Source organism: Lonchura striata, chromosome 1, assembly GCF_050655825.1.
Source record: "Lonchura striata isolate lonStrDom1 chromosome 1, ASM5065582v1, whole genome shotgun sequence".
Classification (NCBI taxonomy): domain Eukaryota; kingdom Metazoa; phylum Chordata; class Aves; order Passeriformes; family Estrildidae; genus Lonchura; species Lonchura striata.
Genome location: NC_140703.1, coordinates 82444907 through 82589085, shown reverse-complemented (window position 1 = coordinate 82589085; position 144179 = coordinate 82444907). Strand labels below are relative to the sequence as shown.

Here is a 144179-nt window from a genome sequence, read left to right as displayed (position 1 = left end):
AGGCTGGACATAAAAGAGGCCATGAGTGCACTTTAGAGAGAGGTCAGCCTCTCAAAGAGAGGTCACCATAACAGCCTTAAATACATATAAATAATCTATTCAAATACATGTTTTATCTAAAACTCTGTTCACCTATAGTAGGGTAATAGGAGAGGACATTTTTCTTCTCTCTATTAACTATCTAATGAAGATGAAGCCAGGCTCTGTTGAAGGTACATTCTGCTTGGAGGAAAGGCAATAGGCACAAAGAAACTTTAATCAGACACCATAAAAGCATTCACTCTGAATAATATCAAACATTCCACACTTGACTGGATGCAGAATTTGACTTAACAAGATCCTCATCTGAGCTGGAGCATCTCTGAGCAGAAGTTGACTAATTCAGTCCATCAGATACAGCTCTTTTAAGAACTAGAGGATGGTTTAATCTCTGGAGGTGAATCATTTGGTATAGAAAGTGTCTAGGCTTAGAGGCCTTCTAAAGCTCTGAAGTGAAAAGAATCACATCCTTGTAGTCTCATTATGTTTTTCAGAGTTGTATTATTCTCACAGGATTTGTTCTGGGGGATAAAAAATTCCTATACACACGAAGTACTCTCCATTCCAACCAAGTACTTAAGCATGGAGATAGCACAATCACATTACTGAATTTTCTTTAAAGGAGCATTTGCCTGAAGATAAATTGGATTTAACTACCTAATTCCAAAGAGAGCTTGAGTTCCAGAGCTGTTTAAGAATAATATGCTTTCAGTAGTGTAAAATACTGGCCCAATTCACAGAATACAAACATAGTTTTTGGTATAAAAACTATCCCAAAACTATAGTTTCTGGGATATATGCTTATCATTAATCTGTAAAAGTCAACATTCAGTTTATGAGTTTAATGTTTTTAAGGTTCCTTCAGGAAAACTGGACTCAACAATGTCAGGTAGAGAGGAAGAAAGAAGAATGAGTGTGATATCTAAGGAGAGAGGGTTAAGTTAATTTGGGATTCTTAACTGTATATTTTCTTGCTTTGAAATGTTAATTTTGTCTGCAATTCTGAAGATTTACCCTATATTTTTTACTATTTTTGATGGTTTTGCAAAGAACTTTGCTTGCAAGCTTCTGATACTACCCTTAATTTTATGTTAACAGATTCTATTATCTAAAATATGCCCAGCCCCAATAGGAGATGGACAGAAATTTTCCAAGAAATTATAGCAATTACACCAAAAGAACAAAGATATTACAGTGTATTTTAGTGGTTACATTTAAGATGTGAATCATCTTTAAAAAAATTCCTTTTCTTATATTCTGTTTTATTTGCATATAAACAGACATATTCACACTGAATTTGCATAGAAATAGATGCATTCAAAACATCTTTACAGCAATCATGGAATCACAGAAGTTACAGATGTAACAGTGTTATTAGTTCTGATTATTTAAACTGGGCATCTATTTTTCTGAGTGATTTTTGGGACAGTTACTGATTTTACACACCATTTTGCACCTGCAGATTCAGACAATGGATTTAAATATTTAATTTAGATTCTGCATGCACAGCAGGCAGTAATGCCCAAGTTTTCCAGACTACACTCAGGTTAGGAGAGAATTTCTAGAGCATTCAACATAAATGATCTATGTATTTAATTTTAGAGTCTCTGAATATTTGGAACAATTGGCAATCAACACTGATGAACAGTATCCCTTAAAGTTTAAAATCTTGCCTTGTGCTCAAGAAGACACATTCCATATCATGAGCTTAAAGCTTTTGCTTTAAATATTCCAGCAGTAATATCAGAAACACCACACTACAGTTTGTTAAAAAGTTGCCCAGGCTGAAAGCTAAGACAATTGTGCCTTGCATACCATATAACTATTTTCTAAATTTTTTCTAAATTGTTTATGTTTAGAGGTTTTAATAATGTAATTATTTAAAAATTATCACACTGGTTGTTATTTGCTTTAAATAAGATCTCTGTAGAGAAATGAGTAACATGAGGGTGATCTTCAGATAAAAGAGTTATACCTATTGAATCACCAGGTCTATAACATTAAAACTTGCCCTTTTCATGGGAGAATAGCAGATAGATTTATTATTTTTTGTCATACCTGGATTGAAAACAGCATGCCTGTTACTAGCTACCTGAACATTTTACTCAGCGCTCTTTTCAACTAAAATTGCCATAAATTCTAGGAGGAGCAAAGACAATATGAAGGAAAATATATTTTTATTCCCTAAGTTCTTAGTAACATCTTTGCCAGTTAACAAGTTTTATAAAGTGATGGAGAAATTTCTCTCTAAACAAAGTAATGATTTTGCTCAAGGTCAAGGAAGAGCAATCTTTCCAATTTTTCCTTTACATTTACTATAAATTCTCACTTTTCTGAAGGGACAGTGCTCTCCTACAGAAATTATGAACTGTAAAGTGTTTTATTTGTGCTCCAAAGAAACAGATTTCTCTCAAATTATTTGACCTAACAACTAAGCTTTCTTTAATCAGTGAGACCTAACCAGATACTTCTATTGACTGGTGCTAAAGAATCTTCTAAAAATATAATGTTTATTGACTGTATCTGGGAACTTCCTAACAAATGCCTAAAACACTTTAATGTTATATTTTAAGATTGTGGTTTTAAGGTTCTGATATTTTATTCATGCTGTTAATGCTAAGTTGATTAGCTGTCACTATAATCTCTTTTTGGAACATATTTCTTTAATTACCATTTCATCTTTCTGCAGTTTTTATCAGTCTGAAGCCATAAACCTGTCATTGTTTTTACTACACTGGTGTCATAGTGGAAATCAGATAAATTGTCTGCAAAAGTACATATTTAGTGGAAAATTAGAGCAGGTGGACTTTCAATCATACATTTCAGAAATTAATGTAAGACTTAGGAAAATGGGCTCTTGAAACTGATTGAAGTACATATAAATAAGAATGTAAGAAATGTTCCTGATGTGAGACCATATATTTAGTCCTTCTTTTAGAAGTGTTAGTAGGATATGTCATTTAAAACTAGAATACTAACCTGGCTACAGCAGTCTATTTCCCTTGTAAATTCTATTATCTACAATCATTAAATTAAGGATGTTATAAGGTACATTCCTATGCATTTGCTTTAGTATCTGTCTCAGGACTTGTTATCTGTGAATTTGTCTAAACCACTTTAAAACCTGATATAATTTTCACCCACAAATTACTGTAGCAAGAATTTCCAGAATTGTATTCCCTCATGTTTTAAGTACTTTTAAAATGTTTATCTTGTACTAGCTTCAGTGACATCCCCCAGTGCTTATTAGCATGGGATTTGGAAAAGAAATGTTCTGTATCAGTTTATCCACTAATTTCCTGGTCTTTGAAATCTTACTAATTAGCCTTCTCTTTCTCAAATTAGTGTACTAGCCTTTTCAAATTCTCCTTAAAATGTAGGTGTTCTGTTCCTTTATAAGTTTGTTGCCTTCTCTGTAACTTCTCTAACTCCGTTGAGTATTTCTTGATGGATAAAAACAGCTCTTTGTAAATGATGATATTAACATCTTTTATAAAAATATTAACATTTCCAAATAACATAAAATTAATTCCTCAGGATTCATAGTTTGTTCAAGCAAACAATTAAATATCAATTTATTGGGATGAGCAGCTGATGACCACCTGCAAGCTGAATGGAGCTAGTCCTTCCCATAAATTACATACCCTTCCAAGAAAACTAAACTTAGTCTGCAGGCTCAGATCTAGAAGTGACTTGCTGAATTCAATAGCCAGAGAGGCACAGCTGTAACAGTTCCATGCCCCTGGGCTGAAACAGGAGTGAGGCTGAGAAGGTGTTCCTGATAGGCACAGCACAAATGTTTGGACATGGCCAGACAATGCCCTTAGCTGCCACCTCTCTTCATGCACTTCACTCTCCTAGCTCCTCATCTCTCCATTTGACCACACCTGCCCTCCTAACCCACCTTGATACTGTTATTATACCATGTTTCTTTCATCTGTTAAACATTCCCAAATAAGCATTATCACTCCAAAATATTCTTTACTGTACATCCAGTAATGTGTCTCATCCCTATGTAGGCAGTAACATCCCTCCATCCAGAAAGCTGATGCAGATGATGGTGGTTCAGCCCATGGGCTTGGAGGGACCCCAGAGACAGCTCCAGGAGGGAAGGTGTTCTGTCTCTGGTTGGATTACTGCATTGCCTCCGTCTGCTCTGATATCTCTCTACTCCTTTATGTGTCTGGAGAAGACATTGATAAGCTGATGGCTCTCCTGTGTGAATGGGGAAGTCTTTAATGGCTCCCCTGTGGTGGGCATGGAACAGTAGTCAAAATGTAGTCAGGGAAGGTTACTAGCTTGATCCCTACCTGCCTTTTTTCCTCTGCACTCCTTTATGTGTTGAGGCCAGCTTTTTATCAAAACAGCCTAGCAAGAACCTTTAAGATTTTCTTATACCACAAAAATGTAAGATATTAGATGCCAAAATATCTTTAGGAATCTCAGAGCCACTCACCACTTGTAATGACTTGTAAATTCTGGAGACAGCACACCTCAAATTTCATGAACCTTGCTCTAAGCCAGTGATATTTCTGAATGTTATTGAAAAACATTTGTAACTGAAAAAAAGAGTTCTCTTATAATCCTATTTGTTCATAAATATTTTTTCAATTAGGTTATAATCAGAGCCAAAGTTTCTTATGCACCTGTACAGCACAACTTGCTATTCCTAGCTACAATACAGATAAAATTTCTAAATCGGATCTAAAGCATGTCAAATATTTGCTGACAGTTCATCATATCCTATGCAAGTTCATTCAAACACAGAGGGAAAAATGCCATAAATACAGGAATATAGTTGGTTTTAATTTTATATTCTTTAGTTAGTAATATAATATTGTCCTTATTTTTGCAGGGTTACTGGCATAAGACAAATATATTAAAGACACCTGAGATGTCAGTTTTCCTATTATTCAAATTTTTTGTGCAAATATTTATGGTGTATTTTATTTGTAGAATGTGGAAAATCTGTTGCAATCTCCACCAAGAAGATACTGCTAACATATCTCAAAAGGATGGGGGAAAATATAATCAAACTAAATAACCAACCAAACCTCAAACAAACAAACAAAAAAACTTATAAATTTTGAAATAGTCTTGGTTTTGAGCAATGAGGACATAAGAACTGAACAATGACATAGTACCCTGATATTTTACAGTATATCTGATTTGCTTTTCCTGTCCTCATCACTTTGTTCTTCATCAGATTGAAATGAAAATGAATCTTAATAATTCAGTTCCTTAAACAGTTTATCCTATATTTTTTTTTTTTAAATTTGTCCCTGTGTTTATTACTGAGCTATCATTTAGCAGAATCTGTTTTACTGACACTTTTAGAATTTCAGACTTCACAGGCTTCTCCAACATGGTACTACAATTACAAAACCCATTAGAGAGGATATAATTGCTGTTAGTGCACAATGTTTGTAATATATATTAGGCATCAGATTACCAAAAGGCATACATATTTAATGAACTAACTCTGAATACAAGGTTACTAATGATTAATAGCCTGAAAGGACACAAAAAGCAACATGCATTTTCCTCAAGCCATTATATGCTGCTAAACACATCTCAGCAATTATGGGTGAGGAAGTAATCTGATGGGGCAGTGAAAGTCAAAGGAGAGAAACAAAGTGTTCCATGAAATTATATCTCAACAAAGACATTCTGTGCAGTATAATTTCAACACTAGATTACCATGAAACTTTACGAATCACAATGTAATGCTTTTAGCTAAACTAAAGATAATTACATGATCTTAAAGACAATTTTTTCACAGGCTTCCTGCAGAGTTTTAAGTGCAGAGCAGAAAAAACAGTTTGGGTACTCAGTGTGGAATACCCAAATGTCATAGGGTCTGACTGCAATCTGCTTGTATTTTGAATGTGGAGAGTAGAAATCCGGATTTGTATTCCTTCTAAAAGCCATGCATTAGAAAATGATTAAACTTGATGACCACTGTGGATAGTGTGATAACTGTGGATAGTTAAATCATGTATGGTCTGTTACTTTCCTTACCGAAACCTGACCATACTTAAATAAGCCTGGGCAGTTGGTACCCAGTGCTAGTCCCACATCTGAATTCCTTGGATGCCAGTACCTTTTAATCTTTTCTTTTCTTTACTGCCATGATTGCAGGAGGTAGAGGGTGAAGTAAAATTGAAAAATAGCAGTGAGAATGAAATAGTTTGTTAAGTTTCCTAGAAACTTTTATTGAAAGTGAGGACTATGTTGAACTAAACTAAATATCAGGATGGATAGAATATTCAGTGGTGTGTAACAGCAGGATAGGAAAACTCACTTGAACTGTGTTTCATTTAAGTCCCTGTGACACTGGATGAGACTACAAGTTTCTGATGGTGCTATTGTATTATTACTTACCCATTTGTGGTGTTATTGAGCTACATTCAGAATGAAATAGCTGGGAAAGTGTACTAAATATGAATTACTAGAATAACCTCTCAAATATAGGGATATTTCTTGGATTTTTTAGGTACATGTACAGTTCGTGACTTGCAGTCACCCTGACAAGAGAAATCTATCATTTGCATACACCAGGTTATTTTACAAAACAAGAAGACAGATGTAAAAAATGACCTTGATAGTTCTGGAAAATCTATTATGTGAAACCACTCATGGAATATGCTAGCAAAAAGGGTCATTAAAGGAGTGGTATAAACAGTTTTGGAAAGCTAATCTCTCATCTAAGAAGAAACAGGTCTAATATACTTGATATAGAGAAAATATAAACAAAGAAGTCTGGCCTTCAGTCTTATGTGCTATAGGATAACCAAACTGAGGTGCAACAAAGATTACAATGTAATTAATAACTGTGACTTGAGAAAACAGCAACTCTGACTGGTTGCCAGAGTTATATATTTGTTCTCCATGCACAGGAAGGAGTTCTGTCAGGTGATCTGTTAATCAAAATGACAGGTCCTGCTTCCTTTCTCACTGACATTGCTGTTGATGCATTTCTTTTCTGATATTTCATGTGTTTCTGCATGCCACAGATAAGAGTTTGCCCACAAATTCAGAGCTTTTCCTTGCATATCATGTGGGTGATAAGCATTTAGGCTTTCTTTGCAGAGAGAAAGCTGATTCTTGTTGATAGTATGTAAGATAAATGAGGCAAAAAAGTAAGCATTAGTGAAAGGTTCTTTGTTTTTAAGCAGACATTCCATCGACCATTTAGCCAAATATAAATAAATAGCAAGAAAGAAAATTCTTCCATTTACCACCATGTCAATTTTATTGACAAAAAGATATTTAACATTTGCCTTTATATGCTATGGCCAGCAGTGGATGTATCATTGCCTTTCCAAGGCTTCTGTATCACTGTAAAATACAGCAATTACTAACTTTTGAGGTTTTTTGAATTTTATCTTTCCTTACTTGTAAGGACACGTGTATAACATATATAAAGAAGTAGAATTTAAAGATAAGGTGCAATGTTAAAAATTGAGCTGTTAAGTTTATACTGAATTTATGGGAGAACAGAATAACAGAATATTAAGCAATATAGAGTTTCAGATAAAACCTTTAAAATAGTGGATGATTTACTTTTTGTATAAATCAGCACATTGTCCAACCAGCAACCAAGCCCCACTAAGCTGTTTGCTCATTCTTCCACCAGCAGGGTGGGGAAGAGAACTGGAAGAGTAATTCTAGAAAACTCAGGTTGAGATAAAAATAGTTTAATAGGAAGAGCAAAATCTGTGCACAAATGCAAGGAAAACAAGGATTTAATTCACTGCTTTCCACGTCCAGGAAGACCTTCAGCTATCTCCAGGAGGGCAGGGCCTCATCACACATAATAGTTACTTGGGAAGATTCATCACTCTAAACATCCCCTACTCCTTCTTCCCTCCCCCAGTCTACATATTGAGTATGAGGTCATATGGTCTGGGATATCTCTTTGGTCAGATGGGGTCACCTTTCTGGGCTGTGTTTCCTCCCAGCCTCCAATGCTCCTTCAGCCTTCTTGCTTGCGTGGCAGTATAAAAAGCATAAAAGGCCTTGGCTCTGTGTAAACCCTGCTCAAAAATCACAGAAATATCTCTATATTATCAACACTGTGTTCAGCACAAATCTAAAACACAACCCCATACTAAAAATTATAAAGAAAATTAAAAGGTAGAAATCAGTTTTGACATTTCAATTTGTTGCACATGCATGTGCTAATGCTATCAAAATAAGTAAATAATTTTAAAAAATATATCATTAGAGTGCAGGTTATGGACTTGAAAACTAATCAAACTCTCTATCATATGAGTTTTTTCGACCTGCAATCTACCAGCTAAATTATTTAGACACTTAAATAAGAGCTAGAGCAAAAGGGCTTTTTTTTTCCTATGGCTTGATTTTCCTGTGTTTTCTATTCTAAAGATTATATTGACTGATTTTTTATCCATCTTATTTGACATACAGTCAGCATTAGGTAATTTCTAACCTATACAAGCTATCTTAGCTATCTTCTTCATGAAATCTACTCTTGCATGTATAAAACATTTCTGCTTTTGCAATGGTCATGTATGGATGATGAAATTTGGTGCTTCAATATCACATGTTGACTGGGAAGTTTCTATTGCCAGGTAATTTTCAGTATAATACTGAATGGCAAGTGATGCGTGTAAGTTGATGCCTGCCTCAGAAGGCACCTACAGGCATTTAGGATTAAGAACATTTCCTTTGAGGATAGCCCCTGCAGGCAGAAATAGTGAGGAGACTTCTTCCTTAGTCATAGCTGAATCTGTCATTACAGACCAGGAAGTGTGGCATGAAGTCTGGAGGAATGACAAGTGAAGTGACCACCTTACTTTTTAGGCAGAATTCTTATATCTGAATATAAGATATTCAGATCTCTTCAGAATAGTCTGACAAAGCTGTGCAGACAGAATCTTAAGCTGAACTGGTGGGTGAGTAATTAAAGAAACAAAAAAGCAAGTATGGAGTACCCAGTGTAGTCATATAAGGCATTAGACTTTAGGCAAAACATGTTCTCAGCATTAGTTTGTGTTTTCTTAATTTCTTGTTTGCATATAGTGCTTGCTCTGAGCTGTTCAAATACCTGTACAGGTAGAGCAAAGGTACAACTGCTAGAAGTGTCTCCCAGCATGTATCAGTCCTGACCTAGAAAGATGACCTCCTCCTCAGTGCAGAGGGCCATGCAGCTTGCACACCCATGCAGCCCCTTCATCGCTGTTAAGGCTGACAACAGCTGCATCAGTTGCAAGGGTGCCTTTTTGATGTGGGTTAGTGTCCAATAAGAACACAAAGGAGATCCTCAGCTTATTTCACACAGGTCACTAAGCCATAAGGTAATGACAAGGTTTGGTTGCTGTTGACCTTGGCTAAATTTGAAATAATGACCCAGAGGTGAACAGGCCTGTATCCCATTACCACCACTTGAAGTCACTCAGAATTTCATGACAATAACATCTTTGAAGACCTTTTAATTTGCTTGAGCATGAGTTTCCCCTCTTAAACCTGTGGTGAATTGCTCTAATCAAATTATGTTTGCTCAGGCTATTACTTCAATAATATCTTAAAATCCTCTGGAATTTTTCCCAATGTTTTCTATTGCTCTCTTCCTCACCCAGCAGCCAATGTGAAAGTGAGTTATATTTGATAGCTATTTTTGTGACCCCTTCAGTATTTGATTTCCTGTTACTGGCTTGTGAAAATCAACCGTGCAGTCAGAGAATATACTAAAATACCAATCAATTACTAGCTTCTATTAAATTGCAATATTTCTACTGTTTAAAACTTTGTTAAGGACCCAAAATTAGACATCAAAAGAAAGGAAATGCAGAACAAAACACTTTTCAGAGGCTCAACTGAATAAGTAACAACTGATTTATATATACTTAGTCAACTATTTTTTAGCTGAACCATAATTTCATTATATTGCTTATTTCTTATCCATGGTAACTTAGAAAAGCTCTTTCTGTTGCTGTTATGATATAGGAAAGCTTTTGATTCCTGCCACTTCCAGTTGCTCTTATTCTCTACACAGCTTATAAAGTGTCCATGAAATAATATTTAACATTAAAAAATATACCTACTTCCAACAAAGAAATTCCTAGGATTTCACAGAAACCCTGAAAAATTTCTTAGTACACAAGAGAGCACAACTGGTAAAAAGAATAATTTGCCATTACAGAGTATACCACAGGGTGTAGTTGTATGTACCAAACTTACTCAATGGATTTGTAATGACAAAGTCCCCATGAAAGCCTGAGGTAGTTTCATGGTTCACACAATGCTGGCTGTTGGCTGATTGGAGCATTAAAGAACACTTCAACATGGACTGATCCTCTGATTTGCCACGGCATTATTTGCAGTTTAGGTATGCTTCAACTGTACCCTCCTATGCAGAAATTCTAGGTTGAGCAGAAGAAAACTTATTTTCAGAAGCTTTCATAAATGCTAGATATTCTGTGTCTCTAGGCCCCTGTATGTCTCTGTGTTAAAAATACTATGTTAAACATTAATTCAGTGAGGTTTTCTCTAGAAAATATAATTTCAATCCCCAGCAGAAATAAGGCTCATTTCAGAAAAGTATTGGTAGTGGTCTTCAAACAAAGCTGTCTTCAATAAAGAAATAGGCCTCACCATTTTTGTGTCAATCAACTTGGCTTGTGTGGGGGACTGGAAAAAGTTGAAAGATCTTTACATAAAGTTCTCTGCCAATTCTCTCAGCACTTTTATTAATACTGAAATTGAAGTATTACCAGTTTAGGAGTATAGGATGACTAAATTACACAGGAATAAATTGTTAATTCCAGTGGGTTTCATTTGCTTTTTTTTAAAGCTGTATGCCAATATTTTCATTCATTGTTATTTTTGAATGGCTAGGCAGAAAAGACAAACTGTTTTGAGGATGACAGTATTGGCCAGTCTGGATTTGCTGAAAAGTCCTTCGAAATTTTTAGAAGGTTCAAGGAAGGAACCTCATGAAGTTCAAATCATACATCCAGATTTTTTTTTATCTTGATTCTGAAAAGGCAAGTAAAGTCATAAAAACTATCTTTTCCAACCTTTATAAGGATTCTATTGCATTTAAAAGCTTCTGTCTTTGGCAGTGAGCCTGACTGAACTTTTCTTATCAATTTATTTTTAACTTAAACTTGACACAAACATAAAATGAATTTGGCATACCAACTCATCGATCTTCATGTAGCAATACACTGCAGGTGCACATCATTAGGAAAAAAACACTGCCACTGAAACAACCAGAGTTTATGTAACTCAAAGAACAGTAAAACATTTTTTTTTATTTTTGTTCCCATAATTTATGCTCCTCTTTTCACTACCATATTTATGTCAATTATTTTCAAATTTTTTTCTGGTGTTTCAGTTCCTGTGTAGTTTGATTCTTGGGTTGAAATTTGACTTTAAGTCTTCTGTTATAAATTAATTGCTAATATATAGCATTAATTTCAGAACAAATCCAGCACTTCATCTATGTAATTTTATTAACAAGTTCCAGGAAGCTGTAATAAACTGATTGACTGTATTTACTCTTTTCTTTCTAGCAGTGACAAATCTAGTTTTCTAACTGTTTAACTATAAGCTACATTTTCTTAAAAGTAATAATATCTTCTGACTGAATAAGGAAAGATTTTGAATTGTACAAGTTTTTCTTAAGAAGGAGCTCTATTTCCTGTTGTTTTTGTTTTTGTTATTTGTTTCTTTTTTTCAATGAGACAGTGTTTATAAAAGTCTACATTCCTGGTAGCAACAACATAGAAGGCACCTGCAGTATTGGCTGCTTGCAGCTGTGGAAAAATTTCAAGACAACACAAACAGCAAATACACAATATAGCCTATGGAAACAGTGTGAGGTGGGATTGTCCGTTAGTTTGGGCTGTTTCTTCAATACATGGATGGGTTTCTGCAGGGCCAAAAAACTACTGATTTCTCAGTCCTTTGCCTAACAGGTTTCTTTTATGCTGAGCACATTCTTTAACATCATCAGGTAAAACTCAAAAGAGTGAAGGGAAAGTCTTCATAACTGTCATACAAATGTCAGGACACTCTCAGAAGTCTGAGTGTTTAAAATCTGACAAGTAAAATAAAAGCATACAATCAATATAATTTTTTGGTGTTCTGTACATTCTATAATACTGTTCAAAAATACGTACCCCATGTTCTGAAACTGGTGCTCTCCAAAGGTGCAGCTCAATCAGATAAATCATCTTCTTAACCTTTGACAGGTAAGAAAAAAGTAAGGTATTCTCTGACCATGGTAAATATGCATCAATATCAATGTTATTTTAGGTATGCAAAAATCTTTGGATAAAAATATAATTTAGTGCATGTTTATTTGATTTCCTTACAAAATCAGTATCCTCAGTGGTGATACTGATCTATCCAATCAAGTTTTCCTTGAACATTTGCATATTTTTTCTACTATAAATAGTTTGAACATCTGCAGCAGTAATTTATAAGCCTCATTTGTATTATTTATAGTAATTTTTTATTAGTTTAACACCAGTTATTTAAAAAAAGAATTCACTGAGATGCACTGGAGAACTTTGAAATGAATCAAGTGATACCAAAAGTATTTGCTTGACCAAACAGAGAAACCACAAAGTAATAAGGAAAGCATGAAAAAATAATGGACTATAGCTCAACAGACAAAATGGAGATAAGCACTAAACATATTTTTTAAAGCATGAAGAAGCATTTGTGTTTCTTTATACTATTGAAATCAGGACTTTATATTTTCCCTGTATTTTTCCTTTTTTTTTTTTTTAATTTTGATACAATAAGAAGCAATCTGTTTTTTGCCAGTGGCTCTCTGTAAAACACTATATGTGAATGTCTGTTTCCTTAAGGAGTTGTTTATTAAGTCAAAAGGACAGTATAAGTATCTCAATGTAATTTAAAAACTTTTAAAGTAAAAGAAAATGACAATTAAAAAGCCTGGACTTTTTTCCCCTCACACTGTGAGTTAAAGTTAAATATGACTAGATGTGACGTTAACAAAATCACTGTGATCACTTCTATATTTAAAAAAAAAAAGACATGAGAATTAAGTCAGAGTTTTTATATCTTCCTAGCAATTCATCACACATTGCAGGATAAAATATGGTAGTCCATTCCTACCAGTCTAAATTAAGGAAATTTATTCCACTCATATGATTTGAAAGTACATGCTTCTGTACTATTTTAAATATTAAAAAGTTTTCAATTTACTTATTAAGATTGAATAAACCAAGAGATTTCTGAAAATAGTTCAATAAGAATATACAGAATAAATCATAAGGTAATGTACTGTTCTCATATTGAGGATAAAATTAAATAAAATTAAAGCATGTTATATTCTCCAAATTGGTGCCTGCAGAGTGTTTTAACATTTTTATGTGTTTCATAATGAGTGAGTAGGTAAGTTAGTATATGTTAGTATAAACTAGTAGAACAAGCTCCGCACTGTGGGGTGCCAAGCTTTTCAGGAGTCAAATTTAGTAGTTCTTGATAGGCTGCTTCTCCCATTCATATTCAAGTATTAATATTGCTGGTTCATTTCTCAGACCACCTTTTTTCTAAACTCACAGGAGAAAAGACAGATTCTAGTGATGTCTAAAAATTAACAGTAGTCATCTTTTAAAGACAATGGGTTTTTTTCCCTGTATTGTAACCTATGATAAGACAGGTAAAGACAGTCTACACAGAAAAGAAAAATAATTTCCTTTTATAATCAGAGTAGAATTTAACATTCCATAGAGATGTTTGTTTAAGTTTGATTTTAAAAAATAAATTTAAAAAATCAGAGAATACTACTAACTGTACTGTGGAAAATGTAAAGGATTATTGGGAAAAAAACATGGCTTTTCAGGAAAGAAAATAAATAAAAACAACAACAACAACAACAACAAAAATCCCAGGATCTCTGTAATATACTAGATGCATTGTCTGGGAGAAAAAATTCCACTTTACAAAAAAAAAAATCCATGTTTATAAATATATTTTGGAAGGGTCTGTTTTGAAAAAGAAATATTTTGCAAGGCAATAGGAGTAGGAAAAGATGGGAAAAGGTTTGGGGAAAAAAAAAAGCCATGTGTTTTTGAAGTGTTTTGGCTCCCAAATAGCATATTCAATCAAAAGCATCTGACAACCTCCCTACTGGAATCTTCTGCTTGTCAGTGAAAATACTATGAAAAAGAGAAAAGTTAATATAATCAATTCAGTCTTACAGAAAGTCCCTCCTGCCATTCAGTTAAGGAAGCCTGGTGCTATCATTTTGTTCCAGGAGCAAAGCCTATCAAAGATCACAAACTGTCTAAATAAAACTTAGAAATTGAAGACATGGAGATTTGGAATCCATAAATATATTTCTTTGGTTGGTTGTTTTTTGGGGTTTTTTTTGTTTTGTTTTGGTTTTTTTTTTTTTCTTTTTCTGAATAAGGAAAGCAATAAATTTCATAGAATTTATTGCTTGGATTAGAAGGGACCATAAAGATCATCTAGTTCCAAGCCCAGTGAGCAAGGGCAGGGACACTTTTCACTAGACCAGGTTGCTCAGAACCCCATCCCACCTTGCTCTGAACACTTCCAGGCATGAGTCATTCACAAACTACTTTAGGCAACATGTTTCAGTACCTCACCACCCTCACAGCAAAGAATTTTCCTAGTATCTAATCTAAACCTAGCCTCTTTCAGTTTGAAACAATTTCCCCTTGTCCTGTCACTATATGTCTCGTAAATAGTCTCTCTCCATCCTTCTTGCAGGTTCCCTGAAGGTTCTGGAAGACTTGCAATTAGGTCACATCGAAGCCTTCTCTTTTCCAGTTTGCACAAACACAATTCTCTCAGCCTTTCCTCATAGGAGCAATGTTCCATTTTTTAATCATCTTGGTAAGCCTCCTCTGTGCTCACAGCAACTGGTCAGTGCCCTTCTCGTGCTGGGGTCTGCAGAACCGTACACGGTACCCAAGGTGGGATCTCACAAGAACAGAACACAAGCAAAATCCCCTCCCTCGACCTGCTGGTCAAGCCTTGTTTGATGCTGCTCAGGAAACAATTGTCTTTCTGGGCTTCCAGCACATATTGTGAGGTCATGTTCAGCCTCTCAGCCACCAGTCCATCTCGGAAGGGCTGCTCTCAATATATTTATATCCCAGCCTATACTGATACGGAGGATTGCCTCAAGCCAGGTGTGGCACGTTGCTTTTGGTCTTGTTAAGTTTCATGAGATTCCCATGGGCCCACTTCTTGAGCTTGTCCAGGTCCTCTGGATGGCATCCTGTCCTTCAGGTGTGTCCACTGCACCACTCTGCTTGGTGACATCTGCAAATTTGCTGAGGGTGCACTAAAACCTTTCTTCTGTGTCATTAGTGAAGACATTAAATAACATTAGTCCCAATACAGAACTATGAGTGACACCACTTTTCATTGATGGGCATCAGGATTCTGAGCTGCTGACTACTACCCTCTGGATATCAGCTTCCAACCACTTTCTAATCCATTTTACAGTCAGCCCATCAAATCTGTCTCTTGCCAATTTATGGAGAGGGATATTGTGACAGAAAGTGTCAAGAACTTCTGGACTGTAACTTCAGTCCAGATAAATGACATCTGTAGCTCTTCTCTTGTCCACTGATGTAATCGCTTCATTGTAGAATGCTTTTCCATAGGAAATAAAGGTGGAATTTCAAATGAAAGAAGTAACGTAATGATTAATATTACATATTCAGTTGAGAATTTCCTTGTTTTGTACTTGTGTCTATAGTTGTCCATTACTAGCTTATAATTTAATGTACAAAATAAGTATTACAATATTCGGAGAAGTTAACATGTGGGGGAACAAATAGTTTACAAATAACGTGATTTTTTATTTACACCAGTCAAAATCAGACAAGAGTTAGAAAGACATTGAAAGGATGTAGACAAATTAAGAGAATAATATAACAGAAGATGTTTAATACTGACAGTGTGAGTCAAGTACGTGCACTTTGTCCTACACTTTGGCCTATTTGAGAGCTAAAACTGATAGAATGAGTATTTTGTCAAAATGCATTAGCACAAATGAAGATTAATATAGGAAGTAAAAGGGAAGGAATCAGTATGATTAATTTCTATACAGTTGTACTGATTCCTCAGTTGAAATACTAGATTTCATGTAAGTTAGCCAGTTCAAACATATTAGAATTTTGATTTTATCTGCATATCTCTTTTTAAGAAAACTTGTACGGCAAGAGAAAAATTATTGTGAAAATAATGGTCTTATTTATGCAAGAATGTACAACATTAAGGAGTACTTTAAGGAGGCATATTGAATAATGGATAGCATAAGTTACTGTATGGCAATCCAAAACTTCTCTCTCCCTATCAAAGTATAATGTAAATTATAGAGAAATAAATTGAACTGTGAAGTAAAAAAATTAAATATTCTGCCAAATATTATATCCTTTTAATTAACTTGTGTTAATTTTTATTACAAGTTACTAGAGGCTATAAAACTAAAAAATAAGTAAAATTAATATTCATATGATTAATAAAAACAGGCTTACATATTCATACATGTACATCTTCATGCTCTAGGGAACTAATGAATGCAAAGTATATGGAGCAGAAGAATTTTTCTATGCGGTGATTATATTCACACCATTCTAACCAAAATATGGTCATTGTTCTAGTCACAGTAAAGGCAGTAAATATAAACATGGACCAATTAAATATTTAGTTTCATAGAAGTTTTGCAAAACTTTGGATGCCCAGAGCAGACCTATTAAGGCCTTTGAAAAAAAAAAAAAATAGATGTGTGTGTGTGTATGTGTGTCAGTCAGGGGTGAAGGGTAATGGATTGATTGACTTTACTAACTGAACAGAAATACATCTACTTCCATGTCTACAGCATAGACAACCTGAGCTGGTCACATAAAGCTCCTTTAACAAGTGCTCTAGTGGCATTGTACATACTTTCCTCAGACATTTCAAACAGGCTCAATGAACCTATTGAGATCCTCATGTCCAGGTCTTGAGGAGATTGTCAGGTGCAGTTGCTAAGCTTCTCTCCATCATGTTTGAAGTCATGGTAGTCAAGTGAAATCCCCAATTCCCAACAAGGAAACAGCACACTCTTTTTTAAAAAGAGTAAAAAGGGAGACCCCAGAAACTACTAAGTAGTCAGTCTCACATTAGTGCTCAGTTAGATTACAGGACATTCCACGTATCCCTGGAAGATATGCCCAGGCATATGCTGTGGATGACATGCATGTGATTTGAGACAGCCATCACATCTTTACCAAAGACAAAGTGTTCCTGACTGCTTGGGTAGCCCTCTATGATGGACTGACTGTGTTGGTGGATAAGGAAGGAACAACTGGTGCCATGTATCTCAAATTCTGCAAGGCTTTTGACATAATATCCTGTTTTCTAATTTTAAAAGATACATATGGAATATTTGATGTGTAAGAAGTTGGTTGGATGGGTGTGTCCAAAGAATGGCAGCCCACAGCTCAATGTCCAAATGGAATCACTAAAATCTGCTGTCCTTCAGCAGTCCCTGTTGGGGCTGATATTGTTCAATACCCTTCTTGTGACACTGTGTCAGCATCCTCAGCAAGTTCACAGATGCCACCCTACTGAGTGGTGCAGCAGGAAGGCATGCCATCCAGAGGGATCCTAACAGGTTGAAGGAGATGATTCTCCCCTTCTACTTCACTCTTTTAAGTTGTCACCTGGAATACAGAATCCAGCTCTGGGATCCCCAGCACATGAAAAACATGGATCTGTTGAATGGGTCCAAAGGACAACACAAAAATTATCAGAGGACTGGAACACTTTTACTATGAAATAATGTTAAGACAGTTGGGGTTGTCCGTCTTGTAGAAGAATGTGCTCTGGGGAGGCCTTATTGTGGCCTTTCAATGCTTAAAGGGGGCTTATGAGGAGAGATGTGTTCCTCCAGTGACTGTATTATAAACCAGAGTAGTGGTTTTAAAAAGAAAACTACAGATTTAGATTAGATCTAGTGAGGCACTAGAACAGGTTACTCAGAAGATGGATACCTCTTCACAAGAAATCTTCAAGGCCAGGCTGGATGGGGCTTTGGGCAACGTGGTCTTGTGAAAATTTCTCTGCCCATGGTATGGAGGTTGGATTTGGTAAGATTTAAATACTCTTTCTAAAACATTGTATGATTCTATGTGATCAATCAAATTAAAAAAAAAAATCCTAGTAGAATAGCATAGTACTTGTGATAATGATACAAGAAATACTTAAGTAGCCAAAGACCTACATATTACAATTGCAAAAAAAGAGAGCTCTGTTAAAATTTTCTTTTTATTACCTGTGTTCATTTTTCTAATATAAGATTTTAAGGAATTTTGAATAAACAAAATGAGCTATTTGAGTTTTTAGTCTTCCCAGTACTTTAGTGATCCGATTCTAGGTTTCTTTTTTTCTTTTAGGATAAAATAATTTCCATATCTGTATTTGTATAATGCATAAACTGTCATTTCCTTGTGTTACCACATAGAATAGATTTGACCATTTTCAGACTAGGAACAAGTTTTCAGAAAGATTTGTTGTGTGAATTTTTATTTTGCTGTTTCAGAAATCTACTTTTTGTCATTTTCTTGGCAAGTTAATTGAAAGCTGGTAACATGTCAAGTACTAAAAACATCTTTTTGTTCTACCATAGAAGGATAGACTATATTTTGTATCTGATTATTTTAAATTATATTTTTCTTATATTTTTATTATGGTTATTTATTGAAATTCAGGTAATATTTTAAGACAAAATGCATAATTCAGTAAATTTTTTTTACATTTGCTTTAATCACCATATGTCAACTCAAGTTTGAGAGCAAAAATAATCACTGTGCATGAATTCAGCTGTGAAGAGTAATATTTTTTTACCTAAGCTGCTGTTTATATGTTTTGGTATATATTTGCCTCGGTATTCAACAGTACATTGAATAGGTTCCATATATTTAATTATTAGAAAATTTTGCAAAAAAATTAAAGAAATTAGACAACTTTTGCCATAAACAGTCCACACAATTCCAATCTTTTCACTTGAATTTTATAGTGGTTTCTACTTTAGGGTTTAAGTTCATCAGATGTAATTGGACCAGAGCTCAACAAAGGAACATATTCAATATAATGTCAAAGTATTTAATTTCTATGACTCGTAACATTATTCTTTTCTATCATTAACAGATTTTTAGTTTAAAAATAGCTTTTTACAAATCAAGCCTTACTGAATAACAAAGTAGGAGGAACAAGGAAAGAAGGAAGACTGAGGAAGGAAGACTTGCAGAAACAGCTCTTTTTGAATAAAAATTATCCTTTAATAAATACTCATAAAAAACCTCTCTTTTCAATGCAGTCATGTAATTCTGATTGCTCTTTATTTTCTTTTCCCAGGCATTTCTTTAACAGGCAGTTATCACAGAAGCATACACATGCCTTTATCCAGGAACTCCTCTCTTGAGCAGTATGTGTTTATGAGTGAAAAGCAGGTGCTCTCCTTTTTGCTCATCACCATTTGGACTGCTTTCAACTGATAATGCCTTTAAAAAAATGTGAAGAGCACCTGCCATCTTTATATCAGAACTGGTATAACTAGTCATATTTTTAGTTTTATCGCCAAGAATATCTTGTTTCTTGAAAGCTCCTATTGGACTCTCCTACCGCTGATGTCAATCTGGATCAGTCCAGCTGTACAGTCAGCATTTCTTGGCAGTACATTGTAAGAAGCTGGCTATACATGTTCTTTGTCTTTGAAACATTTAAACTACAACTTAGGAAATAAATAATTTTGCTTTTCTTTCCTTTACCAGCATTTTAATCTATTTTATTACATTCTTACAAGTGGGGTCTTATGTGATTTTTACTTTTTACCTACAATGCAAAGAACAGTTCTAGGAATAAAGTATAATATGTGTTTGTGTTGATGAAGGGTTTATCTTGAGATATGGATTGAATTCCTGATTATGGTATTTTTAGATGATGTTCAGCTATGTGCTGTAAACGCCTAAATGTTGACTTCTGTGTGTAAGTGGAGTCCCTGTGTTCTTGTTATGGTTCATGTAGACTGCAGCTAAATTTGGTGGCATATATTTCTATGTACATCTGCATTCACCTGAGGAGTCTCAGAATACACAAGTTCATGGTTCTCAGAGATATAACTTTGCACCATAGTGAGATCTGTCCCGCAGTGGAATTTGGGAATGGTGAGGAGACCACACTCTGAATTAAATGTCTGTGTGTCTACTGCTAGAAGTTTAAGCTTCCATTATGATCTGGTGAAGTATAAAGTTTGATTGAGATGTTTCACAGTAGTGTCTATTGCTGTCTGAGGGGCTCTAGAATATCTTCTCTCACATCCTAATACCAGTATAAATCTGCTCTTCTGGAATATCTACTATCCCACATGGATATCTCTGATAAAGTCAAGTACCTTAAACAGCATGAGGAGTGCTGGTGTGATCAACTCAGTGGGATCTTTATGACTTACAAATGAATTATTTATTTGTAGAATAATATATGTAATTAAATATTTTACTTTTATTTTGAAGTATATCAGTAATCCTTTGATTACTCACTGGAATGTTAGAATGAAATTGAAGATAGACTAACTAATAAAAAATCACACTGCCTTGCAAAATTAAGTATTTCTATTCTGAATCATATTTTATAAAATTATAGAATGATTTTTCCCAAGTAAATTATGTAATGTGACTTAGATATTATGGTAACTATAATTAAGAAGTAGATGCAAATATTACAAAAGTTTATTAAATACTTGAAAAAGCAAAATCAACTCTCTTTTTCTTCATCAGTATCATTGATTGTAACATGGAACTGCCATCCACATGAGGAATGCACATGGCATAGCATGATCAATAAAGTATGTTTTCTCAGATTAGCAGACATGTTCTAGAGAAGATCATACTGTTGGCTTACTAGCACAGAGCAAACGTCTGGCGCCTGAAACAGAGAGAATGTATCTGCATGTGAATACCAATGTTACTACGAACCACTGCATCTCTTCTTTTTTTTTTTTGGCATGTATCAGGTTTAATATATGTCATAGGAACTCTTACCGGTTTTACATCAATACACACAATTAAAAAAAAAATACAGATAACTGCCTTTTTCGGGTCAACTAGGTATTTAAAGTAATGGTATTGAAAGTTGAAAATGTCCCCGTTAATGCATTTTATAGCCCCTTGCAAGGATTATATAGTCAATGCTTAAACCACGAGATTCTTGAATAAACCTTATGTGGCTAGACTCAGTTTAACACCTGGAAAGCTTCTGAGTCATGCTGTGTGATCTGAAGCATCCCACTCACAGTTTCACATATCAACTGTACCATTGGCCATCAGAAATTTTGCTCAAAGCAGCAGTGAAGGCTATGGGGACTAAAAACGCTAAGAGCTACCAAGGAAAAGGGGCTTTTTCAAGCAAGAATTGTACATTAGACATTTGAAACAAGTTATTCATATACACTTTTGTTATGTTTTAAAGAATATAAATAATGTAATAAATATGAAATATATGCATGCCATTTTAAAATGGTGATTAAACTTTGGAGAAATACAGAATTCTATTTATTTTAAGAAATTACTTTTTGTACAAGTTACCCAAAAATTTGAAGTTTTGTGATTATTCAACTTTTTAATGCATAATTAGTAACCTGATGTGACAGGTGCTGATATTTTTAGCATTAAAAAAATAAGTATAGGTTTTAAAAGTTCAGGTGAAGAGAAAGATTTAAAAAATTCCACAAGAGGACTACCCTAGGATGAAACTAGGTACTTACTAAAGTCCCCAAACTGACAAAGAAATGAACCTACAGACACAGATAAAAAAATCCCCCCAAAACAACAAAATCCAAATCAAACAAAAAAAACCAAACCCAAACAAACAAATGAAAAAAAAAAAAAACACCAGAAACAAATCGAACAACAACAAACCAAAAGAAAAAAACAAAAAAAAAAAATCAAGCACAAACAAGATATTACTCAAACATAGAAAACCAGCTGAGGTAATTTAAGAAATTACTAAAGAGTTTTAAAATTACTAATTATTTTGTAAGACTAATCATGTATTTTTGCCTTTGCTTTTCCTTTGAGATGGTTTCACTCAATAGAGAGAAATAGAGAGGTAAATGGAGAAGAGAAAATATTGCAGAAGTATTTTTTGGCTCACCAAAGCAAGGGAATAATAAAAATTTAAAAAATATTTTACCTTTATGTAAAATATCCATTTTGTTCAGTTGAATTTCATAGATCGAAACTACTTGTCCTTCTGAACAATTTGCTAGGAATTTCATTTAATATAAGTCATCATTCAGTTTTCAAGTGACAGGTAAATTAGGAAGCATATATATTTACAGGATGCACTTTGGGAAATAATTTGATAAAATTCTTATCTCTAGGTATTGAGAGATAAATTTACATCTAAGTTTTTAAGAATCTAACCAGGAATTTTTTTCAGATTCTAACCAGGATTTCTTTTTAAGAATCTAACCAGGATTTTTTAAAATAATCTAACCAGGATATAATCCCACTTTACACCAATGCCATTAAGAACATCATTCAACTTACTGTTTTTCTGAAAAATGTCTCCCTTGGGGTAGCTTCTCCACTCCTAATATTGAAACAACTCAAATCCAGGAAAGCTGTAAGTATGTACTTGCCTGAAAGGAAAATGCTTAGCTAATGCTATCAGCACTCAGCTTGAAGCTACTTCCAGAATCTGAGATAAATGTAATGCATTGCCAGAGGATAAAAACTTCCAGCTACAAGAGCAGATAATGCCATAAGGACCTATCTTTCCTTTTCTTCCAGCAGCATAATATCCCACCTCAAGGACTGAAGGCTAAATGATGACAGGGACTGAGTTTCCTCATATTACACAGATATTCCAAATTTCATATTAGTCTGTATGAGCTGTAGTTTCACACATTTTCATTGGAACCTATTACAGCTACTGCATTAGTTTCTGAGAAATGGGTAATTTCAGTGATACAAGACACTATAAGTCACTACCTGTAAGTGAATTATATACTTCTAGTCAAAGGATATACGCTTATACATACTCATGTACCCTATTGACAATCAAGACAAATACAGAGCAACATCATGAATATGCAACAATTTTAGCTTCTTTGATGCCAAGTGAATCAGTACAAGCATCTACACAACTACATCTTTAAAACAATTTGTCATAATTAGCATTATCTGACTTAAAAAAATTAAATCCTGAATCTGACACAGGAGACATTTTTGCAAGGGAGATGCAAGACAGATTTGGCATGAGGGAGATGTAGGTGTATAATCATAAGCAGAATCTAACAGCTGGACATAGAGCAATAAAGAGACCAGTTAGACAAAAAAGATCTTTCTAAGATAGAAAATAATTACAGACAACAGATTGAATATGCAAAAGTTGCTCCACCTTTATTTCCACGAAACATTCAAAATGTAAAAGTTTTCTCTGGGAAACAAAAAAATTTAATTGTCAAAGTAGAATCTGCACTGTGGAAAAAATTAGTTTTGAATTGATGGGAATGTATTGTCTTCATTGCTTGTGATTGCCCATTTTCTTTTACTTTAATTGATGTGTGTATTATTATTCTATTTAACATAATCAGATAATTGTTTTGTAAATTCAGCATTTTTTTCATCATTGCTTATTGGTATTGATTTTTAATGTCAGCACTAAATAACTTAATATTTATTTTAATTGGAATGATCAGAATTGCCAAGTTCTCTAGTTAATTTAGAATCTGAAAATAATTGCTTCAGGTTTTGAAGTCCTGAGACTACACAATCATCCCATATACTGAAATACATATAATCATAGAGAAAAAAATTAAAAGAGATTAACAGACAAAGTTTCCTAAATATAAGTTAAATACTATTTTTAATGCCTTTTTTTTTTTGTTCTGGGAATATTGGACTGCTTGGCTACTTCCCAGATTCACTGTTAAAATAGCAGTAGTGTTAATTATTTTGGTAAGTTACATAAGAGTACATAGATTAAAATCATTATTAAATAATAAATTATTAAATAATAAAATAAAATAATTAAAAATGGGTGTCTAAATAATTTGGTGTGCTTTTATCTAGCTTTCTGAATTAATCTAATAAATTTAGACTTGTAACACTCTACAAAGCTTTTCATGTTATGATAGTCTATCTTCCAGCTAAGGCTATTTATTATAGAGATTATTGTACATGCAGCCAGGGGCATGCAATACACCACTTTCGTATTGAAATCTGCTTCACACTGAGAGGTTAGAAAACCTTTGAAGATATGGATAACTCAAAGGAAATTAAAAAGACAACACAAATAATACCTTTACAATCATCTTGTCTCAAAAATCAAGTTATAACTTTAATACTACAGATGAAAGCACCATTTGCAATTTTAAATTCTGTGGATGATAACATCATGAGAACAGTGGTTTAATGCCTCTGATATTAGAAATCTGGAAGCTTTTACTCCCTGAACCTTCAGTCAAATTTGGATGAACTCACAAACCAAGATATAAATATTAAACTGAAGTAACAAAAGCAATTGAGGGCAGGAAGTATAGGCGTAAAACTTCTATGAGGCAGAACTGATGATGCATTTGTATTGAATTTCCAGCTACGACCCAATTTATCGTAACTGTTGCCTGTGGTTTAAATAGGTTATAGTTATTGGCATAAAAGTCTGCTTAGTTCAATTCCACTTCTGCTGTATTTCTGTGCATTCATTTTATTCATCTGCCACATATACAATATGATTTTAATGGTAAAAAAAGATTTTTTAAACCAGTATTTCCTAATGTAGAACTCTAAATATGAAAAAGAACTAATAAGTATTTTATCTCTCTTTAGTAATTTCAATATTCTTATATGAATTTAGAAAGCAAAATGTTACATAAATATTCATAGGCCATACTTAAACTGGAAATATGTAGGAGGAGGGCATACCTTATTTCAGTAATGACAACCTGCCCTATATTTGCAAATTGCACTTGAAAGAGCTCTAAATGGACATACAAAACCTCAACTCTTCCCCTAGCTCAAACATCTATGGTACAGACTTCACATCAGCATGTAAAGAAACCTGTAGAACCTATAACAGAAGATTTTATTAAATTTCAAACTCTCAATTCCTCTTTCCCAAAACACCCTTCCTTTTTGAATGTCACTTTATATTTAGGTAACACAAAACAAATCTCAATGTTTTTATTTTAAGACTTTTTCTTAATACATTGCCTGTGGCAAGTGCAGCAGCCTCACCTACTACATATTAGAAGAGTTTCTCTAGGATCAACAGAGTAAATATACAAACATTTGTACTTGGGCAGGCAATTCTCAAAACCACTGAAGTAGGCAGATAACCACGATGTAGAGGTCATTTTTTAGAAAGGGTTTTAGGACCATGTTTTAAAATTTAGCATAGCTGACATAACACATAGAGAGCTTTGCATTGCTATGAAAAAAGAAAAAAAAGTCCAGTATTGCTTAATCAAACTTCAGCTGATAGAGATAAGAATTGAAAAGTCACAGCTATTTACTTCAAATCATTTAGCTATACTTGGAATTTCTATAAAAATTTTATGCTGAATTATACTGAAAACTGCCACCAAATAAAAATCGTAGGGATAAGTCTCTATGTCAATTTATTTCAGTTTAAGGCTTCTATTATTCTTTATTGCCTGTGCTGATTATAACTCAGTGATAAATCAGCATTTGTCCACTAGGGAGTCAGTAAGACTAACACATTTCTTTCAGAAATACTGGAGCGTTAAATAAATGTATTTCCCTGATTCCATTTGTGTATTTTGTGCCTAACATGAAACGGAACAGTAAGTTAGAAGTTAAAGAGAAAAAAGATGCTATGATAGAAGAATGAAATATAGCGTATTAATATAGCTGTGTTTAGTTTCTACGCAAACTGGGCAGGATAAAATGGCTAGAAATGGCTAAAAAGCTGTCTTTGGGGACAGAAATTTCTTGTATTAATTCTCCATTTACTTCTATTTTAAAACTTCATCTGCAATATTTCAACAGTCCATGACTTATTCTGAAAGTAGATTTATTCACTAACAACTCAACACATACATGTTATAACAAAAAAGAATTAACATAATAAATAGAATTTTAATAATGGAAGTATCTACAGAAGTATTCTGTATGATGTTTGAAAAAACACTTTGCTAACCTGCTATGTCTTAGGAATCTCTCTGCATATATCTAATTACGCATTTAAGCTTCATGTGAAGTATTCAAAAGACTGGAAATTCTAAAATTAAATTATATTGTTGTACAGTCATTTTTCATTTCATGCTGGATTATGAGGTACTTTACATATATATATGTTCATCTACTCATCCTCCATTCATATTCTTGATAGAATTTAGAGTACTTTTTTAATTGTTTAATGAATATGTCTTCAAATTCAAAATACTTAAGATGTGAGCCTGATTATCATTTCTACTCTCCTAATTGTCCCCTGAAAATCTCGAGATGTATATTTATCTTATATAGAAGATATATATTTCAAGGAAAGTATAATACATATTGTTGTGGTTTCACTCCAGCTAGCAACCCACAAATCCACTTGCTTACTTCCCCATCACTAGGTCAATAATTAAGAGGGTAAAAGCTAGAAAATTTGTGGGTTGAGATAAAGACAGTTGAATAGGGAAAAAAAAAGGCTATAAACACATGTAAAGCAGAACAAGGAATTAATTCACTGCTTGCCATAGGCAGGCAAGTGTTCAGCCATCCCCAGCAGAGCTGGGCCCCATCGCATGTAGCAGTGACTTGGGGAGACAAACACCATCACACCAAAAGAGCCCTCTTTCCTCCTTCTTCCCCCCACTTCATATATTGGCCATGATGTCTCATGGTCTGGAATATCCTTTTGGTCTGTTGAGGTCACCTGTCCTGCCTGTGTCTCCTTCCAGCCTCCCATGTTCCTTCAGCCTCCTCACCAGCACGGCAGCAGGAGAAGCAGCAATGGCCTTGGTTCTGTGTAAGCCCTGCGCAGCAGTAACAAAAATATTTCTATATTATCAACCCTTTGTTCAGCACAAATCCAAAACACAGCCCCATACCAGCTACTGTGAAGAAAATTAATTCTACCCCACATCAGTACCAGCATACCAACATATGTGTGTGTGTATATATATATGTATATATATATAATTCAAGGCCAGAGTGGATGGAGATCTGAGTAACCTGATATAGAGGAAGGTGTTCCTGTCCACGGCAGATAATCTTTAAGGTCCCTGCAAATCTAGGCCATTCTATGCTACAAAGCTATACATTTCAAATTTAGAATTTAACATATTTTTAATTTAGGATTTTCTGTGGGATTGTTTTTTGTTGGACGGTTTTGTCCTCTCCTAAAGCCAAAATACACAACAGTTTCATGTTTGATTGTGTGGAATGTTGCATTAGGAGTCTTTCTGGAAAAATTGAAATACAAAATACATGAATTATGAACCTGAATTCCTTGGGCAATGAAGACAGCATTCATTGTGGTTCACCTGTGTGACCTTATCTAAGCATTAACAATCGTGGCTTTCTTTGGTAAGTGTACTATCAAGAATTTATTTCCTCTGCCTTGTACAGCTATTAGAAGCTGGGTTCTGTACACATGTGTAGGTGTTTATCTCACTTTCATCTATAGGAACACCTCCATATTTGATCCATAAAAGAGACCACCCATAGCATGAAAGACATATGTCACAGATGACACAATAAGTCCAAAATAATAGTATTTTTAAAATTCTATCTCTCCCTTGAATTTAGTTGTCTAAGGAGGTATGGTATCCTTTTTAATATATATAAGTAGTTTTTTTTTTTTTTTTTTTTATGAGCAGTCAGAAATACTTGTGTTATTACTCCTAACTACATTTTGTAATGCAGCAAGTCACAGTACTTGTTCACATAATTAGATTTTGCTCAGTGCCATCTTCTGCCTGAACAAATTCAAACCCATCTGCTGAGATATAACTTCAGCTTGTAGCCACCACTTCTGCAAAATCTAGCCCATGGTACAGTTAAGGATAAAAAACCCAGGAAGATTTGGAAAAGCAACAACAAGGAGCATGACTCTTGCATGCTGATGAGGCTATTCTGCTGTCATCATTGGTGTTTGGCACCAGTCAACAGTGGCTGGGAACTGACTGTCACCATCAGTTTATCATCTTACTGTAAAACTTTCATACCTTCTCTCTGTGAGTTCACATGGGCAGCTCCTCACAACACTGATTCCTTTTCCTTCCACACATCCAGCTGGCTCCTTACATGACCCCCTGGCCCTTACTCCTCATAGCAGCACAGCCAACTGACTCGAACTCTTCTCTCAACCAGCTAATCCACTCTTTTATAACACCCATCCTTACTGGACACTGCTGTGACCTGTTAAGGGCAAGGCTGTTCCTACTCTTTGGTAATTAGCTCAGCTGCAACTCCTCAGGGGCAAGATTGCCTTCAGCACTATCTATTCTCCATCCTTCCACATTCTCCTCAGCTTTGTCCCATCAGTCTTGCATATAAAGTTAGTCTTGAATAAAAAATGTTTAAGTACTCTAGAGCAAGGACACAAATTGGACTTGCTTTCCCCAAAGAACCTTCCATAAAGAGTACAATTTTTTAATACTACATGATACTATTTATGTACATTCCTGTAAAACAAACACCTATTTTCAAGATAGAGAGAATTTGGGTGATTGAGCTCTCACTGGGCAGCACAAGGGTACTTTACAATGCCATAGAAGGTGCTTAGTTCAAATGCGTGCTCTTAGTGTGTACAACAGATCTCAGTGTCAAAATGAACCTTGGTGATTAAGAAAATCAGAATTACTAATAGTGAGTAACTAGGATGCATGTATGCATTTTATGATTTTATTGGTTTCTTACTTCTAGAGGAAACAGGGCAGAAATAGATGCATTTTTCCCTTTATGTCTTTGTAGACTGTGTCAAAGAAAAGTCAAAGATCTAATGCTGTTATGAAAGTTTAGTCTTTCTGTTTCCTCTTTCATCTAAAAAAAATAATTGCAAACAGGTATGTTAAAAAAAAGATAAGTCATATACAGTCAAATGAAATGTATTTATGGCAATTTGAACTTTTTGTTATCATTGTATGTTATTTTTCATACAACAAAGTTCAACACTGTTCACACAGCAGTTTCATTAGAAACAATTTTACAGGAGCAGGGAATTTTTTTACTAAAGCATGTTTAAATACCCTTAAAACAGAAGTAAAATAATGTGGGGGTTTTAGTACAGCATTTCCTCTGGTTCTCTCTCTGACCCAGAGATGTGTCAAGCACTCTGAGAGACCAGTTACAGGGTAATGGTACATAGTTACCATGTCTACACGTGTAATGGAAAAGTCTTTTGCAATGGTGTGTTTGTAATTTATGACTAAGACAATAGTACGAAAGAAAATATTGAAGATCAGAAGATCATTCAGAAATCCTTATGTCAGTCCAAGATATGTGTTTCCAAGTCTAAAAAAAAGTCCACAAGATCATACCATCCTCCATCTTTTGGCTAGATACTTAAAGTAGAAAAACATTCAGGTGAGATTTCAGAACCACCAGGAATTGTGTTTGTGTGACAATCATTCCACATGAGGAAATATTTTGTCTATTTTTTTCTGCTGAATGTTAGCTAAACTGGTTGAAGTATCTTTAAAAAATTACTTATATCTATATTAATACTATGAAAACAATCAGAATAGAACTGGATATGATTCAGAGATTTGTTTTCCTCTTTAAACCAGTTAGTCTGTATGGTTTTGTAGATTAAAGAAAATAATATTACTTAGCATGACAGTTGGACAAAAAAAAGTCAATAAATAAAGGCTTGCATGTAAAAGTTACAGTTAAAGAAAAAAAATAAGGGCATATTAATAAGGATATAAAGCTTTTAAAGCTTTCAACCATTTTTACTACTAGAAATTTTACATGTACAAACTAGGTGAATCAAGTCAAGATGCTCAGATGCAACAATTTTTAATGCTTTCACTAAGGAGCTGATAGATTGGTATTGTTAAATTATGTTAATGCTTTAATGCTATGCTGTATTATGCATAATTTGTAACTCTAGTGCCAAAATGCATGAGTGCAGTTCTCCTGATTAGATATTTTAAGAGCTGAGAAATCTGCAAACTCTCTGGCTGACTTTATTTTATTTAGCAAATCTGCTAATGGAATGTTGTTTTAACATATTCACAATGAGTAGATTTTGGAAGAATGATGGATGTATCAGTAAGTTTTGTCATGAGGAGTGTACGTGGATAATCCATGACAGTGTTAATTACAGCAATGTATGATGTTAACAAAAATAAATTAAGAATAGATTATCACAGACTACTACACCTGATTAAGATGTCTCATACTTATTTCTGTAGAATATGTAAAATTCTCTGTTCTATGTATTTAAAGATAACAGCATAACTGTTAAAATTAACAGAATAAGGTGTGAAGTGTCACTTGATTCTGAATTTTAATGCTGAAACCATGCTATTTTTTATGCGGTGAAGTCCTTCATAAGCATTTCAAGTAGTGACAATTTTTTAGGAATTCTGAATCTAATTTGCAGGTGAAATAACCTACTTTAATGCTACAGAAGCAATTGAAGAGGTTTGGCTGTAAAGATGAGATCAGAAGACAGTTTCAAGAATCTAGGCTTCTCTAAATTTAGGTCATATGTCAGGCTAGGTAGCTATGGTTTGAAGAAATTAAATCCAAATGCTCCCATCAATTATTGTACTATTTATTCCTTTAGATGTAACAATCACAATCCATTTTATATCAATACAGGGGAACTGAGTCCTCTGTTACCACTGAAAATCCATGTTAGAGAATCATGATTCCAACAACTGGAAATTTCTAGCCTAAATTTATTCACAATTAGTCCATTCCTATACGTTCCAAACTATCATTTTTCTTTATTAGAAGATCTGTTCTCAATTGCATACTACTCTGTTTATTCTTCTACTTATGATTATCAAACTATGCTTTTTTTCAGTGTCTTTATGCAGCAATACTCAGCTTTTGCTTTCTGAATATGTGACTCAAAACCATGTAAAATTACAGAAGAAACATTTTATTAACCAAAAGTAATATTTCCTCTCTTTCCTGAGATAACTTTCTCTGAAATACCAAATCTGCCTTTTCATTACCTTGTGATAAATATTAATCATCCTGCCATGACTCTTCTGATACCATTACTTTATGACACTATACAACACTACAGTTTGTCAGTTGTTTGTCAGTCCATTAATTTCTACACATGGCATGTTGTGTCTTGAACTATCAGGTTATATTCAGTTCTTATTAATCCAGGCTGATGTTCTCCCTGCTCTCCTTATTTTATATAATCTGAAATCTATTTTCTCCCCAAGAAACAGATAGGAAAGAAAAGCCACAGAGCTGCAACTAGTGGAAAGCTGTAGGAGAACAATGTTCATTGTAGTTGGACTAAAACATGCAGTCTGAATTACACTTGAAAATTTTGCTTTAAATGGTGTATATAACTAAATTGGACCAAATCCTGAATCTAACAATTAATGGTTACAAAACAGAGCATTATTTTTTTTTCCGTGTTAATAGCAGTTTAAGGTTCTTATTGTTTGCACCTGTATTCTTTTTTTTTTTGGTGGCACTCGTCTTGTAGAAATAATTAATTTTCTAATTATAAAGATTTATTAAATTAATAATATTTTCAGCAGTTTTGATATTGAAATATCAGGTAGCACTCTTTATCCAGGTATACAAAACTATTTAAGGACTAGAAAATAAAATATTGCTTTAATACATTTTTCATTGACTTGGGATATGACATCTGCCAGAACATATAAAGGAATATAGCTTGAAAAGGCAAGGGAGATGTGATCTGCTATTTGGTGAGATTTTGGTTGTGAAAAATTTATATCTAAAGAGAACCTATATTATTCATATGAACATAAAATGTTTTAAGAAACATAAGTATATGACTATCTCAAACACATGTTCTTCTATGAGCTGCAACATACCTGATAGTTTCAGCTCTAAAAAACTTAGAGGTTTTTACATCCTTCTTAGGTTTTAACTTTACTGAGAAAGTCACATTGGATTCATTTTCACAAGAGCATTCACCATTATGATTTTCTGACTTCTAATCCCTCTAAGGAGAAGTTATCTACAAGTACAGTTGTGGAGCCACAGCCAGGCAAGTATTTTTTTAACTGACTTGTTCTTCACTCAGATTTCTATATAGCTAACATACATGCATGAGTCCACTAATCTCAGTAAAATTATATTCCTAAATAAATTCAAGAATCAAAATAAATTTGTATTTAGTTTGTTCAGTTTGTTTGGAAGGCCACTCATAAATGGAAAAATGATAGTCTCTCTCCCCTCCTCTTCAGGAATGAGTCTTTTATCTTAAATTTCAGCAAAAACATATGAGTAATCTGAAAGATTTCTCATAAAATCTTTCAAAGCATATGAGTAATCTGAAATAATCAAATTTAGAGGACCAAAACAGTGTTCTAATTCTGGTTTTGTGTTCTAGTTTGTGTATGTCCATGACAGGAAAGACATGCTAGAGTATAATCTTTTCCAATCTCATTTTGGAATGAAGCATCACACAGAAGAAATACGAATACCCAAATTCTACAAATTTCCTATTGAACCATTTGCTTTTTCTATTACTTCTTGTAAGTTGATTTGCAAAATAGGCTACATTATTTCTGACTGTAATAGATATAGTTGATTTCCTACCAGGAGGTTCAACTGAGAAGTAACAGTATTCTGAATTTGCAAAGTACTTCAAATAATGGTGTAAATCTCATTAAAAATAATGCATGCTTTTAGAGATAATCCTAATCTTTTCTCCATTCAATTGTTTTCTCTATTTAACTAAACTGATTTGGAATATTTTTTATACAAAAATAAACATTTGAGACCAAAAAACCAATGAGTGACCAGAAGTATTAATTTCAACAATGTTTGGAATAAGTGAATAAATATAATATGACATTGCATTGTCCAAAATACTAATTAATTTAATTTAGTGTTCTAGTCAAACCAGTTTGTTGTTTAGATGCATACAATGCTTTTATATGTGGTTAATGAAGAATACTCTCTCTGTATAGTCATCATGTCGAGTAAAAAGCATGCTTGTAAATATACTAGTATTAGCTGTCTAAAGAAATACTGAAGTGAATCTACTCAGAAAAAGCATAAACTGCTCCTCTATTTAATTGAATAACAAATTGTTTTCTTTTTTTTTTTGACAGATTATTTTTATCATTAAAAATAATCATTCTGCCTCCAACACTTCGAGATTTGTTGGAGAATGTGTAAACTATATAAGAAAGTGTAAATTATATGTTGGAGAATGTGTTATACTATATAAACTCATGTATAGAGTAAACTATACATACTGGACAAATTTATAATAATAAAAATATGCAAAGTTGCAGCAGAGAGCAAGATACAAGAAATCAATCTGGTCTCAAGTTTCAGCTCACTCAGGATAGTTGATTTTATATGCTAACCTTTGTTCATCTCCCTCTTTCACCAGTGGCATCAACTCCATGCTTTTGCAGGCATGAACTTAGGTTTGTAAACTAACACTACTTTTGAACTTAGTTGTGATTATTTCTTCTACTATAATAAATGCATTTGTCTTTTCTTGTCAGTGGTCATTAACAAACAGCCCTCTAGTACCAGCCTGTCCCAGTCTTCAGCTTCCTCATGGAACTTAGCACGGGCTCCTTGTGGCTACTGCTATAGCTGCTCTCATTCAGCCAGACCAAATTTTAGCCAGGCTCAGAGGACTTTCTCCAGACCAACTCTTTAAAGGTCTTAAATTATTTCAAGATTTCAAGTATGAACTGAACCTTTCGTAAGTCTCTGTCTATCTTTGCTTTAGGAGACGTCTGATTTTCAAAATACACATTGACTATGAACACATGAGAAGTAATTTGGAAGGCAGAAGGCACCTCACAAGGAAGGAATCACTACTGGAAATATTTTAATTTACAGGCAGAAAATCACTAGACACTGAAAGGTATTGGCATGGCCCAAGGGTTTCAGCAGATCTTGTTTTTTGCCTGCCATTCTTGTTTTTCATACAGTTATCATCACCAACTGGCATCTGTCTATCCTTTTAGAGTGACCAGTGAATTCATATGACAAAGATTTTTCTTAGGGTAATTATAACACAGTTGGGCACCAGAGAATTGCCAAAGACATCCATGACTTTCCTTGACACATTTTCCCCAGCAGGGCTTTGAGGACATCTGTATACTGTTCAGCAGATATACAGTAGAGTCTGTTTCTATGTAAAGATGAACTACCTTTCTTTCCAGTGCAAAGCCAGGTTAATTTATTGGACAATACATAAGGCCAGGTTGGATGGGGCTTTCAGCATCCTGGTCTTGTGGAATGTGTCACTGTCCATGGCAGAGGGTTTAGAACCAGATAATTTTTAAAGCCTTTTCAGCACAAGGAATTGTATGATCAGGATAGTCTAATATATCTTGTCAATGATGTTTAAAAATTCAGAACCCTTCAGCCAGGACCAGAACACAGTCTTTTACTTGATTTAGAGAGGAGATTTAGTGACTTTTCCCCCTCAGTTGCTTTTTCTAATGTTTTCACTCAAAAAATACCAGCTGTAATGTCAGTTCCTCCAGAACTGAGTAAGAAATGCAATCAGATTACAGATTAAATTTTATTTTATTAATTATCAGCTCCTAAATCCAGGTAGTTATCTCTGTGCGGGTGGCAGGGATGCTCTTCATCAAATGAGGGAGGAGCAGAGTAAAACTTAGCATGTGAAATCACATGGTTTTAAAATAAAGGAGCAATTTGCAAGATGACACATTCCACCTCCATTTTAAAGCATATGAATATTTCTGTTTTCGTGTTTTCTGAAATATTTTTTCTCTGTCCCCAGATGTCAGCATTCCTCTTCTACAGTCATTATCCTCAGCTTTCTTATTTTTACTGTTTTTTCAATTGTTGAAAACTCCCTTGACTTCCTTCTCATCTTTTGCATTCAGTCAGGCTGAGCTGTCTCATAAATCATCCCCCCAATAGTGTATTATCTGGTTTTATGGCTTTCAGAGCTAAAAACTTGCTAATGTGACATTAGTGATTAAAAAGCATATCACTTACTTTAAAAAAACAAGACATTAATGAAGCTAGGGCAGATGGTTCTTCCTTTGAAGCATGCAAAAAGTTTCAGCAATAGACACCATAATTCCATGAACTTCAAGACTCTTTACTAAACGCACTGGAGTTATAGTGTTTAACTCACTTCATATGCCCTGCTTATCCCAGACTGAATATAGGTTACTTAAGAGAAAAATTGGGCTAAACAATCTTCAAAGAGGAACTTTAATAAAGTACGTCATTAAAAACTCCCTTCAAGCTATGGCAAATTCTTTCACAATATTAAGCATCATCACCATGTATACAAAGGTGCTCATGTTTAACAGTCATATTCCAGATTACTTTTGAGTATGCAATACCACAGAGCTAATATTTAGCACTGATGTAGAAGAATCTTAGTTGTCCTGAGGTACCAAGGCTGAGGTGATAAAGAGCTTATTGGCAAGAGAAATTGGAACAGGAGTGGTCTTGCCTTTCTTCCTTGCCCTTTCTTTAGAAACAGATGTGGAGTTGGAGTGTCTCCTCTGCTCCTCCTTCTACTTATTTGTCTTGTGCATTTGAATGTCCTGCCTACTTACAGTCTGTTGTGCTTATCTAGGCCTTGTTCTGGAATTTTTTGTTGCTTGGATGCCCCTTTTATCCAGCTTGTTTGGTTTTCATCTGGGATAGAGTTAATTTTCTTCTATAAGAACTTCTATAATTTAATTTTCTTCTTTACAACTGCTATAGTTGTGTGTTTTGTATTTCAGATGTAATTCTGATAAAACTGGGATATTTTCATTATTGATGAACAGCTCTTGCAGGGTCAAGCCCTTTTCTGCCTCTCACCCCACGTCACCACAGGACAGCTGACTTGAAAGGACCAAAAGGATATTCAATACCATGTGGCATCAAGCTTAGAAGAGAAAGCTGAAGGAACCTGGACAAGGAGCTGCAATTCAGGAGCAGGTTGGGCATCAATTGGTTGGTGGTGAGCAATTGTTTTTTATTTTCATCTGTCATTTTTCTTCTGCTTTCTCTTTCTGTTTTTGGTTGCCCCTATTACTATTATTATTATTAATTATTTTATTTACATTATTAAGGTTTTTTTACCTCAACCCATGAGTTCGCTTCTCTTTACTCTTCCAGTTTTTTTCCCAGTCCCACCAGGGGTGAGGTTGTAAGCAACTGTATGGGTCTTAGTTGTAAACTGAGGACAAACAACATCCTTCTTTCTTTGCTCCTGTGAGGATTATATTGTTCACATGCACGTGTAATATTCTATCTGACTATGCTCTCAGAATGTTACAAAGTACTGCACAAGTACAGTATGCTTCCAGCTGAGTTCAAGGTAAGCTCATTTTAGTTATATTTTCATTAGTACATTTAAATTTTTTCCCATGTTACAGGACTCTGATTTGGCTACAAGTAACTGGAAATATAGTGTCCTCCTGATCAGAGAATAAACACAGCTAGAAAGGGTACTTGAAAAGATAAAAAGCAAGAATGTTATAACACAGCTTCTCTTCTTCTTAATGTTTGAAGCAGACAGGGAGATATTATAAATAACTTGGAAGTTAAGTTCTCAATAAGAAAGGCCAGACTTAAAAACGTCTTCAGTCTGCAACAGATTTTTTTTTTTTTTCATTTGCTACAGGAGGAAAATAAAATGTAGCTTATAAATAAAAGCACTTTAAAGTGATTGATTAAAGTTGCCAGAGAAAATTTTATTTTAAAAGCACTATTCCCACTTTAACTCTCAGGATCAAAAGAGTGACCTATGCCTTGTTACATACTTCAAGCTACACTCTCTTGCTGGTTTAAATCAGCTGAAAGAAATTGGTAACTACATTTTCACAATAAAATGTCCAAAACATTTCCAAAACAAACAGCAAATCCTGTCAACCCAGGAAGGAACCATGCTTTGGATCTGTTTTCTTAATAGTAAGTTTGTTTGCAGAGGGTTTACACTATACAGTTCAGGACCAGGCAAGGGTCTATGAATGATATCTGGCACAGAGTCCTCCACTTGCAGAAAGCACCAGTGCAAGTGCTGTCACTGCTGTATTTTGAGCTTGACAAAGATGCCAAGGCTTCACCACTAATTTCCCTTTATTTTCTTCCTTCAAAAGCTCAGTTAGCCAAAACCAGACACATTAAAAGCAACTATTAAGCAAGAAATGGGACTAGAAAATCCTTCGTCTATATTCAGTCACCTAAATAAACAAATATTTCAGTCTTGGATCAAAGACAAATATTCAGTAATATGTGAAAGAATGGAAAAAATTTCTGCTTTCTAATTTTGTTATATTGGGGTTTATATCTCTTTTTAAATACTAAACATTAAAATTTTGAATGCCAATTGTGCCAATACATTTTTTGCAGAAACTCTTGCATGATTGTGGTGGTTTATCTTCATAAGAAGTAACTCACTGCTCTTTTTTATGACAGATGAAAAAAGCAAAAAGCAAAACAAAACTAAAAGAAAAATCACCCAAATCTGAAAAACAAAACGAAACAAAAAACTGATATGATTTGAATTAATTGATTTGATCTTGATTCAAATCAGCTAAACCATGAACTAGGACCAATAACTCTCTAGGGAAATGCAATGTTTTTATTTAAATAGTCAGCTGTGCTTGTGTGTTAGACAGTTAGTTATGCTATGAAATATGTGTAAATTTGTACCTGATATGGATATTCATTTACTTTCTCCTTTCAGAAAATGAACATATTAGTTATGAATATCCAAAATTTACAAAAGTCTAGATGCTAGTAAAGTATGTAAACTTAAAATAACACCAGCAAATCAATCACTTTCAGATGAACAAAAGAATCTTGATTTCTCCCTTCATGCCAGGGGAAAAAAAAAAAGCACAAAGGAAAAAAAACAACTACATATAAAATGCTTCCCACTTCTAACACCTAACCCTGCACAAAAAAAAAAAAAAATCAAAAACCACCAAAACACACACACACAAAAAAATATTATTAAGATCTATAGCTAACAGTAATTTCCTGCTGATGCCATATAGACTTCTGATTAGTGCACTGATCTGAAAGTGAGAACAAAGGAGTAACAGGACTGATGTTGGACAGCACGTATGTAGATAAATATTTTAGTTACAGAATTCTTATACAAGTAGTGGCAAACAACACTGCCTTACTTAAACTAAATGAAAATACGTAAAGAATGATTGTCCTCAAGACAGAAATCCACTCTGAATAACAAAGAAAAGGAAAAATGTCAGTTCCCCAAGTATCACTGCCCTGAATTATGGAGTGTATTTAATGCTTTTGTATCAGTTAGTTTGAGGAAGTTCCCTAATCACTGTTAGGATTGACTAAACTTCCCTATGAGGTTTTCATGGACTGTAGAGGCTGCCAAGCAGCAATTAAATTTCAAAAAAATGTAAAACAGAAGTGTAAAATTATCCCAGTTCTCCATCACTAGATGTACTATATATGTGATTAATACTGTTGGAGCCATCATTGTTGGCAAAACAACTTTCTTACCTGAATTATCACCAATTTTGCATGACTGGCATATATCAGCTGAAAAAAACCTCTAAAAGCAAACAACCTCCCAAACTCTTCCTTGAGGATGTTTTAATCAATAAGCTAAGTGAAAAAGAAAAATAATGCTGAGGGATTTTTTTTTTTGTCACCCAGATAATGTAATACATGGTGGTTTTCATTTTTTTAAACATAGCTGTAGGTATGATTCTATTAACTTTGTGAGACAAATGTTGAATTTATTGAAAAATGTCACTTTTTAATTAACTTCTAATATTGTAAAAACATTATTTCTTATTAGCTTTGCTAATTTAGTGCACACAAGACTGAAGTAATCAGTTTTGCAATTATTTGTTTTATAATTTTTATTAGCTCATGAATCTCAGTTATCTTATTCTTGGCGTATTGGTTATTTTAGCAATACCATAAACCTCTTTTTTGCTGGCTATGCTGTGGTTGGAAGAAAGTCTTAATCAACTTTAGAATACTTTCTTATGGTAAAAAGTGAAAAACTGCAATTCACTAAAACTGTGTATGTGAGTTCTGAAACCAATTTTATACCCCAAAGAAGATGCTTCACCAGATCAATGTTTTTTTCCTGTAGCATGCTGCTTCTTTTTGATTTGCAAGGGCACTCTTTCACTTTCCAGAAATGCAAAAACAAGTTAATATTCAAGGTAGAACTGAAATTATCAAAAGTATTGAAGTGTAAAACCAGCTTGCTAAACTACCCAGAAAATGCATAGAAATGTTTCTACCATGGAAATTAAGTATTCTGCACATACAAAATTCTTTTTAGGGAGTCTGTAATTTCAGCCATGTATGGAACACCAGTAATTGCAAATAAAGGACATCAGAAAATAATGGAATCATAGAGTGATTTGGGTTGAAAGGGACCTTATACATTAAGCCCCCATCTGTGTTCAGGGACGCCCTTCACTAAACCAGGGGCTTCAGAACCCATCCATTCTGGTCTGGAAGACTGCAGGAATGGGGCATTCAAGAACTGCTCTGTACAACTTTTTTCAGTGCACCACCTTCAAAGAAGTAAAAAAAAAGAAAAAACAAAAACAAAAAACCCAAATTTTTCTAATATCTCATCTAAACCTACTCTACCTTGTTGTATCACCTTGCTTCAAGTCATTCCATCTCATTTTATCACTACATGTTCTTGTAAATACTATCTCTCCATCTTTCTTGTAAACTACCTCCAGGAACTGTAAAGATTCAATTAGATCAACACAAAGATTTCTCATTTCCAGACTGAACAAATCCTCAGCCTTTCCCTATAGGAGAAGTAACCTATTCCTCTGATCAACTTGGTATCCCTTCTCTAAACTTGCTGCAATAGGCTGATGTCCTTCCTGCGTTGGAGACTCCAGAGCTGGCTGCAATACTCCAGGTGGAGTCTGCAGACTGGAGTAGAGGAACAGAACCACCTGGATACTATTGGCTTTCTAGGCTACAAGAGTGTATTTTCCAGACTCTCAACCTAGCATCCTCAAGTCATTCTTGGCAGGGTTGCTGTCAATCCATCCATCCATCCATCCATCCATCCCCCAGCCGGTATTAATACAGGGAGATGTCCTGGCCCAGATCAAACACCTTGTATTTCATCTTTAATCTAATAAAATTAATGTGGGCCTATTTCTTGAGCTTTTCCAGGTCTCTCTGGATGACATTCCACACTTTGGGTGTGGCAACAGCACTACTCAGCTTGATGTAACTTGCAAATTTGTTAAGGGTGCTCTCCTTCCTTTTGTCTGTGTATTTAATGAAAATATTAAATAACATGGGTCCCAGCATAGACCCTTGAATGTCACCACTTTTCACCACTGAGACTCTGAGACATTGACCACTACCCTCTGGATACAACCATCCAACCAATTCCTTATTTATCTAACAGTCCACCCATGGAATCCATCTCTCTTCTCTTTAGAGAGAAGAGTGTTGTGGGGAACCTTATCAAAGGCTTTACAAAAGTTCAGATAAATGACATCTTAATACTTCCCTTATCCACTAATATAGTCACTCCATTATAAGAAGGTCACTAGGTTGGTCAGGTAGAACTTGCCATTCCCTTGCCATTACTTCAAGTGGATAGCACTCAGGTAAATAGACAAAATTGTTAGTGCTATTCTGTGTGCTCTGAAAACAATGTATCAAAGCACTTAAAAACAATTTAATTTATTTTAAGATTATTTTGAACTCCTTAGGAAGAATTAAAATATCAAGATGAACATGCAAAATAAATACTGAATCTTTTAGATGCTAGGAACATCTCACAGCTTATTTGCCTTCATCTCTACCTATTGGAAGCATACACATAAATCAATAGATACAAAACCAGGAAATGAGTTTTTTCTTTACCTTCTGAAATATTTTTCTCCACTCACAACAACATAATCTGTCACTAAACAGAGTTACATTGTGCTTAAAAATCTGTCAATTAAAATATGACTTCATATGTTTCTCTTCCCCATAATACAATCGATTATCATTTATTTTAATCCATGAGAAAGTCACTCAGGAATTAACTTAAATGTTAAATATGACTAGGATCATAAACTGCTGGTATCACTGTTGTAAGTCCTGGTATGTAAGGGGAATATATAATCCATAATATTCCATTACAATTTCTGGAAGAACATCTCAGTTTCCATTTCCACTGAGCTGGACTTAAAATCAGCTAACCCAGAAAACATCTCTATTCTTTCCTTAAAGTTAATACATTATTGGAAGATATGAAGATATTTAAGATGGTATATCAAGTGGAAAACCTGGAAGAACTATGAGAAGCTTACAAGAAGATTTAAAACTTTTTCAGTTTTTGGCAATAACTTGTTTTATCTGCTCCAGGAATACTGCTGATTTTCAAGTGGCTGGACAAATTCAAAGCATAGTTAAAAATGCAATAGAATGAAAGTCCTTTATCTAGCTAAGAACTTAAAAAAAAACCAGTTTCATAGTTCATTTGTTCAGAGCATGGAAAGGCTCACTCAAACATTTGAAATGCATGTGTGTAAACACCTTCTTGCTAGTCCCCAGTTTTCTTATTGCACATGAATAAAAATTCAATATTTACTTCTTTTCAGCGTAATTTTTTTCTTGGGGATATGCACAAGTTATTGTGAAGCAATTTTTTGTCCTTGTATGTACCAATGAATCAATTTGTTAATTAATCTTGAAAAACGAGAGACACTTTTCACCCTATTGTTTACTAGTTTATATCTCTAAACCTGTTTTCCAAAAAAATTTGTAAATTCAAGAAATGTACCATGTAATAAACTAGTACCAAGGTGGTTCATATTCTGTGTATTTTACTGAAAATACTTATTTACAGATATATTTTAAGAATTTTTTAAAATTTTGCATGCTTTGAAAAAGATAAAAAAATGAAATCAAGAATTTATATCAATTCTACATTAAAAGGTACTTATGTTAAATAACTTGCACAGTATTTCATATTTACAGAGTTGTGAAATCAAGTCAGTAACTAAACCTCCTTGTGTTCTCATTTTCATATTTTCAGTTGCATACCAAAGCCTAAGACTTAGAAGAGCTCCTTCTATAAATCCTTACTGTAATTCCAGTGGTTTAGCAGGGGTGCTGAAGATATAATTGTCTCTGCTCTCAAGGTTGGTGATAATCTGGGGAATTAAAAAAGGAGTATTTTGCATCTGTTTCAAGAAGTTTTAATGATTTGGAAAGCATCATTCATAAGATTATTGTAGTTTCCTATTGGTTTTTATTAGATTTAAATTTCTACTAGCTTTATCTGGATATCAGAATAAGTCACTTAAAAATAACAAAATTATAGAAACAACTTTTTGAAAGCTACAGTCTTCCAAAGCTGGCATATGTGTTAACAATACCAACTCACCATACATACACAGAAAATTAAAAATTAATCTTTTTACCTCTGGCAACATTACTTCCTTCTAACTTTTAAATGTTTTTAAAAGCATGTTAGAATCCATTTGCAACTGGAAGGAAAACAAGATACACTAACGTACCTAAAAAGGTATCAGGCAATCAAGTTTAAGAAATTAATACCTACTCTTTTAATCCAAAATTGTCTATTTATTTATGTACTGGAAAAAAACAAAACAAACAACAACAATTACTACTACTAAGAAGAGACATTAAATGTAAGATTTGCCTTAGCTTAGCTGAGGAAAAGTTAAAAAGCATTTTTCACCTATTTATATTGAAATTGCTACTTCATTGTCTTCCTCGGCCATCAAAAATACAAACATATAAATAAACAAATGCACATGTGAACTCCCTCTATAAAATCCATCCTGGTGAAAAAAGACTTTGATTACAAATTATTCTTCCACTTTTCAAAATAAGTCTTAAATATCTAGTTTAAACAAAAATAACTTGTATATTTCAGACTAGGAGGAAGTGCACGTACTGCTGATTAATCTATTACACTTACAGTCCTGGATGAAGAATTCTTGTGTACTTCTTTTCTCAAACTCGCTTGCATACTCATGCTTCCATATTTAAATACAAATTCAGCTTTGCCATTAATCAATGAGAAAAAGTAAAATAAAATGATAAATAGAACAGGATTATCTCCTCTTATAAATGAAGAGTGCATCTGTGGGATTTGGTGCTGCACACTGAGTCATAACACAGCTCATTACTGAAATAGAGAGCGTGACACTGGGAAAAAACTATTTGGCATTATGTCTTTCAGAGTAGCTTTCATAGAAATTTTCAGAAAAATGGCTAATGAGGGTGTTGGACCAGCACTTAAGACTCCTAAAAAAGAAATCAAGAGGTTTATTTTCCTCTGAGATCTCAAGTGAGTGTCTTTGAAGGGAAGCAGGTCAAATAGTGCTTAATGTGTAAGTACCCCACAGGATTCCATGAAAAAATGGGGCACCATGTTGAAAGAAAAAGTAAAGCCTAATAGAGAAACCTTCTGAAACATCAAATGGCAGGTGGTGAATCTCTAGCCTGGACCAATAATGGATGAAGAGCTGAAAAGTGGTATGAGAGACAAGAAGCTTCTAATTATTTTGTGATTTGCTTTAATTTAAATCAGACTTTAATTTGTTGTCACAACAGATTAACAGTGGCTGCACAAACAAATGTAATGAATTCAGGGTGCTTCAGAGCCAAAGGCTAAACCTGGATTTATTGTTGGCATGTGCTTTCTTCATCTCTCTGGCCTGGGTAGGACTTGTTTCTTTTTTTTTTTTTTTCCCTTTTTTCATTCTCAGAGAAGTCAGTGATTTAGAGCAAACTAATGAGAAATAAATAAAATGAAGCAAGCTTAAACTTAACTTGGGGATTTGTGTTTGTGTGGGTATTTCAAAGTAATGCAATAAGCAGCTGTGACTTATTCAATTTATTTATTTATTTCTGATTGAGCAAAGAGAAAAACTGTTCTCCACCATAGCACTGATTTGGACCTAATCTGGAATAGCCTTTTTTATTAATATTGTACTAAACCTCAGGAAATGATGCCATAGGCCACATATTAGTGCCAAAATACATATGAAGTCAGTTGATTCTATTTATTAAGACCATACAAGGCCTTTGACCTCCTTACAGTGCACAAACATTAGGCCAGCTGGCTTACAGACATTCTTTTATACTAAATCTGCACACTCATATCTGTTAGTGACTTTTCATTTCAACACGTCACAAGGAGTACCAGAACTGCAGCAGTGGTTTATATGGTTATATTTAGACTGCATGACTGGCCAGCAGAAGTACATACTGTGTCATTTTCATGCGTTCATTAGTGGTGGCTGATAACAGCCATAACGCTTCCTTCAGGCAGATAAATCATATTGAACGGAGAACCTGGAAATGATCAGATTGACTCTGAACACCCATCTCACTATAAAGCACAGAAATATTTAATTTGGCAGGACTTTGTCACTAAAAGAAAGTGTCATCTGAGTGCAAAAGCTTTTATGACTGTAGTTTCAAAAGCTTGAATAGGCAGAAATCCCTTTCTGAGGTGCAAGTATAGGCTAGAGGTGTTACTGATTTTCAAAGAGATTACTTGAATCAGTAATGAAAGGTGCAAAATGACTTTGTTTAGTAGACATAACCCACATTTTCTAAGCCCATCAGGTTCTGCAAATTGCAAACAAATGCAATCTGTTTATTTCATGAATGGCCTGTCTGTTCACAACCTCAAGGTCTCAACAGAGACCAAATTCAAAACATTTTGTCACCATTCATATTCCTTCACTAATTCTCCAAGCCTATGTGGGAAGGTATCATATTCCATTCCAGAGCTGAGTGTGTTGCACATTGCTATAATTATATTTTGTCTTATATTGGGCATAAATTGCAGACTTTTGGTAGCAGGGTGAGCTGTGTGGAAGAAAGCAGTGAACTGCCCAATGCCAGTCCCAGACGGTCCCAAAAAGCTGTGAAACAGGCCAAAAAAGATCATGGAACATCAGAAATTCAACCAGGCAGAGGAGTTTACGGTGCCTCTACTCACACATATTTGGAAAGAGCAATGAGTTCGAGGCACAGGAGGCACGACTGGAGCCACCACCTTGGAAAGAGATTCTCAACAGTGGAGGAGACACCTCTGAGGCCAATGTTGCCATGGGTAATATACACCAAGGCAGGGACACTGTTAAGGGACCACAGCCTGGAGGTGACCCTTGCTGGGATAGGGACACCACAAGGATAGAAACAGCAAGGTGAACCTGTGGTTGCCCAGAATAGGGGAGTACTTTAAAGAGCAAGAAGCAGGGAAGAAAAATAAATAATAAGCAAGGAGCAGCAGAAAGAAACGATTAAATGCAAACCTAAACCTCCTAGTCTGCCTGTTGTATTATGAATGGGATTGAGTGTGATATATGGACCTTGATTTTCTTACAGTCAGGGTTATTAGGCATTCCTGTGAATTGATAAAAAGAGAAACATGCAATTCTCCTGAAAGAGTAGCCTTCCTTTTACAGAATGGAAGTAAAAATATGAGGCAGTGAACAAAAATAAAACTGGATCATAATAACTAGATGATAATAGGATGCTAAACCTCTATGCTATGATAAACCTTTGTCATGTAAAGGACTGCGTTCACTGATTCACAGAGAGGAGGGGATTAAATGATGGTTTTTGTTGTTTACATATTCTAAGATTTTGGGATCCCCAAAGGAATTCACAAACTCCATTTAAGCCTTCTTTAAATCTTTGCCACTGTGACCTACTTTAAACTCTTCTTGTAAAGGGAATGTTAAAACAGGGAATATCAAGGTGAATTGCAGCTTCAGTGTAGGAAAAGACAGCACTCGGAAGTTTTCAAAACCAGGTAGAGTACAGCTTTTTTTCCTAGGAATGCCTGCTAGATTAAAATTTAAATGTGTGTTCTGAAGTAGTTTATATAAGGCAACATAGTTTCAGAACTTCAAGCTTTGTTTTAAGATTGGCTCTTTTCTTAATAAAATGGACTGGCTGCTAGGAAGTCTTACTCTTGCAATTAAACAATTCAGATTTTCTTTTTCCCTCCTCCTTGTTAATGCTGTTCCACATGGGGGAAAGAAGAAACACCTTATTCATATGATGACCATGTAGGATTAAAATTACTCTATGTTAATGGAAATCCATGCAAATCAGTGCAGTCACTTTCTGATTTACAGAAGTAGAAAAGGAAGAAAATTGAGCCTTTGATTAACAGTGTTCTAGCTCTGACCAAGTCTTTCTACTCCAGACATGCTTCCAGAAGTTTCCTTAAGTTTCACTTAGCAATGAGAATTTCTGTAGTGTCAAAACCAGCTAGTTAAGTAATAAGAATCAGTAAAAATATTCAAAACTATTCTAGAAAATGCTTTTCCATCCATTTCTAAATATCAGCAACTCTAAACTGAGTTGGTCATTGTTTAAATTAATTTTCTTCCTACAGGACTGAGACTTCCATTTTAAACTAGTGTTGTAGTCCTCAAGTCCCCTTCCTCAATGCCAGAAGAAAAAACAAAGATTATGAGACCTTTGCATCCTGTAGGGAAAACAGTCATGTCTGAATATCCAATGTATTAAAAACATTGCAGGTAGATCTGGAAACACAATATTACATACATTCTTTATGAAATAGAATTTTGTGTTCATTGAAAAAATAGTTAAATGAATAGATGAAAATGTGAACATTAAAAAATGGGTTTATAGTAAGAATTTAAAAAAAAAGCCCAAAAAAACTATACTTTAGGGTGTAGAAATCTCCTTAACTGTGATTGTTAACATGTGCTGGAACTTAACAAGAACAGTGATTAAGGATATATGATGCACTGCATATGGACCCTTCCAATTCTCACATTAGTGACAATCCTGTTTTCTCCACTGTAGAGGTCTAGTATATATCCTCAAAGAGAAGTTAGATTTATACTTTGCAGAATAAATTCAAGCAGTTTTCCCATCTTGTCTCCCTCTGTTTCCCTTCTTGTTCCTCATCTTTTCTACCTTTCCTAAAACATTTAGGAATCCTAAAGAATTTAGGAAAGGGAAAATTTTTAGCTGTGAGGATGGTGAGACACTGCCAAGGGAGGTTGTGAATGCCTCAACCCTGGCAGTGTTCAAAGGCAGGCTGGATAAGGCCTTGAACTAGTGGGAGGTATCCCTGTCTGTGGCAGAGGGGTTAGGACTAGATCTAGATTATATTTAAGGTCCGTTCCAACCCCTTGGCATTCTATGATTCAATGATTCTGTAGTGCTATAATTCATAATTTGATGGGAGATTTAGAAGACCAAGGTGAAGCAAAAGACTCCTGTCCACTTTTCAGCTCTCACATATCATTGTAAATACATCTTAATTTTGACATGATATCACTGTGCAGTTCCCACTTCTGGTTTCCAACACAGACATATCCTATACCAACAGAAATCAGTGCAAATGAGATCTGATCTTTGGTGAGGATAGCTGGAACATTGATTTCACGTTTTATACATATAGATATCTTTAGACATATACAGTTTTTGAACCTTTTGGTGAATTACTGTCAATAAAGGTTCTGTTTTGCACTGTTGGACTGCCTTTGGGTCATATAAAATTAATGCAACATGAATTGTAGGTCTTTCCTGATAGCTATGATTAAAAATAACTACATTCTGAGATACTTCAGAGCTCGACAGCTATGTTTTTCTGGAATTCCCGTCTGTCTCCAGAGCACATTGAATTTATTGCTAATAGTGGAAATGTTCTTTTGTCCTTTAAGTATGAGTAGTGTGGGCCTGTGTTCTTCTTTTCTCACTTTAAAGAAATTCCCTCGAGCCCACCCCAGAAATCAAAGGAATGCACACTCTCATAAGAGAAACAAATAGAAATCCCTTCCTTGAACCCCTCCTTTTGAAAAATTTCCAGTGAAGATATGGACTGCATTTCAGAGCAACAAGAAACATTGTAGGAGAAAAAAAAATCAAATTAAACTTTAAAGAATGCTGTTCAGTGACTCCAAGAGCACCATTTTGATGTTATCCCTATTATAATAATCACCCACATTGAATGATGCCTTATATGCTTACTGTACTTGGTATCCATAAGATATCTAACCATTTGCTTGTTTATGGCTATTACATCTTTAAATTCTTTTTCTGAGGAAATGCATATGAGAGAAATGGCTTCCTGGATAACGTTACTTCAAGATAAAATATTATATATATATATATATATATATATATACACTTCTGTTCACATTAATGGATATTTCAGATTACTCTCTATTGCATTAATTAATTTGCTGTTGCTTTTGTTATAAAGACTTTTAAAAATCTGTAAGTTGATAACTATTTCAAGATTCTCTGCCACATGATGCTGAAAACAGTCTAAATTTGGCATTTCCTTTATTATTTATTTTGGCAGAGAGAAATAAGCATAGCATTCATACTACAATATTTTTTAAAAAATAAGGAATTTATTTCAGCAGTGAATGATGAGTTCATTAAAATAAGAAAAATGGTACTGTCCTACATTTGTTCTTTGTATGAAGTGTAAAAGAAGGTAAAAGCTTTTTCAAACATGCTCCTTTCAACAGAGCTAGAGAAGCTCTGAATAGAATTTCAGCTATATAAATCCTATTGTAAATTATGATAGGTGGTGCAAAAAAGCCCTCCAAAACTTCAGTTGATTTCCTTATCAGGATGACTTTTTAAAATGATAGGTGAGAAGAGTAATCAGCCTTCAATGTTAAATGAATGAAGAGGTTCAGAACTGAAATGTATGCTGGAAAAAAGGTCAGGAATCCCTTCTGCTGTTTATTCCTCTGAAGAGTATGTGGTGAGAAACACCTATACATAAGCATTTCCTCTATTGTCAATAGGGAGAATTTCTTTTCTCCAGACCAGACTCATTCTTTCCACATATGATTAGGCTCCTAACTTCCAGGCATTTGAAGCCTGGTAAGAGGAATCCAGGCTCAGGTCAAGGAAATTAACTTCTTTATTCTTTAATGCAGATTAGCACTTGTGAGTTCACAGTGCAGAAATGCCAACAGCTTTTTCTGGGGTCTTTGCCTGTGTTTTCATTAAGCCATCAGACTAAGCCTATTCTTGTGAGAGCAAGTAACCTTACCAAGATGAAAACTGTTGCAAAACCTCTTATATATACCTCTTATATGAATATCTAGACAGCATTATTTATTGTTTACATTGCTATCCTTGGTTTTTTAGAGTTTACACTAAGCATCTGTGTTGCCTAGCAATTTTATTAAGAACTCTGAATAATGCATGAGTATTTGTATACAACTTACAAGCTCAGTAGGTTGTATTATATTAATATATGCACTACAAATCTTTCCAGTTCAAGAAGTATTTGATTATCAAATCATGAGGCTGGTGAATACATGTGTAATCAGATTGAGTAATAGTTCTCTACATAAAATATTTTGCACTTTGAGAGTAACTACCATCTGTGGACCTCAAGCATTTCATATCTATTAACAATTAACCTTCACACTTCTGCATTGCAAACAGGCTATGCCATTTTGTCTCTCTGTTGCCACACATAATAATGCCTTAAGTACTTTTTGAAGTTTTGGGCACCACAATATAACAAAGATATTAAATTATTAAAGAGCATAGAAAGGCTAATGATCATAGAGAATGAAGGGCCTTGAGGGGAAGCCGTATGAGGAGTGGCTGAGGTCACTTGGTCTGTTTCAGCCTGGAGGAGACTGAGGAGAGACCTTACTGCAAATTCCTTGTAAGGGGAAGAGGAAAAGCCGACACTGATCTCTTCTCTGTGGTGACCAGTGACAGGACTGAGGGAATGGCCTGAAATTGTGTTGGGGAAGGTTTAGGTTGGATATCAGGAAAAGGTTCTTCACTCAAAGTTGAGTGCTGGAACAGGCTCCCCAGGGAAGTGGTCACTGCACCAGCCTGGCCAAGTTCAAGAAGGTTTTGTGCAATGCTCTCAGTCATATGGTGTGACTCTTGGGGCTATCCTGTGAAGGAACAGGAGTTGAGCTTTGATGATCCTTGTGGGTCCCTTCCAATTCAAGATATTCTATAATTCTATTATATGTATACAAGATGTAATACATTAGGAATTCACTGCTTATATGTAGACCACAGCTGGACTATGTTATCATAACAGGGATGCTTTGGTGTTTATCTCATCAAAGATATTGCCACAATGATTTTGTTTATCAAATCATTTTCGTGCAAGACAGTCTCATTCATGACTAATCCTAAGGATTTTTCATCTCAGGACTAAATATTGTAACTAAGCCACAGTGAAACAGAACTTATATAGTCCTTCAATTATTAAAATGCTAATCATGGGTCTTCTAGAACTGGACATTAGAGCTTTGGGGAAAATAATGCAACAAAACCTGACATGGTAGAGGTCCTTTCCAAACAGGATTTTTGTTGTTGCTGTTGTTGTTATTGTTATTGTTGTTTGTTTGGGTTTTTGTTTTTGGTGAATATTGATTATTTATTGAACAGAATATTTAGCTGATTTTCTAGATATCCAGAAAATATCTAGAAAATACACAGGTAGCATATAAAAATGAGAATTGTATGCACTTAACATCTGAAATTACTCCTGTTGCTATAAATAATTTCATATTTCAGGGGCATCAACAGGACTAGAACTTTGTAAGAACTACTCTGTTGACAGAAGCAATATAAACAAGATTAGGTGAGATGATGCACAACTACATGCAGAGGAGCCAGTTTAAATAGATTGTAAATCAATCTCATAATGCATTAAGTAAAGCAGGAATACTTTGGCATGGTGATGTAGGAGAAGGGTCTTTACAGGCTCATTGTTTCACAGGGGAAATGAGCATTCAGTGAATTACAGGAAGAAAGGGTTTCTATAATTTTGAGATATTTTAGCTTGTTCCCATGTCTAGCAAAGCACTAGTATATTAGTCACCTCAGAAACAATGCTGTAAAAAAATTCCCATTATTTTACATTGTACAAATAACTAAACATGAAATATGAACAGAAGACAGCTATGAATGGTCATTTGGATTTTACAAAATTAATTAATTTTTTAAAGTTACACTAATAATTAATTATAAATTTTTTTGAGAAAAAAGTGAACACAGGAAACTTTTTGTTACAAAAATTACTTCCGGTATCACTTAAATAATCAATACATTTTTCATTATTTCTTTATAGCAACTTTGTTGCTGAGAAAAATTTTATCTATAAAATATCTAAAAAACTATTAAAAATCCATTGGAACTAAACAGCATAAGAGCATTCATAGGTTACTGCAACAAATACCTACTAGTTATTTGAAATACAAACTATGCATAAAACACCTACATAGTCATAGAAGAAAGTAAAATGCCTTGTGTAGGTCATACAAATTAGTGTTTAATTCCAGTTCATCTGTCACAGGTTTACTTCTATATTTGCCAAAGAGTGGTGAAGGGAATGCTGAGTGATGCCACAGATCTCCGTTTGTGGCAGTGCATATCTTAAATTCATTAAACCTAACTTGTTTATGCTGTGTATCAGTCATCCTGATGAGCCTTTAAGCATTCACATGCCACTTAAACATTTGTCTGCGGTTACACTTGAAATTTGTAAAAAAAAATATCAGCTTTGGCTTCCTCAGTCTTCTCTGCTGAGTAAACAATAATTTCAAAAAAAATTTCACAGTGAACACACAGCAGAATTTTTAAAGACGTCCTGAAGAGCCAAGTTTGAAAATTAGACTAAATTTTTCCTTATTATGAGATGACAAAGCATTTAGTTGAAAACTGAAAGTTCAGCAAATGTGTTTGCCAGAGATTTCAGCTGTGCTAAAAAGCTGTCAGCCTCTTACTCTCTACACTCTACACTGTTTGCAAAATTCACCTGGGAGAGCAGTAGAGTTACAACACAAAAAGGCTCAACAAATTCTCAGCTTTTGTTCTGTACCATAGGGTCGGCCGACAGCTATGCACACCGTAGAAGATTTTCGCGTGAAGTATTTCTTTGTTCTCTAGGTGAGAGTGAGAAGTGGAATGATGCTTTGAGGAGAATTAAAAGAAGACAGAGAAGAATCTCTGTCTACCATTAGACTGCATAAAGCAAGCTTAGTATTTTCAACAGTGAAAATTTCAGTGTTTTTAAGCTGGAGAAGAGAGGACAGATAGATACCCATTTTATAGGCTCAACTTTGCTAGTGGCACAATTTCAATTACTGGTAGTGAGATCACTGAATAAAGCCATTTGCACACATAGGAGGGCTTTTCTTCAAGATTTCTTTGACTAGACAGATTTTTCCTTTTTTTTTTTTCCTAATATATCTCAATTAAACTCCTTCAAAAAACTTGTACAAGCACTCTGGAGTTCTGAAGTGAGCTTTGTGAATGTATAAAAGATTTCTTCAAGAGCTTTGAGGTAATTTGTAAGCTTTCAAAGGTAAGATTTATATTATAACCTTTGTCAAGGCAAAATGACACCAGAGTTACCTTGTTCAGGTAAAGTTATAGGGTATTATGAAAACACAGACATGAGCATAAGACACAAAGCAGAAAAATAATCAGAAGTATATATAAAAAGCGAATACAAAAATTATAGAAATAAAATCAATAGACATAAACAGTGGATATAAAATATTTGTATCCATTAAAAGGTACTAAAACAAATTGCATTGTGCAGACTTTCTGTAAGATATACTTATATTAGTATATAATAATAATAATAAAAATAAGTATAAGTATATAATAAGCATAATAATAAGTTTATATATGCACTTACATAATAAAAAATGCTCTTTTTGATACTTACTCTATAATCTTAAGAATGTTTCCATATTAATAAAACTGGGGATTCTTTTGCATTGACACCAACATTTATAGAATCCCAGAATCATATAACTATAGCATTGTTTGTGTTGGAAATCCTCTTCAAAGTTCCTTGATTTCAACGTCTCAGCCATGTGCAGTGGCATCTCTCACTACGGCAGGTTGTTCAAAGACAAACCTTGAACACTTGCAATAACTGGGCATCCATAACAACACTTCCAGTTACAGGTCCCTGGGCAACCTGCTCCAGTGCCTCATCATTCACATAATAAAAAAATATTCCTCTTTATGTCCAATCTAAATCTACACTCTCTCAGTTTAAAAAAAAAGTGCACCTTTTCCTTTCCTTACAGGGTCTAGTAAAAAGTCTCTCTCTTTCTTTCTCAGAAGAATCCTTTATATATATTAATAGGCCACAACAGGGCTTCCCTGGTGCTTCTCTTCTTTGGTCTGAGCAAGGACAAATCTCTCAGCCTTTCCTCATAGGAAAGATGTAGCTCCCTGATCATTTTCATGACCCTTCTCTGGACCAACTCCAACAGGTCCACGTATTCTTGTGTTGAGGATCCCAGAGCTGAACACAGCTGAAGCACCCTCCAGGTGGGAGTGTCATGAGAGCAGGGGAAGAGAAAATAATCTTGCTTGACCTGCTGCCCATGTTTTCTTTTTTGCAGCTTAAAATATGATTGGATGTCTGGCTTGTAAGTGGACACTGCTGGCTCATATTTAATTTTTCATCTACTGATACCCCAAGTCTGCTCTCAATGTATTCACCACTCAGTCTGTATTGATATTGAATATTGCCAGGTGCAGGACTTTGCACTTAGCCTTGCTGAGCTTCTTGAAGTTTATATTGTCTTCTTCCTCAAGCCTGTGAAAGTCCCTCTGGATGTCCTGTCTTCAGTCTAGGTTATCAGCTGCACCACTCAGCTTGGTGTTGTGTGTAAACTTGCTGAGGGTGCACTCAGTCCCTCTCTCTATGTGATTAGTAAAGATATTGAACAGAACTACTGCCAACAGGGGCTGCCAAGGGCCACCAGTTGTGACTGATCTCCATTTGGACTTTGAGCCGTAGACTGCCATTCTAGACATTAAAATTGCAGAGAACTGGTGTTACCTCCTGAACAAAGCTGAAATAAATCCTGCTAAATCATAAAGCTGAGCTTAGAAACAGTCTGTCACAATAACAAGGACAGGCAATACTGATTCTCTTTCAATGTAATTCTGACTACTGATGCATATCTCTCAACAGAGAGAAGAATAATATTCATAGAAAGTATACATTTATCAAGGAAAATGGAATTTTAATCACATAAATTATGAAAATTATAAAAACCAATCTATTTAAATGTTTTAAATTTCATGTCTAGTTTCTTCATTATTTTCTTTAAGGGATTTACTCCTTTTTGGCTTTGTTCTTTATGTTTTTTATCTTATTACAAGAAGATACAGAAAATAAACAGGCTAAAATCTTTGCAGAAACCCTTAGAATTATTCCTATTTTGAACTTAATTTTTTAAATATGACAATTAAATCCTTACATTTTTTTCCTAGCTTTACTCTGAATGTATGCAATTAAAATGCTACATATGAAAATAAACATTTCCTTTTTTTTACCCCGAGCTTTTGACCAGGTTCCTCTTCATCTCTCTCCCTCAGAAAATTTGACCCAAGGAAGTGCTTCAGGTTTTTAATTTGCAGGCAGTTAGTCACTGAAGTAGAAAAAATTGGTTTCGCACACATTTATACATATGTCTCTTTATAGATATATGTATATGTATATATGTTGTTGTCTATATCTACACATACACAAACATCTCTCAGAGAAATATTATGTTAATGTTACTGTACTGTATGGTAATGTCAGCCTCAGATAAGCTATAAATTTAAATCTGGAAAGGGTTTTCAAAACTGTTAGCTTGCCAACTGATGTACTAAGTTATTGTAATTTATTGCTGACCTTGGTTAGCAGGTGTGAAATGCATCAGGGGAGATGTAGTGAATCATCATGATTTTGTTTTCAATTATTGTGTTTGCTGTCTGCAGCTGAACTATGAATGAAACATACTTTATATCGCTTTTTTCAATGGCAGCCAAAGAAAATGCATACAAGGCAAAACAATTTATGATGCATCCTCTGTATTTTTTAAATTTCTGCAGTAATTCTGAAAATTTCTGAAATAATTCCTTTCAAAATGTTTAGACACATTGTATGCCCAGGTTGTATGCACTTTTCCTGTGGTTAAGGAATAGAAACAGTGGGAAGACTTCAGTGGTAAGAACACTCATTGCCTGCTTCATGTAACACTCATTTTCCCAAAATCTTGTCAAAGGCTCACATCAAATGAAGAATACTGTTAGATGTAATCTTGACAATTGCTCCAAACTATATAGATTATTGCAGCTTCTTTGGTGTCTCCAAACACAGTGAGATATAACCTTACTTAAATAACAAGAAGAATTCCCTACTGCAAGGTATAAGGAAAATACTGTAGCTTTCCTATTAGATGATCAGTCTAGAAAAAATAGATTCTGCTTCTGAGTCACAACTGACCAAAGTTTTGTCAGGTTATGCAGAATTCCATATCTCTTTACCAGTAATCCCTTCCCCTAAATCTGATGAGACTTACTCAGCAACACAGGTATGGATAATGAATTTAAACTCTTAATTTCAGCTATTTTTCCACAGTTCAGTTCCTGACTGTCTCACTCCTTTCAGGCTCAGGAGAATAGCAGCTGCACAAAGCACATGGCCACCTATCCCTTCTTTCAGTGCCTACACATGGATACTACAGTCCTGCACATAATGCTAAATTCAGGTAAGAGCACAGTCACAGAACATTTTCAAGAGGCTGGAGAGTCTTACACACATTGGTGATTCCCTGTATCTGTTCAGATGTGCTAATACTCTAGTTTAAAATAAATATTGTACTTTGAAAATAGCTACTTGTTGAAGTTATTTCTTTTAAAGGAAAATGTAAAAATTTGATGTTGCACTAGCTCCCCTTAAACAGACAGGCTAATTTTGTCTTTGTAATATGCACCAAATTTACTTATTGTATGTATTTTTAGATTACTCTAAAAACATGTTGCTGTTGCTCCAAAATATAAATGCTTTCTACATTTTTGCTTTGATTTGTGTGCAGGTGTAGAAGGGTTTGGGTATCACAACCACAAACACAATGCACATATACATCTACATATGTATATATACATAGTTATTTCATATAAGAAAGATTAAAGATCATCTTTGAATATCTAGTTAAAGACTTACGGGAATTATGGACTTAATGTGAAATTTTACATACTTAAAAGAAAAAATGAAGAGTCACATACACCATGTGTTATTTGCCTGAAGCAGTTTTAAGTTGATATACAAAGTATTCTGATGTAAACTGGGGAAAAACAAATACACAAAAAATACAAGTCAAAAGCATGAGTTTACAATTAAAGCTACATTGACTTACGAGACAGTTATCTCAGAGTACTCCAAAAAATGAGATTACCCATGTAAAACCCGCATTTAGGGCACAAATTTAATATATTTAATGTAATTTTATTTTCCTATATAATAATTATATATATATATATATATATATATATATATATATATCACACTTTAGGAGAATTAAGCAGATTGATTTTGGGAAGAAATAAAATTTTAGAGTTATTGTTGAATTGCTAAAATCTTACTATTTGGAATACTATAGTCTTTCAACTTAGTGCAGTCAAATAAGTACCAATGCTTTAGCTGATATTTCAAAGCAAAACTTCTAGCTTTTGCAACTTCATATATATGAAATCAAAATTATTTTCATTCTATTCTTAACTCTAAAACCACAAACTTCAAAAGGTTTAAAAAGAAGTCATCTGCTTCTGTACTAGGAACATGGCATAGTAACCATATATCTGCTGTAGGTAAGGACTTGTTAACTAATTTGCTTGCTTTCTTATTTTCATTCTTTCTTTCCTACTGTTTTTTTTTTTTTTATCATTCTATGTATAATTCTTTGAATTCAAACTCATAAAAACTGATGATGAGATTCAGCTTCAGAGGAACAATTTTTGACTCATAATATTTCAAAAAACACATTTTGGGAAATTTTGCCATATTAAATCTTAATAATATAGGGGTCTGGCACAGTCATTATTGAGTTGTCATCATAGTCTACAGGATATAAATCTAAAAAAATGCCTCCTGTATAAAGAGAATTCTTTATTAAAACCACCTTTCTTTAAAATTATATTACATCAATATGTGATTTTTTTGTGAGCAGAAGACCTTTTTATGTCACCATGGTTGGTCAACTCCCTGCTTGTGTTGCATCAGTAGTAGAGCTATTAGAAAATGTGGAAAGCAGCTTGAACAGGTGACCTTTTAAAGAAAAACTTGTTAAACCACTGATCTCAGTAAGATCTTCATTAAAGTGAAAAGAGTATCTGAGTATTTTTGTTTTTTAAACTTGAGAATTGAAATAAACTAGGGTTGTTTAGGGCTGTTTAGCTTACTTATATTTGATAGTTCCTTATTTTATAGTCCAAGTATGATTCTATATGTATTCCAAGCAGATAATGTTAAGAAGCACTAACAAATTGTTTCTTTCATGTCTGGTCATAATCTGACTGACATTGTTTCAGCAAAAATTGTCTACAATATATAAAGTTCTGCTGCAGATTGTTAGAAAGAGGTATATTGTTAGACAGAGTTTTATCAGGTCTCTCCTTAATAGTCATAGATATATAGAATATTCCTGCAAGCAAATATAGTTTAAATTAGTCAGCAGTAACCAATACATGATGTTAAAAATGTGAATATCAGCAGGTTAAAGATGACTTGTAGGGATATCCAACATGTATAACAAGTTACCAGCTAATGCTTCCACTGATGTTTATCACAAATACAGAATACACTAATAATCTACATTTAAGAGACATCTGGATCCAAAATAGTCTTTATCTTATGTTCCAAGTCCCTCTAGGCTGTCAGTTGAACACAGCTTGTTTTACAGTTTGCCTAGATTTCACAGATTGCCTGGTAGGTTCTTGAGAATCTACTCAAGAATTTTAAATGCATGAAAAAATGTATGAGGAATTTTTTATCCTGTCTTTCTTAGCTCAAGGAAGTCTCCATCTGCTTCAGTCATGCAAGAGAGGAGTTCAGCTAATAGCAGCTGACATGTGAATTCCAGAGCTGTTGTGCCAACACTTCCAAAGCCAGGGCAGTGTCAGTAATTGGCCAGCTAGAAACAATCATTAGGTGCTACGATTCTAATTAGCAACAACTTGATGGTTATTTTTTTCCCTTTTAAATAGCAGAAGATACAGGGAACACCCTCTTTCAGAACAAATATAGTACAAAAAATACACTTAATTAAAAAAAAAAATTGGCCACCACTACTGCTAAAAATGCAATAAAATATGAGGCTAGATCATATATCTCCCAATACAGAAATTCAGAGTTTTGTCTTTAAACACTTGATATCCTGAAGCATTATAAGAAATTTTCTCAAGTTCATAGTTCATGGCTGTTTTTACACTTCTTACTCGAACCAGCAAACTGGAGTGATTTCCAGTTCTCAGGAACACAATTTTGCACAGAATAAATGCTGTGCCTGTTTTCTTCACTGTGTCTATCTGTGACCATTTGTGCTGTGAATAAAAGTGCAGAGAAGATCTTATTGCTAAGTGCCAGAAATTGCATCACAGTTAGATAAAAGACCTGGTTATAAAAAAAGGGCTAGTGGTGGGAGAAAAGTAAACATTTTCGCAGGTGACTTGGCTAGAGATTTAGTTCATCAAAGACCTTTTTTTTTCTTTGAAAGAAACAGGAGAAAAAAAAAAAGAGAAGGCTTTTTAAATATTATTTGGAAAAGATCAGAGAAAGCAAGCAGTAAAATTGTCTAGAAACATATGAAGTAATTATGTCAGAATGGAAATTAAATAAAAGCAGATAGGAGTAAAAATAGTCATAACGGTAATCAACAATAGAACATCTATGCTAAAAATTGAAGCAATTTCCTGAATCAGGGCTCTAAAAACCCTTACAGCATATTTGAAGAGCAAATGAGGCCCCTTCTTACTTGGGGAGATTTTTGTTTTAAGCTCACATTAAAACAGAATCTTTGTAAAGACTACCAATAAGAAAATTCTTTTTTTTGAAATTATTTTTTAAATGGTAATTATAGTTGAAACTTATAAAATAAACTATAACTTCAGTTAAAGACCTGTCTTTACTCTAAAGAGCCCTTTTGATCACTCATATCTTTCAGTTTAATTGCCAGAATTAATGTTTGGACAGGTGGGAAGCCACCTGAACATTGCTTTTTAATGTAACTTTCTAGAGAAATAAATTTTCTGAGATAATATTGGTCATCCTTCTTCCACTCTTTCCTTTCACCAAAGCTGTTGAGTGAAATGGTACTGAGCTAAACGTAATTATTTCTTTAAAAAAGAGCTTCTACAATTTTTATTTAACCCATAAAAAATCATTTATATTTTAATTCAATTTCATAAAAATGCACAGATTGCACTTGTGAGCTTCTTAGATGGATAATTATTTTCATTCTGTTTTTTAAATGAAGAATTTAGCCTAAGAATATTGAGAATTAAGAGTATTGAAATCTCAATTATATATCTAGTTATTTGAAACACTGAGATACTAATCTTTAGATTATTTTATATATTAACAGTTACAAAGAACCTTTTAGTTGCCATCTATTTTATTCTAATATGTGTTTAAAGTTGATCAGATGAGTTCCTATTACTTTTGACTACTTATAGAGTATTAAGGACTCAACAGAATATACTCACAGATTTACTGCAGTGCTTCATTTGCAATAAAAAAAAATCCAGAAACATTATTAAAGATTTTTTTAAGTTTCATTTGCAATGCTAAAAAACATGAATAACTTTTAAGCCCATTAACTTCCTGTGTCTTTAAAACTATATTGTAGAACCAGTGTGAGCTAAGAATGAGTCTTTTCTTGTTCTTTCCCATTATTTGATATTAAAACCCATCCTGACTTAACAGTTTCAATTTTTCTTTAGATATATGCAAATAGTTTTGATATCCCCTTATATTTTATCATTTTCTTGTATTCTTGTAAAAAAAATAAAAAAATCTCTTGCAGATTGCAAACCATTGCAAAACCATTTTGCAAGTGGTTTGCCTCTGTAAAATTCAGGAGAACTAGTAGCACTTTCTCCAAATCTCCTAACCTTTCCCAGTTTAAAGTATTGTGAAGAGTTCTACATTTTTAGGCACAAAGAATGTTATAATTGTCTAATTAAAAATATTTTGTGTTCTTGCTTCATATTTGCTGCTTAAACATGGAAGTCTAGACTTGATTTGGGGAGAAGGCACAGTTATATCAAAGATTTCCAAATATGAGCTATAATTATTTTTTCTTTTCCTTTTTTCTTTTTTTTCTTTTTTTTAATGATTTCTTTAACATAATGAAATCACAGAATGTGAACAGTTAAAAGTGGATAAATAGTAAATAATTGATAATTATAAATTGAATAGAGATAATAGATTTTTATGTTTTTCCTAAAAGGAACTCTCAATGGAAGTTCCTAGGAATCAGTTTTCACTTTGAAGCTGATGTTCCCTTGAAGAGAAATTTTGTTTGCACCAGATATAACTCTTGATCTACCTGTTTGAAAACACAGTGAGGCTGAATCCTCATGGTTTATGTATATATACATAAGTATGTTAACTTTGCACATCTTTTTGGGGAACTAACAGAAATATAATATGAATACAGTATAGCATAAGCCAAGGTAATTGGCACAAGCAAATATTCTCTCTCTCTGACAAAATTTTTGAAGGCAAATCAATTACCATCAGAGATACTACCATCAACTTTATTAATAATTTCAAGTAATAAGATTCAAGACTTTATATTTAGATTGAATCTATGAAATAAACTTATAAAAGTACCTCTTTGCCTTATATTCCCTTTATTTAGAGTGCTTTTGGTATTAAGACCCTAGAAAGGGTTGCACAAAACATTTCAAAGGGGTACATGGAATGTTTATGAATGCAACAATCCCCTGGTTTTTGTGGCTAGTCTTGACAAATTTCAATGGCCAGTGTAGTAGGAATTAATGCTTTGTTACTTTTGTTTATGGGCTAGTAAAAACAGAGGACTTTGAAGCTGTGCACATTTTTTCAAATTTCAGGTCCACTTCAGACAGATAGTAGAAGAGAAGACAGTATAATTGTAAAGCTAAAAATATGTAGATGCAAAAAAACGAAAAAAAAACCCCAAAATAAAACAAAAGTAGCGTGTTTTACCCTTTGATTTGAATTGATTCTAGTAGACAAGAACTCAATGTCACTAACAAAAATTTTAGAGTATGTAAAACAGATTTTGGAGTCTGATCAGATTTTTTTTTCTTTTTGCTTTTATGAACAGAAGTGAAAGCTTAGTTATTATTTTGAAAATTTAGTTTTAAAATAGTCCAAAACTCAGAATTCCACATAAATTCTCCTATGAATGTCTTTTGGGATGTACCACTACAAAAGCCTTGCTCAACTAGTAAATAAGATTTTTGGACTCAGTCTTTATGTCAAGTTCTCTAATTTGTCTCAGTTATACATAGTCACACAAAATGCAAAGTCCTCTTTTAAATACCCTAAACTGGTGATGGTCTGGATGATTTCAATAATTTTAAAGATTTTTTTTGTGAAATTTACAGTTCATCTTTATTTTTGTAATTGTATCTTGCTAAATCTGAATAGCTTTTCTTGTCTCTTTTCAATACAAAATTTGAATCATCCCAACTCTTGGGCTTTTATCCTTGGAATTCACTTACCACTCAGAAGATAAACTACACTTCTCCCAATACTTCAATGGAAGGCTAGAAAATTTTTTCTTCAGGATTGAGAGTAGAATTCAGAAAAATGGGAAAGGATGACAATTGTTTCATATTTATGGATCTTTGGAGACTAGAAATGTTCTCCTGTTCTCTTTTGTATAGCTACTGGACTCAATCCCCTGTCAGCAGAACTGTTATGAAAAATAGCATATCATTAGTTGACTCCTTGCTCTTAGCTGCCAAACTGTAGCTGCAGAAAAAAATTTACAAAATCAGTGTTTTTTGAAGGTGTATTAACTTTTGAACACACATCTGCATTAGAATCCTTAGGATCAGCCACAGGTGACTATGGCGTGGACAGCCAAATCTCCTCAATCTCAGTGGTAACCCATAGCTCCACCCAAAAATTTTAACAGCATCTTTAAGATACTGAGCTGCAACAGAGAGATTTCCAAATGGTCCCACAAAAAAAGAGATTTTCTGCTTCTCTCTCTATTTATGCTTATGTCAATGTTCCACATCAGGTCCTCCAAGAAATGGTTACAAAATTTCAGCTCAAGAACATCACTCCTTATATAATTGCTAATATGTTGAGATGGGTTGTTCCCCCTTATGCCCTACAAAAAAATGCTTTAGCGATCTGACAACAAAAGGCTGCATAGCACAAGCAGCTTCAGTTCTGCCAGTTAAAAAGGATTCAGACTTCCATCAAGATCTTTCTTTTTTATGGCTCTCTGCATTCTGACTACGAAGTAAAACAGGACTCCTTCAAAGTCCTGGGCATTTTGCCACCACTTTGTGCCATGGGGCCAATAAAAATCATTAGCAATACATAAATTTTATCCAGTGGGCTTTCCTGAACATGTGCAAATGTTCATAAGGTTAGAGAACAGAAATCCATATGTTGTATCTTACATGCTTGGAATGCATTGAGTTCAACTACTTTAGAATAAGTTCATATGAATACCCTGATATTTTTATATCAAATTAGGACACATGTGGTTCAAGGACTACAATAAGAGTCTTGATTAAATAAACAGATTGCTATTCCATTCCAAGGGATAAAATCAATCACTGCAAAAAGCATTGCTTTTTCATCTTTACTGAAAAAAAGTTGTATTTTTACTGTATTATATTAACACTATATGTATTCCTTACTGTATTATATTAACCTAAGCTACAATATTTGTGAAATATCCACATTTTCTTAGGTGGAAATTTTCCCTTTTAAAATAGAGAGTTTCCATCTAACATTTCCTGTGGTAAAGCAACACTTGAGTTATTGGGTGGGGGGGGGAAGGCAAGGAGGAGGGTGTTGTGAAATCCACTATTAAGTAAAATATTTTTATGGGATATTATAGAATATTTTGGACCAATTTTAACACATCTATAAGGAGCTGTCTTAATATGATTACCTGACTTATTCAGTAAGAAGCACATACTATTGTTTAACTGTAAGTTTGGTACACACAGAACAAAAACTACCCTATTGCTGCCTTGTTCTTGAGCTATTTTGAATAAGAAAGAGAGCTAATACTTAAGGAGTTGGTTTGTTTTGGATTTTTTTTCACTTTTTTTTTTTTTTCCTAGCTAGTGTCAGGTATTAGCATAATTTTAATGTGAAAGCAAAAACAGTGGAAGAAACCTGAAAACTTTTAATAATATCAATACCTTAGCAACACCAAACTTTTAACATGTAAATATATTTGGTCTGATAAATATGATACTTAAAAGAGTCCTGCACACGTTTCTCTGTAATGATATTATTTTACAGAAAATTATGCCATAACAGAGCATTTTAACCTACTACAAGACATTTTGGGAGTGCACTCATAAACAATTTCATAGGGCTTTTTTTGGAGTTAAGTGAAACTGGAGCTGAAGAGTTCTATAATTACATTTCATTGTGGCTTTGGCTATACACCTATACAACCACACCAGAATTATTCCTTTCTTAAGGCTATTGGATCTTGAAAAGTGAGGATATTATTGTACATGGAAGCATTGAGACAGAGCACTTCTGAAACAGAAATTAAGAGCACTAAAATTATTTTGCCTTTGAGTTTTAATTATTAGGATGATCATAAAATTATTATCAGTGTAAACATATTTTAGAATCAAAGTACATTAAGATAAAACCCTGAAACTACCAAAAAAAGCCCCAAAATAAATCAATTCCCTCCAAATACCCATTAGAAGCAATATTTAAAACCATTGTTGCTGAGATGTCAAAACTTCAGCAAGACTATGAAAAGATTAAAAAAAAATGCTACTTTAAAAAAATAAATTTGGCCTGAGGAGATTCTTAATTTTTTATTTGTTGTGATCTCAATTTTTTGACATCACAAAAATTTTGGATGCTTAGACTGATTTCAAGTGACTGTAGAGGAAATGTAGTGCATTTATGTTCCTCTCATGTTAAGTCATCATGATCTAAATTTTCTGAGCTGTGCACTGGTTATGAGAACGAAATGTCCTTATAAAATGTGAGCATTTTTCTTGCATGGTGTTACAATGTTTAATCTGGATAAGTTGTCAAAATAATTTGTCTATATATCCTGTTTCTTTTAGTTGTTACTAACACCTTTCTAAATTTATTGAGTAATTTTCAGCTATGCAAGAATGTTTAAATAAATAGAACATTTAGTTTAGTTTTACTAACATGTACAGTATGCTAGACACTTTCATAAAAATAGGAAAAAGCAAATGTGAAATAACTGGACCATTGACTGGATCATACCAGAAATATAGTTTTGATAAAATATATCAGCACATTAATTTTTGATTTTTAATATTTAATCTGGGTTTTTTAGATAATTCTGTATCTAAGATGAGTAGAAATATTGCCAATTAACCATGTAAGCATAAGAAGCATGGAACATAGTTATAAACAAATTTGAATTACCATAACTGGGGAAAATGACACTAACTGGAGTAGGAAAATTTAAATTTTAACATATTAATGTACATATACCTTGCTAAGCTTGGAAATTTTAGGGTTTTTTCTTTATTTGATATGTTTTTTACTTAAAATTACATTCAATGTGATTTTTTTCAAAAGCTTTTAATTTTAACTTTTTACCTGATTGTTCAGTTCATGGCCTTTGTTTAAGACTAAGATAATAGTCATTCAAAGTTAATTCCAATCAAATTAGATTACCTGAGTTGAGCTGCAAAGGAAGAATGAAACATCTAAAAAAATCATTGATCCATTTGAAATAGAAATGAGATTTTCAATTAAATAATATACATACATACATCTACATCTATCTATCTATCTATCTATCTATCTATCTATCTATCTATCTATCTATCTATCCATCTCTTCCATATATCTATCTATTTTTAATAGCATTTTAAATAATATATTAAAAATATCTGCCACTTCATGATATGGGAGTTTTGCAAAGAAAGAAAATATCTTTTTAGATACCTGTATCATCACTGAGATTCTCTATCATTCATTTATAAAAGAACACACAGAACATTTTTCAAGACAAATAGGACAGAAGGTGTCCTACACACACACACACACACACACACACACACACATCTATAATATTTTTTAATTCTTTCTCCCACTTTCCTCCATCCACTAATTAAATACACCAGACTTTCATGCTGACTGATGATGTGTTTGGACTAACCATTACATGCCTTGCAGCAGCTCTTGCTCACACTTCAGCCTGACTCGTTTATGAGGTCACTTATGTAAGTCTTCAGTAAAATTATTATGTGTAGTGAGTTAAAGCGTACTGTTAAGCACAAAAATGGAGTAGAAAGGATGTTCTGAATTGTCACTTACCATCCCATGTCACTTACAATTACATGTAAATATCCTTTATTACATTAGCAGAGTAATTTAATTGCTGTGGATGTTGGTACCTCCAACCACATAAACTGTAGATCAATGCGAATTTTCACTTCTGCTCCAGATTTTGAAAATAGAGTGGCTGAGATGCACAAGCACATTTTGCAAATTAAAGCTCGAGCAGATGAGTGTTGCAAATAAAGGCCAATGCTAAGACCTGAAATCACTTGATGAAAGGAAGTCAGCCCTAGGCTAGCTCTTGGCACCAGGTATGCACCAGCTCAGGGCTCCTGTCAGGAAGATCCCTCACAGGATTCTCTGCTGTGTCTGTCACATGCATCACTGAAATGATTTCATTGCACTCTACTGCAATAAGTAAAAGGAGAGTATCAGTAGTTACTGACCATTCACAACCCCTCAACACACATTTTTTCTTAAAATGCACCTGGTTTACCTGGCTTGTGGAATTTTTTTTTTTAACTTTATCTTTCACTTGATAGTATTGAGATGCCACTAATAAATATAGGCTTGGATATATTGCTTTTACCTAGCCAATTTAACAATAACTAATTAACTTTCAGCTATTCATGTGAAAGTTAGCTCAATATCTCGTTCTTGCCTTTTTTTGGGTTTTTTTGGTGATGAATTCTCTACAAAAGTAAAACAGAAATTGTTAAGAATTTTATTTTTTTATAATTTTTTGTTAATTTCAGTTCACTAGTTTTAAAGTGAGAGGTCTAGATTTGGTTTCATTTTAACTAGAACAAAATTTTTAAAAAGACAAGTTCTTGTATTCAGGTACAATAATGGCTATGTCTTTTTCAAGGACTTTAATTAATTTTAAAAGTATTGCAATTAATTTTAAATCCAAACTGACATAAAATAATCATTATATTTCAATTTATTTCAGTGGTCTTAGTATGTTTTGTATTCCTTTTACTTCTGCAAAAAAGACTTTGTTTTTTTCTTGGCTTTTTTTATAACTTCTCACAGTTCAGATAAAGAGAAGTGTATGAAAAATCAGGATAGAATTTCTGATGAATAATTGGCCTAGGACAGCTATAACAGTTCAGTTCTTTGCCACCAGCACTGCACAGTCTTTGCTATTCATATTTCTATGCATACCTAGCATAGAAACAAGTTACTCCTCAACATTTTTTCATTTTCAAAAGGAAACATTGCTGAACCCCAATGTACTTGGCATTATCATTGTTGAATGCTGCTTTTTTTCTCTACAGAACTGCTATTTTTGACTTTCTGTCAATGCAGCCTTCTAATTGAAGTGCTTTGTAAAATCTGGAACATCATTCGAGATTGAATTTCCCTTAACTAAAACCAAACAGAGTCTTAGGTACCTGCTTGGAAGAAACATTTGGAAAAAATTAATATGAAGAAGCACTGGTGATTATAAACACATGTCCTTCACTACTGTTTTAGGCCCACATACCCTTTTGAAATCCCTCTGACTAATTTATTTAAAGTGATTAATACAGCAGCATTTAAGAAAAATATATATGGGATTTACTGTATGGGACATTTATTGCAAAGAGAGTAATAGATCTGCTACTGTATGAAGGATACGTTTCTCTTTTGCCTTTCTTCCCTAGTGATAAAGTTTTTTTGGTGTAATTTTATGAGAACAACTTATTGACAAATCTGTGTTTAAAGTTTATATACAAATACATATTTCTATGCCTTGTGAACACCATTGAACATCAAAAAATCACCTCTATGTCCTTTACCTTTTTCCTTTTTCTTTTTAGTGCTGGAACACGGAGCTGCAGCTTTGTTCTGTATAAATAACATAAATTACATAGCCATGATCTTTTGGGAAAATAAACCATTTCTCATCTGCTGAATAAAATACCTTTTTCACTTTCAAAGCTATGTAGAACTGTTGTATTTTATGCATTAGAGAATGTTTATACAAGTATGCTTTAAAAAAATATCTGGATGAACAGACTTTATCAGATGTCAAAAAGCATCTGTTGATAAATGGCTTTGTATGTGTTCTGAGTTAACATTAATCAAAAAAGGAAAGTATTCCTTCTTAATCCAACCTCCTAGAATAACCATATATTTAAGCAGAATATAAATTAACTAGAATACCTTTGTAAGGCAGGTATTCCAAGATTTTATTGCAAAAATAAGACTGGAACAAGTAGGATTATAACTACCAAAAATTACAAATATTAAACTTATTCTTAAAAGCTAGCATATTGTTTAAATTTCAGCTATCCTATTTATTGGATTAATGTTAAATTTCTGTTGTAAATGGAATATTTTCCCTCTGCCAAAGTGAAACAACTGTGTAATACATTAGGAATTATTGTTCATAAATAATAGTAGCAGTGTCTTTCTCTGGCTTACAGTTATGTGCAGCTCTGCTATGCACCTCTTAAAGGTGGTATTTGTTAAGCAATAGAAGGATTATTTGGTCATAAAACAGAGCAAAGAGGAAAACATCAAAACAACTCTAAAGAATAATGCAACATCAATGACTGGATGATGCGTAATTCTGTGTTAATGAGTTCATAAATTCTTTAAACATAAAATTTTGAGAGGTATTAAAGTAATGGAAAAATGAAGCTGAAAAACTTCTCAAACACTTCAGGAATTTATCTGTGGAAATTCCCCCCTGAAGAGAGGGGTCACTATATCTAAACTTTTCCTGACAGATGTTTATCTAAACTCTTCTTAAAAGCATCTAAAGATAGAGATTTCACATCCTGCTAGAGCAATCAGTAACTTTGCTTAAATACCCTAAAGGCTGGAAAGTTTTTCTGGGTGTCTAAGTTAGATCTCCTTCAATGCAATTTAACCTATTCTTTTCCTTTCCCCTTGGAGACAGTTAATTTATTTTTTTATGCAATAATCTTCCATAGATTTGAAGGCTGTTATTTTGACTTCCTTTAGTTTTCAGTCCTGCAGATGAAACTAGCTGAATTCCTCACTTTCCTCGCAAGCAGTAGTTTTCTAGACTTCTGGCCATGGTAACTATCTTCCAGACTCTATCATACTGGTTCAAATATTTTTTTAAAATGTGAGGTCCAAAACCAGGCAAAAAGCCTCACAGAGATCTCAGTCATGCTGGACAGACAGGAAGAATTAGCTGCAACATCTAATTTATGCTTGTCTTCACACTCTTTTACATTCTTCAAGGAGAAGGACGGGTACAATTCCTGTATTGGGAGTAGCAATCAACCACCTAGGACCTGTGCAACCAGGAGATGAACCCTCAGGACAAGATCCATGAGCCTTTAACATTTAGATGTCTTGTTATGAGGGCTATCTGATAAGGTTGAGGGGCAAACAGCCATTCCAAAGATAGCACTTCTGTAAATGAGATCAGCAACAGTCCAAGGGCTGTTCAAGTCTAAAGGTCTGAAAACTTAATCCTGGCTCATTATATTCCCACTTGACCCTGAAAAATTTCTCACCTTTAGGAGAGAAGGGGATCTCCTTTAGGGCACTGTGTATGATCAACATGAATAGGGTGTAAGGATGGGAGTGACTCTGATGCATCTGATTAGCCAGATGCCAGGACTGCTTTCTGTCTTTTGTTGCTCCAAGTTCCTCTGTCAGTGGATTCAGCACAGTTCCTTCATATGCACACTTTGTAGCTACACCCCAGATTTCATCTCAATACAGAGCATAAAATATATATTGGCATTGTGGCAGTCGTTTATCTGCTTCTTAAACAATTAAGAGATAGTTAATCTAGTTTGTATATACAAAACACTTTTTCATTCTAAAATAGAAACTATTCATTCCCTGTGAGAAGTGCAAGTGCCCTGTTTGCCTTTACTAAAATAATAAAATCCAAAGTCTGTTTATAAAGTTAAAATAAATCAATTTTCTACTTCACAGAAACACAGAGACTTTGTGAACCCCAAATCCCTTCCTGGTGTACTCCAACCTGGTATATCCCTTAATATATTATCCTTAATAGTATATTATTATATATAAGCAGAGTTTTTAATTTTTTTTGCCTGATTTGAGATTCTTTGAGATGGTGTTGATTTTATTATGTTTTACCCTGTTTCTAATGCAGAATCCTAACCAAGTTATGTGGTTTTTCTCCTCATAGGTCCTCATCTGATCTTTAATCTCCCTCAGAAGTAGCTTTTGTTGCCTCAAAACAAACAGATCTGACATTTTGCAAACACGTTGTCCTAATCCACTAGTTCCCTAACTAATATCAGTTGTTAGGCAGAGTTGATTAGCAGCTCTGTGTGGAGCCTCTGCCTGTTTGCAGAGCTGTTGGCTCCTGCTGCACAAGTGTCTAGCAGAAATGGACTTAAAGTAAACAGTGGTGCCACGCTGCAAATAGGGAGACATGTCTAGATCAATTTAACTTCCAAGCAATTTTTTAAAGGATTTTGCAATGTCAAACTGTTTATTTTCAGTGACAAATTACAACAAAAAGAAGGGGGAGAAATCAGTTCTAAACTTAGTTTTAATCTAGTGGCACAGAAAAGAAACCTTAGAAAGGTCTGACTATTCTGACATACCTGAAAAATGCTTAAATTGTATAATGAAGTTTCCAGAGAAGGAAATTATATGATAATTATTTAAACTCTATCAAATATGCATAGATTCTTCTTCATTAGGTTAACCTATATCATATATTTTTAGACCAATTTAAAAGAAGATTGATATATGTTTTGTGATTTATTTCTACCAGTTCAAACATCTCCTTTTCAACTCAGAGATGATAGCTCACACATATATATTCACAGGTGTGTGTGCATGTGTGTGCTCATGTGTATACCTGCTGGTTTTTGATAACAGAATAATTTAGGGCAAATTATGTAAATTAAAAATTACATCTGACACCATAGGCTCAAGAAAAACAACATCAGTCTGGGAACTAGGAAATATCAATGATTTACACTTCCAGCATCACACTGTGATAGGTTTCTTCATTTTATAGTAATTTACAGCATTTAATGTAGTAAATAAGTTATCTTATGGTGATTTATTATACCATGAAGAGCAGTAAAAATAAATACAGACAATATTGATTTATATAAAACTTTGAATTCAGAGATTCATGTAGAATGGGAAGTCAAGCATGAAAATAGTTCTTTGGGTTTGGGGAAAAAATTGTTTACAGAAATAATATTTTACACAGATTTCATTGGCTTACAGTAGTACTGCATAGCATATGCCATCACTAAGTTTTCTTTATGGCATTTCTTCTTTGGAAGTTGCACAAACTGAATCCAATGACTTATAGCAAATTTAATAACATATTGCTCTTGTAGTAGCTTCTGAGACAGAATACCTTTCTTCTGCTGAATTATTTTTATGTTTCCTGGCATTTTCCAGGACAATAGCAAACAGGCATTTTCAAGTTTTTCTGGAAAAGTTCACTAAACAAGTTACAAGGCAGAAATATCAAAGTTGCAGCATATCAAGTGGATGAACAGTAATTTGCAAACCATCAGAAAAGACTGGGTAGCAAATAGTAACTGTCTATGGTCTAGAATGCTACAATCACATACAAATTGTAGATGAAAAGTGATCTTAAGTCATCCAATATCATTTGTGGTACCGCTTTGATTTTATTCTAAAGAAACTTTAATTATTAAGCTTTATCACAGGATATTTTATAGCATCTTTCTATTTCTGTTAGCAAAATTGTATTTTCAAAAATATTTAATACTTATTTACACCTGCAAAATGTACCTACCTTTAAATAAGTAAAGGTATAAACCACATGCATCTGTGGTCATATATTTAAAATATACATATTTCTTTCTATTACATTCTGATTTTAAAAATATATTTAATAATAGTACAAACCCTGCTGTTTTCATTCTCTAGAAGCAACAGGCAATGTCAAAATTTGTAGCAGGATATTTGATAACTTCCAACAAAGTGCTTGCATATGACCCAGATGTTTTGGGTTTGCATGGCCACATTTTGGTAGCTGGGGCTACAGGGGCGGCTTCTGCGAGAAGCTGTCAAAATTTTCCTCCATGTCTGGCAGAGCCAATGACTGACATCTTCAGGATGGTCCCACTGCTGGCCAAGGCTGAGACAATCAGGAATGATAGTAATATCCTTGTCATATTTAAGAAGGGAAAAATGTTACTGATAAAATGTAATTGCTCTCAGAGAAGCAAAGAGAGAGAATATGTGAGAGGAACAGCTCTGCAGACACAAAGGTCAGTGGAGAAGGAGGGAGAGGAGGTGCTCCAGGTGCCAGTGCTGAGCCCATGGTTCAGACTGTGGTGGAGCATCTGCACCTGCAGTCTGTGGAGGTCAATGGGAGTGCAGAGATCTACCTGCAGCCTGTGGAGGTCAATGGGAGTGCAGAGATCTACCTGCAGCCTGTGGAGAAACCCACACTGTAGCAGCTGTGAGACCAGGAGAAGCCCATGATGGAGCATGCTCCTGCAGACCTGTGGAGGGAGGAGCCCACACTGGAGCAGGTTTCCTTTCGACCCTGTGAAGTACCCACACTGGAGCAGGCTGTGCCTGAGGAAAGCGACCTACATCGGAGCAGTTTGTGAACTGTTGCCTGTGGGATGGACTAATACTGAAGATCATGGAGAACTGTCTCCTATGGGAAGGACTCCACACTGAAGCAGGGTAAGGTCTCCCATCCCTGTGCAGCGGCAGGAAGAATGTGTGATGAACTGACCACAACCCCCATGCTCCATCTATCTGCACCATTGAAGGGTAGGAGGTAGAGCTGGGAAGGAGGGAGGCATGGGAGGAAGGTGTTTCTAAGGTTTGTTTTCCTCTCATTTCTCCTCATCCTGCTCTGGTTTTGTTAGTAACAGATTCAATGAACAACCCCAAGTTGAGCCTGTTTTGCCTGTGATGGTGATCAGTGTGTGATCTCTTTCTGTCTTTATGTCAACTCTTTGTTATATTTTCTCCCCCTTGTCCAGTTCTCAAGGGGTGGGATAGAGTGGCTTTGGGGGACATCTGTCATCCAGCCAGGGTCAAACCACTAAACCAGAAAATAAAGGAGTTTACATCTTCACCAGTGAAAAATATCTCACTTGGTGAAGTTAATTGGAAAATTTAAGCAGGTAAATACTGGTCAATATGAGTAAGGTACTCACTTCTTATATGTATGTGGAGTTGCGGTTTTATATGTTTTATTACATCTTTATTCTGTCATGGTTTGTTCCAGTGTTCCCCCATACTGTATTGGTTTCTCTCTGAGTTTTCCCGCCTTTCCCCAAATGTCGGTTTCCCTGGAAGGTGCCGAGCCAGTTCCCTGTCCCCTCCCAAGTGTCTTGTCTGTCACTCGGTGCCCCTTCCCCTACCTCTGAAAACTTCCATCCAGGGCACTGAGTGATTGGATGAGGTCCTGGGACCCCTCCCCTGTCTCTCCCGCACTGGATCCCCCAGATGTCAATCCCCACAAGAGTCACTCCTGTCTGTTCCCCACTGGCTGATCGGCCCCCCTCCCTCTCCCTATGGAACATGTTGCCAGCACCCCTCAGTTGCTCTTGTTGGCTGGCCCCCTGTGATGCTGTTGGATCCACAGGACCTCAATAAACATCGCATTTTTGCCCCCAACAAGTGCCTCTCCTCATTTCCTTGCCGTTGGAATCAGCAGCGACCTCAGGACCCACCAAGCACTCTCCAAAGCCCAGCCGGGTACAGCGGAGGGTGCTTCCACTCGCCCTACTCGCCCCGCAGGAGAGCTAGCCGGGGCTGAGGACAGTGCTCTGGGGCGGGGACGCGGCATATGTAGAATGCTGTACAACAGCAATATTTCTAAATTATTTTTTCAATTCCTCTATCAATTTTATTTTGAAAAATATTTCAGATTTGAGTTGTGTGGGTTTTTCTCCTATTAGTAGTTTTATCTCACTTGTTCACTGTGACACGTTTTTGTATTTTAATAATCACAGCATTAAATAAACTCTTTTAGCACATCTTGGGATGTGTCAGAAGAATAGTACAGGTAAGTGTATAAATAAAAATTCTTCATTATCCTCTGCAGCAAATCTGTAGATTAGAAAATTACTTTCCAGTAAAAGATATCTATTGCATCTGGAAAAGTTACTTGATCTACTTATTAACTAAACTGATGGGTAGAGTTCTCTCTACCATGCTTTAGATAGGACAGCTTAAGGATTCTTCACGTACCAAATTAATTTTGTCAGACTCTGAGCCTGGCTCAGAGAGAAAGGTTTGGGGAAAATAAGATGGAAATATGATGCCTTGCTTAATCTATTGTCTTCAGGGAAAAACATAGCTGGTTGGCCTCTATGGTCCATGACAATCATCTTCCCTTAACACTACAAATACCAGGAGGAAAACCCAATGCCTTACTCACTGAAGGCAATCTTGCATGTAGCGTGTTTAACCTACTGTGTTTTCAATATGTGCACTCTTTTTATTAGGAGCATAGCTCCTGGATTTCTAGGTTTTGAATTCAGTTGTCTAGGTTAATTTCATTTTTTCTACATGCTGTGGATGGGCCACAAAATTAAAGGATTTGGTACAAATTGCTTTTATTTTTAAATGTATTCATAAAACTAAACTCTGTGAAGATTCACTTTAGCAATATTATCAGGTCCGTGGACTACTATAAAGTGAAGTAGGAATGAACAAATTCAAATTGATCTCTTACTAATTAGCATCTTTCTATAAAATTGCAGCAAGATGTAAGACCATGAATACGGAAAATTGGTCTGGGAAAATACAGACTGTGTTAAAAATGGTAACATTCTAATAGATACTAAAACTAATTAGGTTGGGATCTTCAAGGCAATTTACTTACCTTCCTGTCCATTTATGAAAAGCTATCTAGCATAAATTCTGTCAGTTGTGGAAACCCTCATTTGAATAACAGGCCATAAAAGAAGTCAGTGCCTAAAAGTAAATGATATAAAAATCACAGAGTCATAGAATGTTAGATTAGACCTTTAAAATCATCCAGTCGTAAACCCCCCAAACTGGACCAGGTTGCTCAAGGCCTTATCCAACTTGGCCTTGAACACTGCGCTTTAACACACCCTCCCTGGGCAACCTGTTCCAGGACCTCATCACCCTGTAGATACCTTCAAGACACTTCTGGATTTAACACAGACTTTGGGAAGGCCAAAATTCCCTTATTAATAACACCAAAGTCCTCAGCTAAATTTAATCCTGACTGGAGAGAAAAGTACCCTTGTAAGAAAAGATTCTGCTGTTTTCTATTCATATTGCATAGGTCTTCCTATTAGCACCTAGAAAACTTAATGCTACAGATTAGAAGATAAGTCTATTGTTTGGCTTTGTCAATACCATCTGTTAAATATCTTCAGTTTTCTCTTACAACACTAGTAGAATTTCTATTGACATAGTGACTGCATTTGACCACCCAGAATTATATATTTGCAGAACGCTTTTCCATCACTAAAATCAAATTTAAAATCTCCCACTGTTAATTGTAACTATGCTTTCACTAGAGTTTAAACAAACTCCTCCTTAGTTATAAATACCAAGACAGGAAGCAACTAAAAAGCTTATCTCTTAAGTATATAGAAATATTACATATTAGTGTAAACTTACAATATCTAATGTAGCAGTTTGGCATTTGGGCCACATGTGTTTAGAAGGAGAAAACATATATACTGTCAAATGAAAGTTAAAAGACAGTAATGCAAACTTTGTTCATTAACTCAGGAGAGTTTTCTTTCTTCAGTGTCTGGTTGGCCACTACCTCTGACTTCTCCCATAAGACACTCCAAAGACAATTGAGCAATTACCCTTTGTCTGTGAGGTTAATTATCAACAATACCCAGCTGACCGTTAAAGGCCTACATAATCAGTATTTGGGCAGACAGGAGACAGAAAATGTAAAACTAGAAAATGCTGGAGAAGGAAAATGTCCACATTTTATGTCCAATATGTACATTCATCTACCCATAGAATAATATGTAGAATCCCATTAGTTGTTAATTCAGACACAGTTAACCTTTATTTGTCTGTAGCATTCTGAGCATGTTCCTAATAATTTATTTTTGATGCTGTCCCTGGGGGAGGCAGAAAAAGACATTCACATTGATTGATAATAGTTTTGCATTGAAAAGAAATTAACCCTCTTCAAACTGTGACATCAGAGTTCTTGAAACAGAAAGTGAAATTTTCAATATCAAGCACTTGCAAAGGAAGAAAGAAAAAAGGAAGTAGAGTGAAATAAAAGTGACAGTAATTTTTGTTATTTTAAACAATTTATCCATGATATATAATGTTAAAATTTGAATCATGTGTTAATAAGCACTGAACCAAAAGGCTTGCTGTTGTATTTTGTATAAAGAAATACGTATCCACAATAGAAGTGGTTTGAACCATGTGGTGTACAGTCTCTTACCCAAGGCTGCAACTTAGTGATCACTTAGATCAAAACACACATACCAAGTTAGTTGTACCTCAAATAAGGTATATCTCGCAAAAAAATGGAAAGGGTTGGGAGCTGAACTGAGTCAGCTGAGTCAGGAGGAAAGCTTAAACCTTGAGCCCCATCACAGTCACCCTGACCACATGAAGAAGAGTTCAATGAACAAAATTGATTGACAAAGATATCTAAGAAAGTACTTAAGAGCATTTCAGAATCTAAGTTGCTCAGATTTATCTCGAGCCCATATCAGAGTATAAGTAAGACAGGAACATTTTCTGCAACCCATGTCTTGCTTTCCCAGTAAATGAAATTCCAGATGTGCTTCAGAAGAGAGGTAATACTAGGTGGATTCAAGAGAGGTACAAGGCCTTTTTGTCCAATGCCTGACCCATATGATTCTAAGACTGGGATGTAGAGCACACCATGGACTAGTTTTGTATCTCAGTATAAATGAAGCTGAAATTTATTACAGAACATTCTGTATTTTAGCATAAAGAACATCCCAAGAGAGATGGGAAACTTCACAAGAGATTATACTCTTTGGTTTGTCATTCTTGAGGGGAATTATATCCACTACATTGCTGAAAAGAAAGCGGGTCTTATGGTGTCTCATTTTGTTTGGATTAATCCTTACCATTTACCAATTCCACAATCCTTTCTGTGACAAACTGACTAAAATTCAGTTAATATAATATTTTTGTGAATTGCTGTTAGAAATAGTTAATTCCTAATAGTTGTTTGAATTAATCCTTTGCTTACAGAAATATATATGTAATCTAAATATAGTTTTATTCATTTGCTTTAGTATCTTTTTATATTCCCAAATAATGTATATGCCTAATTTGTGCCTCAGTCCTGTATATTAAATCACTTCTAGGCCCTCTTTGGTGTGAACCAACCAGATCCCACAAAGAAAAGACTTCAAGTGATTCTTCCTATGGAGCTTTACTGGAAGACTTAAGGAAAGAAAAAAAAACCAAAGTGTATTTGCTATCCTGTGACTTTGTCAAAATTTTGCCAAAGGAACCTGCATTCCCAAATGCTTCAATAAAATCTTCATTCTGATGTTTATGCAATCATAATTTGTCTACTATCAGACAATTTGAACTGAAAAAATCCCATATATAGATTGTGAGGGTCATCAAAACATAAGAAGTGCTGAAAAAAAAATCTCAGTTCTCCATGTTACCGTAGTAGAAAAAAATTGATCCCCTCTGAAGAAGTGAACTGTTCTGCACTATTTAGCATTTGTGCCTGCACAAATTTGTGAAGTGCCAAAGAGTAAATTCTCAGTGTGTGTGGCCTAGTAATTCTTCATTATGGAGTCTATCACATTTTTTTATAAATGTTGTACCTTGGTTTATGTACCTGAGTAAAGAGAGCTTTGGTTACTTTGATGAAGGATGATGCAGAGAACATTTCTTCTATTTTGATTTATATTTTTACATTTTTGGGTTTTGGTTTTGTTCTGCCATAATTGAAAAATTTTTGTTTCTATTACCATTTTTAGAACACCAGCTCCTTTTTTTTTATGTTATTATTTATACACATTACTTGCTACATTTGATGTATCTTTGTATTGATTTGTATTGTGTTGAGAATATCAATTTCTTTGTAATTTAATACTTTGCTATGCTGGCTTTCAGGATTTTTTGGTGTTTTTTTGCTTGCTCCTGCTTCCCTTTTAGTAGAAAATTAACTTTTCTAGATTTATTATTTTTGGCACATAGATACTTCATTATATATTTTGAAGAAGGAGATATATTCATCAGCCTGTGATTAGGAGATTACTGTCAGTATCTTTCTGTTTCTCTTTATTTAAACCAGGGATTTTTATAGAGAGGAATAGTTGTATCCTCTTCCAAAGTGGTGTTGAGTGAGTAAATGAATTAATATGAATAAGTAGCTTTATGTGCTGTCATGGGACATTATGGTAGGATCAGAGACGTTTTCGTTATTATGACTGTTGTTGAAGAACTTTTCATGCATTTAAGTGAGATAAATAGCATGTAGCAAATTTTGTGAGCAAAACAGAAAAAGAGATTTTGTTTAGTTTTTTAAAATAAAGTTGTGTGATTCCACTTATTCTGGGGTTTTTTTGGCATTTTAATACAAGTTGTGTGTAATTAAAGTTGCTGAGAAAATCCAATTTATTTTAAAATTTGGCTTTGAATAGACACACAATTAGCTTACCATGGGCCTTCAGATTTGTTTTTTCAGAATCCCTGAACTGACAAGATGGTTAATGCACATGTATCTTATTTTTCTCTTTTCTCTTTTCATTATGTACATTTCAGTTTCCCTTCCAAAACTCAAGACAATTTTTTCTTGATGCAGGACCAAGTGTGGTCTAGTTTACAAAGGCAAATCAGAAGTCAGCGAACAAGTAGGAAATAACGTCTGTGAATATACACACATGAAAAGCCCCTTTTGTTTGTTAGGCTCTACCATGGTTGGATTTTGCACAGACAGAGGCAGAAACAGATGTGATATCTGAGGAGAGATGAAGTGCTAAAAATACCAAGGCCAAAATCAAGCAATTGTGGCAGACAGCAGGATGTATACTGTTCTTCAGATCTGAGCAGTGTTGGCTGATACAGGCTGGAGATAATCAATGTGTCCATTTTGTTGACATTTCTGGGAAAGCAGGGGGGTGAAATTCTTCTGAGCCCCTTTTTAATTTTTTTTTTTTTTTTTTTTTTTTTTTTTTTTTGCAGCAGCAGCACAGATGACACCTAGAAATAGTGTTTTCATGGCTGAAATGCCTGCCAGTCATGATCGTATGCAGGCTCTGCTTGAGGTAGTAAAATACTAAGAAAAAGGTTGGGTTAGTAAAACAACTTGATGAGAGGCGGCTGTAGCCCCACATTGTCTTTGAACCAACATTGCTAATGCATGGGGGTGATGAGCACTGCTACAAGCATGGCTGGTGTTGAATCCAGCCTCAACTCTTGATCTGCCCCTTCCTAAGATCTTTCCCCCTTATCCTTTTGTCAATGATTGTAATGTTTATGTGAAATCAATAAAAAATGTGTTTTTTAAGAAAAACCCTGAAGTCCTGACCTTACTACAGAGCTGAGAATTCAACATTCAGTTGAGGATGATATCACCCACTGTGCAGAGCAACTGGCCAGCTGGTGAGAAATTCCGGCTGTCATCGCAGTGCAGGGAGTTAACATATTTATCAGATACTTGAGATGAAAAAGTGGTAGTTCATGGGAACTTTTTTTCCCTAAGCCATCTGGTCCTGAGGTGCCTATTACATCTATTATTGAATCATTAAAGTCAATGAGGTGAATAACACGATTAAACTTGTTTACTTGTCATGTAACAGTCGGTTAACAGTGAAATGTAACTTCTACTTTCTGGTTTACTCTGCATTTAAAATACATCTCAGTTCCCCAAAGTGATACCTAAAATTAATGCCAGGTAAATATCTTTTAATTTGGAGTCTAATTTAAAAGTACATTAATTCTTTTAATTCTGCTCTACATAGAAATATTGTAATGCATTCCCTGCAAAGACTGCTCCTTATAATTAAAACAATAAAATATAAATAATTGGCAATAAGTACAGATATGTATACTCATCGTTTTACTCTACTAATCAGGTATGTGCACATTTATGGAGATTCTGCACAAAATGCAGTTTGCTCATGCAATTGTAGGAAAGGCAAAAAGCAGTAAATCTGATCAATATATAAAACTCCTATTTGCATAAAAAGGTTTAAAGCATTTCATTAGATACACTCATAAAAGTGTGAATAAGCAGTTATTGTATTACCATAAATGGATTATACCCCTTTGTACTAAACTAAGATTTAAATAATATGGATTATAGTGTTTGAATTAATTTTTAAAGCCAGGAAATCTTACTGTAGTGACAGTGAAATTTAATGTAAATGTTTCAACAGCTATAATTAATATTACCCTAGAAATTAGGAACTAAAGATGCCCTGTTATATTTATGTTAGGATCTCCTTTTGAGATCTGCAAATCTTTAAAAGTGCAAATATTCTTAGGCTTAATGTGAAATATTTCCAGTCAAGGGACTCATGTTCCTAGACTTCAGTAGGCTTTAATCAGATAATTAACTAATAATATTATATAAAAATGTAGATAATATTCATACCAAGAGTGATAGGATTAAATAAAGAAATTTAGAAAACATTTTAAAATGTATGTATAATCATTGAATTTGCTAGAGTCATATCTATATGGTTGGCTTTAAGTAGTCTCAGTGTTAACCAGCAACTTCACACTTCATGCATCTAACCATCAAACATGATCATCAAACAAGATCTTCCTCTGATACTTTGTCCTGGTAGCTTGACCTCCAGATACTGGTTTATCAAGCAGGTAAAGTTGTAATACCTGGAAAAACTGTATCTCATTTTCCAAAAATGTGACATGAACTAAATAGCACTATTGAGGGTTGTTTGAACTAACTGATTTCACTATACCCAGAAGTGTGCTGGGAATTGTCACAAAATCATGGAATCATAGAAACATCACAGAATGAACTGAGTTGGAAGGGATTCAGTCAGGATCACTGACTCCGACTCCTGGCCTCACACAGGACACCAAAAGAGAGATGTCCCATATAATCTCTGAAACTGGTGTTGGAATGCAGTCCTCTTTACTTTGCAGGGATTTTAAAACAACAAGATTTAAACAAAATTCAAAGATATATCAACATCAACTGTGTGGTTGCTCTGTTAAATGAAGCTGTCATGGATCACAATAAAATTGCCTATCCATAATAACCATGTCATTAACTCCAAGGTTTATTTCCAATGCTAATCAGTTGTGATGTAGTCTTCACAGAAGAATGTTTATTAGAGTCTTTGTATTCAGTCAGAATATGCTTCATCATTAACATTGTTATTGCTTTGCCATTCAGACTTTTTTCCATGCTGAATACTTTGAGGTTTTTTGGGGTTTTTTTGTGTTTTTTTTTTTTAATTTCCTTTTCTGACTACATTATAAAGAAGGATTACAGGTGAGAAGGTGTGTGCCTCAGTAGGTATAAGATTTACTAAGAGGTCTAGACTCAGATGAAAGCTCACTGCATAGGATTTCATTATTATATTCAGGACACTATTAAATGTATTATAATCTCAGCTATTCCTCCTTTAACTGCCTATTTCAGTTCTTCATCTAGGCATCAGAGAATGGATTTCCTTTTGTTACATTGCATTGCTTAATCTCATCTTGTGTTTTATTTTTACTTATTTTCTTGATATTATTTTTACAAAAATATAATTTTTAAAAAAAAATAGAACTGCAGTGAAATGTGAGATTAATGAAATTATTACCATATTAAATTCCTTTTATTTGTGTGCTCTAGATCTTTTGCTTTGTTGATTACTCAGTAAAAACTCCATGGCAGTTAGAAGATTTTTTTTTAATGAAGACAAAACTACAAAATTAGTAGAATCAATCCAGAAGTTTAACACAGCTGTAAATAAGGGATGCAGAGAGTTAATTGAAATTCCACACACAGCTGTAAATAAGGGATGTAGAGAGTTAATTGGAATTCCAAAGGGGCTGATAATTTTTATGCATATCCTCCTAAAATATCTGCCAGCCTTTGCTCAGATTTTAGAATGATTGGAACATTGTACAAATATAGCAATCACAGAAGTACATCTATGACAATCTTTTCCATTTTGAAAACCAGATAGGAAAGTAATATAAATGAGCTAGAACTGATGTCTTTGTAATTTAATGACTGAGAATTAGATGGAGGCAGAAGATACACCAGAATTAGTCCATTCATAATTTTAAAAGCACTAAAATAAAACCCCAAACAAAAATTATTTCACTACCAGAAATCATATAATCTGCTGCCTCACCACAGCAGGAAGTTTGCTAGATTTTAATTTTTTCATGTACACTTTCTGAAAGGAAAATAAGATGTTCATCATCCATTTATTTATTTTTAAATCAAGAAAGTTCCATTTAAATTTTAGAGTTCCTCCAGTTAAAAAAATACAGTAAGAAACAGTTGACACGATTTGGCTTATAGTCTTCTAACACCCACATTTCTCCATCTCTTCCACCTGGCAGCTTGGGAAAGCTGCCCAGGTTATACCAGAATGCTTTGGAATAAAACCAGTCCTTTAGCATACAAGGTGTTGACAGGCCAACCTGGTTAACACATGGTTTTGCCAGGAAAAAAAAATTATGCTCTCTGGATAAACTGAATCATATTAGCTTTGAACATGTCAGATGATCACTTAGAAAATGTAGTTACAATCGTAATGTGATCCTATCCATACTGTAGAAAAAATCTGAGTGACTGAAAAAAAAAGCAGTCATCACTTCATACTCAGGTTCTCAAGACTTTTGGGGAAAGAATTAATGAAGTCAGGTCAGAATAGGCATTTCATGTATTATTTTTACTTTTTTCTCTTTGTTAACCCTAGCAAGAAGATGTATCACACCCTAGAACAGCTTATTTATTTGTATTGATTATGAAGGGAGCCTAGAATGGAAAGCTTTGGGGTAGCAGTGTTTATTGCTGATGTCTACAACTGATCAGGCAAGGCTTATCCTTGCAGACATACTTATGAAAAATTGTAGAATAATATATTATTCTACCTAGGTAGTATCCAAACTGTTCTGAGTTCTAATTACAAAGGCAAATATAATGCTACAATATTTATTTAATTATTTGTGAACATCAGAAATTATTCAAATGGATCTTTGGGGTTAGGGCTGGGGGTTTTCCCATTGTTATCATTATTATTGTTAATAATAATGATTATTATTGATTATTATTAATAATAATATTTTGTGATTTTATTCTCAACTCTCTGGAATTATGCAGACTGAATTATTTCTAATTTTTCAAGCTGCTCTTTAGATGTTTAGTAAAAATTCCAGATTTTAGTAAGAAGGTTTATCTCACTAATGAGATTAAAAAGATTTATCTCCTTATTCGTCTATTTCTGTGACTTTTCCAGGTAAAGAGTGTCATAGGACATAGGAAACATCATTTTTATCCTTTGGTTGATCAAAACCATCTTCAAATATCTATCAGTGTTGGTACTGTTTAAAGTGCATAGAGAATAATTCTTGTTGCAGGTGCATGGGGTACAATGACTTTTTGGCAAAAGGGACAGTGTGACTCTCTGCTTGGATGTTCTGCATGATCAGAATGTCTTTACATAACAGAGCTGAACAATTTTGGTGCTGTTTATGGAAAATTATGATATCACTGCACTTCACAGATAATGATTCAGTTTTCTGACTTCTCTAAAACATAATTGGTTTGTATTTAACTTAATTTTGTTAAAAGAATGATTTTGGTGTAGAGTTTTATAAAGCTTCCAAAGGTAGAGCTGAGATAAAATCTCCCCTATTTGTTCTGCTTTTCTTTGACATTGGTATCAAGTTGTATTCGAAAAAAGATGTAAAAGACATATGAAGTGTTTCTTTGGAAGCATTTGTAAGCTGTAAAAAGTGTATTATAAAAATTCATTAAGTTATGCACTTGTGGAAATATGAGAATGCTGGCCTGTATCAGATCAGCATCCTGCATCCCTCTGTTTTATAGCTCTTCAGAAAAAGAACTAAACTTTCAAAAGCAATCAGCACTATCAGCAACAAAATTTTTATAATTATTTTAATTCTTTCTCAGTGGATGTCTCTATCCTTTAAGAAATAATCCAGATTTTTTAAAATTCCTCCCTTTAATAAACAAACGAAGAACCAAAATTGGAAAAAAGTATGAATCAAAACATTAATTTATTTTTATTTCCAAAAGGACTTAGAGAAACAAAAGCAGATGCAAGGACCACCCTGTTCTTTGCTGTGTTAACTAAACAAATATCATGCTTTATTTGGCTGGAGGCAAGATCAGAGGTTGAAAATTGTAATATCATAGCCACAGTTCACTTCTCCCTGAAAGGAGAAATTGTGTTATTGTTTACTTGGGACTAAAACTTTCTAAGAACTTGCAGTATCTAATATCAAATAAATCCCCTAGGCCATATATTTAACCTACCTATATGCAGGATCTCCAGCAGCTCTCTAGCAGCTACCATCAAAAGCTGATCATATTTTAGAATTTTTAGTTTGTTGACTGGGTGTTGCCACTGTGAGGCAAGGTGGGCATTCAAGCAAAGCTCTTTTTCATGCTTTTTGTTAAAATAGGAGAGATGGCACATGTTTGAAGAAGCTATTGTTTTTATGCAACATCCTAACTGGTGGTTAAGAGAAGGTAGATAGGCATAGAAAATTATAAAGCAGCACACATTATTACCATGTCACATATTTAACTGCTTAGATATAAATTAATGAATCTATGTTTAGGGACATCTCGAGGAAATTATTGATTGTGATAGCATTTTGTTTCATTTTGTTTTGTATGGTGGGGTTTTTGTGTGTTTGCTTTGGGTTTTGGCTTGTTCTGGTGGACTGTTTTACTGTAACCCACCATGTATAGACCATATATAGGTTTTTTAAAGACTTGCTGTATTTCCTGTGGAACTTCTCCCAAAATAAGTGAAAGAGCTGCTGGGAAATATGTTCCAGAAAATGTAATTTTTGAGTAAAGAAAGCAGGATTCTTCTGAGAGCAGAGGAGTGTATAGCACTGTATGCATTTTTTTTTGTTTGTTTGTTTTCCAGGGATACTTATTTAAAGGAAGAGAGTCAGCTTCACTTGTGGAGTGAAATGGAAGTGTGACTTTTTATCTTGGGATTGATAGGAGTTCTGTAAAACAGTGAACCATTTCAGCTTTCTTTTAAGAAGATGAATACTCTTGAACACCAGACTAGGTAAGATGTCCAAGATGTAAAGGTCTAGGTAGAAAGCAGAAGCTTCTGTAAACTGCTCCCAGCAAGGCCACCCTCAGCACAGAATGAAAGCCTTGCTGGGCCATGTACCAGAGTAGTCAGCAGATGTAAGCACAGCAGCCCATCCTCGACTTTCTGTTCCTGAAGGAAACAACACATCCATCATCAGAGGAACATCCATCTACCTGGATACAGCAAAGGGTAGTGTAAAATTTCTGTTGATGTGCTGTGGTGCCTTCATTTCTGCCTAAAAATCTACACAGCTCTTGAGCAATGGAACCAGATTCATTTTCCCTGAATTGAGCTTGAGTTAGAAGCAAAATTGACTTAAGTTCCTTCTGTAGAAAACGGATAAGTCTGAATCTCAGAGGCTGAGCTCTGAAGTCTTGCGGGTGATTCTTACTTACAAAGAGAATAGAATTGTGCCACTCCTCAGCCAGGTGGTTCAGTTAAGACCCCACAGAACGGTGACAGAAATAGAGTCCATAGGAGGTGATACAAAAAAGCAGTCACATCTGTCAAAGGAGACTTTGGCTAAGCTCTCTTTAAGGATAGAAATAAACTTAGCTGATCACAAAGTTTTGTGGAAAAATACTATGAAAAAGAAGTTCTACTAGTTTGCAACTGTGATAATAGAAGTCAGCAAACTAAGAAGGGGCTTAAAAAGTATTTGAGAGTCCTCAAAAGGTATTTGGGAGTCCTTGAGAAATACTTCAATTACTGTGGGCAGAAGGTAAATTAAAGTGTGTACCTTGTCCACACAAGAAAAATGCTTTCATTAGGCTAAATTGGTTTAGAAGTAGATCTAGTGATACTGGAGAGAAAAGAAATTGTGATTGAAGACAGCCCCTTGTGGTTTTCTCTTTTAATTTCTTCTTTTAGAGTAAAAGCTGCAACCTAAAATTTCACAGATGCTATTATTTCCTGATGGTGCTCTACTTTTTCTTCCTAAATTGCATTATTTTAAAATAATTTCTGCAACATTTTTTTCCATATTTCTTGTATAATTTGTCACCTTTCTTGATGTAGGTTGGAGATCACAGAATCACAGGATCAATTAGGTTGGAAAAGACCTCTGAGATCATCAAGTTCATGACTGAACATCACCATGTCAGCTAGACCAGAGTACTGAGTGCCATGTCCAGACTTTCCTTAATCACCTCCAGGGATGGTAACACTACCATGTTCCTTGGCAGCCCATTCCAATGTCTCATCACCCTTTCTGTAAAGAAATCCTTCCTGATATCCACCCTAAACCTCCCCATTAATACCTCAAGTCTATGTCCTGTAAATATATCTAGATTTCTTCCACAAATTATACATATAAACAACCAAATTTTCCAGTTATGAAGTATCCAAATTCAAATTTTCAAGACCAAATATGCTGTAACATTTTTTTGTTGTTTGAAAAGTATGATTCTTTGAGAGAAATGCAAGTGGTGTGGGTGGTTGTGGTGGAAGGTGATGTTAAGAATTCATGACTGTTTTCCAAATATTTTCTCCATTCTATTAGTATTTTTAAATAGTTAGGTAAATAACAGAGTTTTCCAACATTAAAATAATTAATTATTCTTAATTATAAAAACACTTCTGAAGCTATTTCTGTCCAAGTTTAAGAATTTTTGAAACAAAGATGTCGAATAACAATGCAAGAGAACTCTCCTTTTCTGATACTCTTCTTGCAATTTATATAATAAATTAACAATGTTGATTTACCTACACATGAAGAATTGGTTTAATGTTTATAGTTTTCTGAACAAGAATTTTTACACCTTTTCTAGAATGCTTAACAACACCTATTGCACTAAAATGGTGTTCCAAAATGATTGCTATATTTTTATATCCATATTATGTAGATTAATTAATTTGATTGATTTTATTTTAACAGTGAAGCATATATCCTCTTCTGTACATACCAAATGCTAATTTACCTTCTCCTATTCCCCTCCAGCCATATTTTGTTACTTTCTTTTATTCCATTTTTCCCCTGCTGTTTATTTTTCCCAGTATTATCATCAGGATTCATGCTTTTACCTACTGTTTTTTTTCTGATTCTCTTACAGTCTTCTTTTTCCTTCATTCCTCTTGTATCTAGTGACCTTCCCACTCCCTATAATTTCCAAAATAGTCTACCAATTTTTCACATAGCTACCATTCCTCTCATTCCTGTCCGTGTATGAAGAATGTCAGTTTTCCATTACCTTATTCTCAAATCAGTATTTCAATGCTACTCTCTTTAATTACTCATCTGAATTCATTAGTCATGATCTCACAGCTTCTTGCAAGCACTCACCTCCCAACAGCTTCCACTAATGACTGCTGGACATCTATTTTGATCACCACTTTCTCCTGACTTATCTGAATTTTCTGTAAAGAATTATTTCAGCAGTAGCAGGACAGAATGATGTGACACTATAGTACTTTACACAGAGTCTCATTTCTAATATACTGTACACTTTTATTGCACATTTTCCCCTCTGTAGACCTCTCCTCTTCAAAGACTGTATACAAAGCTACGTGTTTCAAATAAAAATAAAGCTCTTTTGGCTGCCCATGTTATTGCAACATACGCTCTTATTTTAAGGCAAAGTCTGCAGTTTAGGTTCCTACAGGAAATTTTTCCCCTCTAAAATATTTGTTCAGTCAATAGCCATTCTCTCACAACTATCTCAAAGGCATTCAGTCAAATACTTCAGTTCCAGTAGGACACGACCCCTACTTTCTAATGCTAGATGAATCATTAATGGGAGCAGTCTCAGATTTTCTTGCAATAACAAGTAGCAGATAAAAATATAAGCTGAATGCATTTCCAAAGTCCTTGTCTCTCTATAACTACAACACAGGGTAAATATTTTCTTTCAGAAATTGCAATTCAGAGAAATCTTACAGTTTTGTATTGATTAAGCACTATTGTAACTGGTTGGAATAATTTAATCCCTTTTTATATCTGTAATATAACATTCCAATATATTAAAGAAGGAAGAATGATCCAGCACACTTCATTTACGTTAAGTGGCTTTGAAAACTAATTCAATTTTTACTGAAAGTAAGTCTGAAAAAATTACATATTATTTTGTGTGAAGTGCAAGTCCTCAATCTGAAATCTGGAGATTGCAGACTTTTTTTTAGGGGAAATAAACCCTCTACACTTCATCCCAAGCTTCAAGGGAAAGAAAAGAAAAATATCTAGGAAATATTTATATAGTAATAATGATGTTTCCATCTGAAATGTCTTTTCAAGAGTAACACTTCTCTTCAAATCAGTCATTTGATGTTTAAATAGTGACAAGGGTATTAGTCTTTATCTTATAAACTGGTACAGCCTACAAGTCAAGTCATGAAACCATATTGTCATAATTCAGCATCAGGAAATATCACAGTGACTCCTGACAAAATGTGTTGAATCATTTCTATAAAACTTTTTCTTCTTTTTTTTTTTTTTTCTGATAACCTAAAAATAAATATATGACAATTGGGTAGCCTAATCTGATATAAACCACTCATATCTAAAGATTTCTAAAAAGCAAGGATTCCATCTCAAGGATTCTTTTGGTTTTGTTTGAGTTTGTTGGGTTTTTTCCCCCAGATTTGATTTTCATCCAAAATAAAATTAGTTGATCTATTTTCTTAGAGTATTTCATTGTAAGAAAACAAATAATTTATACTTGTGTTTCTTTTCTGAGTTACATATTTTTTGTCAACTGACCAGCATTTGAAAATCCTTTTTTAAGGTATATAATTTTCCTTTAATGGTTATAAAGTCTGGATGGCAAACTAGAATGTTAAACACATAAAAAGAAAAATCATTGTAGTGACTTTAGGGAAATATACATGCATATATTTTACCTGTTTCTATGCAGTAACAAGAATTTTATGTATCTCATCTACAGTACTAAACCTTAAATATGAAATCTTTGTGTAGCTTTCTAGGTTTTGTGGTTATCATATACTTAAAATTGGGAAAGTTGGAGAGGAAAAGCCTTTAATTTTGGTTGAAAGGTACATATTACCTGCTTACTGATTTACTTAGGAGCATGAGAATACAATATGAATTTAAAGCCTTTTTCTCTTTTCTTGAGGAGGGGAGATTTTTTTATTCTTCTCTCTCTCTTTTTTTTTTTAATTTTATTTTTTTTTTGTGTGTGTGTGCTTTCCTATGTCTCACATACAGAAGGAGGTAGGTCTAGCTAGCTCTGTAACAGTGTCCTGCTTCAGGAAATTCTTAGCAGACGTGGTGGTCAATTATGCAAAGAAAGAACACTGCAGCATAGCTTGCCAGCAGGATGTGGGGAATGTGTTACTTTCTAAATAAAACCAATGGGTTTGTGGATATGGAGCACTCAGCAGCCTGGATATGCACCATCTGCCTGCCACATCTTTGTGCCTTGATTTTCACTAGGGAGCAATAAAGACATACAGAGAGCAGTGAACTCCTGTAGCTCTCCTGGGATGGGTGACTGCAGGGCTCCAGGCTTCACCTAGAAGCAGACCTATCCCTTGCTCATACACAGGAAATTGGTCTCCAGGTAGATACTTGGCTGTCCCTGTGAAGTTAGGAGACCATGGACTGTGAAATATAATAAGAAATATTGACTCTTTAAAGTGATTATTTCCTCTTCTTGCCAGTTGGCAGTATTCTAAAAATGTTAGTTTTTATAAAATAATTGCATCAGATGCTATTGGTTCTTGACTGTTCAAAACTAGTAAAGACTTAGAAGTATGGATCACAGCTGAGTGGTGTCTGAATAGGAAAAACAAAGCACTTTGTCTCCTAATCATCTTCGAAATATTGACTTAATGTCAGCGGGTACTGATCATCACTACAGAATAAACCAGAAAAAGTGTTGTAGTGAAGTTTGATCAGCAACAGTGGATGCATGTGTTTGAAGAGCCTAGCCTAACGTGAGAGTCAATATGTGCAGGCTTACTGCCAGCTTGTTTCTTGGACTAAGGGAATCAGCTGTTCTGTCACGTGCTTCCATTAAGTATTTTTGAGAGTTCAGCCCCTGACAATTACTTAATAAAATTATTTATAGATTAGGAAGATGACTGCATATAGAGGAATTTGTTATAATTTGAACAAAATTGCTCACAAGGAGAATGAGGTGCATTAGACCCAGCTGCTGTGAAAGGTAAGCACATGTCATCATTCTCTTAATTAAAACTTTTGTACGTCTCAGGATAAGTAGTGTAGAAACACTGGGACATAAAAATAAATGTGTAAAATCTCACCTTTCCCTCTTTTCTTCCATAGTACAATATTACCTATGTCAAAGATGTTTGTCCAGTTTGGCCAGAAGGTTGTTTTATATAGGTCACCTCAACTCCTGATCCTTTTCTAATTATTGTCTGTCTTGTGTGCCATTGATAAAATTTTTTAACACAGTTGTCTATATTTGCCCTCTGCTTCTCCTTGAAAGGGAAAAAAATGCAGCTCTTTAATCAAGTTACACAGCAAGTAATTTTAAGCTTCATCCTAATTAGTTCAATGAAGGTTAAACCATATGACAATATAGAAAAAGTTTGATAATTACATACCTCATTTAGGGAAAAAAGTGCTCATAGTGGTGAAATTACTAAGACTTTATGTTCTTTTTCCATGATATTATCCCTGTTTCACTCAAACTGAATATATCACCAGCTGGAGAAATGTGCAAAAATAGCTTCCATAGGCTAATATAATTAGCTATTGAAGGCCATGCAGAGTGCTCATAGGAATAAAAACAACAAACTTCCATCCACCAGAAAAAAACATGTGACAATATCTGCCAAAGCAACTACTATAATTGCATAGAAAACCAGAAAAACTGAATGAAACCAGAGATTTTTTTTCTTGATAGATTCTATGTCAGATTAATATGGTACAAATTACTTGATTTCTGTAGAAATATTTCTGATTTAAGAAGGTTCAAATGAATCAAGACTAAGACCCTAGAAGCAGCATTTCATGATCCTCAGTTGTGAAGTGTCTTCAAAACATTTTGTTCTTACAGTTCTGGAGAATTGGTAAAATAAAACCAACTAAGGAGTGCAAGTAATTTGTTTTCTTTGTACATCATTTCAGTAAAGACCAGATTTCAATTACCTGTAATAATTAAGTAGCTTCAGCACGAAGGGGTTCTAACCTTCATCAAAGGAATCTTTCTGTGACTTCCAGCAAAGGTCAACTTTCTATTGATCAGTTATCGATTAGGTTTTGTGTGTTCTTCTAGTGTGAGGTTGCTAACAATGCAGTGATTTATGGGATTTATGAATGTATCTTTGTTGTTCAGGAATAAAAAAGAGCAATTGAAATATATTTTTTTCTCCTTATATTAGATATTAATTCAGATATCATTTTTATAAGTCTTAATATAAATTTAATTTGTTTGAAACCCAATCCTGAAACCTTTTCTCCCTTTAAGGAGATCAATCTTTCTTTTAAGCTAAAAATAATGGCATTCAAATATGTTCAACATACATGAGAACATGGATTTTAGCATGTAAGTGTTGGAATGGGCCAAAAGTAAGTATTCCCTCCATTTGCAAAAATTAAACAAAAAAAAAAAAACCCAAAGGCAGAGAATTTCTCAATCTTTGTTAAAGAAATTGCAAAATCAATTGGTCATGAACAAAAGATTTTTATCCAAAGTTTGTAAAAGCCAAATATTCTTAAACTATTTTGGTTGATATTGGAAACTGGTTTTATTTTGTGATACAGTAATATTACAATATATTATGTCCCTTTATGTCCCTTCCTTTCTCTCAGTTTTTAAAATTTACAAAACCAACAATCTTTTAAAGATGCTTAATGCTCCTCAGGTGTCTCTGAGAGTGCTTAATTTGACCATACCCCTATGGAGACATAATACTTTACACTGCATAAAATACACTGATTTTTTACCTTCTATTTCATTGTGTAGCAATAGTTTGAAAATAATTCCTGAAAATTATTCTTTCTTCTTAAATAGGTATCTGACACAATAAAATAATTACTGTAATGTAGGATCAGTATTAGTTTCTAGTAAGTGCTGCCATAAAATTACTCCCATTATAGACCTTCACTTCTACAGCCAGCAGGTGATATTCAGTTCTGAGCCTGATACACTACAACTGTCATGAAAAGACACTTTTAATAATTAAATAATCTAATTGCATTAGAATGAACTTTATATGCAGGTGGCTGCATATAATCACCTTTTGAATACACACACACAAATTTATAGAGTATTAGATGATTTTGGAGAAGTAGGTACCAGCATTAAATGAGTTCAGGAATCAAACCTCTCAGCTCAATTAATTTTAATCTGGTACAAATATAGATTCTATTAGCCTTACATGTGATAAATAGTATCTTTCCTCAGTAAAAACACATCTAGTGGAAAAAAAATAGTGTTAAATGGTATTTGAATAGCAAAACTTAATCCATAGTAAGCAATTGGAAGCAGCTCATTTGAGTTCTTGCTCTGCTTAAAAAAAAAAAGTAATTTAATTCCACAAAATGAGTATTAGTCTTGACACAAGAACATTATACTGTATGTCTTTTCTGACTACGATACGAGTGGGGGTTCACAGTTAATTCTTTCATCTAACACCTATGTCTTGAAAGATTTGTCCTTCCATTTCCTTTGGAATTCACAGGACACTGGACCAGAGAGCTATATCTCTGTTAGGGAGTAGAAACTGGTTTTGAGTTGGTCAACAAGTGTTCTAAGGTGTTTTCTAACCACTGTTATGGTTTAAGGCCAGCTGGCAACTTAGCAGCACTAAGTGCCACTTAGCACCAACTGCTGGTTCTCCTCCACCCCTCCACGGTGGAATGGGGATAAGAATCAAATTGTAGTTTGAGATGAGAACTTTTTATTAAAATAAACAAACAACATGTTTATTATTGATAATAATAATGGACAATAATAAAATTCATAACAATAATAATAGAAAGAAAACCCAAACAAAACCTAGTGTTGCATTATATAATTGCTCAATACCTGCTGACCCATACCAGATCCCATCCCAAACAGACCTGTTTTTATGCAGCCCCCCTTTATAGAACTTCCCTGCCTTGTATACTGGCCATGATCCATAGATCCAGTATAGAATATCCCTTTGGCTAGTTTGAGTGACCCATCCTGGCTCCCTCCCAAACTTTTGGCATTGTCCCTTGCTGGCAGAACATGAGATATAAAAAAGTCTTTGACGAAAGATAAATACTCCTTAGCACCCACTAAATATATTATCAACATTATTCTCATACTGAATCCAAAATACAGCGCTGTACCAGCTACTGAGAAGAAATTAACATTATAACAGACAAAGCTATGACAATTATAATTTCCTATGGACAGCTGAGGATCATTTCTGCTGTTTAGATCACTCAATACCTTTAAATTATATGTACAGGTGTTACTCATTAAACACTGAATTAGGGAATGTCATACATCTATTGCAAAATACCTGGAACGAAGACACAGCATGTTTCTACATGAAGTGTAGCACTTCTTAAAAAATCTTGATAACTTGAGAAATTCTAAAATTAAGAAGCAAGAAAACTAGAAGAGTAATCTCAGGTAGAAGAATAAACTTTTCTCTGACATCTTCTAATTGTTGTTCTTATTTTCTTTCTCTTCCTTAATGGGGTTAATGTGCTCCTTTCATTTTATACATTTTATATCACATAAGTCCTTTCTGACTTTGAATTTGCTCCTAGGGGAATAAGCCACTTGCAAAATATTGGTGTAAATAATTTGGGCAAACCAGAAGCCTGGGTTTTTGCCTTTTTTTTTTTTGCCTTTTTTTTTTTTTTTTTTTTTTCTGAGGCATTCAGGATCTGTTTGCATTCTTAAACCTACCATGTACACAAGATTCCTTCATCCTGTCCCCATGATCATCTACTTCAGACAAATTTTAGTGCACTTGTGTCTTCTAGAGTAAGACAATTTATTCCTTTAAAATTCATTCTAAGTAAAATTTTGGGAAACAATTTATTCTAGTGTTCTCTCTTGATAGGCAGCATGGATTACACTGCACTGTGTTTATCTCCATTTTGATCATATTACTCTAAAGTTATCACAATTATTTTATTGCAGTTTGCATTTTTACGTTCTACCAGTTTTTCTGTAGAAAACGCCACTCTTCTATCCTACAACACAGACCTCTAATTACAACAGATAGTTTAAATGGTCCTCAGTGAGCTGACCCTACCCGACATTATGGCATGGCACTGTCTACAAGCTTTTACTGTGCTAAATTAATGCCTCCATATCAGCTAAGTTGGATGTTCTTCAGTTGGGACTACAACTGAATTATTTTGACTATTAAGACTTTTGATTTGTATGATACATTTACATACAAACTAGGTATCTGTATATAAACATGTATCTCCCCATACATCTTTGTGTGCCAGTGTATGTGTACAGGCATTACCAAATATTTTCTACGTCAAGTTTCTGCCCTAAATAAGAACTGTTAAATTAATATCCTGCTCTTCTAAATAAAATTGTGAAAGGTGTTATTGATTTGCTGTTACAGATGTTGTTTGGGTCACTACAGATATTTGCTCTTGGCTATTTACTAGCTGTTCATAACATCACTTTGAAAAAATCAGTAGCAAAGGTGGCTTTATTATGTCAATGACAATTTCATGAGATGTTTACACTTGTTTATATATTCAAGATTGATTAAGAATAGTCAAGAAGCTTTTAGAAGTGTTAACATTTCATTGCAATTTTCAAAAATTTGGCTGAGCACAGGTTTATCTGTTCTTATGAGAAAAGCAGTCCCCATGAGATTTAGATCTCAAAAAAGAGAAGAAAATTGTGAGTGCTCGTCATGCGAGCTTCAAATAATATTTTAATAGTTAAAACTGTATGTTTACAAATAACATAAATAACCACAGGATGTCCATTATGAGAAACTCTCATTATTTAGTCCTATTAAATGTCAAAATGTCTGACAAAATTAAATAAAAAGGCCTACTGATATGAACAGACAAACTGCAAGCCTTGTAAAATATATGAAATGGAACTTAGGGAAGAACTCAGTGAGGAATTCTAATATAATATAAAGCACATTGCCACAAATCTTTTTGAGTTACTTACATCATAAAGAACTTACTTACTTCTGGCTACTTGTTGCTCACTTCTGAATACTTCATCTTTCCAATTCTTTGAAGTAGTATTGAGAATCAATAGAAAATGAGTCATGAAGGCTCTGAGACCCTGAGGGGGAATGATGCAAGTAAAAGAGCATCAAAATAATAACAGAAATGGTATAATAACAACAGAACTCCTTGCCTTCTGCTATAGATTTATATATATTGTGCTTTCTTATTCACTCAGAACACAGAATATTCTCATTGTAGGTCTTAGTTTAATAAACTGATCACTCACCTCCCCTTCCTATTAATGCACCAAATACACCCAGCAATGTAACAAATTTTAGTCATAATCAATTGCAGCCCTTTTGGGACATAAAACTGAAAATTATAGAATATGTATTTCCAAACCACTGTTCAATAATAAACAGAAGCTGTGTGATGTGTATATAAACAAATAATTGGGTTTTTTATTATCTTTGGTATAACAGGAGTCTTTTTTCCTACTACTTCCATACTGAAATGGACTATTATGGCCTTGATTTATCAGCAGATGGATTTCCTAATAAGTTGTTCCAATCATCATCTATCTCTTTAGGAGCATTTTTATTAACTGATAAAGCAAGCATTCTCATTTTTATCTTTGTGTTTTAGATATAAAATGTATTGTGTGACAATTTGAACAACACTGTCACATCTGATAAGCTTAAAATGCCAGAATTAATGACATCTATTCAAAGCAACAATTGGCATATCCAGTCTTTCAAGAATAGTGTGCAGTACACGATGCATGCAAATTTTCTGTGTTTGTTTCTATGATGCATGGCTAAATAGATGGACTTTACATTCAATTATTCATTTGGTTTTGAGAAGTTCATTTGCTAAGCACAAAATTTGTGGTTTGTGAGGAAAAATGGAGTACTTTAACGGATTTAGACTCTAATGCATATATTATATTTTAATATACTGGGGTTTTTTTCTGATAAAAAGAATAATCTATAATCTGCACTGCAGATAATCCCAATAACTCAGCCACTCACTGAGATGATCAGATCTGGAACACGTTTGTTTGGCTGTAGAGCCAGTATCCTTCTCATTTAATAGCCCATCACTGAAATCCCAATCTCTCCAAATTAGCAGCAAGAATCTCGGAGGAGACTATAACTGCTATTTTTATCTAATTCAGATAACAGTAATGCTCATTTTGCTTTCTCATGGTGGCTTCCTTATTTACCAAGAAAACTCCAAATGAAACCCTCAGTAATAATATTTCCTAAGACCTATACAGTTGCTTTCTTTGCAGTTTTATGCTGAATAGGTTATTTACCTGAATTACTGCCTTTTTTTTATTCAGTTAGATGGCTCAGCCCATACAGGGTTGATACAGGATTATACCAATATTTTTTAAATAGAAGACGATTATTTTAAAGATCTCCTATCACATTTTCTCCTTCATAAAAATGAAATTGAGAAGTAATGTGAAAAAAATGTGAAAACCACTTTGTTGTTATTTTGTTCTAGCAGCTCAGGGTGCTTCTTTAAGAAATGACAATATTTCCTTTGTTGTTTGTTTGTATTTAAGTAATAATAAGCAAAATTAATATGATTCAACCATATTAAACAATCTGACATGTTCCAGTTTACATCCTCCAACAAATTTTGCATAATATAAACCAAAGGAAACACATTATTTTGCAACATATTGTAAAACAACACTATACCTAAGTAGGTAGCAGTGCTATGGAGTTACGGGATGTTAGTTTCTCTGACAGTGAAAGACTTCAGTGAGCTTACAGATTCAGGTATTTTTAGTTCCTGAGTGGCTGATTTAGCTATCCAAGGAAAATGTAAACATTTTTGCTAGTGTTGATGTCTCATGAAGTGTAACTACAAGTAATATTTTGTTTTATGATGTGAATCAATTTGAAAAACTTCCATATAATAGAGAAGTGTAGCAAAACAGAGATGCTTTGTCCTGAAATAATTCAGCCAAATCTGAAGGATGGAGAGAAACATTCTTGTGAGAAGTGAAAGCTATTGAAATAGAAAAAGCTAATTTTAAATATTTGATTATTTTGCAGTGGGATTTAATCTGATTTATGTTTGTTACTGCTTCCAGTAATTGTAAATTTGTGTTTTAATGACTATAATTAATAACTGAACTCATTTTTTCCCAATAATATGTGAATTTTTGGTCAGTATCACACTAATTTACTATATGCCCTCTGTCTGGACAAAGATTTATAATACTTCATTACACCTACGGAGAAAATGCTGTGTAAATCCTCTCAAAGGGGATAAGTTTCATTTACAAGGAATTATGTTGCATATAACAAAGGAATAAAATAGCTATTCTAAAATGAAGACTGAGATTGTATAGAGGACAGAAGGTCACTACCCCAATGGGTATGTAGAGTAAAAAAATAGAAAAAACAGGAGGAATAAGTATCAGGAAATTTCTTTTTGCAATAATAACCTTATTTGCCCCTCAGTGCATTCTCAAAATTTCCACATATTTGTTCTGAAATTATTAACCCCCACACTTATTAAAAGAAAAATTAAATTAAATGCTGAAGAATAACTATTTCAGTTTTATTAGTATAATAGAAGAATAAAGGAGTCAATTTTGTTGTGGACAAATCTATCTGGGAAAAAGCACTTAATTTGACTTGAATAAAGTGTCACCAATAAAGTCTGTTACATCATTAAGGGGATTATTAATAAATACAATATGAACTATGAATAAATGCAAAATACAAATTCTCAGAGCAATGAAACGAAAAATAGTGTTAGAGGTCAGGCAGTAAAAAACAGATATTGATACTGATGTTTTAGAAATAAATTTTCAAAATAGAATACATTTTTTTTTCAAATAGTCCCCACAACAGAATTCTGCCATACAGAATTTTAAATGGGAAAGATAGAGTGTATGAGTTCAGAGATGTGGAAAGCATCAAAGAAAAACGTTCCTCTAAAGGCATATGAAAGATAATGATAATATATGTATTAGGAGTAGAATGGAGAGAGGATGACAAGGGGATTAAGTTTTACTCTTTGCAAATATACCTCTATAATTTCCAAATAATAACATGAATTCACATGCATTCCAACTAGATTAAAAAGAAAAAAAAAGGCTTTGATATTAATTCTAGAAAACCAGAAAGTATATACTGTCTTAATATTGGAGGAAGTCTATATTACTAATCCTAGAAAACAAGAATATGTGTTTTCCCAGGGACTTCTTCCCTTGCCCCAAACCAGCTATTCAAGATAATTAGTGCACAGAGTAATTGGAGACTTTAAATGTTTATAGCCAGGGAGGTAAACAAGCAATTAGTGATAGCACAGGTGTGAAAGGAAGTTAAGTGCACTTACAGGGGAGCTATGCTGGAAGTATACAGTCTATGTTTGCCTTAAAATATAATAGTGTATTTAGGGAGATCTAGAAGCGAAGTAAAAAAAAAACATGCATATGCCAAAAAAAAAAAAAAATCCAAAAAAGCAAAAAACATATAAACAAGGTAAGGCTGAAAGAGTCAGGAAGGAATTTGGGTTTAACACTGTCTGAAAGAGGCTGTGCCCTTCAGGAAACCAACTTAGGCCTGACACAAAGCCGTATAAATAAAATCAAGGGTGAAGGCTGTCACAGAAAGTTAGACTGGTTATGCTGATATTTGAGATTCACAGAGACATCAACCATTAATGAAAGTTAACTTATCAAGCTTCTTCCTCCCTAAAGAAGTGTTGTGTACTTTCAGAGAAGTAATTACTGTTCGAAGACAAGAGCCAGGAGTGAATTTCTGTTCCTACTTTCTCTCCATATGACAGGAGTTGGCCAAACATCTAGTGTCTAGAGGCACAGAAACTACCTTTTCAAAAATAACTAAATGACTATATACTTATTGCCCTGCAGGAAATGATGGATTAGACCTGGATGGCAATCACAAGTAGGCAGCACTTCCTAGAAATTTAGTATATCTGGTTCCTCATTTTGTGGAAGGGTTATCCCTCTTCTTTCAGAGAATTTGTAATCTTTTTTTTAATATTATCAAAGAAAAAATATTTGTTAAACAGAGCCTTCATACATACCAAGAGTCTCACAGCTACATGCCAGAGAAATTGTTAAACAAGCTGCCTATCTTGGTATTAAGCTTGACATAAAAAGGATATTTTTTATTTCATAAAGCTAATTATTGAGTTTTAATAAATAATTTTAGTATGTAATTAATTTAGATAGTTTATGTAAGACTGAAGAAAACAAACTGTAGTGCACACACACAGCTGTACAATTTACTCTGGCACAAAAAACATTGTGGCTTATTCACTAATGGAGAAACAAAACTGGTTTTCTACCTACATTTTCCTCTAAGAGAAGAGATTTAGAGAAAAAGGAGGAGAAGGAAAGAAGGAAGGAAGGAAGGATCCTTTCTAAATAGTTAACATGCATTTATTATGAATTTAAGGCATTATATTGATAAACAGTGTTCTCCCATGAAATGTATACAGACATTTCATGCAAAAGAAAATATTCATTTGGAAATACATATTTTCAAACACATTTGTTTTGTTTTGCAAAGATTCTGCATATATATCAAAATATTCAATTGAATCAATGTCTTCAGTATGCAGCTTCAATCAATTATGAGATAGTAAACTGAAAGTAATTATCTATACTAAGTTTAAACTCTGATTCTCTAACTTTTTTATTACAGTAGAAAACTAAGCAAGCAAATGGGTTTTAATTTGATAATGAAAAATCTTGTTAAGTATTTTCTGTAACTATTTATTAAACTGTGAAAAGAAAAATATATTAGACATGATTTTATGCCTTCAGGCTAATAACATTCCAATTAAAATTAAGCATTTAGAAGACATTTAATCTCTACAACTACTTTATGAGCAGCTTATGTTGCAATATATGCTTCACCATGCTGGTCCTGGTAGAATTACTTTACTTCAAATGCCCCAGAGGTAGCCCGAGGCAAAACCTCTTGCTTATCCCTCTACTGTTCTAATCCTTTTCCTACATGTGACCTACTGTGAGCTACTTACACGGGGCTGGCTCCAGGTATTCCAGCTTCTTGTTCACACATCTTTGAGCAATATTGTTATATTGTCAAGTCCAGCTAAATGAAGTTTTATATGGGGAAGATTCATTATTCTGTTTTATTAGGTAAATGATTGACTGCATTAAGAGCCTAGAATGAAACTTTATAGTTTGCAGTACTTGAAGAGAGGAAAAGTGGCACAGCTGTTATAAACAGCCATGCCAGATTTAGTGCAATGAAATAAAAAGCAAGACAGAGATTGGAGGGGAAATAAGGTCACTTTCTCCTTTAAAACAATATATATTATGTAGAAAATAGTCTGTTTAAATGAATGTGGAATTAGGGAAATTATAAGACAGAAACTTTCTAGAAAGTATCTAGTTTGCTTTATGAAGTAGTCAGCAAAACCAAATAAACTGAGTATAGTAATCAAACACAAAACTTTTCCTAGAATGCTAAGATGTGGAAAAAGGAATTAACTTGAAAAAAAATAGCAAATTATCATGGAGCACATTTCAATTTAGTGTTATGTAGAAGTATTAAAAAGCTCATCATTATTATTATACTCCTGAAAAATAAATATGATTGCTCACATTTGAAATACGTGCAAGATTATTGTATAAAATCTTTTGTGCTTTTTACCTACTTCATCAGCCAGAGTAGTAAAAGGTAGGACTTATGCAGATCTTACTTATGATATCTATGCTGACAAAGTGCAAGTGCAACATCAAAACAAAGTAAAATTGAAATAAACAGAAGTACAAGGATCCTCCAGAACTCAGAAATGTCCAGTTACATAGGGCAAATTACTTTTCTGGATCAAATCTCTTAAATATCAAGAGTGTACTTCTTTCTATTGTGTGGAAAATATTCACCATCCATTTTCCACACTTTTGTTTGATTCCAAGTTAAAAATCCTATACCCAGAACAACAACAAATAAACCCCTAAGTATTTACCAGCCACACCATACATTTAAATAGGAAATGTTGATATAGTTTTATAATGGGATTGCTTCTCTTGCTGGGAAATAATGTCAAAATAAACACATGAGTTATTTTAAATTCTTCCCTTTTATGGTTGTAATATGTGACCAACTACCTCTTAAAATTTTCACAACATCAGTTCCCAAACCTCTATATTCTATTTTTTTTTTTTTCCAGATAAGATACATATTTGGGGCATTGATAAAATAGACAGATAAAAATTAGTAAACTAAACCTTTCTGAAAAAGGTAGATGTTTTCCACAGCTTCTTTCACAGGCAATTGTTAATAAGTATCTTGCAAATTCAGAGAGTCTGTTCCTACTCTTTTTTAATAACTACAATCACCTGACATTTATCAATTGAATATTATCCGGTTACAGTAGGTCAGCTAATTATTCTGATCATTAGCCTTTAAGAGTACAGAGGTTATGATAATCAATGCCACCCTTGGTGTGTGTCACATCATATAATGAGCCTGTGTCAGAAAAGGAACTCTTTCACCTCCCAATGGTGCAGGTTTTTATCATTAACTTTCTTAGTCATTTGGTTTCTCAAAAGAAAATGAGGGAAATCTGGCACCTGGCATGAATCAGCTTATTAAAACGAATGCATAAAATAAAATTTGTTACTGAAGATGGAATAAAGGAAGCAATATTTCCATAAAGTTGTATGAATCATGGTACAACTTGAAAGCCATAGGAAGTTATAATAATCAGAAATGTGTCAGAAAGTAACAATCAGTTAAATATAAAGAAAAATCTGCTGTATCTAAATAGTTTATAGTTAAATGGAAGACACTATAATAAACAGAATGGAGAGCAGCAATTTAGGAAATGCAATTAATTTACCCCAGCAAACTTTCTAGTACATTTTTTGGTTCAGTTTCATGTAAGTCATAGGATAATATTCTCCTTCACCTAAAGAATATATAATACAAGAGCATGCAAAGTGATGAAGGACAAGGTATGCAGGTGAATCTCAGTAAATGGCTAGAATTAAGGATGTAGTATCAGGTCATTATTTAATGATCAAAGGAGTGATAAAGAAAGGCTTATCCAGGACACTTTTCATCCTCGGTATTTTACAGTTAGGTGGGTCACTCTCTGGAAATACCTATTTCTTTAAAATGTCTTTTGATCTTACTAAACTTGTAGTGTCAATGCCTATTTTTCAAAGGGCTTAAGCCAGGAATTTGAATCCCAATTAGATATGAAATGGTGGCTGCTGCCAATGAACTGCAACCTGAGCAGGGGACATTTTTCAACACTTTTCATAGTGTCAGAGCCCTAATCTATTTTTCAAAAATGTGAACCGACAAGTTTCTTTTAGTAGGCAGATAGTATCAGAATTGTGATCCTGAAAAATATGTACATAAGTTTCTGTAGTGGACATTGCATCGCCCATGGAAAGGCATGGGCTACTGTGCTGTCCTTCCTGCTTACTGTCCAAAAGCATATCATGTCCATGTTGACAGAGTCCAAGAGGGCACTGGACACCCCCTCTACCTTCTGAAGTCATGCTGAGATCATGACACTGCCCTCAGAAGTGATGCAATTCTATCTAGGAGGAAACACATCTCACCAGAGGATTCTCTTGCAGTGAAGATTGAAAGATCAAGAATGATGTTCCTCAAACAAGGAATGAATGTAAGAATATATTTTATTTGGAAACCAGTGAGGATAAAGGAGTTGCCATTAATCTGAATCTCAGCATGGTTTGCTTAGGAGGCAGGAACCACAGTGCATTGGTTATTGAGCAGTTGCATGAGTATGCAGAGTCTGGAACAATGCTAAAAGGACTGTGATTGATTACAGCAGAAGCTCACCTTGATCTCTGCCTTAACCCTTGATTCTTCTTATTCCTTATTGCTGTACCACAAAATTTCACATTCCAGTAACTTTCCACCTACATTTTTAATTTAAATAAAGAAGCACCTGTAGCATGAGGGTACCTCTAAAATCCAGAATCATTTTAATGCACAACACATAAACAGAATTTTTTTATTTTCTTATTTTTTGGTCTTATTATAAGTATATTACATATGGCCCTTAATCTTGATTCATGACTCCTAATTCAACACTCTTTTTTTTCCAATATATGAGGAGATGTATGACCTTGAAATAGGTCTGTCTTTTCATGATAGGAAAAATATTTTTGAGACCTTGCTCAATAATTTTAATGGTAATGGTAATATGTTGTAGAAATATCATTGCTGTATGTGTAAAACACCTGAAAAATGAGAGACAAGGTAAAAATACATGAATTTTGATTAAAAATACAAGTATAAAACTTTTAGTTACTGTTTTTTCAATGCTAAATTATTTGCAACTGAAATGTTTATTATGTGAAATTAGTTAAATTGGCAAAATGTCATTAACTATTAGAGATGCAAATCAGCAAAAGATGGCAAATAAATTAGAAAAGCGTCTGATGGAAACTTAGGCATAGAACTGTATTTAAAGATTGAATCATACATTAACAAACTGAACAAACAAGAACAAGCTGTGAAATACGTGGTTTTTACAGAAGAAGAAAGCTCCAGCAAACAAACAAAAAATATGGACTTGGGCCAAACTCCAAACACAGCTATTATGATATTTTATTTAAATATATTTTAGGAGATTACCATGATAAAGGATAGTGTACAGCTTATGAAAAGATGTGTAAAAAGTATCACCATAGAAACTTGCTTGAGAAAATCAGGATCTCTCTTCAAACTCTGGCATAAATTTGTGTAATTTGACTTATGTGAATGCAGATCTTTCACAGAGAAACACTGAAAACTTCATTAGTATGGGAGAGAAAATGAGATAATTTTAAAGAACAAAATGAAGCTTTGCAGGAAATAATCTGGACCATGAGGTAGGTACCCATCTGTTGTTTAAGACAAGACAAACACTCCCACAATCTATTAAATGATGCAATTGTTAAAGAAAAAAGGTTATTTTTATTATCAATGTAAAGCAAAATATTTTAAAGAATCCTTTTACAATCCTTAGGTGTGTACTAAAGAAACAGAAGAGTGTTTTACTTTCCAGTTATTACCCTGTGTCTGTCAGAGCTGAAATATTTTGGGGAATTGAGTGATATAGTTTTAGCTGTGACTTCAAGTAAAAAGACATTTAAACTTAGACACAAAGCAGAATATTAGTATCGGAGTACTCTTTCAAAATAAGCTTTGTTTTTCACTCAGTTGTGTTTAAATTACAGTTCCTTGGCTCCCTCCCTTCATATGAAAGCTGAAATTATATGCATTTCCCTAGAAGGGCTGTCAGAGGCTGTAAAGTTTGTATCCTGACTCTGCCTCTGGTAACTGTAATAAAAATGAGGTGAAACCAAGCATTAAAAACATCCTAGAAACAAATGGTCACCTTCCTGCAGCTTATTGGCAAATTCAAGGGGAACATGACTTTTCCCATGAGGCAAAATGTGAAATTGACAATAATCATAGAGCTGAAATACTCCTTTTTCACATTTGTTTCAAATTAAATTTTCTTTTAGAAATTATTTCTTCTAAAAAATATTTTTATTTTCTTACACCTATAGAGTGAGTAGTATAAAGAGTAATATAAGAAAATGTTGCTTTTTCTTTCTTTATTAATTGTTACAACACTTGATTAATTAATAAAAGGAAGGCACAGTTTTTACTTAGACACCTTTCACATTACTACCTCGTCTCTTGCTTTCTATTGATTGATTAGATATTCATGACACTATGTTTCATTCTCTCAAAATTGTTTCTTAAGCTTCAACCTCTTCTGCTTCAATCCAAATTATATTTATCATATTTACTCAGCACCAAGAGTCTAATTCACAGTCTAGAAAGTGCATCTGTTTTTTAATCCTGACAAGGGCCATATTTTTGACTTCCTCATCAGCTTCCTGAACCAAAACAAACCAATGTATACAGTTTTGCAGAAATGGGTGAGTCTTTCATGCTTATTTACCTGCTTGAAAGTCTAGGGATTTGCATTAATTACCCCCAGCTTTGATAAAACAGCCTTTTCTTGAATTTATGCATCCATAATGTTGTGCATCTCAGTGTTATGGTCTTTGAAGTTTCCATGCTTCCAAAGGCTTTCATCTGTCACAAATGGAAATGAGCTTGTACTGATAGGGCCAGGTTGCAGTGGCATAACTCCATCAGTGGAAAATTTACTCCTTGATATTCGAAATATTAGAAACAATTATCTGTCATATAGATTTAATCACAGTGTGTTGTAATTAATAAACTACAGAAACATGAATACCTAAAATTGACTTCAAAAGTAGAAAAGCAAGGATGATCTCTATATTCTTCTCTTTTGTCTGGAGAACAAATATAGATATTAGTTCCAGAAAAGATAGATATTTTTCTCATCAGAGCAAGCAAAGCTTTTCACATGTATTTTGGGTATTGCTACAGCTTATAACAAGGTGTTTGAGTTTATCATTCATGAATGACTAGTAGATAAGAAGGTAGTTCAAACATATAATGAATCTCATGAATAATGCAAAACAGCAAGGTCAGAATTTAAAAAGCCTTATGGAGCTAGGACCCTGCTGGCCAATTCAATCTAGGTGGTGCTCAATGAGTTCTAAAGACACTCTAAAGAAACTCAGATATGAAATCTTTGAAAATGTCATGCATCATATTCATAAAATCATCAAAGACTCTATTATGAGTCTTTGGATCTCAGATACGAATCACTGAATTGATATGAATCTCAGATATGAGTCTCCTATCTCTGAATTAGTACATTAAGCCAATATATGGCTCAAATAATTTTGAAATCAAAGAGAGGGAAGGTGACTTTTATGATATATTGTTAAGGAGAACTTTGTAGACGAGTGTCATGTCTTGGTGTAGACAGTGAAAAAAAAAAAATGGTATGTATATGAATAAACCTGGTATACCAAATTAAAAAACAAGCCATTTTTGTGAATGCCTCATAAATACATTAGCCTCTAAAGAATCAATAAGATTGTGCATAAAGATCCTTCCAAAAATCTTTCAGGAAGATCTCACAGAAATTGCTCCTAAAAAATTCTAATTAGCTGTTGTGGTTCTGCCCCTGCCATCAGATCAGCCCCATACAACCAGTAGAGCACTCCCCACAGTGGGTGGGGGAGAAATTAGAAGTTTACATGATATGAGATAGAGGTATTTTAATGGGTAAAGGAAAAGGTGTGCATTAAAGGCAAACCAAAATGAGGAATTCTTTCATTTTTGATGGGCAGGCAGGTGTTCATCCATCTCCAGAAAAGCCAGGCTCCATCACACATAGCAGTGATTTAGGACAAATCCCATAAATCTGAACACTTCCTCCATATTCCTCATAGCTTTTGTGTCTGACACCCCACAAGGGTATGGGATATTCCTTTGGGCAGGGAGAGTCAGCCGTCCTGCCTCTGTTCCCTCCCAAACTCTCAAGCACCCCCACCCTACTTGCTTTCAAAACAACGTAAGAAGAACTTGACAATCACTTCACACGAGATGTTATATATGCATTTCCATGAAGCTCTGTCACAGTCAAAACCAGTACAGGAACTAAGAGATATGGTCCCTCTGTGCCTCAGCATCAAAAAATAAAGAAACAAAAATAAAAATAACAGGATATTAATTTTCAGTATAGTATTAATGCTGAAATCCTACCAGAATACCTGTGGAGACTCACACTTAGTATATTCATCACAGAGAGAAAAATAATGAATAATGAGGGATAAAATTTGTACATGACATACAATTTCATACAAATTTGTGGTCTTAAATTTCTGGCTTAAATCTGGCTGCAGGAATGAAGGAATAACAACACAGTAAAGGAAATTCAGTGTTGATAGATAGGGAAAATATAAGGAAAAAAGATAAATGATGACATGGAACAGAGCACAGATTTAGTTTGGAATTTTTAGGAAAAAAGCCTGTTATGAAAGGGTATGAAAATTCTGTGAAAAAAAGAGTGGAAATTGAATACCAAATTATTGTGTATCTGTTACAATTAAGGCAACAAAAAAATGGATGGCTGAAATTACCAGACAATGAATTTAGAGCAAACAAAATCGGGTAACTTTTATATGATGCATAATTACACTGTGGAACTCATGAATGCAGACAATAGAACTGTAAAGAGATTTTTGAAAGGATCAGGAAATTTAGAGAAAAGAACTCATTGAACTAATTTAGAAATATGGTAAGGTATAATCTTTGTTTCAAGAGGTGCTATACTCATAGATTGTTGTATCTGGAAGACTGTATCTGTCAAATACCCTGTAATTGCATCAGTCATTGAGTACTTCTCTGATTGTTAACTCTATTTGCTTTGGCTCTTAGTACCTTTTATTTTATTTTCTCCTTCAGATTACTAATAAAAAATAATTAAATATATGAAATGAAGCCTTATTGGGACACAGTAGAGCTGTTGTTGTTTTAGAGAAGGGAAGTAAATTAAGTGGTGAAGCAGAATCCTTGTTGGCAGTACTTGAAAGCTTCAATTTGACAAGCCTTTTAATGAAGGAATTTTTCTTAATATATAATCTAAACCTCCCTTAGCACAACCCGAAACCTTTTCCTCTTGTCCTATTGTTTTTTTCCTGAGAGAAGAGACCAACCCCTGCTTTGCTATATCCTTCTGTCAAATACTTGTAGGGAGCCATAAGGTCTTTCTGATTTTCTTGTTCTCCAGGCCAAACAATCCCACCTCTCTCAGCCACTCCTCATAAGACTTGTACTCCAGACGCTCCATCACCTTCATTGCCCTGGTAGGCACTCCAGTGGTCTGAGTCATCCTACCAGATTTCCATGATGGTAATTATGTTATAGTTTTCCTGCTGTGAATGATAATGTCAGAATAGGAAAAAATATGAGAATCACCTTTCATCCTGACAAAGTTCTGGGAGCTCCTCTCAGCATTATAAATTAGGAATGGTCCATCCTTCAGATTTAGGACATTCTCTTTCAGGGAATTATTTCCAATTTATATTTGGCTATTTAAGAATATAAAGTAAGAACAAATTGTGTATTATCTTTGGAGGCTAGACCTACAAAAAAAACAGGGAGAAAATGAGGAATGAAGTAGAAAAATCTGAGCAAGAGAAAGTGACAAGTGGTACATAAGCACAAGTGTAAGAGAAATTATTTTACAACTCTAATCTTAAATTAATAAAATTCACCTGTTAGTAAAAATTAATAGATAATAGTTTGTGTGTAGCAGTATCAAAAGGTAAAGATTTATTCAGATTAATATTTTTTTCTGCTTTCTTCCCTTTTACTTTTTCAAGAACTCAGGTAACACATTTTATATATAGGGACACTATAACAAAATAAGAGCTACATATATGCACATATTTACCACTCTTTCAGAAGTAGTCTGTAGAAGTAGTCTGTAGAAGTTCAAAAATCTTGGCAGTTGAAGAAATTAGATTTTTGAACTTTGCAAAATCTTCCTTTATTCTCCTTTTTTAAATTTGAAAAAAATCAAGTTCTCTTATTCTGTTTTCATGTCAAAAGTATCTCAGTACCCTGTCAATCTGGCCTCTAATAAAGGTTTTCCAGTATGAAAACATTGTTATTATACTGGGGTACAAATCTCTGGATACAATAATCCAGGTTCAGTCTCTGAAGTTCTGAATAGCTGCAAGCCACTCCTTCCTTCCAGTGCTGGCTGCATTCCTGGTAATACACAGGTATTGTACTTGGCTACATCTGCTGTCAGTGCATCCACTGAGTCATGCTCTGCTTGTCCACCCTGACATTCTGGTCTTTTTCTGTAGGAATACTTTTTAAATCTGATGGGTTTTTGTTTTTTTTTTTTTTTTACTCAACTACTAGCCAAATGCTCTTTGTTGCACTTGTCCCTAGCAGAAAACTGTATTTGTTTTTGTTGAACATTATGAGGTAATGAGGTAATTTCAGACTTATTTTATAGCCCATCAAGATTTCAGTGAGTACTTCCCCACAGCTTGGAGCATTCAGTCCCATTGTACAGGATTTCAGATGCATAACTATAATAGCCCCAGTAGAAAATCCTGAGTAATGCTACTGACAGATGACTTTGTGTTATTATATCACAAAATCAGGAGGACCTGACATCTTATTTTCACCTTCAAATCCATTTACTCAGTCCATAGCTTACCAAATTGGCTCTAAAGTTTGTGCACAAGATCATATTAAAAACCCTGATAAAACTACCACGCACAGCATCCACTTCTTTTGAGAGGAAATACGGGAAGCTCATCACAAGAGGAAAACAAAATGGTCAGACATTATATGCCCTTGGTAATTCCCTTATCTATGTTTCCAATGACAACCTTTTTCTTCATGCGCATGCTTTCAGGTGGATTTTATCCATATCTTCTTCAGGTGACCTGTTTAGGCTGATAATCCTGTTGCTTTCCAAACAGTCCTTGCTGTTCTCAAAAATGGTCTTACTGTTGCCATTGGGGGATGGCAACAGTCATTGGGGGGGATCCTCTGATTGTCATGACCTGTCAAAGATTTAGAGATTAGACACATAATGACATCACCCAACTTCATTAACAACTTCACACGTCTGATGCTATGGGGTTGCAGAATGTTCAGTTTGCTGAAGCTACATAGATATATATGACTACAAAAGTATAGAAGTATACCTCTAAGTATTTCTTTATTTATTAATATATTTTGATGATATTCTCACACTCTCTTACAGCCCTTTGATAACTAGTAAATAAGAATTACTTGGATTCCTTTTGAACAGAAAATGAGGCAGGCTCAGAGAACCAGTTCAATTAAAGACAGTGCTGACCTAGAGAGATAAAGGAAAACAGTGTGGGGAAAGCATAAATTTATGGACAATTCTAGATTTTCCTAAATGAAATAAACCCATGCCCATTCCCCATGTGGATAAAAGCATATTTGTCCACATGCTTATAGCTGTGAATTAAGTTAGGTCAAATGAAATGTATTTCTGTCTCAGGAAGCAAACTTTTTTCTGTTGCTACCTCTCTATATTGAACAGAATTAAGTCATCAATTATTGCTCATCTGAAACCTCTCTGGATGCTACTGGGTATTGTGCTGGCAGTCAAAGTCCCTACTTTCAAGAACAACAGCTTCCTAAGGATATATCAAGTTAATATTTTTTTCAAAATAGTGTTCCAAGAGGTCAGTTTAAATAAGAGACATTACTGTAGTTATCTTAGAACAATAAAATGAAAACAAAAATTATTACTTTGATACATTTTAAATATGTTATTTATTATATGAAAAATATTATATATGCAGGAATTATGTGTTTATTTTGCTTTTAAGTCCATGAACATAGGAAAGAGATACATAAAATAATAAATATATTTTTTAAAAGTGCCTATTTTCATGTTATTTGAATGAACTTAGTAATGATGTTTGAAAGAGCAGACTAATAAGGATTTTGAAGAAAGCATTTTGGAATTATATTGTTATTAGGATAATGAAAGCTTGCAGTAAGGTTGAAACTGTCGGTAGAGATGTAGATGTAGTCAAAACCAGATAAGTTAGTGTCTTCTCCTGTGTACAAGTACCAAGAAGAAAAAGCACCAGGAAACACCTGCTATGTCAAATTGCCAACTTTCAGAACAGTAAAGAACAAAGGCATCAGGATTCAAAAGAAACTGCTTTCAAAGCAGCTATTTGTTGGTAAATTTCCTGACTTTTGCTCTCGATATGTGTCAGCATCACTTTGATATAAACATCAGAGCACAGCCTCAAGCCAAATTCTTCCCCCTTGGACTGAACCTTAGGGTGTTGCCAGTCTGTAGCCTAGCACATACAGTAACCCTACTAATGTATGGAAAACTCGTTGTATGGAAAATATGGACTTATGAAACTTGAAATATATTGTGGCATCTGAGTGACAGGTATCCCATGGATCCTGCTGTGCCCAGTCAAAAAAGAACATGCCCATGATTATAAGAATTTAGAAGATTTTTTATGACAGGGTCTGGAACCTGAGGTATAACCTCATGCCTGAGGTTATACTAAGATGATGCCTGTCTTCAACAAAAGTAGCAATATCAATTAGATGATGACATAGAATATGGTGGGTTTTTTTTCCTACTTTGAGAATAAGCTGGTGAATTTAAAGTATAACACCCTTCTTGCTTTCACAGAATCACAGAATGGGTAAGGTTGGATGTGATCACAAGGGGTCATCTGGTCCAGCCTGCACATTTAAGTAGGGTCATCCTTGAACACATTGCACAGGCTTGCATCCAAACAGTTCTTGATAAACTCCAGTGAGGAAGGCTCTTCAACCTCTCTGGGCAGTCTGTTCCAGTGCTCAGTCAACTGCACAGTAAAGAATTCATCCTCATGTTCAGGTGGAACTTCCTGTGCCTCAGTCTCTGCCCATTGCCTCTCATCTTGTTGTTTGGCACCACCAAGCACAACCCTGGTCCATCCTCATGACACCCTCACTTCAACACTTATAGTCATTGGAGGTCCCCTCTCAGCTGTCTCTCCTTGAGGCTAAACAGGCACAATTTACTCAGCCTTTCCTTGTAAGAGAAATGTTCCAAGTATTTTTTGAGCATAGAAGTGTTGATAGTATGGGTAGGAAGATGCAGATAAATATTTGCAAATGAAATTGTCCAAGGGATTTTTATTTGTTGAAGTTAATATTTTTTGTATATTTTTAGACTTATGTAGTGACTGAATCTTCTGAACTTTGCTTTTTGATCAATGGATTTTTTTCTAGCAATTTTAGATGGATAAAGGCCTGAATGCAGATGTTGGAGAAATTAAATTGTGCCACTGATTTTCCTCTGCTTTATCAATTTTAATCAATAAGAAGATCTCTTGCCACTTTTTGAAATTTTTTATTTTTTTAATTTTTACAGTTCAAGTGTTTACAAAGTATGAAATGTTTTATTTTCTGATTAAAAATTAAAATCAAATCATTATTACTGATTATATGTTTAGGCACTTGCAACTATTTAATTAATTGATACTTGATGTTTGACAAGGACTCTGTAGGCTAAGTTCTTAGAGAGTTAAAGCACACAGCAGCCCTGTAAAAAAATAGAAAGCAATATTTGATTCTCTTCAGTTCAAGCTATTAATTTGGGTTATTAATGCAGTGCGTAAGAGAAGTAAAGGGTGATGACTGAGTACTCTTTATTACTGATCACTAATTGTCTTTGAGATAGGACCTGAACTCTCAGAAACCAGAATTAATAGTCTGATTTAAAAAATCATGAAGATTTAAGGGCTACATAGGCACTACAGAGAATCCTCAGTCTAAACAGGCAGACTTTTATTCATTGTGCTAGGAACTCAGCACATGCTTAAATTCTATAGTAAGTTGAGAGACCTCATCAAGTTACTGCAAACTGTGTATCAGAGGTGATATAAAACAAGAAAATGAAATCAAAACCAGAACCAGTTAATAAATTAAGAAAAACAGTATGTATTTATTTGTTGTTAATAGTTTCTTTGGCACTGTATAGAATGAATGCATTGTATATATGCTGTTTTACATTGCAGATTTTCAAGGGCACTTCTGAATTCAGTCACGTCATTATAGCTTGGAAAGCAAACTGGAAACATTTCCCATTCAACAAATTAATTCTCAAAACAAATTGTTTCCTCACCACTACAAGGAGTCTCAAAAAGGTTGTTATAAATATTCTGTAAGCAACAGTGGCAGCAAAAAAAAAACATCGTATATTTAACTCATTCCATTCTGCCTATTGAGTATGCCCAACAATATACTTAAATAGAATCAAACACCTGATTTTTCAACACCCTAACAAAGCAGATTTTATTTTTTTGTCTGAAAACACAAAATCAACATTTTTACTAATCTGTATGGGACTTGATATTTTAATTTTTAAAGATCATTATTTATACCATTAAAAAATTAGAAACACTTTTACAAGCAGAAAAAACAAATATAACTCTTCCAAAATAATGGAAAAAATATTTTTTTCGCTGATTAAATCACAGAAGTAGATCAACATTCTAATATAAACATGAATATTTAACTCTGGGCTAACTTCCATAAAAGATATTACTCAAAATAGGCTGATATAAATTGAATAAAAATGGCATAAAAGAAACAGACTTAAACAATATATCTTATTTGGGTGAATATTTAGTTTTGGAGAGGTATAGAGCTAGAGATATCAACTTGACTATAAAGAACTCAAATTTTCTTTCACCTAGGTTATGCTAAATTACAATAGATTTTACTTTGTGTATCTTATACGGGCAATGTTTTCCATAATCAAGCCTGTATGCAAGTGGATACCATATACACAGAAATGTACAAACTTTTTAAGGGGACAGGTGGATCACAGGAAATTTTCCTTCCCTAAAAACATGTAAAGTATTATCAGTGTAACTAAAGTAGTTGTGTAAAAACTAATAGAACTCTACAGAGATACTCTGTCTCTACAGAGATACTCAATTTATATGATGACAAAATTATAAAATGCCTTCACAGAGCATTAAGTAAACACCCCCATGCGTATTTCTCCTTTTCAACTACATTTCTAAACATTTGCTATCCCACATATTATCCTGTAGTTTTGCTGGAAACAGGTTACAATTATTTCTTAGAGCAGCTAAATTAGACCTCCAAATACATATGTGGTTTTCTGAAACAGTTTTTAAAGTGTCATGCAAAAGTGGAGGTAAGGACAAATACCATGTGGATCTGGGAAGATGATAATTCTCGGACTGGACATCAGGTTGGGTTCAGTAACTGGAGGAAAAAAATGGCAATATGGATGAAAAATAGAGCAAGAAATGTAGAGTGTTGCAGGTGGGTAACAACAAGGTGGATCTCTTGTCCTGTCTAGTTGTCAACAGATGCTCTGTGGCTCTGAAAACTGTTACCCACTAAGAAACAAAGTGAAGAATTATAGAGTATATAAGTACAGAAATTAGCATTATTCTATTACCACCTACCACATTAGAAAAAGGTATATAAGCTTCAAAAACCATTTCATCTAGCAAGTATTTTGTTTCTTTAATGTATGGATGACTCTGTGGCAGAGATTTTGGCATTACTGATTGGAATACTTTAGAATGGATTTGTCATAGGAATTGTCAGAACCACATTTAGTGTCTGGATTTCCTGTGTCATACATAGATAGATGTTCATATCTGAAAAGTTTTTTTACAAAAAGTGTATGAGTTTTTTTCATTGATGCAGGGAGATAAGAGATTTTTCTTCTTGCAGCAACAAATAAGTATAACAGCACAATTCTTGGAATTACAATATATCTTGCATACTGGAATGAGTGAAGAATCTTGTACATCACTGTTAAAGCCCAGAAACAATGAGTGCAGAAAAAGAAAAAAAAAAAATGCTGAAGAATGTTAAACACTTCTTCTTGAGGGGCATGAATGTACTCACTTCATTTCCTCTGCATGCATTTTTAGGCAGTTAAACAGCCAAATTTAGAAAGTGCATAAATGTACTTGAACAGTAGTGATATTTCTTTGCAAAGTTACCTACGGAATGTGTTGCTGCTTCTTTCAATGCCTTGTCCCTGAGCTCATAACATCTTTTGCCACAGTAAGTGATCTTGAAGTTGTCCCACTATGAAGCAAATCATTTCATATTCATTAACTTATAGTAGAGTTGGACCTACATAAGAATAAAGGTCTGCATGACAAAAGACCTGGAGTAAAAACTTGTGTCGTTTGTTCTTGTCCTTTTGGATATACATTAGATGAAGTGGAACTTGTTACACTGAGAGAAGTTATAATGAGGCATGAATAAACAAAAGGAAGACACTGGTTTTATGGGAACAGGATGGAGATTAAGTGAAGAAAAGCTGAAATATTTTTTAATGTATTCTGAGAAGAACTCAGTAGTACCAGTAGTAATTTAAAGACTCAAAACAAATTTCTCTTCAAGTTTATGCTGCAGAGTCAGAAGATGAGGTGTAAATGACTGCAACCTGGACAAGGATGCCAGGAACAAGAGCTTAATAATCATCTTTCAAGAGCCTTCAAGAAGGTTCTGTGGTCAAGGCATATCACTATTTACCATATTTAATTCATTTTAATATGCCATGTTTACATGGTTTACATCTTAACCTAGTTTATATCAAGAACATTTTCAAAGACTTTTCCACCTTATAGCAAAGATCTCTCTTAGCTCAATGGATCCTTATTAGCATTCTTATTTGTATACACAGAGGCAAAATTCAGACTGAAAACTCATGTAGTATACTTATAAAGCATCTTATTTTTTTTCGTCCTTTTCCATTATATATTTGTCTCCCACCTTGCTAAAGCACTGTCATCTATTTGAAGATTCTTTAAGTGAAAGAATTTAAATACCAGGGGTAAGTGAGTTTATCATGGTTGCTCTCAATTATCATACTTAATTTTTTTGTTTTATCTGTACTTCACCTCAATTGTCTGTGAAGAAAAACCTTGTGTTTGAGTCCAGCAATCACATGGATAATATTTAGATCAATTCCAAAAAAAGACATACAGTCGCTTTTAACTCTCTCTTGCAATCCCCATTATGTGACTCAGACATAAGAGTGTTGGGAAGAAAATAAAGTTTTAATGTAGTGAAATTGACAAAAACACTGGGGGGCTGCAGGGGTGGGAGTGAGGAAGTGATGTTTTCCTTCCGTGGAAGGAAATTTCTGTCAATGAACAAAAAGGTCATCTTCCCAGACTTGCTGAGTGCATGAAGCATTGCAAAGTCTGGCAGAGTTTTAAGTTTTTATGGACTTCTGTTCTTTTTTGGGCCTGAGCAACTCAAGACAGACTTCTAAAAGATTAAGAGACACATAGCAAGAGTTTGGAACAGACTACCTTCTGCTAAGGTAGTTCACCCCCGATAGAACAGTGGGATCATTCTTTACTTCTGAAAGAAAGAATGGAGACCAAGTCTATCTTCTCCTGCAATTAAGAGAACCCCCCCCCCCCCCCCCCGTTATGTTTTCCATGGAAGCAAGCAAATAAAAGAAAGAAAGAAACAAAAAAAAAGCCAAAGAAAACCCACCAAAAACAAACAAAAAAAAATAAAAACAGAAAGAAATAAAATTAAGAATTAAATGAGAAAACAATTTAGGTGTGGATACTTTGGAAGCTAAAGGAAACAAAAAATATGGGTTATTTACGTGTACTGCATAATTTAAAAATACATGATAAAAAAAAATAGACAATATTATTAAACTTTCAAAATATATAAAAATAAACCAAATGTTACCAGCAAAACATGTATAGAATTCATAGATTATTTTTTAATTTCAGTTGTGACCCCTTTCCCTTGTGAAATTGAAGCATAACGAAGAAGAAGCTAATATGTTATCTTACAGATTTGTTGCTACATCCTAAATTAAGCTTATTTGTAGGGATTTTCTGTTCTCCACATTGGAATTAGAGAGATTGATTCTGTTCTCACAATCTTAAATGAGGATAGCATTTGGCCTCCCACCCCATCTTTCACACTGACACTTAAATAGTAGCTTTTTATGCTAAGCAAACCTGGAATGAATTTTCCTACAGGTTTTAAAGTAAACAGCAAAGACACATCTGTACAAAGAACAGAGGAATCTCATGGTAGGAAAGGATGGACAACATTCACTTGAACAGATGTTATTTTACAGACAATAAATGTCAGTGCTACTAGAGACTAGCAAGATAGAAGAAGGCAAGGTAGACAAAGTGAGGCACAATAAGGAAAAACAGAACTGAGGAAGAGACATTCTTAAAATAACTTTCAGAGATCTGAGCACCAGGATATAGAATGCCACTGTATCAGGGCTGTAAGTAAAAGGTCTCTCATCTTCCTTTAAATGTAGGCTTCTTGTTTCAAATTCTTCCTTTTTTTATTAAAAAGTGTATTTTTATCAAGATAGTGTCAACCATAAGAGTGATGTAAGCAAAACTCTAGTTGTAGGCTTGTACAAAGATAGAATTTGTTCAATAATGAAATCAGTTACTTTCAACCTTTTACCTTTTCTTTCTTTTACCATTTCTTTTTATTTTTTTTTAATTCATGCCTTTTTTTCCTGCTGAGGTGAAAGAAATGTTATGCAAAAAGTTATTGCAAAATAAAACTCTTTCTCTCACTCTATCATTTCAATTGTATCTCACTGATAAATTTCACAAATAGATACAGGATAAAACAAGACATGTTGCTTTTATTTATTTTCACATTTGTCCTCATCATACCTAAAGTTCATTGTGCTTATTATTTCTACTGATCTTCAACAAGTCACATGATTTTTCTTGGCATGAAGTGCTGTGAATAGGATGCTGCAAATCAAAGTCCTGTGAAGCAGTAGTGCTCTTGATTCCCTGCAGCGTTCAAGGTCAGCAGCAGATATAGCCTGAAGTTCTGCTCCTTGAATCTTGACCTTCACTGAGTGACTCTCTTAACGACTTGGGAGGGACATCATAATTAGATAAAAACCTTGCCTATCTTTATTAAAGGGCACCAGATTAAATTCTCTGCATGTTTGATGAGAAGTGAAGTGATTGTTTTCTCCACTTCAAATGCTTAAGCATGCCTTTTCATTAATGTTTTATTACTTGTGTAGTGAATTCTGATGCTTTTGAGAGTTTCTAAGAAAAAGGAAGAAAAAAGCACTCTCCTTATGATACTGAAAGTCTTCTTTTGATAGAAATTCTTTCAAAGATATTAATATTTTGTGTATGTACACATTGAACACCCATTTGAAAAAGGTGGCAGTTTATCTGAGGAATGTAATTAAAAATCAGTATTTTAAGTAAACCCCAGTCACAAATTACTTCAAGCTTTCAACACAATAGGCCATGTAATGTAATCAAAGCTAAAGTGAATTAAATGCTTTCACTCCTTAAATTGTTCGATTAACCCATTGAGTTACAGATGAGCTTTTGAAGAAGGAATGATAAAATATTTATTCTGTTGCAGCTGAAATGACAAACATCCTGCTGCTCATTTTATTTTAGTAAAAAGATTACAAAAGCAATTTAGCTCCAGAACATACTGCTGCAGGCACTCATCAGGCAGATCTTTTGCACAGCATGTTATCAGAAGAGCAAGAGGTAAGATGTTAAGTAAGAAGCAGAAAAATGCCAGTGGCATTATCAAATTGGAGAAGAGAGTGCAATTCTTTAGAGGGTGAAATTTGGTAAAAAGTCATAGTCATACTTGTTTCTCAATAGTGGAAGTCAGTCACTAAAAGTCACTTTCAATTTATGTGCCTCTTCATCTGCACTCCCTGTATTTCTGGTATTTTTGTGTCTGATTAATGCATCTGTGGGCCAAAAACAGCAAGATTGCCTTTATAATCTATTCATGATCAATCTGATATTATTTGCATCTTAATGTGCCCTTTTTACCTTTGCATTTCAAAAATACTTTTAAATGGGATGTGTTAAAAATGCCCAAACTCTTTTAGTAGTCAAGATATTGCAGGTCCTTTGGGTTATTTAAAACAAGAATAAGTTTTAAGTATTAATAAAAGATGGCTTCAGGGTAGTTACTGTAAAATACACAAAGCAAAACAACTACTTCAACACTCACATTTCACTGTTAATGCAGCTATTCATTTCCCATAAGGTCTGTAGGAGACCAAATTCCATAGGACTGCCTTCGGCCTGTTGCTTTACTGCTCAGTTCCACAGGGAACAAAGATGGTTATGTGTCACAATTTCTATCTCTCATGTCTATGTCTATGTCTTATGTCTTTGCTTAAAAGTAAGCAACCCACCTGAAGAAATCGGAAAAAGCCATTTCCAGCTCTTCCTAGGACAATGTTTGATTGGAATGCATTCATTGCTTCTTGTACTTTCTGGTCATAGCTGGGATTGGCATATTTTAATGGCTTGAATTTCTTCTGTCTCATGTGCCAGGTTTTATACTGTATGAAAAAATGCCTGTCAGTGTACTCTGCTTTCCAGTCTTCACAGTTCTTTTTACTCACCCGCTTCATTACATTCTCTTGACTTTGACAGAGATGTCATATTTGCCTGCCAGTTAGCTTTCACTACTACTTTTGGCAAAAAATTGGCTCTCTTATTAACCATTGACCTATGTTACTTCTCCCTTGACCCTAGTCAACCTTGCTCATTCAGGATATCTCTGGTTGGCTTATTAGGCACATTTTCCTTTGCCTTTAATATAAGACTATATAATTTAGGAATACGAGTCTGAAGACAGTCCATTCCTTTCACTAAGGTCCATAAATGCTTTGAGCTAACTTCATTCTCCTGAAACTCTACTAAGAAACGGTGCATATTCTCTAAGAGGAACAAGTCCAGAATCTTCAGATGTTTTAAAAGACATATTCTGCAAAAGCCTGATGCAATAAATTTTTAAAAAAGGCATTTTTGAGCTCTAAGAAAGATTTTTCCTATTTTTACCCTCATTTATGAGATGATGATGCTTGTATTTAGCCATGAAGATGTTGTGAAGCCTGAGGAGGGTTACCTCATTTACAAATTAGTAAAAATTTGGAAAAAAAATAAACAAAAACCTACTTTCCAACTGAAAAAAAATTAAATTTCAATGGTATAATCATTATAGATTTTTTAGACATTGATGATACAATAGTAGGAGCTATACCCACTCTAAAAGAGAATCAGGTAACAAAACATATTCACTCTTCAAACTTCTGTCTATTTTTGTTGTGGTTTTTGTGTCTTTTATAATTAAAGAAAGACTAATTTCCCATCATTTACTACAAATATCTTACCTTTCTTTACCAAGACATCCCATACTAAAAATAAGCTGTTTTATTTAAAAATACTTTCTATTACAGAAAGGGGGAGGACGAATATAAAAGTAGGTTTTAACAATAGTGAGTTGCAGAAATCTTAATCAGCACACATAGTCAATGTTTTACAGTACACCATCATAGACAAATTTATTCAAGTTCAAATTTGTATTAATTTTCTCTGTGTGTCATTCGCAGGTATATTAATGTCACTGATCAATGAGAAACCAGCTGAAGGTTGTGGAACATAATGCCTTTACTCTGCAAGTATATATAATATTGAACGAAGACTGCCTGGAGAACAGAGATGGATTATTTCTACATCATGCTTAAATAAAGAAACGTGGAGCTCCTTCAGGTTGTCTGTGGCTGCGGCTTTATCGGCTTCTCAATGTCACTGCAAAAACAAGCTCTAACTCTCTGACCTTTAACAGCTAAAATAAAAATGAAAGTACAGTAAGCATTCTTGGCCTAGGATTTCACCTCGCTTGACAAATACCGTGTGCTTGTTTCAGTGAGCTCATGGGCACTCTATTTCCCCTGTCCCCAGGACCCTGTGACTCTGATCAAGGTAACCCTAAACCCCTCCTGCCTGTCCCAGCAGGGTTGGCGGAGAGCCAGGGAAGCCCTCCCTGTCCAAAGTCTATAGACCCCTGACATTTCCTGTTCATCCTCTTTTGACCCGCTCTCCCCTTGGACACCACAGAATAAAGAGAGCTGAACCAACATATATTGGGGTAAGAGCCTCTTTTGGAAATCTTTGCCATCTCCTGATATTCCTCCCCTCACAGCCTCAGACCTCTGGGCTAGCCTGATATTCAGGGGGCTGTGTGAGGGGGGGAACGTCATGTGCTAAGGATAGTCTTGTGTCATAGAATAAGATACAGATATTTTTTAATTGGTGATTTGAAAAAGTTACATTGGTAACTTAAAAATTAAAATTCCTGTTTTCCAGGAGCACTAATATAAATTTGTTATTGCACTTTCTTTTTGCAACCATATTGATTTGGTAAGCTTAAAGTTAAACCCTGTAGTCAGACTATTATTTATGATACCAGAAATTATTTGATTAATCATTGTGCCTTTTCATTATCTGATTCTTGAATTTAGTTGGTATCATTTTCCACCAAAACAAATCCAAAATACTGAGAAGATATGTCTATGTATGTGTTAGCAAAGTGCAACAAAGTATACCAGCAAAGAACATCAGAGGAAAAAACTCAAACCAAACATTAAAAAAACTCCAAAAGCAAAGCAAAAAAAAAAAAAATCCCCAACAAATTCAGTGTCTATGGTTTTATTATTAATCATCAGTATTTTATGAGAAACAAAGAATTTTATCTTTTTCATTTGTAGTCCAGGTCAAGTATTGTAGCATTGAGAAAATATTTCTTTTCAAGGAAATCCTAATAGTCAATGTAATTGTTTACCCAGTTAACACTAAAAAATTGTGCCATAGTATCTAACTTCAAATGCAAATATCATTAAAAATCCATACTTACTTTAGTTGTTTGAAATTAGTTAAATATCCAAATTGTCAAATACATGAGAAATATTATCTAGTTTTGTTATTTATTATAGTGCTCCTAAAATTACCTTTTTTTTTTTAACCAAAGTGCCAGAAGTACTGTGTTTGCCCCTGCTTAGACTAAAGGCAAGTATGCAATAATGCTATTAAAACATAAATGTTTTAAGTTTCCAGTGTTGCATAATTTTGATTTCTGTATCCCAGCACATAATTGATGTTTTCTTTTGAATATTTGAACTAATCTAGTTGCTACAGTTAACATTATTTTAATGAAAAATTGACCTCTGTTATACAAAATGTTTGTAATCTTCTATCCTGTGTTGATTTTTTTTGCAAGATATTTCTTTTATATATTCCCTAAAAAACCATCAAAACCCACTAGGAAATTAGTAACAGAAAACATTTTAAAATGCCCTTTATCTTTTTCATCCTTATTTGAATATTTCTCAAAAAAAAAAAAAAAGTTGACCTTTAAAAATTCATATTTTATAGACCTTTACAAATTTCTTAATTGAATTTACACACAGGAAGTCTGCCAAAGATCATAAATACACATTTCTCAGTGAAATGACTGAAATGACTTAGCTGTGCTAAGATAATATCTTTATTTAGACCAATTCTAAACCCAGTAAGGCCATGGAGGTGAATAACTGACTGGTCAGTAGTAAGAAAATAAAACCACTAGCAATTATATGAAGTTTTAAAATTACCAAAGTAAATTGGATAGTTATACTGGAAATTACTGCAGGCTGATGAACACAAGCTTTAACGTTCACTTGCATATTGAACATGGTTATCAGCTTTGCAGTGGAGTTCTCTCTCCTCTTCCTGTTGACTTACCAATACTGATGAGTTTTCAGGCACTACTGAAAGTAGGGGAGTTGTCCCACATCCAGGTGAGTTAATTGTGTTAAGAGTAAATTCCAAAATCAGCACATTTTTTGCCTATGACAATATACAGAACTATTAATTTCTTTATGTCTTTAAGATATCAGGGGGATTTTTAAAATTTGATTAAGAAGATAAATTGGTTGCAGTAGCGTAGGCAGACTTTTCCTCATTCATTTTAATTGTCCATGGGCTGTAATCCTTTTAGGACTTTTAGGCCTTTTTCTAAATGTTTTTTGTAAACTTGTTTCTTTAAAATTTTGCATAATAAATAAGAAATCAGAATATAATTTAAGTAATAACTTACAGGAAGTAAAATGCCCAGGTCTTAAAAAATTAAACTGCAAAAGGCCGACATGGTATTTTAGAATGCCAATTCATAGATATCACAAAACAACTGAAAGTTCCCCAGCAGTTTTCTACTTTGGTTCAGACTGTGAATTTTATATGAGAGTAATCTGGAAAAGTTTAACAGCAGGAAGATATTTTTCTGTGGTAGACAATCAAAAATGTATAATTGTGATTCACAATCCACTGCTCAGAGATGCCCAAACCAGTCCTGAATCCACATAACAGTCTCTCCCCAGCACACTGACACAACCAGACTCCCAACATCACACCACTCTCTGTGATGTTCTCAAGTCTGATGAGAAGTTATTATGAGTAGTACGAAAAGTTTGAAAGTGAGAAGTCATCCATTAAATTTAATCCCAGACTTCAACTAAGTACCATGATTCTATAGTTGTAATTTGTCTTAGGATGTGACATATGACTGTATACTTATCAGTAAATCTTTTCTTAAGTTCACTGGGTAAGTTAGAATTGCACACAGATTTAATAAAATGTAAGATTTTGTGTGTTCTGCATTGAATTTTCCCAAAATATTCCAGCCAAATAGCCAGAGAGCCAACAAAGCTCTGTTTGCTTTGTTGTTCCTGTTGTTATTTATATGTTTCTTTGGTAACATTGGTAAAGTAGTAGAAGTGATACACTCAATTTATAATTGAGCAGCAGCACTATACAAATACCACAATACTGCATGATTAAATGTATTCTCTTTGTTAGATTGATTTCCCAAAAGACTGTCCACAAGCTTCAATGCAATATCCTCAGTCCATGTATACTAAATATTTAGAGAGAAATTTTCCCTCTTACCCAGTTATTAAATATTGAACACACAGAAAAGTATGATATATTAATCAATAAATATAACAAAAGTTTACATATAAAACGATGTAGTAGATTTTCTGCGAAACAATTGTGTATAACTGATTCATCACCTTTTCCTTTTTTTCTTTTTTTTATGCTATGTTTTCTAACAAGCAATGCTAAGCCCACAGAAAAGCAAAAGACAGATGTTTGAGGTTGCACTAAAAAAATCTAATGGTTCAGGTTAATAGCTTGCACTATATTTGTGAGAGAAAATTGAAGCCATTCTTTCACTTGGTTTTGATACAGACTGCAAAAGGGAAGGTATTATAAACAACGAACAATCCAGTCCCCCAGTGCACTGCAATTTCAACTCAGAATTTCAACGTGACCTTAAATAAAGCCTGCTATTCTCTCGTTGTAGAAAACTGTAATGATGTTGGTAAGAAGACATCAAAGACAGTTAAGCCTGCTTTAGTAATAATGAAAGGGAAGTATTGATACAACTTTTCAAAAGCCACATTCTTCAACAGACCTGGCTAAGAACTGACAGCAGCTGGAATTTAATCTGTTTCTTCTTTAGTGAAACAATACTTACAGGATGGGAAGTGTCAAGTGGAAAGCTCTTATTTTCTGAGAACTGCAAGGTTGCTTTGGCAATTCCTGAAATCCCTGCTCCTTCTGCGCAGCATCAATCATTTCATCTTATTGGAAGTGACACTGTTTCCCAGGCAGTAGAGTTTGAACACTTCTGCCTCATAAAAATAAATCAAATAGTCATTCTTTTAATTGTCTCCTCACAAAGTGTCTCTGCATAGTTAAATACAGAGGCCAAACATCATATTAAATAAAACATATGTATGTTTTTATGTGTGTGTGCACATGCATATAAAGTTCCATTCAACCTATTGGGCAAACAAATAAACAAAAAGCCATTACAAAAAAATCTCTGCAAAACACATTATATAAAAATTTCTGTAGCTCTGACTTAGAACAATTATAAATTTTTCTTACATTCAGCCTATTTTGCCTTTGAAATGGCAACTTGAACTCAAATTTCTGTAGCATGGTTTAAACCCATTCTTCACTTTAACCTACATTAAACTGTGGACATGGAAAGCAATTCTTACCTCCTTACTGCATCTCTCTTGGTGTTTGATATAGATGTTTATCCTGCACTAGTTTGAAATATGTTTAGAGTTGGCACAAAATTATTTATGTTCCCATTAGTGTTAATGAGAGCATTTTGTGTAAATCTAAAACACGCACATGAAATATTTTTCTGAATGTGCTTTCTGCAGAAAGAAAAGAAGCTCTAAAAGTTTTGGAGAACTTTAGTCTACCTAAAGGGAATTTTAGTTTTACAAAATCCTTTTACATATTAAAGACAAAAAAAACTTAGAAATTCAGCTGAATAGTGCAATGAAAAATATTGTTACATTGTTTTGTTTAGATTTATAGATAAAAGAAAGTGTTCTACCCTTGAGCTCTAGACACCTTTTTATGTAACTTAAAAAGCAAAATTCTGCTTGTCCTTTGTTCATTGCTTTTATAAGACAACAACTCTAAAGCAAAAGAAATAAAATAGCTGTACAAAAAGTTTTCCAACTTATTCCTTTAATAACAATCACTCATCTCTGTTTAACATGAGCTGTGTTCTATAACTCTGGCTAATTTCACATACTCACCAACTGAGTCAGGTTGGAAGGGACCATTATGGCTCATCAAATCCCCTGATGATTCAGGGTCCCAAAGCAAATTGCAGAGATGATTCTTGAAAATCACCAGTGTGGGAGACTCCACACTCTGGGCAATTTGTTCCAGTGCACAGTTACATGCAGAGTAAAGAAGTTCTTCCTCATATTCAGCTAGAACTGCCTATGCATCAGTTTCTGTTCTGATGTTAGCCTGTTTCTTTATACCTGAATCACTATTTAAATATTTATGTTAGTTGGATGTAATTTAAATAATATCATGGTTGTTGCAGCTCCATCAACATAATATCTATAACCAAGCAGAAGAAAAGTGACATGAAAGGGAACTGCATTACTCTGAAATCTTGGCCTATCTCTTCACCTTTTCATCACTATAAATAAGTCAGAAAAGTGCTGCCCAGAGTGGCCTTGATGCTGTTGTTACTGCTGCTGGAGAGAGCTTCAGTCCCACTTGCCAAAAAGGGGTAGTCTGTGTATGCAAACCTGAGAGAGTTCAGACACTGCAGCCCTACTTTTGATCACATTTCCCACCATGTTGCTTTCAAATCTAGGGACCTCCCTTAGATCTGCTCCATTTTCAGCTTTAACTCTTAGCTTGTGTACTGTAATCTTTAAATTCATTAGTAAATATAAACCATTATAAATGCATATATTATCCCAGGTGTTCATCCATGCTGGATGGAGCGCTGAGCAACCTGATCTAGTGAAATGTGTCCTTATTGGTGGCAGGAGGCTTGAACTTAGTATCTAAGGTCCCTTCCAATCCAAGCCATTCTATGAAAATTGAAAAAGAAGGCAAGAAAATATTAATCTGACACCAAACTAAATGGCTTATTCTTTAGCAGATAAATAGCTCCATCTTGTTTTGTAAACTTCCTTTTTTTTTTTTCTTTTTCTGTTTACTAGATAGTCATAGCAAGAACAGTTGAATATGACAGTTTGATTGAACATATACTGAGAAGAGTTTCTTAATCTGGATAGAGTTAAAGCTCTGGTTGAAATAATTTCACTAGTGAAGGGATCTCCCCATCAGTTGACTTCCCTGTTCACAACTACAGTTATCAATATAGGTACTGCTCACTCTTTAATCCTGGCCCATAAATTCTCAGTCAATTTATGAATAGTTTCTATTTTCTGAAAAGAAACCAAATATTCTCATTTGGTTTGTTAAGCATCTCTTATTATTTGTTAATGCTATTTCATTAACAATCAGTGAAAATTATAAAATAACAATTTTGCATGGTTAGGTTTCTAGAATGAGCAAGAGATAATTTAAACATGAGGAATTATCATGTTAGATAATTCTATCAGAATTGATAGATGAAGATTTGTTTATTTTATGTGCATTGTAATAAAGTAGGCCATGTAAGAACTAGATAACAGAATAACTCTTCACTGAAAAACACCCTGGATTGGAAGATTTAATATTTTCTGTACCTTTGAGTATATATGTATAGTCTGTAGAAGCCTGCAAGGAAAAATCACTTGTTATGTTGTTTTAGAGTCTTTTTTCTTATCTCTATTTGTTTCAACATTAGCACTAACAAAAATTAGTTATACAAGAGGAGAGAGGGGAAAAAGATTCTTGAATTTCAAACACTCAAAGGAGTTATTTATGTTCATGCAAACATTTTAAGTCCTTTGTTATGACTGTCCAGAAAATTACTAGTAAAACAATCCCAGTTAGAAATTTCAGTTCTTTACAAACTGGAATTCAAAACAAGATTTTGTACCAAAGAATCAGTTAGTCACAGATTCATGAAGGTTGAAAGAGCCCTTCAAGATCATCTAGTCCCACCACCTATCCAGCACCACCCTAATCAACCCTAAACTATATCTTCAAGTGCCACAAGGTGCCTTTTGAACTCTTCTAGAAATAGTAATCTCATAATAATTATGAAAGCATCTGATAACCACAACTGTATTGTATTTTTATAAAAACCTGGCCAATATTTCAGAATGCAGATAATTTCTAGTATAATGGTATAAAAGTGAGTAATTATATTGATTTAGAAGTTTCTTCTTTTTGACAAAGAGTAATAAAAAATTTCTGAAAAATGAATAAATTAATAGAAATTATTCTAATCATCTGTTACCAATACGCTAGTTTCAACAGCACCATTTCTAGAAATAATATATATATTATAAATCCTATACTTTATGACTTTTTTTAATGGAAAAATACATATCTACCTGTCAAACAGGGAATTTTTTTACAATGATGAAAAAAGAAATTGATTGGAATGATTGAATGCATATTGTCTTTTCCATAAAATAAATTCTTTTGTTTCTTCTCATCTCGCAAATCTTCTTTATTTTTCCATGGGAAAAAAAAAAAAAAAAGATTACTGTTAGGATAAATTTGTCTTAATTTCAATTCCCAAGTTTAATTTGAGAGAGATGTTCTATTTAAGCTCATGAGTATTTAACTATGACATTAATTTCCTTACTAAAGCATTTTTATGACTACAAGTAACTAAGTGATCTGTAAACTGTATGTTGTATATTTTCTTTCCATTGAAGTCCTAAGACACTTTTTATACATGAGTGATTAAAAGTGATATTTAATATTTAATACATTTTGAGACTTTGTGGCATTCACACACTTAAAGTACTAGCTGATATTTTATTCATTACACAACTTAGCTAGGAGTACTGAAAAGCGTTAATGTTTATTGAGTGCTTGCAGAAAAACTGGTATTACTTGAGGACTTTCTGATCTGTTCTATTTCTTAGTAATGTGTAAATATGACTTTTTAATCAATTGTTTGGGTTTGTCAGGATAAATTGAAGCACAGATCTCTCAGTAAAATTTTAGCAGTCAAACTCATATTTTGCATTTTTTACCAGGGACTTCTTTATGGTTATCCTTATGTAAAGATGGAAAAATCTTTTTCATCCTTCTCTCAAACCAGAACCCTGACAGCCTGTTACCTGATTTTAGGGCTAACCTTATTAAACTGCTGGAGGTTACAGTTCTCTATCACTTTATTTTAGAAGGCTTAGAAGGTTTAGAATGTTTCCTTTTATTACCTTGCTTGAAGAGTTTTTCATCCTATACATCATATAAGTTCAAATTTTTGTTCAGTTTTTACATATTGCTGAGAAAAAACCCTCTATAAACAGCTAGGCAAGATATCTGTTCTCAATATCTCAAGTTTCTCAGGAAATCCATGTCTCATGTGATGAATAATCTCAATGAAATAAAATTATTTCATTCCATTTCTAAGAAAATTATAGTCTTCAGAATAATTATGGAATTACATTACATTTTTTTGGTAAGGTCAGCTCAACAGTTTTTTGCAGATGATTTTCACTTTTATATAATTTTATAGGAAACCTGTACCAGCTGGCTTATGTTCTGATAACTGGGAGTAGCATAGAACCAAATCTACTTAAATCTGTCTAAATTAACATATTCTATGATGATAGAGGAAGTAGTTTTGAGTAGAGGAAAAGTAAGTAAGTAAGTAATTAAGTAAGAGGAAAGTGCTTTTTTGGATATTTGTCCCATAACAATCCTCTCTATACCTTCAGGAACAATAAAAAAGTTGCCTAACATTTTGAGGAATTCATCCTTGAGCTTTTAGATGAACTAGGAGGTAAGACAGGTACAGTCTAACCTTACGTTCTACCAGCTGTAACCCCTGTGTGTAGATCCTTGAATGAAATCTGAAATTGTACCATCTTCATATCACAAAACACACTAGCCCAAGATCTGGAGCTTTATAATAATCCTAGCATCTTTTATCTATATTTTAATCTTCCCTGGTGGAGACAAGAGCTGTGGAACACTGAAAGGAAAGGCTGAATATGATATGCTTTAAAACTGTGGAGCATCCAGAGGTACAAAAGAAGGTAGAACAGAGATGGTAGAATTGTTTATGTGTAAAAATACATCTGTATGTACATGTCATTTGAAATTTAGATTTTTAGAAGGAAAAATGTATCTTGGTCATAGATACCAATGCTTTAGTGATCATAGCTGGTCATTCAAATTTACAAGAATACCTGAACTAATTTTGATTTTAATGTACCAAAAAGACTTACATAGAAGGTACAATAAAAACTACATTTCTCTACCTTTTATTTTAACAGCCATATATTTAATTTTCTTCTTATCAAATGAAATTACAATCTCTTTACCTTTTTGTTTTAATAAATCACAAAATAAAGACTGGTACCATGAACATGCCACACACATATGCCATTCAGTCCAAATAAATTGTACACATACCTAGGTATCTTCTACCCCAATTTATTAGTAAAAGAGCAGAAACAAAGTCCTTTAGAAGTGGCATAAAGCAAATAATCACACTTAACCAAAGCCTTTATCCAATACTATTAAGCTCCAATTACTTCTGTTTTGAATGAGCAGATAGGCCAAAATTTCCCAGATGCTGAAAGATGGAGATGTACTACTCAGGGTGTATATAATATATGTGTCTGTCTCCTGATATGTATGAACTTATTGCATGTTTTTCCAAATTCCTTTCTGCTATTATAAATAATTTTGTTATTTCTAGCTAAAGGAAAAAGTAAAGGCCAATAATAACAAAGTGCTGAGCTTGTGAAATTAAAAACTAGCTGGTAGGGTTGCTCCTCAGCCTGTTACAATCTTTGTTCTTAAATTCAGCCAAACATCCTAAATCAATTTTATCAGATTTCTCAATGGATAATGTTCTCAATTCCTCTTGGATGTGCTGATAGATTACACAGTCTTTCTCAGTTGTGTGGCAGCCTCTGGGTGTTGGTTCTGGTATGTTATGGTTTTGTCCCTTTCAGTCAGGTAGAAAATATAATGAGTAATTTCCACAGGAGGAAGCCAGAAATTAAGGAGATCATTACAGGCATGTTTTGATGCTCATATGTCTACGTGCTACAGAAAATATATATGTCTTTGTTGTAATATATATCAAGGTGAAGAATAATATTTGCTCTATGAAAATTTTTACAAGTGTTTTGATATTTATTTTTATACATTTTAGGAATCAGAGCTGAAAAAATATAATTACATACATACAAATACCATGCCAGTACAATGATTAGTACAGGGTTTTTTTGCATCCCAGTTCCCCACAAGAAAGATATTTATAACTTAGGCAAAATAAAAAAATGTAAAATGCACATATCCAGTATTTAAAATCAGTCATGACTATCTGTCATGTTCTAGGATCCAGAAATGCTTGTGTTTGTATTGTCTTAGACTGAAGACTTCTAAAACTGACATCCAATATCTGCCTTTCATAACTGACTTTGAGTTTTCCTTTGTTTGTTAGCTATACATAAGGATCAAAAAAGTTTTCCACTCCCCATGACTTCGATGGGGATTTCTTTTTGAGGGGGACTTTTGGGGGATTTCTTTCCCATGAAAAATTATAAAAACATTAATAAGTGATTTCTAAGTACAGCATGAAGCCATCAAGCTTTTCTGATTTTTACTTTTCCCTAAACTACTACTGTGGCTCCAGTGTTTACCACCATGTTTTGACACCAGATTGTTCTAGGATAAGTCACTGAAAAAATGGCACATTTGTTCCTGGTATTTAGAGTACATCTTTCATAATTTCTGTATACCAATAAGGTTAGAAATCCAAGGAAGACAGCTTAATGTCTAGTTTTATTGTCAGTATGAATTTACAAAGAAATAGCAGTCACTGGAGTAGAAAACCATTCAATTGCAAACCAAGAATCAGACACTTGAATAAGTAAATAATGTGTATTTTAGCTCAAGTAGGAATGCAGGAGAATAATAAAAATAGCTAAAAGAAGTAAAAATAGGAATACAACTTAATACCTATTTATCTTCAAAGCAGAGGAAAGCAGCCTGTAGGTAGCCATGTGGAAATGTCATCAGGAGAGAAAGCCAGAAATAGAATTTGTCATGATCACATTTCTACCTGTATCTTCCTCCTTCAGCCATCTTCATATATATCAACTCAAAATGCAGAAGCAGCAATCTATATGTGGTTCATGTGGCTCAGGTGCACCAAAGCGGCCTAATGCTGGCTTTGACATATTTTGAATATCTCCAGATTATGACCTCATGAACTGTTACCCTGCATGTGGGTTTCCATGTGAAGGTGTAGTGGGTTGACCTTAGTTGGATGCCAGACACCACCAAAGCTTCTCTATCACTCCCATATACATCTGGATAGGGGAGAAAAAGTATAATGAAGGGTTCATAGGTTGAGATAAGGACAGAGAGGATTACTCATTAATTACCGTGACAGGCAATACAGGCTCAACTTCAAGATATGAAGTGAATTTATTGCAAAGTCAGAGCAGGATCATGAGAAGTAAACCCCTTAAAAACACCTTCCTCATACCCCTTCCTCCTTCCCAGCTCTACCTCCTACCCTTCAGTGGTGCAGGGAGATGGGGAATGGGAGTTAGCCAGTTCATCACACATTGTTCCTGTCACTTGTCAGGGAGAGGAGTGCTTACCCTGCTTCAGCACGGGGTCCCTCCCATGGGATGCAGTTCTCTATGGTCTGCTCCAGTATTAGTCTGTCCCATGGGCAACAGGTTTTCCCAAACTGCTGCAAACCCAGTAAGTCTTTTAGAGGGTACAGTCCTCTACACACAGCCTGCTCCAGCATGGGTCCCCCACAATATTACAAGCCCTAAGAGGAAACCTGCTCTAGTGTGGTGCTCCTCTCTCCATGGATCTGCAGGTCCCTGCATGGATCCTGTTCCAGCATGGGCCTCCAGTGGGTTCACAGCCTCCTCTCAGGCATCCACTTGCTCTGGTGTGGGTCTTTTCCACAGGTGGATCTCTGCATTCCCATGCATCTCCATGGGCTGCAGGAGGACAGCCTTCTTGACCATGGTCTTCACCATGATCTGCAGGGGAATCTTAGCTATGGTGCATCTCCTTCGCCACCTTCTTCGCTTACCTTGATGTCTGCACAGTTGCCCCTCTCACATGTTCTCATCCTGCTTCTCTGTGGCTGCAATTACATCTGCGCAATAACAGTTTTTGCTACTTAAATTTGTTACCCCAGAGACATTAACAGCATGTTTGATTGGTCCAGCTTTGGCCAGAGGCCCATTTGTCCTGGAGTCAGGTGGCATTGTCTCTGCTGTAGGAAGCTTCTGGAATCTTCTCACCAAAGCCATCCCTGTAGCCCTCCTGCTGAAAAAACCTGGCCATGAAAAGCCAATACAGAAGGGAACCTTTGCAAAGTTGGATACGGTTCAGGATCTCCTTGTATGACAATACCTTCCCCAAGAATAGAAAACCAACCTAATATCAAGATTCATGCATTCAGATAAGCTTAAAGGACTTGTTTATGCTTAGCCTTGACCATAAGCCATAGGTACCTATAGCTCAACCTTGCCTACATATGGGAATTTAAAAAAATGTAAAAAGACATTTCAGATTTCCAAATTGTTGGACATAAAATATCTCTTCATGGACTACATGTCTGATTTAGTAAAATAATACTTTATCAAGTTCTTTGTGTAGTTCAGTGTCACTGTTCAAGTCCTGATGACAACATAAACACAAATTTTCTCTAGGACTTCTTGCCTGTATCATGTAGGGACAGTCTCCTTACCTTCTTTTTCTGATAGAGGTCTATTTTTCTGATTTCTTTCTGAGCCAGAAGAGTGCAGTACTTTTCCCTTTCAAGCATCACTACAGGTAGCATCAAGTGTGAAAACAAGTGGAAAGAGTAGTTTGGCAGAAGGAACGTTAAGAGTGAAGTCAGGGGAGATCTTCAGTGCGCACTACCTTGGATTGTTTAATGTGCACTATCTTGCTATTTACTGATACTAGCTTTATGTAAAAAAATATGCACATTTTCAAAATGCCTAGCTTCACAGACATGTCTTCTTAGCAATAACACCATTTAAAAGTTTCCCAGAATTTTTTTTTTGTGTTCTTGAAAACTGACATAAACATATTTTTGTTACATTGCAGAGGCTTTCATCCAATATCAAGGAAGTTACTAACAGCTTCTACCTGTGACTGGGCATGGATTTACAAACATATTTCTTCCATCTTCTCCAGACATATAAATTTGTCTGTGACTTTTGGCTTTGAAAGCATCTTATTTATAACATATATGTGCACAACTTATACCCAAATTTGAGGTACAATGCAATGTAATGTATCAGTGTCTATCTCTCATAATTTGATTAGTCTCAAATAGTCAGTTCAGAGCTAAATGTTCTACTGCTATCATTCCTTCTACATGGTAATTTTTATGGTTTTTCCCAATGGATCAGATAACAATTGCTTCAGATAATACCAGCAACTAACGTTTCCCTAGCACTGAAAAAGGGCTGGGGAAAAGCTCGCATAATTTTTTTTTGTTTTCTCTAAGAGATTTCTAAAGCTTCCACCTACTAGACAGATTATATGGGTTAGACACCAGCAGTAGATGGAGTAAAGTCCTGACAGAACACACACATAAGTTTTCCATAGTGATAGCACTACTTGTGTAGCACATGACAACATTCAAATTAAAGACATAACTATAACAGGCAAAAAAAAAAAAAAAAATTATTGGAACAACCATCTCTGCTTAGATGGAACTTCTTGGATGTTTGTCTTTTTTTTTTTTTTACCAGCAAACTAGTAAATTTCTATCTTCTTTTCATACAATTATTAAGATGGCATGATCCTATGATTTTTTTTTCTAATGGAAATGTTTCTTATTTGTGTAAAAAAGGCATCCTTAAATGAATATTCACCAGACATGACACCTGCTCTTCACTGTTCTGATAAGACTGAGTGGGACCAAGTGGTCAATTACTGGCAGCAAAATGTTCTCATGTGCATTCAAGCCACTTGAACTAAATATAACATCACTAGATACAGTATCACTAGATACAAGATCTCTAGAAGTCCAAATATTTTTCTACAAGCTTGAACACCTAGAAACTCAATCTAGTTTTGCTAGACACTTTGCCTGGTGGTTTAGCGAAGAATCTCAAGAACTCAAAAAAGTTCTTATGAGAATTTGTCAATATTCTTTTCATTATATATCTATATCTATATTATGAAAATAGATATGCAGTTTTGCAGGTTTCAGAAATTTCAGGGGAATGGGGAATGCATGATTTGAAGAGTCATCCCTTTCCTTAAGGATGCATAGCAAAGATTGCCCACACTACTGGGAAGAGTGATTCAGAGTCAGCTCACAGTCATAGTTCTGAGTCATACCTTGGAAGTCCATAACTTCCTAAGGAAAAATCCTAGAGAAATCAGTAAGGAGAGAGAGGAAAAAAAAAAACAACAAAAACTAACCAACAAGGGAAAAACTCAACCCAAGCCAAACCAAAATCATGCATATAGAAAAATAGGTATAAAGGGAGAGTTTTCACCTATATACATCTTGTTCCATGTTTGTCCCTTTTTTGTTGTGTTCTATAGTTCTTTGCCTTTTTTTCTCCTAACCAACTTTGTGTCTTCTGTCAGCAAGCATTTACTCTAATCTCTTGCATTAAAACATGACCCTCATTCTTTCTGAGGTCTTCCTTGCTTTTTCTGCCTTCTTTTGACTTTCCTTTTCTGTTTCCTTTTCTTTCTTTCTCTGCTTAATCTCTAGCCAACCACCTTACAAGCCACCCAACTGGGTATACTCCTCACTTTGAATTTACTGTAGCTGGAAGACTTCCCAGAAACTGTGGGTGTATAGATGTGTTTATAGAAAGGAAAGGAGTGAATGAGCTTGGTAGGTTTTAGAAGAAATGCCAATTCTTTTTTTCATTATTTTAGTGTCCTGTATCAGCTTTCTTTAACAAATGGGAAGCCATGGGGTTACTGAGATCTCCAGCATAAAAATAAAGTGTGTAACTGATCTTTCTTTCACTTTTAGCTAATAATTACTTTGCACACCACAGAAGCTTGCAATCAACTTACTGTGCAATGAGATTATTCATAACTTCTTGCTTTCCTGTTTGCTGCCTGAAACATGATCATTCACATCTATCAATTTATGTTTTAAAACAGTGAATTCAAAAAGAAAAATAAAAATTGGCAGGTGGGTGTTTAAAAAGAAAAAAATCTGTGGATTTTACCTACCACTCAAGTGTGTAATAGCAAACTACCTCCTTAAAAGTTTGCTCTGCTCAAATCCGAACTTAATTCTTTCTTGCATTTGGTCTGACCATGCAAGTAACAATAAAACTAGGGAAGGGGGGCTGTCTGCTTTCCCTAATATTTCCCTAATACCCTAATTTATCAAAATATTTGTGATTCTCCTTTTAAATGATGATAAAGTAGATGCTGACAGAGCAACATGGGAAAGGATCTCTTATTGTTTAGGGGATATTTTAAGTGTTGTAGGAAATTTGATCAGCAATTCCAGTTCCATAGTGAATTCTATTTTCAAATAGTAATTTTATTTCTTAAAACAGACTCTTTCATTTAAGCCAGTAGCTGGAAAACAATTAATACTAAGATAAAAACAGTTAATGAGGATTTTACATTTACTGGGAAAACTGCAAATCTCAAAGTGCCACCGGCGATCCAGCCATTAAGTTGTGTGTGCTTCAGCATGCATGTTTGGTTTTCCTTTGCTACTTCTTCCATGTTAATGTGTATAATTTGTTTACATTTTTTAATTTGAAAATCATTGCCATTTAAGATCACTGTAAGAGATAGCTACAGATTTAAAACAGCAAAGGCATTTTTGCAGCAAGTTTTCTTCATAAGCATTACATAGTTTCAAAGAAATAGCAGGTAATATGAATAATTATGAGATAAATCTAAACTCATGAAAAAAAGCAACTCTTTTACTATTTTTTTATTTGCTAGAAATATTATTTTCTCTAAGTAAATGAAGTTGTTGTTAAACAATCATGGCTTTTAACACAGTAATATCTTCCACTTATTATCCTTGAAAAACTAATCTAGGAGTAAGGCTGTTCAAAGAAATTTAACTCCATGCAATTATCATCTAAGAGACAAAGTAAAAAAAAAAAAAAAGTTTACCTGAAAAATATTGAATTTATTGAATTGACTGCAAACCACATAATTTTCTAATTTCCCTGTGTATACATATAAGTAATTTATGCATTCATTCACTGAAATTGGTGTTTAATTACAATACTTCCTTAATTATTATTGCATACACAGACTTATTTAGAAGGAAAAGGCAATGAATTTCTACAACAAGAATTTAAAAAAGACTGATTTTTTTGCCTGTTTGCTTGTTTTCCAGATGAATTCAAGTTCAGGTTCAGCTGTAACTAGAGCCTTCCTGGTTTAGATCAGGAACCATTCAATATCAGCCGAGTTCATCCCCACCATTTTCAAGTGCTTCCTGACAAATGGAAATACATTTGTGATATTTTTAGCAGCTGAGTTTGCATCAAAAACGTTTCAGTAACTAGTACTTACAATGAGAAAATTAGATTCATTCATTCGTATCATTTGATATGAGAGAGTGATGATAACAGAGAGAAAATATCATCAGTCATATATTTTGAGACTGCTCTGTTACCATGAGACTGAAGCTCAAATAAGGGCACAGTCATGTAAGGGTTTGGAATGTATCTTAAATATTAAAACAGTAGTATTTACTAGATAAGAGCATCAGAAATCACATGCTGAATAATAAAAAAAAGTGTAAGAGGAAACCACACAACCAAATAAAACCAGGAAAATAAAGGAAAATGAACACTCATAGTTCATGTAAGCATGAGAATTAATTAATTAAATAAAACTACAGGTACTAGGAATTATCAATATTAAAACTTCCATGAATATATTTTATGCAGTAGAACTAGAAATGGATGTTTATGGCAAAAGTTTTATATTATTATTTACTAAGTGTATTACAAATTTTTAAAATTTGTTAGTTTTACTACATTACATAATTCAAGATTACCTCCTTCATATTGAATCTTTGGAGTGAGAAAATTTGAAAATGCCAATTCAACACTCCCTAGAATTGCTGGCATGGACAAGATAATTGGAGCCAATTGGTACAGCTCATGCCTTGGTATTTTTAAATCTTTCAGTGCTTCAGTATAGTTTTTATCTCTCCTCAACAGCAGCCCTTGCAAATGAATATATAAACAGTCCATTTTTCTTTGGCTGGCTGTCAGAAAAAGATGAGTACTATTTTGAACAAGTTTTTTGAGCTGAGAAGATTTTAAATCAGTTTGTTTTCTGTATCAGTAAGAATCAGAATAATTTTGTTCTGTACTGTGTCACGGTTGACCGTTTTCCATTTGACATTTCACGTTGACAACTTCTCTTCAATTTGTTAATTTCTGAGAATAGCAGCTAAAGCAAATATCTTGCAGGCTTGCCTTCTAAATTATTTTCTGTGATTTCCACCACTTTCCACTCAAATTCTGTTGACCCTGATGCTGATTTTGAGTGTTCCAGATGATGGTTCAGCCTGTTTGAAAATCTCTGTAGAAGATCTCTGATACTAAATCATTTTGAAATTGCTGATTCGTCAGACTGCACAGGAGCTGTTGGTTCCTGTCAGCTGCCAGAACCTGTATCATTTTATATTCACTCACTTGAATATCTTTCCATGGTCTTGGCAAGAATCTTACAGTTCTAAACCTATTTCCAACAGGCTGTAAATTTAATATAATCTACTAGATCAATATATCATAGTTTCCTGCTATTTATTTCTATATTTCTTCTATGTACTTCTCACACATATCTAATGTTTTTACCACAAAGCAAGAAGTTCCCCCTCATTTCTTCATGTTGCTAGTTAATAGATTCAATGATACCAAGAAGAACTGATCTGAATTCAGAAAGAACATTTTCTATCTCTTTAAATGTTTTCATCATGCCATTTTCTTTTCTATTTTATAGGTCTTTCTGGATTTTCCCCTCTCTTTCTGTGGCAAATAAGATAGTCTTTTGCTGACCTTTAACCTCAGAAACAAATCACACTGTTTTCACAATGACTTTTCCATCACTTGTTTTACAGAGTATAGCTGAATGTGATGAATATCATCTTATAAAGTTAAACAAATGTTCCAGACACTTAGACATATGTTATTCCCATTGCAATAGTCTTCAGAATAATTTGCTATAAGCAGTGAAGCAGGTATTTATTTTGAGTATCAATGTATAAGCTGGTCACAGATTTTGCCCTTGAAAAATGATCCTGTTTCTTCAAAGTCCATCCCATATCACACCGTGTACATTGGCTATGGCTTTAACAACATGCAGCCAAATTCGGATACTGATTCCAGCAGGTTTGTGTATCTGTAGTGTTGGCATCTCTATATCAAATAGGATTTGATCCAATTGCCCACATTTCTAGAACTAACTCAGCTGCTCTGCTCTGTCCTGGACTTTAACTGTTACTTGAGAAAGTGTCCTGTAAAAATCACAAATATCACTATGATCCAGTGCTTAAAATTTTGGAAGAAAAACTTCATGATATCAATGTGTCTGACAGAAAGAAAAAGAAGAAATAAGAATAATGAATACTATATAACTGGGAAATTAAATTGTATTGTAGTGCTAGAACCTTTGGAATTAAATTTTATGTTTTAGGTTGGTCTTGTTTGGGATTTTCTGTTTGTTTTATGAGACCTCTTATTATATGTCTTTAATGCCATAATGAAAACAGTTCTCAAAAACTAGGACAGACTGGACAGACTCAAATTAGCTCCTATCATTCTTATCTCAGAAAAACAGGGGACATAGAATTTTTTAAGGCATTCTGGTGCTATTTGTAAGAAACTGAATGTTCAGCCTCATGGACAATGACCAACATGTACAAAAGGAGCTTAAGAACAGATTAAACTATGTATATGTATCCAATTTATGTGTCTAGATTCCAAGAAATCCTCTGGCTTAAGTGTGGTGCTCAAAGCTGTTTCTGCTTATCCGCTCACTCTGTGCTTCACACTTCTAGAAAGCATAACCATGCCCATGCATGCCCAGTCATCATTTCCCATGCTCTACAGAATATATCAGGTACTGCCAGAATCAACCTCCTAATTCTCTGGTTTTCCCAGGTTGCTTGAGTACAGGCAACAGGAAAGAAAGACTTGAAAATGTACAAAAACTAAACATACATTCTTTAAAAGCAAAAACAGCATTCTAAATGATACACAGCAATTTTTGGAGGACAGTTGTCAGATGGTTTCTTTGTGAAGTTCCTTCCTGTGTAGACAGACATTACCAGCATTATAAAACATATAAATCTTCTCCAAGTTCTCTGAATACTGTTAAACAAATGTACATGCTGACTATTCTCCATGCCAGACCATTGTGTGGGAAGGAATTCCACCATGGAGAGGAAAGTACTGACTGATGCTTACTTACAGCCTCATGCTACACTGGGATAACAAAATGACATTTTTATAATCTGGATGAGAGCTGACAAAACAACAAATGACAAAACAAAGTTTTTCACGTTAAAATCATGCTAAGGTGGCAACAAAGACATTCAATAAAAGAAACCCAACAAACAGTGAACACCAAAATTGTATTTATTTAAGATTGAAGACACGATTAAAACAAATGTCATGCAAAACTGCACAAGCAAGAAAGATTTTTAATAATTCCACTTCTTTTCACTTGCAATCAACTATATTTGATCATTATTTATGATGTTTCTTCAGATCTTTTTGTTATTATTCACCCTGTATCTGCTTTAAGTAAAAATCCTAATATTTACCTTAACAAGTATCTTAATATCCAGATTTCACATCCACCTGCAGCTTTCCAGGAATCTCAAACCACAGACCAAATTTAATTCACTTATATTGTTTTCCAATACACATTATTCCCTTCTTTTTCTATTCTTCATCCACTAGAAATAATTTCAAGCTTCATTAAAGATAAATATTAGTCTTTATTATTTAATTTATCAAATTACTGAAATTGTTATATTTCTTGATACCTACCCCATTGCAACCTGCCTGTTTTATTTCCTACTTCATATCATTTTCCAGTTATCTCTACACCTCCATTGAGGTATGCAAACCAAATAATATTTTACCAATAATGACCTGAAATTTCAAGTCTTAAAAGACTTGCTTGGAAAATATTCAACTGCAATGTAATTTGTTTCTGGGAAATAACACCAAAAACAATGCTGAAGTCTCCTGTTAAGCTCTCATATTATAATCATGGCATTAATGTGGCCATTCATGTAGTGGAGGTGTCAGACAGAGCCTGTGTTTTTGAATTTTATTTATGACATGCAACTTTGTGGTTTTGTATATGTTTTGCTTTTCTTTGGAAGAGTAATAAGTAGATGTTCACTGCTGATTTATTATTTTGAATTTTGGGAAGGAAAAAGAAACCAGAGAGAGTGTTAACATTCATGGATCAAATTACAAAAAAAATGGGATTTCTCAATGTAAATGGATGACATATTGACTTTTCTCAGAAGAGATTTTGCAACAATTTGTTTGAGTGTATATTTTATCCATTCCAAGAAAATTTCTTAGTTCTTTAGATATTTGTTTCCCATACATACTGTGTAGTATTTTATTAGATTTCAGATCTAAACATTTGAATTCAGCTTTCCTCTTGTGCTTTATCCAAGAGGGAAATACATTCCATTTGTTGGAAGAGACATTATCTTTTAAACTTATGGTGGGTCATGAAAAATGTAGTGCTCTGGAACAAATCAAAGCTACTTATTTAAGAGCAGACATTTTTCCCAAGGAAAATTAATAACTTTACTAGTCAATAGAAATATTTTTTTTTTGTTTTCAGATTTTATGCAAATTTCTTATAGATACTTTAAAAGCCCAGAAAGATGTAGTACTTCAAATATTTTTATACAAGTTTCCTATCCATTTTGAAATGAAATATGGTTAGAATAGTGTTTCATGGAAGCATGGTGATTCCATGTCTTTTCTAAAGTAACATTTAAGACTATGAATTGAAGCAGAGATTCAGTAGGTGATGCTAAGGATCACTAAATCATATATTTCAATTCCACAGTAAACTTCAATAGCCTAGTTGCCTCAAGTTCAGATAAACAATATCTGAACATCTACAACCCACTGTAAATTCAAATTCTACTAATTTCTCAGTCTCAGTCCTCTCTCACTCTCTCTAGATATTTTCAGGCATCTCTGTTCAGAAGAACTGGACATGAATAAACCCGTTCCACTGTACCTTTGAAAATATTTCTGTGCTTTGTGTTGTGGTTTTGGGTAACAAATCTGAACTAAAATTCATTAAATATCCTTATTTTAGTTACAAGAACACAGAATTAGGAGTCACAGGGGATAGGTTATTTATGAGCAGAAGTCAGCATAGTGAAAATGCTATCCACTGGTGATTTATTTCCTTCTTGCTTCTAAAGGGAATGAGATGTGTCTTTAAAATGAAATCTACTGCCAGCCTTAGCTCAAACCAACAAAGCTATAATCAGACAAATGATGGTCAGAACCTCCTGCTTTGACCCAGTAGTCTTTCACCATTTTCATATTTAGCATTCAAATCATTAAACAAGAATTTAAACTTCAGTATATCAAAATATTTATTGTAAATGAAGTAGCCTTGAAGAAAAAATATAATTTGGTTGAGTTGTTGAATTTTTATTGGAAGAATTTTGAACCCAACATCTTTAACAAAGTCACAAAATATTGAAAATAGTTAAATTTAAACAAATATTTACTTGTGTCAGTGGGTAGAAATCATTACTCTGATTGTGTATATAAAAAATCTGATTTGAATCAGGCTTCAGAAAAATGGTACATGTATTGTGAAACAGTTTAAATAATTTATACAGAGCATGTTTAGCTCTCATCAACAAAATATCAGATCAAAATTACTTGCAGATGGATTTATATCCAGGTTATTATCGATTTTTTAAACCAGAATATGTTACAAGACTGGTACTAATTTTGTTTTCTCATCTGTAACACTGAGATCCTGATACATATTTTATAATAAAAATGAGGCATGCTGATGGAAAGTATGATATAAATGTCTATTGTAATCCAGTTAGTGAGTTTCATAATTTATTTACTCAGAAAAACATAATACTGCAAATTAATATTATTATATAAAAAATAAATATCATTATGCAGAGAAAAAAAATCTCAGGCCAGTTATTGACAGATCTGAAATTTGGTCTGCTAACCTAGCCCTTTGAGAAGACATTTCAAAACTGAAGCAACCTTTATTTGTCCCAGTTACAGAGTTACTCTCAGCCCTTATAAGTAAACTTAAGAGCATATATTAGAAGCTAATACTGAAAATTTGCATAAGTTCACCAAAAAGCCTGAAAAATCCAGAGGCATGAGATCAAAATGTGTGAGCATTTACTTTCCACTTAGCTTCTATCATCTGTGGCTACATGCCTAGAACACTCAGAAGGTGGGATCTAAAAAGCAGAGCATGTACATTATTTCTTTAGTCTTATTATGAAATCATTGTTTGATTAGTAGCATTATTCAAATGGAATCTTAACATAAAAGTTTCTATTTATTGACCTAATTCTGCCTGTGAGGGTTTATTTTGTTTTATATTTGGAAGAGACACAGGCATAATTTCTGTATTTAATATTTTCAATTACTTGAATTGTGCAAGTCTGGCTATCAGGACAAAAAATGAGGGAAGGTGAAGTGTGAAAAATTGCCATCTTTCACAGCTTTAAAATGTTGGCTCTGTTGTCTGGCATAATTAAGTCAACAGTCTGCTGGTCTGCTTCCAGGCACTTTGACAACTGTTCTCTCACTGCCATCAGTAAATTAATAGGACTGTGCTTTTCCCAAGGGACACTGTATGCGGAATGGGAATTTTCTTGTCCTTTGGTCTGCTGCTGGTGAAGTGGTGATGGGCAGCACTGCTCAGTGGGTACGAGCTGTCAGGTCATTTGCTCTATTATAGTTGCACCATTCACACTATTACAGTAAGATGTGATAACACTTACACCCGTTATCATCAGAGGTTTATTGTGTCCCAGCTCTTAGCATGGTCTCTAAGGTAATAGACCACAGCTGTGAAGTGAATTCTTTTGTCACACAACAAGAGAAGAGAGTCATTTTAGGCATTTGCAAGTTGTTGGGTGTTAGAGTTGTTTAATATTCACTAGGTTTCTATACAGGCTTGTATGTTTTGATAAGATTATATATTTTAGTTTTGTCTCATACAGTTTTTCATCCCTGGAAGTTTGGGGGTTTCTTTGGTGGGCTTGTTTCTTGTTTGTTTGTGGGGCATTTTTGTTTGTTTATTTTTTTAATTGTGTGTGGCTTTTTTTGATTTTTTTTTTTTGGTTGTTGCTTTGGTTTTTGTTTCTTTTGGATATGGCTTTTTTGGGATTTATTTGTTTTTTGATTTTGGAGAGGTTTTTTGTTTTAGTTTTGGTTTTGTGGGTTTTCTGTAGATTGATTCACTGCTTTTCTTTGGTTGGAGGATTTTTCTTGGGTTTTCTTCCGCAGCTTTAGGCTTACATTAATCCAAGTATTACCAGCTTTCACCTGCTTTTATTGAACTCAGTCATACAAGCACTAACTTTTGACTGATCAATTCAATGGAAGACTAGAGAAGAGCATAAATTTAGAGGGGTTTTTGCAAAGGCAAGTGTCCACAGGAGTCCTTAATCCTGGCTTTACCCTGCACTAGGAAAATAACCTTCTAACTAACATGGTTGGGGTCAAGATCAGTACTTTCGCTGTCCAAGGTTTTATTACATTGAAGTAACTACATCCTTAGTAGAGATGGATCAAGTAGATCAAGTAGAAGATGAATACTACCTATCTAGAGAGAAACTTGGCAGAAAAACTGCAGGGATACAGATTGTGCTGGAAGTAGTACCACTGAACTCGATAAAAGCCTTTGCCCAGCTACATGTGGTTAAACAAAAGACATTAAACAGTTTTGTAAACAAACACTGAAAATTGATTTGAAAGTCTCACAAAACCCTTGATCCATGTAGGAGTCTTTTTAATTTAAGAAACCAATTATTAGGTGAAAATATGGTCAATTTTTGTTGCAAGATTTATTTTTAAATATGTGTATTTCCAAAACTAACAGTGGACTAATTGGGAGCTAATTGCTTTTTTTACAATCAGGTGACAATCAGGTCAGAACTCGGGATGTAAGAGAAATAGCGAAAAACAGGGCAAAGAAAAAAAAAAAAGAAAAGAAATATGAATTTCCTAAATGTTACTGTTAGTAGTAAATGTTATCAATGTCATCTGTTCTTTATTGTTTATGTGTGCAGGACTTCATTCACCACCTGTAATAACATTAATAACAGTACAATTCACTAGTAAGATTTATATTCATCCAACATTGTAAAACAAAGAAAGCAGAAGGAAAAGGAACAGAATTATGTCACTTACAGAAGAATAGTTTCAAATTATGCACAATTTCTGTTAGTAATCTTTTGCCTATTTGCAACTGATTACTCCCCAGTAATACTACTTTCTAAAAAAAATAATAGGAAAAAAGTACTCTATATTTAACAAAG

The 144179-nt window shown here is 34.1% G+C and overlaps 2 long non-coding RNA genes across 2 annotated transcripts; one reads left to right on the top strand and one right to left on the bottom strand.

Moving 5' to 3' along the window:
• Positions 1–14471: 14471 nt before the first annotated feature.
• LOC146768740 (uncharacterized) lies at positions 14472–29115 on the bottom strand. Its single transcript, XR_014956013.1, has 3 exons — positions 28250–29115; positions 26956–27055; positions 14472–22708 (listed from the first exon to the last, which is right to left on the bottom strand). It is a non-coding gene; the product is annotated as an uncharacterized LOC146768740 (long non-coding RNA).
• A 55065-nt stretch (positions 29116–84180) lies between these two features.
• On the top strand, positions 84181–119864 carry LOC144248894 (uncharacterized). Its single transcript, XR_013342075.2, has 2 exons — positions 84181–89860; positions 119710–119864. It is a non-coding gene; the product is annotated as an uncharacterized LOC144248894 (long non-coding RNA).
• The last annotated feature ends 24315 nt before the right edge of the window (positions 119865–144179 follow it).